The 144,179-nt window shown below is 35.1% G+C and overlaps 1 pseudogene; it reads right to left on the bottom strand.

Annotated features, from left to right (window-relative positions):
- Positions 1 to 87,780: 87,780 nt before the first annotated feature.
- Positions 87,781 to 89,964, bottom strand: LOC117694347 (heat shock protein HSP 90-beta pseudogene; annotated as a pseudogene).
- Between the last annotated feature and the right edge of the window lie 54,215 nt (positions 89,965 to 144,179).

The following is a 144,179-nucleotide window of genomic DNA, read 5'->3' as shown; positions in this document are numbered from 1 at the left end:
TTAAAGAGTCTGTATACATTTAACTGCATGATTTTATATGAATGTATACTCTGTTTATACAAACTAACCTGTTCATAATTTTTTTTTTTTTTTGTTTTTCGAGACAGGGTTTTTCTGTATAGCCTTAGCTGTCTTGTAACTCACTCCGTAGATCAGGCTGGCCTCGAAATCAGAAATCCACCTGCCTCTCCCTCCCAAGTGCTGAGATTAAAGGTGTGCACCACCACTGCCTGTCCTGTTCATAATTTTTAATTGTTTTATTTATTTACATTCCAAATATTGTCCCCTACTTGGTACCTCCCAAAATAGTTCTTCAACCCATCTCCCTCCCCTTTGCCTCTGAGAGGGTGCTCCTCTACCCATCCACCCACCCCCTTACCCACTCAACCAACCTCACCTCGCCATTTCCCTGGGGCACCAAGTCTCTACAGGATTAGGTGCATCCTCTCCAGCTGAGGCCATACAAGGCATTCCTCTGCTACATATGTGCCAGGGGCCACAGACCAACCCATGTCTGCCCTTCGGTTGGTGGCCTAGGCTCTGGGAGCTCCCATGGGTCTGGCTTAGTTGATTGACATTGTTGTTCTTTTTATGGGATTGCCAACTCCTTCAAGCTCCTTCAGTCCTTCCCTTAACTCATCCATAGGAGCTCTAAATAGCATACATCACTATCCATGCTAAAACAGCATCTTCAGGTAAATGTAGTCCAAGGAATAGGCAAATGTATTCCAAGAAAATGGGAATAAAAAATCGGTCATGGCTATTCTCATATCTGACAAAGTAGATGCCAAAGCAAAAAAAAAAAAAAAAAAAGTGTGAAGTAATAAGGATAGTTACTCATTAAATCCACCCCTTCCGCCCATTGCCCAGATCCCGGAGGCTGGAGCAGTCACACAGCTGATCTGCTCCATTGAGGAAACTGTGTCCAGAGACATCCTAGAGAGGTCATGGACTGCAGAGCTGCAGGTAGGATGACCCTCACACCACCCTAGCCCCCAGAAGCACAACTGGCAGTAGGGAGCCCCCAGAGTGCACCTAGCATCAAGAACCAATCCCTGCGGAAAACCACTCCCCATCTGCCCATTGCCCAGATCCCGGAGGCTGGAGCAGTCACACAGCTGATCTGCTCCCCTGAGGAAACTGTGTCCAGAGGCATCCTAGAGAAGTCACAGACCTCAGAGCTGTAGGAATCCTAGAGAGGTCATGGACCACAGAGCTGCAGAGCAGGGGGCACCATATCCTGAAGTGTCTTAGAGGAGCAACTACACTCAGAGCAGCAAACACCTAGCTGGCCTACTACTGTGAAGACACGATATCCTGAGATATCCTAGAAAAGCCACTGTACCCAGAACAGCTGGAGCTCAGGATCATAGAGACATCCGGACCCCGAGGAGCTCTGACACAACCAAGATACCTGGAAAGGCAGACTCCAGTCAGAACCAGTGAGTGCAAGTAGCACTACAGCTAACCAAATGACAAAAGGCAAGCATAAGAATGTAAACAACAGAAACCAAAGCTACTTGGCATCACCAGAACCCAGTTCCCCCAACATAGCAAGTCCTGAATACCACATCACACCAGAAAAGGAGGATTCAGAATTAAAATCACTTCTCATGATGATGATAGAGGACTTTAAAAAGGATATAAACAACACTCTCAAAGAATTTGAGGAGAACACAGGTAAACAGGTAGAAGCCCTTAAAGAAATGCAAGAAAACACAACCAAACAGGTGAAGGAATTACACAAAACCATCCAGGATCTAAAAATGGAAGTAGAAACAATAAAGAAATCTCAACGGGAGACTACCCTGGAGATAGAAAACCTAAGAAAAAGATCAGGAGTCAAAGATACAAGCATCACCAACAGAATACAAGAGATAGAAGAGAGACTCTCATGTTCAGAAGATACTATGGAAAACATAGACACAACTGTCAAAGAAAATGTAAAATGCAAAAAGCTCCTAACACAAAACATCCAGGATATCCAGGACACAATGAGAAGACCAAACCTAAGAATAATAGGTATAGATGAGGGTGAAGACTCCCAACTTAAAGGGCCAGTAAATATCTTTAACAAAATTATAGAGGAAAACTTCCCTAACCTAAAGAAAGAGATGTCCTTAAGTATACAAGAAGCCTACAGAACCCCAAATAGACTAGACCAAAAAAGAAATACCTCCCGTCACATAATAATCAAAACATCAAATATACAAAACAAAGAGACAATACTAAAAGCAGTAATGGAAAAAGGCAAAGTAACATATAAAGGCAGACCTATAAGAATTACATCAGATTTCTCACCGGAGACTATAAAAGCCAGAAGATGCTGAACGGATATCATACAGACCCTAAGAGAACACAAATGACAGTGCAGACTACTATACCCAGCAAAATTCTCAATCAATATTGATGGAGAAACCAGAATATTCCATGACAAATCTAAATTTACACAATATCTTACCACAAATCCAGCACTTCAAAGGATAATTGGTGGAAAACTCCAACACAAGGAAGAAAACTACAACCTAGAAAAAGCAAGAAAGTAATCTTCCAACAACCCTAAAAGAAGGTAGCTATACAAACATAACTCTACTGCCAAAAACAAAAATAACAGGAAGCAACATTCATTTTTCCTTAATATCTCTTAATATCAATAGACTCAATTCACTAATAAAAAGACATAGACTATCAGACTGGATACATAAACAGGATCCAACATTTTGCTGCATATAGGAAATGCACCTTTGTGAAAAAGACAGACACTACCTCAGAGTAAAAGGTTGGAAAACAATCTTCCAAGCAAATGGTCCCAAGAAACAAGAGGGAGTAGCGATTCTAATATCAAATAAAATTGTTTTTCAACCAAATGTAATCAAAAAAGATAAAGAAGGACACTTCATATTCATCAAAGGAAAAATGTACCAAGAGGAACTCGCAATTCTGAACATTTATGCCCCAAATGCAAGGGCACCCACATACATAAAAGAAACTTTACTAAAGCTTAAAGCATATATTGCACCTCACACAATAATTGTGGGAGATCTCAACACCCCACTCTCAGCTATGGACAGATCATGGAAACAGAAATTAAACCGAGATACAATGAAAGTAACAGAAGTTATGAACCAATTGGACTTAACTGACATCTATAGAACATTTCATCCTAAAACAAAAGAATATACCTTTTTCTCAGATCCTCATGGTACCTTCTCCAAAATAGACCATATAATTGGTTACAAAACAGGCCTCAACAGATACAAAAATATTGCAATAATCCCATGTATCCTATCAGACCACCAGGGACTAAGACTCGTCTTTGACATGGACAAAAAGAAAGGAAAGCCCACATACATGTGGAAACTGAACAATGCTCTACTCAATGATAACTTGGTCAAGGAAGAAATAAAGAAAGAAATTAAAGACTTTTTAGAATTTAAATGAAAATGAGAACACATCATATCAAAATTTGTGGGACTCCATGAAAGCAGTACTAAGAGGAAAAATCATAGCTCTAAGTGCCCTCAAAAAGAAAATGGAAAGAGCATACGCTAAAAACTTGACAGCACAACTGAAAGTGTTAGAACAAAAAGAAGCTAATATACCCAAGAGGAGTAGATGGCAGGAAATAATCCAACTCAGGGCTAAAATCAACAAAGTTGAAACAGAAAGAACTATACAAAATATCAACAAAACAAGGAGCTGGTTCTTTGAGAAAATCAACAAGATAGACAAACCCTTAGCCAGACTAACCAAAGGGTGCAGAGACAGTACTCAAATTAGTAAAATCAGAACTGAAAAGGGAGACATAACAACAGAAACAGAGGAAATAAAAAAAAATGTCAGATCCTACTACAAAAAACTATACTCAACAAAATTGGAAAATCTGGATGAAATGGACAATTTTCTAGATAGATACCAGGTACCAAAGTTAAAGGAGGCACAGATAAGACATCTAAACAGCTGCAAAACCCCTAAAGAAATAGAAGCAGTCATTAAAAATTTCCCCACCAAAAAAAGTCTGGGGCTAGATGGTTTTAGTGCAGAATTCTATCAGACCTTCCAGGAAGACCTAATATCAATTCTCTTCAAACTGTTCCACAGAATTGAAACAGAAGGAACAATACCCAATTCATTCTATGAAGCTACAAATACGCTCATACCTAGGCCTCACAAAGAACCAACAAAGAAAGAGAACTACAGACCAATCTCTCTTATGAATATTGATGCAAAAATACTCAATAAAATTCTTCCAAACAGAATCCAAGAACACATCAAAGCAATCATCCATTATGATCAAGTAGGCTTTATCCCAGGAATGCAGGGATGGTTCAATATTCGGGAATCTATCAATGTTATGACTGCATAAATAAACTCAAAGAAAAAAAAAACACATGATAATCTCATTAGATGCTGAGAAAGCACTTGACAAAATTCAACATCCCTTCATGTTAAAAGTCTTGGAAAGATCAGGAATTCAAGGTCCATACCTAAATATAGTAAAAGCAATGTACAGCAAGACAGTAGCAAACATCAAACTAAATGGAGAGAAACTTGAAGCAAACCCACTAAAATCAGGGACTAGACAAGGCTGCCAACTCTCAACCTACCTATTCAATATACTACTGGAAGTCCTAGCTAGAGTGATTAGACAACAAAAAGGAAGTCAAAGGGATACAAATAGGAAAGGAAGAAGTCAAAATTTCACTATTTGCAGATAGTATACTTAAGTGACCCTAAAATTTCCACCAAAGAACTCCTAAACCTGATAAACAACTTCAGTAAAGGGGCTGGATATAAAATCAACTCAAATAAATCAGTAGCCTTCCTCTACTCAAAAGATAAACAGGCTGAAAAAGAAATTAGGGAAATGACACCCTTCACAATAGCCACAGATAATATAAAATATCTTGGAGTAAATCTAACCAAGCAAGTAAAAGATCTGTATGACAAGAACTTCAAGTCTCTGAAAAAAGAAATCAAAGAAGATTTCAGAAGATGGAAAGATCTCCCATGCTCCTGGATTGGCAGGATTAACTTAGTAAAAAAGGCGATGTTGCCAAAAGCAATCTACAGATTCAATGCAATCCCCATCAAAATTCCAAATCAAGTCTTCATAGAGATAGAAAGAGCAATTTGCAAATTCATTTGGAATAACAAAAAACCCAGGATAGAGAGAACCATTCTCAACAATAAAAGAACTTGTAGGGGAATCACCATCCCTGACCTCAAACTGTACTACAGAGCTGTAGTGATAAAAACTGCATGGTATTGGTACAGGGACAGACAGGAAGATCAATGGAATAGAATTGAAGATCCAGAAATGAACCCACACACCTATGGTCACTTGATCTTTGACAAAGGAGCTAAAACCATCCAGTGGAAAAAGGACAGCATTTTCAATAAATGGTGCTGGATCAACTGGAGGTCAGCATGTAGAAGAATGCAAATCAATCCATTCCTATGCCCTTGTACAAAGGTCAAGTCCAAGTGGATAAAGGACCCTCACATAAAACCAGATACACTGAAACTAATAGAAGAGAAGGTGGGGAAGACCCTCGAATGCTTAGGCACAGGGGAAAAGTTCCTGAACAGAACACCAATGGCTTATGCTCTAAGATCAAAAATTGACAAATGGGACCTCATAAAATTCCAACGCTTCTGTAAGGCAAAAGATACTGTCAATAAGACAAAACAGCAACCAACAGATTGGAAAAAGATCTTTACCAATCCAACATCCAATAGAGGGCTAATATACATTATATACAAAAACTCAAGAAATTAGACTCCAGACAAACAAATAACCCTATTAAAAATGGGGTACAGAGCTAAACAATGAATTCTCAACTGAGGAAATTCGAATAACCAAGAAGCACCTTAAGGAGGAATACTCCTCCACTGTTGGTGGGAATGCAAGCTGGTACAACCACTCTGGAAATCAGTCTGGAGGTTCCTCAGAAAATTGGACATAGCACTACCTGAGGACCCAGCTATACCACTCCTGGGAATATATACACCCAGAAGATGCTCCAACATATACTAAGGACATATGCTCCACTATGTTCATAGCACCCTTATTTATAATAGCCAGAAGCTGGAACCAGCCCAGATGTCCTTCAACAGAGGAATGGATTTTAAAAAATGTGGTACATTTACACAATGGAGTACTACTCAGCTATTAAAAATAATATATTCAAGAAATTCTTAGGTAAGTGTATGGAACTAGAAAATGTCATCCTGAGTGAGTTAACCCAATCACAAAATATCACACATGGTATTTACTCACAGATAAGTGGATGTTAGCCCAAAAGCTTGGAATAGCGAAGACTCAACCCACAGACCACATGAGGCTTATGAAGAAGGAAGACCAAGAGGGGATGCCTCAGTTCTACTTAGAACGAGTAACAAAAATACTCAAGGGACCAAATATGTAAACAAAACATGGGACAGAAACTGAAGGAGGGGCCATCTGGAGACCATTCCACCTGGGTATCCATCCCATGTACAGTCACCTAAGCTAGACACTGATGTGGATGGCTGGAAGTGCATGCTGTCAAGAACATGATATAGCTGTCTCCTTAGAGGTCTGCCAGAGACTGACACATTCAGAGGACGATGCTCACAGCTAACCACTGATATGATCAAGGGTTTCCCAATGGAGAAGTTAGAGAGAAGAATGAAGGAGCAGAAAGGATTTGTAATCCCAGGAGGAAAGCAACAATACCAACCAACCAGAGACCCCAGGGTATAAACCACCAGCATGGGAGCACATAGGGAGGGACCCATGACTCCAGCAATATATGTAGGAGAGGATGGCCTTGTCAGGCATAGGTGGGAGAAGAAATTCTTGGTCCAATGAAAAACAATCACAGAGTGTGGGGGGGGGGATGTGAGGGTGGGGAGGGGGTAGTGGGGGTGGGAGGAGGTGGGGGCACATCCTCATAGAAGCATGAGGACGGGTGATGGGATAGGAGGTTCCTGGGTGGTGGGAGGAAGTGGGGTAAGGGGATAAAATCTGAAATGTAAATATAATACCCAATTTTAAAAAAAAGATGAAAAAAAAAAAAAAAGAAAAAAGAAAGAAAAATATCCACTACAGGGGTGTTACAATGCTAAATACATAAACACCAGTTACAGGTGCACTAAATTTCATAAAATAAACACAATTAAACCTAAATCCACAGACTAACCCTAACACAATAATACTGAGTTACATCACTATCCCACTCTAACCAATAAGAATATTAATTGGACAGGGAAATGGATGGATCTAGAAAATATCATTTTGAGTGAGGTAACTCAGACCCAAAAGGACATACATAGTGTGTACTCACTAATAAGTGGATATTAACCAATAAAAAAAAAGTACAGAATACCCAAGCTCCAGTCCACAGAACTCAAAAAGTCAATAAGCTGAAGGTCCCAAGAGAGAACGCCTCAGTCCCATTTGGAAGGGAGAAGAGAGTAATCACAAGTCAGAACGGAGGGAGGGGCCTGGGAGGGAAAGTGAGCAGGGAGGGTGGGAAGAGGAGAACCTGATCTGGTATTGGTTCAGGGAAAAGGACTGAAGACCTGAGGGCCAGCAGAAAGAATGGAAACAGGTAGCCTTGGGAGGTAGGAGTTTGGGGGGACCCTCCAAAATGCATCAGAGACCTGGGAAATAAGAGACTCTCAAGACTCAAAGGGAGGGACCCTAGATAAAATGCCTGACAGTAGGAAGAATGAAGTTATAGAGCCCACCTCCAATAGGAAGACTGGGCATTAAGTGAGGGATGGGGTTGCCATCCCACAGTCAAAATTCTGACCCATTATTGTTCCTGTCAGAAAGAACTGCATGGATGAAAATGGAGAAGAGCCTGCGAAAAAGGAGGTCAAGCGACAGGCCCAAAGTAGGATCCAGCTCAAGGGGAGGCCCCAAGGCCTGACACTATCACTGAAGCTATGGAACACTCACAGAAAGGGGCCTATCATGACTGCCTTCTGAAAGACCAAACATGTAGCTGAAAAAGTCAGATATAGATATTTGCACCCAACCAATGAACAGAAACTGCTGACACCTGTGGTTGAATTAGCAAAAAACTGAAAGAAGCTGAGGAGAGGAGCAACCTTGTAGGAGAACCAACAGTCTCAATTAACCTGCCCCTCTGAGATCTCTCCGACACTGGATCACCAACCAGGCAGCATACACTAGCTGATATAAGGCCTCTAACACATATACAGCACGGGACTGCAGGGTCTGGGTTTAGTCAGAGAAGATGCACCTAACCCCTAAGAGACTGGAGGCCCCAGGGAGTGGGGAGGTCTGGCCAGGTGGGTGGTGGGTGGGTGGAGACATCGTCATGGAGATGGGGGTGTGGGGGAGGAGTTATGGGATGTGGAACAGTCAGAGAGTGGACAAGGAAGGAATAAAATTTGGAGTTTAAAATAATTAATTAAAAAAAAAACAAATAAACCTAATAGACATCTGTAGAACATTCCATCCAAACATTCTTCCCAGTAGCCCATGAATTTTTCTTAAATCAACCACATTACCATGCTGTTCAAGCAAGCCTCAGCAAACATAAGAAAATAGAAATATCACACTGAATTCCGTCTGACAATAATGAGATAAAACTAAACATAAACTGCAATAGAAACTTTAGAAAATGCTTAAATTAATGGAAACTGAACCATACTACTGAAATATCAATGGGCCATGGAAGAAATCAAGAAAGAAAATTACAGATTGCAATGCTTGAATAAAAATAAAAACAGCCTATATCTAAATCTTTTGGGACACAATGAACACAGTACTAAGATGAAAGTTCATAGAAATGTGTCTTCATAGAAAAGTGAGGATACTCAAGAGATAATAAAAGTGAGGGATGAAATTAAGTAGAAATGAAAAAATCAAAACCAAGAATCAATGAAATGAAAAGTTTCTTCTTTTGAAGGGATTAAGAAGATTGAGAACTATTTGGCCCAATTACTCCCAAAAAGAAATAAGAATTTATCTTTTATTCTTTTCTCATATATTATACCTCCACTGCAGTTTCGCCATCTGCCCTTTCCCCCAGTCTCTGATTCCTACCTCCCCTCTCTCTCAGATCCACTCCACTTCTGCCCTCCCTCAGGAATAAGCAGGCTCAACCAAACAGCACATAACAAGCTACAATAAGACCAGGCACAGACCATCACATCAAGGATGGACAAATCAACCCATTAGAGGAAAAAAAGGTCTCACAAGCAGGAAAAAGTGTCATAGAAAGGTTCTGCTCCCACTTGTAGGATTCCCAGTAGAACTCAACCATAAACAGAAATAAGTATTTGAGGGGGGGGGTGTTTTATATTGTTTTGAGGCAAGGATTCTCTGTGTAGCCCTGACTCTCTGGAAACATGCTTTGTGAGTTGAGTTAGGCTAGACTGGAATAAAACTCAGAGATCTGTTTACCTGTTCCTCCTGAATTCTTGATACTGGGTTTAAAGGCATATGCCACCACTGCTGGACTGAACAAGAAATAATGAGAGATGAACATGTAGATATTACAATCAGCCTTTAGGAAATTCATATATATATATATATATATATATATATATATATGTATGTATGTATATGTATATAAATTTATACTCTGAATATATATATTACTACATTGTAAAATCTAAGAGAAATTTTATGTATATATATATATATTCTACCAATGTTAAATCATAATAAAGTAAATAACTGAAATAAGCCTATAAAAACTAATAAAGTAGTATTATTTCAAATTTTCTAAATAAAAGAATGTACTTGGTGTAGAATTCTGCATGATATCCAGAAAATAAAAATTTCTACATGACCTTCAAAGAAAGACTAATGCAAATGCTCAAATGTACCTTCACGAACAGCCTCTACTGACTTCTCATTGTGGCAAGTTTGATATATTATGAATCCTAAACATTCATGAATCCTAAACAGGTACCAAGTGGGAGATTCTTACACATTGCAAAGTTCTCCTACCAGCTTGGAGTGTTCTGAGCTTAGTGCCCTTCTGGACCACAGTTCCTGTGTGCTGATCCTCAAGAAATAGCAAGGACTTTCTAACTGGCTTTACAGTATACTGCTCAAGATAAACTTCATGCCTGCACTGTTAACAGAATTAAGAATCTCTTGAAAAATAGATCATAAGCCACAGTGAAAAACATCCTATTATTATTATTATTATTGTTATTATTATTATTATTATTAATTGATATGGCAATTAATGTTCCCTATTCATATATTACTATAATCACATCCATGTACCTAATTACTATATTAACTTTATCTATTCATATATTCATATATTACTGCCTCCCTCACTCATCAGAAAATCTTGTTTTAGTAAATTAACACAACTTAATTTTAGTGATTAACGCAAAGACCCAGAGATTGAGAAATTTTATTGTGCTTATTCCTAAAGGTGACTTCTATAACACTCTTCCCTCTTACATAGGCTTAGGCATCATAGACAGAAGAGCCAAAGGCAGGGCATGACTACACTGAAACTGCTTTCTGGACATCACTTGGTAGTTGCACATATAAACAGACACTAACTGTGATGGCATGCAAAATGCCTACACAAGATCAAGACAAATCCAATCCAGGGATGAGTGGGAAGGAGGAAGGAAATTCTCCTTAGCTGTCAGCTATTGGCAGTCTGTGACTGCTGGAAAGAAGTCACTTTTCTTCAGGAAGTAGGCCCCTGAGAGGTTATTCAGGCTCCAGTAAAGGGCCCTACACACATGCACATAGTGTCAACACTATACAGATTGTAGGGGTTAATAAAAGGAAGAAAAGAAGGTCTAGAATTAGGATATGACATAGTGGTTATGGAGATAGGGGAAGAATTAGATTTAAGATATATGGGTTAGACTTGATCAAAACATATTACATGTATGTATATATGAAGTCTGCAATCAATAAAAAAGCAAAAATTGTAAAATTGTGTAGAGTCACAATCACCAAATACAGAATATAGTAAAATGATATATATAATCTGAAAATATCACAATATAATTTATTTTTATTTACATATGAAATATAATTATATGCATTATTTGCATTTATATTTATATTAAAATAGTTATATATTATAATATCAATGGCCAAATAATTGGTGTGAGCATGAGAAAGGTAGGAGCAATATTTCATATTGTAGGGGGCAAAATCAATGAAATACTTTTAAGTCCCAAATACCAAATTACAAGACAGAGTTTACTCTGGGTCTAACATCTAGCCAATTTATATTCATAAAAGAAACATTACTAAAACTTAAATCACACATCAAACCTCATACGTTAATACTGGGAGACTTCAACACTCCACCACTCTCTTCAATGGACAGGTCATCTGGATAGCAACTAAACAGAGAAATAATGAATCTTACAGACATTATGATTCAAATGAACCTAACATGTACCTATATAACATTTCACTTGAGCACAAAAGAATATACCTTCTTCTCAGTACCTCACAGAATCTTCTCCAAAATTGACCATATGGTCAATTACAAAGCAAGCCTCAACAGATACCAGAAGATTAAAATAATCTCATGTATCCTATCAGATCAACATGAACTAAGGCTGGTCTTCAATAACAACAAAAACAACAGAAAGCCCAATAGTCTTGGAAACTGAACAACTCTCTCATAAATGATCATTGGGTCAGGGAAGAAATAAAGAAATATATTAAAGACTTTCTAGAATTCAATGAAAATAAGGACACAACAACCCCAAATTTATGGGATACCATAAAAGAATTGCTAAGAGGAAAGTTCATAGAACTAAATAAATATGAGGGTTCTTATACTTATGAATTAAAAGTACACCCGAAGGCTCTAGAAACAAAAAAGAAGCAAGCACACCCAGGAGAAGTAGATAGCAGAAAATAACCAAACTCATGGCTGAATTCAATCAACTAGAAAAATAGTACAATAAAAGAATCAACAAAATCAAGAGTTGGTTCATTGAGAAAATCAACAAGATACAAAACCCTTAGCCAATCTAACTAAAAAGCAGAAAAACAGTACCCAAGTTAACAAAATCGTAAATGAAAAGGGAGACATAATGGTGGACAGTGAGGAAATTCAAATAATCACTAGGTCTTACTTCAAAGCCTCTATTCCAAAAAATTGGAAAATCTAAATGAAATGAATGATTTTCTAGACAATTACCAAAGCTAAATCAAGACCACATAAACTATCTGAGTAGTCCTAAAAATCCCTAAGGACATAGAAGTAGTCATTAAAACTCTCCCAAACAAAAACAGCACTAGGGTGGGTGGGGATGGCACACTCTGTTAGTCTCAGCATTGAGGAGGCAAAAACATTTGGATCTCTGTGTTTGAGTCTAGCCTGGTGTGCAGATTCCAGCACAGCCAGGACTATACAGAGAAACCCTGTCTTGAAAAAAAAAAGAAGAAGAAGAAGCTTCAAACAAACAAACACATGCTCCAGGGCAGATGAATTTGGTGTGAAATTCTAGCAAACTTTTAAATTCCAATACTCCTCAAGCTATTCCACAAAACAGAAACAGAAGGAACACTGTCAAACTCAAACTATGAGGCCACAGTCACCCTGATACCTAGACCACACAAAACTCAAAGAGAGTTTCAAACAAACTACCCTTATGAACATTGATTCAAACATACACAAAAAAGAAGAAAAAGAAAAAATAGAAAGAAAAAAGAAATACTAGTAAACCAAATCCAAGAATACATCAAAGACATCATCCACTATGATCAAGTTATATCCAAAATACATGAAGAACTCAAAAAGTTAGATATCAACAACCCAATTAACCTAATTAAACCTGGGGTACAGAGCTAAACAGAGAATTCTCAATGAAGGAATTTTGAATGTTCAAGAAGCACCTAAAGAAATTTTCAACATCCTTCTTTATCAGGGAAATTCAAACCAAAAACACTGAGATTCCATCTTACACCTGTCAAAATGGCTAAGATCAAAAACTCAAGTGTAGCACATACTGGCAAGGTTGTGGAGCAAGGGCAACACTCCTCCATTGTTGATGGGAATACAAACTTGTACAATCACTTTGGAAACCAATTTGGCTGTTTCTCAGAAAATTTGGGATAGTTCTACCTCAAGACCCAGCTATATCACTTGTGGGTATACAGCCAAAAGATGCTGAACCATATCAGAAGGACACTTGCTCAACTACGATCATACCAGCTTTATCTCATAATAGCTAGAAACTGAAAAAAACCCAGATGTGCCTCAGCTAAAGAATGGATAAAGAAATGTAGTTCGTTCACACAATGGAAAACTACTTAGTCATTAAAAACAGGACATCATGAAATTTGCAGGCAAATGGATATAACTAGAAAATATTATCCTGAGTGAGGTATCCTAGACACAAAAGAATGTGCATGGCATGTACAATTTACTGAGAAGTGGATATTAGCCAAAAAATGTACAGGATAACCATCCACAGACCCAAAGATTCCAAATAACAATGAGTACCCAAGAGAGGACCATTGAATATTTCTCAGAAGGGGAAACCAAATACATATAGAAAGTTGATGGAAGGGGAAACTAATTGGGAGAGGGAATTGGAAAGGGAGCAGTGTGGGGGCTCATCAGATGTAGGGATGTAGAAGGAGCAGGGGAGAGAGGAAGGAAATCAATGGTGGCAGGGAAACAATCTCTAGGATGTGCCAGTGACCCATCATGGGTGAAGGCCCACAGGATATATATTAGCTAAGATTCTTAGCAGTTAGGGATATGAATCCTGATGTGGCCACTTCCTCTAGCCAAACAAAACTCTCCCAGTGAAGGGATAATGGCAGTTACCCACTCACAAAACTTTAGACTCAAAATGTGTCCTGCCTACCAGAAGGACAGGGGCAAAGATAGAGCAGAGACTGATAGTATGGCCAAGCAAAGACTGTTACATACTGAGACCCACCCCATGGGCAAGAACTGATCCCTGACACTATTAATGACACTCTGTTATGCTTGCAAACAGAAACTGTCCTCTGAGAGGCTCCATCCAGCAGCCAATGGAAAGAGATACAAAGATCCATGACCAAACATTAGATGGAGCTCTCTGTGTCTTATGGGAGAGTTTGGAAAGAATTGAAAGACCTGAGGAGGACAAGGACTCCACAGGAAAATCAACAGAGTAAACTACTCTGGACCCTTTGTTTTTCCCAGAGCCTAAATAGCCAACCAGAGAGCAAACATGGGCTGGACCTAGGACCCCTGCCCTTATGTAGAATACGAGCATCTTGCTCTTCAGGCAAATCCTCCAACAACTGGAGCAGAAGCTGTCCCAGAGTCTGTTACCTGCCTGCCTGTGGATCCTGTTCCCCTAAGTAGTCTGCTTTGTCGGTCCACAGTGAAAGAGAATACACCTAGTACTGCAGCATCTTGAGATGCAGTGTGTGTGTGTGTGTGTGTGTGTGTGTGTGTGTGTGTGTGTGTGTGTGTGTATGTGTGTGGTCTAGTCGGGGAGGTAGTGGGGGTGTAAATATCTTGAGGGGGACTTCCTTTTTTCAAACAAGGAGAGGATACAGTGGGGGAGGATCTGCATACGGTGGTACCAGGAGGAAAGGGAGACTGATATTGGAATGTAAAGTGAATAAATACATATATCTTTAAAAAGAAAAATAATAAAGTTTTGAATTGGACTTCCTAAGTTTAGGAAATTAACATTAATAGAATCAGCTTTTTATAGAATTGTTGGTACTGAACATATATTTCTCTTTTGATTGCAAGTCTGGTGTTCTTTACAATATGGGACTTCTATCTTGAAAATTAACATGTAAGCATAATTTGGAGAACAGAAATTCTTCAGTAGGACTTTAATGGATTGACATAAGAGTTTCTCTTCTAAATTTTAACAAAATCTATGTAGCTGTTGCATGTAAATCCTTCCAATAATCACAGTATGTTTACTTTATATATGCAGTAAAACAAATTCATCTTGTGTCCTTTAATGTCTCACAGATATGTAAGGTACTTCCTACACAGACATTTTATAATAGCCAATTAACTTGCTCAGTTTAGATGTCTTTTTCTCAAAATTTAACAGGAGAAAATAGATTTACTAAAAATTTTGTAATAATGAACTTGAAATAATTCTATTCAGAAGAATACAAATTATGCTATAATTAATATAAAGACTAGATATCAAATCACATAAATATTAATACTATAGACTAGAATATCTTAAAAGAATAACATGAGCCAAGATTTCCAATGGAGAATTGACACTTGTACAATACAAGACCATTTCTGTAATCCTACCTGAGGACTGGATTTTATATTCTCTAAAACCTCTTATATTTAACATTTGTTAAATAAGGTAAATATTGTTAATTTTTACATATTTTTACTCTTAACCTATGGACTCAGAAATTGTTTTATGTCTTTTTATAAACAAATAGATGGTAAAATAATCAAATTTAAAAGGTAAAATACATATTATTGAATGTAAATATTAGAAAATCAATCCACGATATGTCCAGCTACTTGCTGACAATATCTGTCTGGCCAGCACCCATGGTTCCTGTGGCTATCAGGCTACTGCACTGCCCCCTGTGGCTACCCAGCAGAAAGCCTGCAGCTGGCTTTCACAAGTCACAATAACCCCTATTCCCAATGGAGGAGTTAGGGAGAAGACTGAAGGAGCAGAAAGGGTTTGTGACCCCATGAGGAGAGCAACAATACCAACCAACCAGAGCTCCCCAGGGTCTAAACCAACAGCCTGGGAGCATATAGGGAGGGACCCATGACTTCATCTGTATATCTAAGGAAGGATGGCCTTTTGGGCATAGGTGGGAGAGGGGATCCTTGGTCCCAAGAAGGCTAAACACTGAGTGGAGGGTGGGATACGAGGGTGGGGAGGTGGGAATGGGGGGATAGGTGGGGGCACATCCTCGTAGAAGCAGGACAAGGGGGATGGGATAGGGGGTTCCTGGGTGGTGGTGGGAATGGGGTAAGGGGATAAAATCTGAAATGTAAATATAATATCCAATAAAAAGAAAAAAGAAAAAAAGAAAACTCCAGAGACTTGTAACTTATCAGCTAGATTTTTAACAATAAATCCTCAAACCCCAAAATGCCCACACAAAGAACTCAAAACACAATTGATATAAATACAAGCTGCACACCTAGATGGAGCAAATGTACCCTACAGTACTCTATTGCCCTTCTATGATATCCATAGCTACCTGTGGCTCTTTGGGGCCATTAGGTTCTGGTTCATCTTCTTCCTCCATCTTGTTTTCATCCCCAATCTTATCTCTCTCCCACTGTCTCTGTCTCTCCCCTCCCTAAAACTTTCAGTTCCACCCCCTTCTTCTACTGCCCAATCACAGGCTCTAGCGTTTATCTGACTAAGATTTCACCTAACTGGACCTGAATCACTCTTGAGGTAGCAGAACATACAAACAGCAATCTACAACACATATCACAACTAAGAGAATACATTTAACATTTGTATTGATGAGTCTTATAAAAAAAATATTAGACCTCATAAATAGTAGTCTATGCAGGGCAGTGCCTAAATGGCACATTTTTCAGTCAACCATAACTAGTTTTTATTTTTACTATTCATTTGCATGTATAGGATGACCATATATGAAATTGAATTAAGTACATCTGTAAATGAGTAAACTAGAAATTTATGTTATCTGCTTAAAAGAATTTAAAGAAAAGACAATAAAGAATGGTAAAATAATTTTTCTAATGTATAGAAAATGAGTATTTCATTCATGAAAATGATATATAAATTTTTCTTCTGTTTGAAAATTAAAGGTATTTTTGTTAGGTTAAATTTATTTCTATAACTTAAAGGCATACCTACCTTACTATCATTAATGTACAGTTAAATTTTAACCCTTTTCAGCCAAAGTTAATATTCCTTTTAACTTAAATAGCTCACCAGAATGATTGGTCATTTCTACTTTCAAAATTAGAAAAAAATTTAAATTATTTATTTCTTCAAATGTTGATTCTTTTCTATATATCTTGTTATAAATATATTCTTACATTATACCTCTGTTAATACATTAGTAATATTCATATGTTAGCTCCTACAACATCTAGATGTAACCATTACAGTGTATGATTCATGCCTATATTGTGGAAACATTTATTCTCTTTTGTTAATGAGGTGAGAACAGGCTTTAAGAAACAATTTTGCTAATCAGCCTGCTATACCCTCTGGGCCTCCATTCTCCAGCCACCTACCACCTTTCCTCCCACCTTCATCAGACCTGTGGATTCTGAACCATACAGACAGGAGCCTAGCATGGCTATCCTCTGAGAGGCTCCACCCAGCAGCAGGCTCAGACAGATATTGACACTCACATCCAAACAGTGGATGGAGCTTGGGGACTTTTATGGAAGAACAGAAGAAAAGATTGCAGTGGTGAAGCAGATAGGAACTCCACAGGAAGTCGAACAGAGTCAACTAACCTGGACCCTTGGGGCTCTCAGAGACTGAACCACCAACCAAAGAATATGTATGGACTGAATCTAGGCCTCCACACACATATGTAGCAGATGTGCAGCTAAGTCTTCATGTAGGTCCTGAACAACTAGAGCAGGACCTATCCCAAAAGCTGTTGCTTATCCATGGGATATGTTCTTCTAGCTAGGCTGCCTTTCTGGCCTTAGTGGCAAAGGATGTACCTAGACTTAAAGTGCTAGTGTAGGGGGGTACCCAGGGGACCCCACCCACACAGTGAAGAAGAGAAGGGGTAAAAATTGTGAAAGGGGTGTCTGGGAGGGGAGCAGTGAGCAAGATGCAAAGTGAATAATAAGCAAAAAGCAATCTTAACTTGTGACTGCATCTTCACATATATTATTAGGAATAACTCCTATATTTAGGCACTAAGAAATGTGTTTGGAAAGAAAGACTGAAAAGCAAAAAGAAAGAAAAGAAAAAAGAAATAATTCTTGTTATAAACTTAATATTCATATTTAGTTAGGCTCATAAACAAAATAAGACCTTTTTTTTTCTATCAACATTACTCATAAATTTTCTCCACTGTGGCTTTTCCTTTTAATGAATTTTGTTTATGGATATGGTATTGGTAAATTTTGTGCTTGCATACAGATTATGAATAGTCTCACCTTGACCAATTACAAAATTATGCTCTATACTCTAGTAGAAAACTGCAGTTGTTTTTCAAAATTAAATAGTGGGATATTGGTAGTGTCCATCAGTTGCCATGACTACCCACAAAATAGCATATCTAAAGTTCCCCATTTAGAAGAAACACATCAAAAAGAGCATCACGCTTACAGAAATATGTGATTATTATAATTTACTGCTTTTAATTTTACTTTGAATGGCATACTATGACCTTAAATATAGAGGAATAGAAAATAAGTACATTAGCAATAAACAGTTGAAGCTTTCAAAAACAAGCCATTAAGTAACATTATGCAGTATAATCTCACTTAGAGGAAACACCTAAAAGCATTTTTTTAAACTAAAAAACAACTGAAAAATATATAAAAAGAGTCAGACAATACATTGATCCATAATTTCCTCAGAGTATCTCCCAAGGATAGAGGCTAGGATTCTAAATGTTATGATTAAAAGTTTATGGTTTTAAAATAATGAATACCAGTACACAAAACAAAGAAAATATGTGTATTTAAATGTTCTATTTGTAGCCATACTGTCCTAGGTTAACTATTTAAAGGGAAAAATAATGTGAATTGTGTGTAAGTTTTCTTTTATAGCCTTGGCTTCAAGTCAAGTTGACATATCTAAAGACATTTTAGAAAAGAAAAACTCAGATGAGGTAATGATCCCACCAGATTTATCTGTCAATAAGCCTATGGTGCATTTTCTTGATTGATATTTGATGTGGAAAGCTCCAGTTCACTGTGGGCCATACAGCCATTAGCTAGTGGTCCTGAGCACTAAGCAGATGAGCAAGTCAGTAAGAAGCTCTCCTCCACAGTCTTTGTTGCAGTTTCTACCTTGAGAAATCTACTTTGAGTATCTACCTGACTTTCGTAGATGATGCACTGCAAGCAGATGAAATAAACCCTTTCCTTCTGAAGTTGATTTTGATCTTAGTATTTTGTCACCCAAAGAGAAACCTTAACCAAGATATCCTTTAATTTTTTAATTTTATTTTATTGGTTATTTTATTTATTTATATTTCAAATGGCATTCCCCTTTCCAGTTAAGCCCCCTATCCCCCCCTAGTCCCTCCTGCTTCTATGAGGGTACTCCCTCACCCACCCTCCCAACCCCCCCAATTTTTTTAAGCTTAAAGTAATTTTGTTGTTTTTGTTTGTTTGTTTTTCTTTTTTTAATTTGCTTTTGGCCTTGTACATTCTTCCACTAAGCTATCATGCCAGACTATTTTCAATTTTAATTGGAGATAAAGGATAAAATATCATTTATTGTTCTGGCTAGCCTTGAACTCAATCTGTGACCAAGAAGACTTTGATAATCATCTCCTAATTCTACCTATTGAATAAGTTAAATTTTTTGTTTTTGTTTTATAATTGTTTTAGAGAGAGAGAGGAAGATGTAGGGAGGGAGAGGGAGAGAAAGAACGAAGAGCTGGATGGGTAGATGGAGTTAGGGGAAGCATAAAAACATGATTAAACATATTGTATAAACAAATGTTTAAAAATTCTTTAAATATTTTTCTTTAATATTTATAGAAAGTTTTATTTTCAACATACTACTGCCAATCACTAGTCCTTGCAGTTAGGAAAGAAAATCAATAGAACCAAATCACAAAGATATATTTCAACTTGTAGATGATTAATCTTATATGTTGAAAACGCGAATAATCAAACACATATATGTATGAAAGCAAATACATCTCTTAGAGCGACATGAGAAATGTATTCATGTTCAGTAATACAAACCAAACACACAAAAAGCATGGCTCTTCTAAATACTAACAATGAACAATTGAAAAGTAAACTCAAAAATAATTTATATCACAAAACTGAGAACAGAATATTTGGGAATAAACAAAATGAAATAGGCAGAAAATCTTAGAGTGTAACAACTCCAAAATATTGAAAGATAATCAAATAAATAAGTGGAAAGATATTTGTTTTGAGTTAGAAGAATTAATACTGTTAGATATCTACTCAGAGCTAGATGATGCTCTGCAGCCCATTATGCAAAGCCTCATTAGTGGAGACAAGTGGATTGTGAATTCAAACTTGATGTCAGCTTTGGATACATAGAGAGACCAAAATAGGATAACCATGCTATGCCAAACTATGTATCAACTAAAAGCAATCTTTGTAACAATTTCAGTAACAGTTCTTATAAAAACAAACAAAAAATATCTTAAAATTTCCATATAATCTCAGGAGATTCTGGGCAACAATATTGACTTGAAAAAGATGAAAATTAGGAGCCTTGTATAGCTCAATTTCTATGTTCAATTTTTTCTCTGTGGAAAAGATATTTCTCTATCCAATAATGGTTAATATTTTACATAGTAAACAATTATAGAAAGAATACATTTTGTGTTGTATGGATGCATCACTTGTTAATATAAAACCTATGGCCTATAGGAAAGGTTAGAATAGATGGTGAGACATCCAGTACAGAGGTTGAATTCTGGGATTTAGCCCTGGGACATGAAGAAGGACAGATGCATTAGAGCTGAGCAATGGTAACCAGGCATGTGGCAGAACTTAGAACAGAACAATGTGATGAGCAATGTATGAACTAGTCGGGGAACAGCTAAAGCTTATGGACAAGGTGTTTGTAAATATAATTGAATATCAGAGTTGTTATTTCTGGGAACAAGGCCGTGGGAGGAAAAACACCACTCAATACTTGGCACATTGAAGGTGGGTCTTAAATCTGAACTTGCAGCCTGAGAAGTCTTGGGTAAAAGGGTTTCCTAGCCAAAGAGTAGGAAACTGAAGCCAAGTCCATTTCAGAGACATGGCTCCTGTAAGATAAGTCCCAGACTTGCAGCAAAGCTGGCAGGGGGTAGTGAACAGAGGCTGTGCAACAGTCTATCTCAGAAAAAAAAGCCTGAGGACAAAGTTGCAGCACTGTCTTCTGAGTACAGTACACTAGAGAGAGCTAGCCAGCCCATGGGAAAACAGTAGCCCAAGTTAGACACATGTGAGTGAAGGATTGAATTTGTGCAAAAGCACAGCAGGTTGGAGAGGCCTGATCATGGCCTGCAGAAAGCAGTGTCAAGAGCCCTGAGCTAGTTGAATGGCTGGGGCAAAGCTAATGGCAGCAGGAAATACAAAATGAAAAGCTCCAGTGTCTGAACTTGTAAGGTATTGAGTTTGGAAAACAATAAAAGAGAAAGAAAATGAAATATTAAAATTTATATACTTATGCAAATAAATTAACATTGATAAATTTAAAGATATAAGGAATATAAGATGACAGACACAATAACACAGAGGTGTTGGCAGCTTTCTAATGCCCTTTTAAATGGTTCTAAGATAGAAATAGAAGAACGAGAAGCATATTACAGATTGTGACTATTATCACATTAATAACACTCAATTTTACCTTAATAATCATTTTGGCTTTCTAAGTCTATTCAAAGAAGAAAGCTTTGGAGAAAAAAATACAAAAATTTATACATCAGACTGAAGAAAATACTAATGTATCAGATTAAACAAAATGAAAAAAAAATTAAAATTTGGAAATAAGCTTTAGAGGAATATTACCAGGCTGAGGAGTATGCTAAAATATTAGAAATAAAAAAGAGAAAAATGAAATTTTGAAACAAACTTTAGAAGAAAAATTATAAAGGTTTATAATTAAGAATGAGAAAGATACAAAGATGATAATGATTCAGGAATAAGAAAGAGTAAAATGAAGAAAAGTCTTAGAAGAAAATTTACAAAAAATTCTAAATAAAATTGAAATATATATTAAGATAGAAATAGAAGAGGAAAAGTGAGAACATAAAACACAAGACTGCAAGTCACTCTATATCTGTTAAGAAACCTAACATGAACTTTCCAGCCTTGATAAAAGAATTAGGAGGAGATTTACAGGGAAACCTACAGGATTATAAAAAAAATTGAATGGCAACCTACAGGGGCATATGATTTCAAAAGTTTTACTCACCATATGTCAAACAGACACTTAATAATAACTGGGACACACATAATCATATAACTCCAAAATATTGGGAAGATTTGATGACAGCCATCCTAGATCCTGGCCCTCAGTTACAATGGCTGCATGGTGGCTATATGAGGCCTTGATCATGGAACAATGAAATAGGACTAGAGGCTTTGATATTGTCAAGGATCAGTTACTGGGTGAAGGTCCATATTCTGAATTAACGATACAGACTACCTTTGATGATCATATCCTAGAAAAATATCATATGAAAATTTTAAATACTTGGGACAAGATTAAACAAGAGTGAGTTGAATACTTTACAAAGATAATTCAGGTTTCAAATGAATCTTTCACTGACTTTTTATAAAGATTAACTACAGCTCTGAATATAGCAATGTCAGATCTAACTGCTAGAGAAAATTTTATTGAATTTTTAACTTTTGAAAATTCTAATGCTGAATGCAAAAGGGCTATTAGACCAAATCTCTACCTCTTTATGCATGGATAAAACTACTGTGGATATAGAATTTTAGTTGGTTTTTAGAAATATCATTCCTTAGTGGACAGGAAAAAATGGCTCATGCTGGTTTTTGTTTGGCCTTGAGTGAAGCCCCTTAGCTAGTTTTCTGACATTAAGGAATTTCCTCTTATACCTTTGGATGACCTACATTCATGAGGTCACTAACGCTCACACTAATTCTGTTATGGTTAAACTAACAATTAAAGGAGATATAAAAGCACAAAATGTTCATTATTGTGGCTGTGAAAAATCAAGTCATTCCCTAAATGACTGTGAGCAAACAGTTCCTAAGGGTAAATTCTTCTATAATAATAATAATAATAATAATAATTCAGGGAAAATACCCCTTGTAAAATGTAGAAGGTATGGAAGAAACAAACACATGGCTCATAAATGTTTTGTTCAGAAGACACTGTCTCTCGCTATCCTTCTGCCTCCTCTTGTACTTACATCTCTGAGCCTTGAGGAAAGGAGTTTGATGAAAATATTTTTCTTAGGACTGGGTGCTCCAAAAGGCTGTCTCTGTACATTACCTAGTGGTGTATCACTATGTTATTTCTTATTTATTGCAAGAAGCTACTCTGATGAAGTTTGAAAGATGCATTAATCTATGGGCATAGCAAGATATCATTAGGGGTCATTTTGTTACTAAGCTCTTTAAGCAGAATAATAATTTTAAGTTTTTCCCTAGCATGAAGACCTATCTGGTTACAGGTTTTTGGTCAATTTAAGAATGTCATGTATGTGTTCTACCTCATGGGGTGGGCCATAAAACCACTTTTTAAAAATTGGTTGGTTATTAACTGTCTTAATTAGAGTTTCCAGTACTGTGAAGAGATACCATGATCAAAGTAACTCTTATGAAGGACAACAATAAATTGGGACTAGCTTATAGGTTCAGAAGTTCAGTTCATTATCATCAAGGCAGGAGCATGGCAGATGTGGGGCTGGAGGAGATAGAAGTTCTCCACTGTGATCCAAAGGCAGACAGGAAAAAATTGGCACCCATGTGGCTAGGAGGGGGATCTCAAAGCCCACTGGCACAGTGACACACTTCCTATAACAAGGTCACAGCTACTCCACCAGGGCCACCCCTCCTAATAATGCCACTCCCAGGAACAAGCATATCCAAGCCATCACAGTAACATATGTTATGTGCACTATTGTGCCACTGCATCTTGCAGAAATGTCATTTCTATGGGTCACAGGATTTGTAGCTAGGTGATTCTGATGATTATCTTTCTTTTCCAGGTGTAAGCAGAGTAACTTCTAGCACCATAAACAATAGTCAATAGGAGTGAAGCTTCTAGTTGAGCACCAGATCACATTCACCATATTTCATGATGTAAGTAACTTTCAGCCACAAGGCTTAACCATCAGGTTTTAAAGGTTAACCAATACCGTTGGCAATATCCTGTGATATTTTGAGAAGTCTGGAGACCCCTTTGGACAATGACTCAACAAAATGCAACCCATCCTTGGCATTAGTTGTTTGACTTTGTGTCAGACTATATCTAGTTGGAGCATTGTCTCCACCATTATATGGAGACTCATTTTAAATTCCTTTCATATGTGTATAAAGTTTAGGAGTGGGTTTCCAAATGATTTTTCAAAGGGCCATTACTGTTAATTATCTCCCTTCATATTTTGTTCTATATCCTGCCCTCACATTCTCCTCTCATCTTATTTAATCCTCTTATTGTAGCTTCCTTTTATGTGTCCAAAATGCTATATTTTATTTCTCTTTTTTTGGAGACCACCTCTTGGGACTAATCCTTTATTAGGTATATAACCTCTGTGGTTATTCATATTTTGGCACTTATATTGAAAGTTTAAATCGTAACTTAGAAGAGACAATATGAAATATTTGGTTTGATCTGGGTTATTTTATTCAGGCTGGTAATATCTAGATCAATCCTGTTGCCTGAAAATTTCATAGTTTAATTTAGTTTAATTTTCTTTCTTTCTTTCTTTCTTTCTTTCTTTCTTTCTTTCTTTCTTTCTTTCCTTCTTTCCTTCTTTCCTTCTTTCCTTTCTTTTGGTTTTGTGAGACAGAGTTTCTCTGTGTCCTGGAACTCACTCTGTAGACCAGGCTGGCCTCGAACTCAGAAATCTGTCTGTCTCTGCCTCCCAAGGGCTGGGATTAAAGGCATGTGTCACCACTTCCCGACATAGTTTAATTTCCTTAACAGCAGAATAATATCTGCTTGTGTAAATGTACAACATTTTTTTATTATTTATTCATCAAGTAATGTAAAACTTGGCTGTTTCTAGTTTCTGGCTATCATAAATTGAACAGGAAAAACAGGAATAACCAAGCATGTCTGTAGTAAGATAGAGTCTTTTGCATATATGTTCTAGAACAGAATAGCTTGATTGAGGTAGAGCATAGTTTTAACTTCTAAGATACCTCCATAATAATTTCCACAGTGGCTGTACTAATTTGAATTTCCACCAGCAATGAAGACATGTTTTCACAGTAGTTTTAATTTTCATTTCTCTGATGAATACAGATGTTGAACATTAAGTGTTTCATCTTCAGTGAACTTTATGCTTAAGTCTTAATCCCATTTTAATTCACTTATGTTTTCTCAATAATCACATTCATTCTTTTAGTTTTTCATATATTTTAGGCAGCAACCTTTGATCAGATATGTACTTGATAAACTTTTTCCTATTCTGTAGGCAGCTGCTTTGTCCAAATGATCATGTTCTTTGCCTTACAAAAGTTTTTCAGTTTTATGATGTCTCATTTATTAATTCGTGGTCTAAGTGGCTGTTGGAAAGTATCACAAAAGAAGGGCTATGTGCTAAACAGAAAAGTTCATTTCTAAAAAAAAAAAAAAAAAAAAAAAAAAAACTCTAAGTGTGTGCCTCTTTCTCATATTGTTAGCAAAGTTCCTACTAAAACTTTATTCTCTTATGTTTGCGATGCAGAAAATAAGGGCTTAGAAAAGTTAAATACTATGAACATAGTGGAGCATGTGTCCTTATTACATGTTGGAACATCTTCTGGGTATCTGTCCCGGAGTGGTATAGCTGGATCTGCATGTAATACTATGTCCAATTTTCTGAGGCACTGCCACACTGATTTCCAGAGTTGTTGTACGAGCTTGCAATCCCACCAGCAATGGAAGAGTGTTCCTTTTTCTCCACATCCTTGCCAGCATCTGCTGACATCTGAGTTTTTGAACTTAGCCATTCTGTTTGGTGTGAGGTGAAATCTCAGGTTTGTTTTGAATTGCATATCCCTGATGACTAAGGATGTTGAACATTTCTTTAGGTGCTTCTTAGCCATTCAAGTTTGCTCAGTTGAGAATTATATGCTTAGTTCTTTTCCCCATTTTTAAATAGGATTATTTGGTTCTCTGGAGTGTAACTTCTTGAGTTCTTTGTATATATTGGGCACATGTTCCACTATGTTTATAGCAGCCATATTTACAACAGCCAGAAGCTGGAAACAATCCATATGTTCCTCAACAAAGAATGGAAACAGAAAAGGTTTACATTTACACAATGGAACTCTACTCAGCTATTAAAAACAATGACTTCATGAAGTTTAAAGGAAAATGGATGGAACTAGAAAATATCATCCTGAATGAGGCAACCAGGACACAAAGGAACACACATGATATGTACTCACTGATAAGTGGATATTAGCCCAAAAGCTCACAATGCCCATGATACAACTCACAGACCATATGAAGCTCAAGAAGAAGAAAGACCAAAGTGTGAATACTTCAGTCCTTCTTAGAAGGAGTAACAAAATACTCACATGAGGAAATATGGAGACAAAGTGTGGAACAGAGACTAAAGGAAAGGCCATCCAGAGACTGCCCCACCTGAGGATCCATCCCATATACAGTCACCAAACCTGGACTCTATTCTTGATGTTGGGAAGTGCTTGGTGACAGGAGCCAGATATGGCTGTCTCCTGAGAGGCTCTGCCAGAGTCTGACAAATACAGAGGCAGTTGGAGAAGGGGGAGTTGGAGAAGGGACTGAAGAAGCTGAGGTGTTTTGCAACCCTGTGGGGGTAGCAACAGTGTCAATAGGCCAGATCCCCTGGAACTCCCAGAGACTGGACCACCAACCAAAGAGTACACATGGAGGTACCTATGGCTCCTGCAGCCTATGTAGCAGAGAATGGCCTTCTTGAACATCAGGAGGAGTAGCCCCCATGGTCCTGTGGTGGTTTGATGCCACAGTGTAGGGGGATGCCAGGGAAGGAAGGCAGATGTGAGTGGGTGGGTGGGAGAGCACCCTCATAGAGGTAGAGGGAGCAGGGATGGGATAGGGGGTTTCCAGAGGGGAGACCAGGAAAGGGGATAACATTTGAAATGTAAATAAAGAAAATATCCAATAAAAGAAAGAAAAAAGAAAAGTTAAATACTTTTATTTACTTAAATACTCACACCAGATGGTAAGGAACAGAGTGGCATCATCTAGTTCAACTTTATCTTCTCCCTCTTTCATTGGTAAATTTTCTCCCAAATAGATTCATTTTCTGACTTGTTTCTGACATTCAATTTGATCTCTTAAAATTAATTTCCTCAGCTATAAATATTATGACTATTTTACTTCTACACTATGAAAATAATACTTTTAGAGCTGATGAATTCTTTTAAACATTTATGAACAGTGGAAATGATTAATGCTATTTATAGTTCTAACTTCCATATTAGCACACCTAGCATGTTCCAATATGTTTTAATTTCCTGCTTGCCAATATTTCCACTTGCACTTCTTAAATTTATTCTCTCACATATTACATCCCAACCATAGTTCCCCCTCCCTGCTCTCCTACCAGTCTTTCCCATCCACCTCCCATTTCCCCAAGTTCCATTCCTCCTCCATTTTCCTTCAGAAGAGGGAAGGCCTGCCAGTTGATTGTTACAGTAAGATTTTTTTTTTTTGAAATTTTACACCATTTAGTCCCAGTCCTCAATTCTACATCCCTTTTGCTAAATGTTACTAGGCACATACTATCATATCAAGGCTGAACATGGCAACCCAGTAGGAGAAAGCGAGTCCCTGAAACAGACAAGAGAGTCAGAGACAATGTCCTGGCCTGCTCCTACTGTTAGGAGTCCCACACGGATACTAATCTACACAACCATAACATATACACAGAGGACATAGCACAGACCCATACAGGTGCCCTGATTGTCAGTTCCGTCTCTGTGAGGCCCTATGAATCCTCTGTAATTGATTCTGTAGGCCCTGCTCTTGTGATATCCTTGTCCCCTCTGGCTCCTACAATTATTCCTCCCTGTCTTTTGCAGAATTCCCCCAGATCTTCCTAATGTCTGGTTGTGGGTCTCTCTGCAACTGCTCCTATAAGTTGTTTGATGAAGCCTCTCTGATGATGATTATCTTAGGTTCTGGTCCAAGAATATAGCATAATGTCATTGGGAATCATTTATTGAAGTTATTACTTGCTCATTGACCATGTAAAACATGGGGGTTTTGTCATATTTTTGAAATTTCACACCATTTTGTCCCAGTCCTCAATTCTACATCTCTTTTGCTAAATGTACAGTTTCTCATGGTATTTGACAGTAATTTATATGAAATTCTCACTATTGCATCTACAGAACTTGGACTAGTGCCTGGCATATTCATGACAAATATTACATAATTGCTACACCAATGGATCAATTAATTAACAAATAGGAAGACCTAGTTTCCAATACTGTGGATTTTATTTATGTAAATTTACCTAGTTCTTTCTTTCTTACTTAACTTTTACACTTATTACCTTTTTCAGATTTTGCTTTATCTCTCCAATTGTTACACATGTATTTCAATCTTAAAATTTGGTTGAATATAGGAGAGAAGCACATGTCAAAATATATTGCAAAATTAATTGTTTAATTTATCATATAGAAGAAATTCTTCCAAAATTCTAAAGAAAACAGTTGATAGTACTATGCAAAAATGCCTCGATATTTTAACATATACACAAAGATGAATAATATCTTAGAAAAAATCTAAGTAGCTAGACTTTGTTTCCTAAATGTACTACTGCTTAAAAACAACTTCTAATCATTTTACATCAATGGTATGTGAGGATAAAAATAATGGCATAACTAAACAGCCAGGAACAAGAACAATTTTCTCTTATATGTTTTTATGACACATACTGAAAAGAGTACAATGGTAAATTTGATTATCATACAAACATGCTACAAATCAAATTATTCTGTACATGCTACTCTATTGAGGTTATTCTCTATTCATATTTAGGAGTAATTATGTTCATCAGAAGATTTTATAAATATTAGATTACTAATCCTGACCCAAAATAGTAAAGTACCAAATAATGTCTAATTTCACCACTACATCTTCTATTTCTGGTCTCAAAACAAATAAGAAGAGAGTTTTGTTTGATATGAATGTATGTAATAACCTTATAAACTTGGCAGTATTTAAACATTAAATTATGATTAAAATAATAGATAATTCAGAGTATTAATCAGTATTACATAACAAAGCCTAGCTAATTTTACTACATTTCTGATATATTTTTACAATACATAATTCCTTATAATTATGTATTTTCTGTTAATTATACTTTTTTACAATATTGTTGCCTTTATGATACAAAATACAAAATTAATGATATAAATAGGACTTTAAAATATAATATTTATATAAAATTATATAATATTTATATAAAATAAGTATATTTTATATAATATTTATATAAAATAAGTATATTTTATATAAATAAAAATAATTCTTTTATTAGAAATATATATTTTTCTTAAGGTTTTAATCTTATTACTATACTTAAAACCATCAATATTTTCGTGTTGTTACTTTATCTGTAGTAAATTTTTTGGAAAACACAATAAACAATGTTGAAGTTAAATAATGATAGCTATAGTATCTCACAGAATGTATTGCATATTTCTGTAAGCCTTTTGACACTCATTTCTTCTCTTAGAATACCTAAACTTTTGTTTAAATGCAAGTGTAATTCTCTGGAAAAAAAGCATTTAAATGTAGTTAAAAATATTAATTGAATTATTTCATTTTCATCTATTACCTGCATAATTTTAGGGCTCTATGAAAGGAAAAATCAGAACCTAATTATTAGATCAGAGTGAGCTATTCACCTTGTGAATAGCATTGTGAGCTGCAATTAATCACAAATTGATGTTTGTGTGGTTTCATGGAGTGAATTTATTGAGCCCTGACACATTTTTCTTTATAAATGGAAAAATAGAAGTACATACTCCTGGGGAATCAAGGTTAGACCCCAGATATTTAATAGGATTTTGTATGTAAGTTGCCATGGAGATTTGTTAAGCACCATGTGTCTGTGCTTCTGTGTACTGGTGGCCTCTGGTAAAAGGTTCACCTTTTTTTTCTTCAAAGGTGTTAGCAAGACATTACTTGAAAGAGTCAGGATTTACTTCATTTATTCTGTCCTGAAAAATATTAAATCACACTTTTCTCATGCCCCCCTTGCTTCTTTGTTCCTTCCTTTTCTCCATCTCTTTCATATGTGCCCTTTAATCCTACATAAAATTTATTGGTATTAGGAAACATCTTACTGATTAAGCTGGGCTCAAAACTAAGACTCATCTAAGACGATAAGAAGCCAATAACAATAGGAAAATTAAATTCATTAAATGATCCTCAGGTGTCCTGTTTTTATTTATTTCCTTAAAATATGTTTATATTCTCAATTCAATCACATTTTAAGACATCTTATGATCTGTTAAAGAATGTGCTTTATATTTTTATTCTTCATATACATAATATCAATCACTTTTTCTTTTTCTATAACTGCATTCAGGAATTTTAATATTCCATTAAGACTATTTTTGTCTACTGGCAAATAAAAGACAACATCAAGAACATACATAATACAAACAACATGAAAAAAGTGCCTGAGGATTCATGAGTCCAGATTCTTGGTAGTTTGGGATATACAAATATTCTCTCTTTAAAAATATATAAGAATTTGTGAATAGTTTCTAAAGAATGGGGGCTTTAGCAATCCACAGTAAAATCACAGAGGCAAGGATTTGCAATGTACATTTAATGGATAGTTCAACTAAACTTGAAAGGGAGATGCAGAAGAAAAGAAAGAGACAAAAATATAAAAGTACAAAGAATAAATGTTAACCTGGGAATTTCTGGAAAGTCATAAAATGATAGATAGCAATTATGAAATTTAATGAGAATTATATAAAGGCAGGAGGTCAACAATTTCTTAAGCTGAACTCACTTAAGTATCACCTGAAAAACTGAAGATAAGTTACTTTTGATAGGATCATTTGGTCATTTGTTTATATATAGTAATCTGACAGAAGCTGAACACTGGTTAATACAAATGCAGCTTTTAAAAGCACATTTTGCAGTATTTTAAACTCAGATTTAGTTCCATTTAATTTTTTGTGCAGGTGAATCATCTGCTTCATATAAAGTTTTACTGTTAATTTTTAATTATAATTACTGACCTAAGAAGTTTAAAATACTAAGGTTTGGTTGAGGTTTTAAAATTTATATTAAAAGGCTGAATAAGGCCACCAAACAACACATTTGTCTTTTAACAGAATTTCTTCACGTGATAGTTCATGTTTCTGATGTTGTTCTTCTTTAAAAAATGGAAATAGTAGGAATAGTTGTACTTAGCTCATATAATTATTTTAATATTGAGAATAATTAGAAGTTTAAAATGCCAGAAAAGTCTTCATAATTAGGAAATCGAGTTTTATTGTTATTTTCACATTAGAGGCAATAATTTATGTATTAGGTTATATTAATTGTTCAATAAGTAATACCCTTAACAATGCCTACTATATACCTTGTATTCAACAGATTTTGTCTTTTTAAGAAAATAGTAACTAAACTAACAGTGTTTAATCTTTGACATTCATATTCTGTGTAGGTATTTACACTAATGAATGAAGAATATATCTATTACTTAACTAAGTCACTCATATATTGAAATACTCAGCTCCCAATTTGTAGAAAGGTTTGAGAAAGAATATGGGGTGTGCCTTATTAGAGGAGGTGTGTCACTAGTGACTGAGTTTGTACTATTTGCATTACGTATCTCTGCCTTATATTTGTGATTCAGGATGTGAGCTTTCATCAGCCCCTTTGCACTACCACCATGGATTTAACCTTCTGAAACCATGTGTCAAATTAAACTCTTTCTTTTATAAGTTATGAGTTGCCTTGGTTATGATATTTTGTCAAAACAATATTAAACTAATTAATTCAGACACTAAATGAGAAAGCAACCATGCTAGCTCACAGAAAATAGTCATGTGCACCCTAAGAACAGATGGCGTCTGCACTCCAAAATTCGTTGTAGCATTATTGATAACAATACAGGTGGAGAATCAACTTAAATTCCTATTGCAGAAGAAAATATTAAAAGTATAAAATACATCTCATGTATACTTCAAACATGTTTGTATAGACAACTGTATGTAATCAGATTATAAAATAGTATTTATTCAACAAAAAAGGAATTATGAAATTGGCTACACCATGAACAGAATTGAAAAATGAATATTATAAGTGTATTAAATACTGGGCACAGAAAAACATTTCATGATCTCTCATATATTTTGAATATAAATAATGGATATTCTGAACAAGCTGCTCTGAGCAACCTGCTATCCCAGAAGAACCTCTATTCTCTCACCACCTCTCCCCCACCTCCATCAGACTCTTGAACCATACAAACGGGAGTAAGTTGTCCTCTGAGAAGCTCCACCCAGCAGCTGACTCAGACAGACACAGAAAGACACAGCCAAACAATGAATGGAGCTTGGGGACTCTCACAGAAGAATAGGAGGAAGGATTGTGCCCCCCTGAAAGGCACAGGAACTCCACAGGAAGATCAACAACAGAGTCAATTAACCTTGAGTTTGAACCACCAACCAAAGAATATACAGGGCTGGACCTAGGGCTCCCTACACATATTAGCAGATGTGCAGCTTGGTCTTTATATGGGTCCAAAACAACTGGAATGGGGATTATCCCAAAAGCCTGTACTTGGGATATGTTCTTCTACCTGGCCTGCCTTGTCTGGCTTCAATGGGAGAGAAATAGCCTAACTTTGCAGAGACTTGAAGTGCTAGGTTTGGGGGACACAGAGAAGGGGCACCTGATGAGAAGAGAAGGGGGTGGGGTAAGGATTGTAGGAGGAGGTGTCCAGTAGGAGGCAGTGAGCAGGATGTAAAATGAATAAGTAAAAATAAAAGTAATTTTAAAAATTAATATTCTAAAACACTTGAGATGAATGTAGAGAATCGTGGCTGCACAAGATACTAAAAATAAGAGATGGATGAGTGCCCAGCCTTAAGCAAATAATAAACATTTATTTTAAGGTTCAGGGAACATCGTGAAAGTGGGGTTACAAAGAATTAAGGAACCAAAAGTAGAGAAGTGTGAAAAATTAGCTTCAGAGCAAGACATAGGCATTCCAATCAAGAACTTAATAACAGCAGCAGATGTCTGCACTATCTTCACAGCAATCAAGATGAATGAAGAGAATATGAATAAGACTTATGGACCCCACCCTTCACTGTTGAACTATGTACTACTGTTTTACTCAAAAAGAAGAAAACTGCATTCTATTGTGTAGTCAATGGTGATGTCATCAGGTTCCATTGGATAGTTCCAATGAAACAGTCATAGAGATATTTGGTCCTGGATAAAATAAATGGCCGAAGCAGCAAAACCAAAGTTCATAAATCTTAGAAAGAAATCAACAGGATATGGAGGTTGATAAGAATGGCAGGAAGGTAAGAAAAGTTAGAAGGAAGAGAATTATTAGAATATATTGTATACATATGTGATTTGTCAGAGAAGAAACTTCAACTAAGAAAAATGAGACAAAATAAATACAGATAAAGACTCAATGTTTACCATGGATGGATAGAGGAAGAAGTGCCAACCAAAAAGAACAAAATAATATATGTATAATGGAAAAGTTTAGAGACATAATGTATAATTATGGCTAAAGGTAATTAGTGTCTTTTAGGAAAATTAAATCAATAAGGGTACAACAAATAACTGTGTGATGATAAATATGTTAATCTGCATAATAATATAAATTATTTTCCTGTTTCTATGTATCAAATACTGTCAATTTTGTAAATTTGAAATATGTAAAATAAAATTTATTTTCTAATTAATATAATTGTGTTCTAGAAAAGCAAATGTGTGTGAGGGATAAGCTACATATAAAACTTAAAACCATTGTTTTCTATTGACCTTTATTAATAATCACAAATTGTTACAAAATTAATAAAAATGCAATACATAATTCCTTCAAGTTTTCAAATAAGCGAGTCATCATCAGTGCTGAATACTATGTTAGTGGATTATCAGGTTTACTCTTGCTTCTTCGCCTTAGTTCTGTATGGTTTTTAAGATCATACTCATCTTATATGCATTCAAAAAATTTAACATATAAAGTCTGATAAATATTGGCACTTTCTTTCATGAAATATAACAGATGCCTGTTTGTTTTTAAAAAGATAAATATCACTGTAAATTTCAGTACATTCTCTATATATCATATACCAAAAATTATATGTCACTGATAACTAATAATTTAAACTAGTTATTAAATGCCAATTTTAGGGGTACATGTATCAAATATTATCAGTTTAACTCCAAATTAATAAAAATTAAAACCTTTTTAGTAATATTTATCTTAACATGTCATATATATATATATGTGTGTGTGTGTGTACATATATATAATAAAATAAAAGGCAAACAATCATATCCACCTACTCAATGAGTTATTTTTCATTTTGTGATGAAAAGAAAGTAATGTAATTTTAGTAAAATTAGTCATGTGTAATAGCTCTCAAAATCTTTTCTTTTATAGAAACAATAAATGTCTATTGCTTTAAAAATTGATGCATAGATGAGTAGTACCCCATTTCTGTATAAATGTAGCACATTTTCTGTATCTATTCTGTTGAGGAACATCTGGGTTGTTTCCAGCTTCTGGCTATTATAAAAAAGATTGCTATAACCATAGTGGAGCATGTGTCCTTGCTATGTGTTGGAGCATCGTTTGGGTATATGACCAGTAGTGGTATAGCTGGCTCTTCAGGCAGAACTATTCCAATTTTCAGAGAAACCACCAGATTGATTTCCAAAGTGCTTTCACCAGCTTCCAATGCCACCAGCAATGGAGGAGTGTTCCTCTTTTCCCATGTCCTCACCAGCATCTGCTGTCACCTGTGTTTTTGATCTTAGCCATTCTGATTGGTGTGAGGGAGAATCTCAGGGTCTTTGTTTTGTTTTGTTTTGTTTTGTTTTTCGAGACAAGATTTGTCTTTATAGCCTTGGCCATCCTGGAACTCACTCTGTAGACCAGGCTGTCCTCGAACTCAGATATCTTCCTGCTTCTGCCTACCAAGTGCTGGGATTAAAGGCTTGCGCAACCACTGCTCGGTGAATCTCAGGGACGTTTTGATTTGCATTTCCCTGATGACGAAGGATGCTAAACATTTCTTTAAGTGCTTCTCAGCCATTTGAGATTCTACTCAGCTATTAAAAATGACTTCATAAAGTTTGCAGGCAAATGGATGGAACTAGAAAATATCATCCTCAGTGAAGTAACCCAGACACAAAGGAAGACACATGGTATGTACTCACTGATAAGTGGATATTAACCCCAAAGCTCACAAAGTCTACTATACAACACACAGACCATAGGGAGTTTAGAAGGAAGTAAGACCAGGGTGTGGATGCTTCAGTACTGCATTGAGGAGGAAACTGGATGATCAAGGGAGGTGGATAATGGGAAAACTACAGTGTAGTCAGGAGGAAAAAAGTAATTTTGTTTCCCAGTCCAATGGAGATAGAAGACATCAAGCACAGCGTTGTATGGATTATATAGTAGCTAATTATTTACTTGATTTAGAAAACAGGAAATTTTACATTCAAAGATTCTATACAATCTCAATCACCAGAAAAGCAAAAACCCTAGTGAGAAGATAAGCTTGACTGATAGCTTTTAGTATTTTCCAGATATTTTGTCCCATCGCCAATAAAGGAAGCCTTGCTATGGCTATGTAAATATTGTTTGCAGTGATAGTGTCCATATCTCAGATCAAGCAAGGTACCTGAAATGTTAAGGAAATTGAGATGCCATTATAATCAGGGAGTATAGAGGGAGTATTTCTAAAGTAGCTTCTTCAATGCCATTTTATTTTTTTAACTATATTAATATTTACAACTGTTCATTTATAAACAAACATGATATCTGAAAGTTATTTTGTAATTAGAGTAAACCTTAAAAGGATAATTTACTATCAAGCCTACAATGACACTGTTAACTTTTTTTATTTATGCTTTTTCTTTTTTACAGTACAACCATTGCCCTCTTCTTGTCAATCTAAAACTATCATAGGAAAAAAAAACTACATATAAAACGATATATTATCTTGGTTCACTTTCTATAGTTATAGTATAGTATAGTTTCTCATTTCACAAGAACGGACAAATATAAATTATGGTTTGTATTAAATTAAAGCCAATTTTGAGCATGTGAGTACTCACATGTTTGTGTTCCTATGTATGTGTGTGTGCATGCACACACACACACACGCACACATACACACACACACACACACATGTATTTTAGTGTAGGCCATAAATCAATGCTACATGTCTTTCTCAATGGTCCATGGGAATTTTTAAAGAAAAGATTTATCACCGGGCTCTGGTGGCACACGCCATTAATCCCAGCACTGGGGAAGCAGAGGCAGGCGGATTTCTGAGTTTGAGGCCAGTCTGGTCTACAGAGTGAGTTCCAGGACAGCCTGGGCTATACAGAGAAACCCTGTCTTGAAAAACCAAAAAGAAAAAAAAAGAAAAAAGAAAAGAAAAGCTACTTTAGAAATACTCCCTCTATACTCCCTGATTATAATGGCATCTCAATTTCCTTAACATTTTAGGTACCTTGCTTGATCTGAGATATGGACACTTTCACTGCAAACAATATTTACATAGCCATAGCAAGGCTTCCTTTATTGGCGATGGGACAAAATATCTGAACCTGGAGCTCACTCATTATGTTATATTGGCCAGTGACGAAGCTCAAGAGATCCCAGGTGTTTGCACTGCAACACAAGTGTTACAGAAACACAACATTAAATACATCTTCGTGAGAGCAGGGATGAAAACTGAAATCCCCATGCATGCACTTCACCAACTAAGTCATTTCTCCAGCCCAATTATAGAACATTTAAAATGCAAACAGCTTCCTATATAAAAATTAAAGTTAAGAAAATCCATTTCAAAAGGTTCATTTTAGGTAAGAGAAGAGAGTAGTGTAGCATGTTAGTGCCATCCGTATTCTGTGTGGTGAGTTTGTGAGCAAATGTTACATTTGGAATCTGTCAGAGCTTCCAATTGGTAACATTAAGACTTCTTGATATATAAAATATCATGTAAAGAAACTGGAATAGCACATTTAATCTTTGCTTCATGGGATAAAGCAGATCTGGATTGTTGCTAAGCAGTCAGCTGCTTTTCTCAGTGTAGTATTAATAACTGTACTACTAAAGTTAACACTTGAAAATGTGAAAATTCTGTCAGTAAAGTTGTTTTCCAAATGATCTTGAGCAACCATTTTAGCTGCATTTCTTCTTTATCAATCACATGATAATATTATTCCTTATTCTTGATAAATTAAGTTCATTCCAAGGCTCAAATTTTTTGCTTCATTAGCTATGAAAGAAAATAATTGAAGAGTACTTGGAAATTCTGAAATGAAACCATGAGTTAGCTTAAGTTAGTAAGATAATACATATAGAGTATGGAACTTTCCTTTGGCCAGATTACTTAAATATAAGTTAAATGAGATGCAATAATTTGGCTGTGCCCCACAAAATTCCAGTATTAACATTCTTTTTTTTCCATTTTGCAGTTTTGAGCTATAAGAAGCATAATCAAACTATGTCCACAAAAATGTAGGTGTTAGAGGTATTGCCCTTTTCAAAGAAAAGGTTATATTGCTAGAAATATAACCAACTCATATATTCATACTGGGTACCTTCTGCCCATAGCCATTTTCCCCCCTTACTCTACCAAGTTGTGATACAGACTAAGGTGACTCTAAGCAGAAGCCAAGGGTATGAAACCACTGATCTTCAACTTGCATGTTTGAAACTAGATAAACTAGATAATCATCTTTTCTACAAAATAGTTCAATCATTGGTAATTTTTTAGAGAAACATGTATTGTACTACATTATAAAATATAAAAAATAAATATATTTTTAATCTTGCAATTCACTAATTCATCAATCATAGAATACCTACATTATTTTAATGTCTTAGTTACTGTGGATAATATTCACTGAATACATGGTTCAAGTCAGTTATCTCTTTATACAAGTAGGAATCACATCAAAAGCACAAAACAGAAAACATACATATGTATATGTACGTGTATATATGTATATTTGTGTGTGTGTTTTTTAAGTAATGTCTGGACACATTATCATTAGACAAAAACCACCAAAGATGCTATTGAGATTGTTTGTTTTCTATTGACCATCTACTGCTGAGCATGGGACCTACACTTAAGAATACTTTGTTTGCCCAATGAGACTCCCTTGAAGAAAACTAATTTTTCATTTGCAAGTGGTTATCAAATGGAGTTAGGCTTCTAGGATAGGAATGGGGGCCAGTGTCTACTGGCCTCAGCCCTTCAGCCCTAGGACCGTGTCTGGTGCAGATCCGTGCAGGGCCTGTACATGCTGATACAGTCTTCATGATATATATATATATATATATATATATATATATATATATATATATATATATATATATGTGTGTGTGCTCTGTTTTGCCTGAGAAGCATTGTTTCCTTGGTATTCTCCATCCCCCGCTGACTCTTACACTCATTTTCTCTTCCTCTTCTGAGAGTTCCCTGAGTCTTGAGGGGAAAGATTTGATGGAGACATCTTGGATAGGGATGAATGTTCCAAGATCTCTTACTCTCTGCATAATGCCTCATTGTGGGTCTCTGTATTCAAGTTTCCACCTATTGCAAGAGGAAGCTTCTCTCATGATGGCTGACAATTCCCTTATAATTCAGTGAAAATGAAATCCATCTGGAGCCTCTTTTTCTATACCTTTATCAATAAATTTAGCTTTTATATTTTTCTATTATCTCTATTTTGAAATGAGATAATATTGAGAAGATTTTTATTTCTTTGACAACTGAAAGCACAAAGTTTAGCTTAAATAATATCTGAAAGAAGTGGTTTGCTGCTGAATCAGGTATCTTTTTAGAATAGTGATTTTATTTTTTTAGAAGTGTAACTAGAATACTGATGAATTATAGCATAGTTTTATTTTTAGCCCTTTGGGAAATTTACATACTATTTGCATAATGGTTGATGAATTTATACTACTACCAGCAGGTGGTATCTTTCAACATTTCTGAAGAAGTCTTGGTGTTCAATTTTACAGCATAGATGGTAATCAGAATTTTAATTAATTTAGTTCTGATACTCATTTTGCAGTTGATACCTATAGCAAATAATCACAATGTGTAATGCATTTAATAATATTATCACATAAGGTTTTTTATTTCTATGATAGCCATTCTCAGAAATATAACATTGAATTTCATGATTTCAATATTCATGTCTGGTGATATTGATCATAGGAGGCCATTTTAATGTCTTCTTCACAGTGTTTATTTCAGTACATTTGCCTTGAACTTATTCAAGTTTTAAATTTTCTATTGATTTGTGTGGGTTACTCATGAATTTTGAATATTAACTTATTTTCTTATATATGTTGGAAAATATTTTTCTCATTAGTAGGCTCTATTTAATTTTTCTTATCATTTCTTAAGCTCTAGAGAAAGGCTTAATTTACTATGACACCAACTGTGATTTTGCTTTTGTCATTTGAGCTTATTCAAATGATTATCATATTAAAAATTTTAAGATTAATATCAGTGAACCTTTACTCTCTGTGTTAGTTAAGGGTTTACTGCTGTGAACAGACACTATTACCAAGGTAACTCTTATAAGGATATTTAATTGGGGCTGGCTTACAGGTTCAGAGGTTCAGTCTATTATCATCAAGGCAGGGACATGGCATTGTCCAAGCAGGCATGGTGCAGGAGGAGCTGATAGTTTTACATCTCCATCTGAAGGGGTCTAGCAGAATACTGACTTCCAGGCAGATAGGGTGAGTATAGTAAGCCCACACCCACAGTGCCAAGCCTACTCCAACAAGGCCACACCTGCTTCAACAGGGCCACACCTTTTAACAGTGCCACTTCCTGGGCTGAGCATATACAAGCTATCACATTCTTCTACATTTTCTCTAAGAGATTTACTATTTGGAAATGAAATGCTTTACATAGTAATGCATTTTGACATGATATTAGTTTATTGCATAAGACAAGGATTAGATCTCATTATTTTGCATATTCGGATCCAGGTGCCCAATAATGTTTATTAATAAAAGGTTTCTTTGTCTTTATGTGCATTTTATTATTATCAAAAAAGTTTAGTTTATTCCATATGAAATGAATTTATCTGGAGATTTTTTACCTTGGTATATGTACTCATTTCTTCTACCAATATTATATGATTTTGATTTCCATGAAATTAAAATATATCATATATGTGCTTGAATATGTGTATAGACTAAGTAGAATATTATTTAGTCATAGAAATAAGAAAATCCTGTCATTTGAGACAATACGGATGAACTGAAGGACACTGTACCAAATGCAAAAAGCTGGAAACTGAAAAGCAAATACTGTGAAATCTCATTTATAGATAGAATATGAGAAAACGCAAGGAAATAGAGTAAGCACATATGGTGGTTTAAATGAGAAATGTCCCCTATATGTTCATCTATTTGAACACTTACTTGGTCCCCAGTTTGTGACACTATTTGAGAAGGTAATGGAATTTTTAGGAAGTGGAGCCTTGCTACAAGAAATATATCATCATTGTGGCAGTTTGTGAGACTTTATAGCCTCTCTCTCTCTCTGTCTCTCTCTGTCTCTCTCTCTGTCTCTCTCTCTCTCTGTCTCTGTCTCTCTGTGTGTGTGTTTGTGTGAGAGTGTGTGTTTGTGTGTGTGTATATATGTCTACCTGTCTCTGTCTCTGTGCCTGTCTTTGTCTCTGTCTCTGTCTCTGACTCTTGTCTGTCTCTGCTTCTGCCTATCTCTACCTCTGTCTCTCTGTCTCTGTCTGTGTCTCTGTTTCTGTCTCTCCCTCTGTCTGTCTCTCTCTCTGTCTTTCTTTCTCTCCCTCCCTCTCTCTCTCTCTCCTTCATGTATGACAGATAAAATGCGATCAGATAAAGATAAATACTGGATCCTATCACTATGCCATGACTTCCTCACCCTGAGACTTTATCACTCTGGAATTATAAATCTTTCTAAAGTTGCTTTTGGCCATAGCAATTTATCACACGAACAAAGAACTAACTAATACATCAGTTGTTGGAATTTGATGATTTGAGAATATCTGGAAATTAATGGATTAAAAACTGAATTTATATGATAAACAAGTTCTCTATTATGCAAATGGTTAAATTTAGTGGCAAAAAAGCTAAAATTCCTTTTCTGGGTTTGTTTTAAAATAAATTTAATGACACATTTTACCCTAGGCTTTAAAATTAGAAGAGAAAACAAAACATTGTATGATTGCAGAACACATTATATTATAAATTATTGATCTGCCTTGAAGGAAAAACAAGCTGTAGAAAATCCTGATGGCAGTTTTGGAAAATGATATCATAAATGTGAAAAAATATGTCTTGTTTCAGTTTCTTTTTGAGCTGCAAGTATGTAACTACATATACTAGGTCTACATTTAATTATTATATATTAAACAATCACAACTCAGAAAATTTATAGTATATGCTGGAATTGAATTTTCAATGGGTAAAATTGAAGAAAATGAAGCTAATATGGGTAGATTTTCTTCCTAAGAATATATTTTTTCATTTTGAAATTAGTGTACAAATAATAGTTTTCATTATGACATTTCATACATGTATTCTTGAATGTGACAATATAAGTTAATAGCTTAAGAAGTATTTAACATGCAATAATTTCTCCTAGATATCCTGATGAAAATACTAAGTCAAAGTAGGTTTGAAAAATCATTATACAGATACTGCTTTTAGCTTTCATGTGTCTACAAAACTTTTATAAAGAAATACTAGAACCACAAAATATAGTACAAATAATTTCATGAATAGCACTTAAATAACATTTCTCTTTTAAATTCACTCATTTTAATGGCATTTTGGCGTGTGTGTGTGTGTGTGTGTGTGTGTGTGTGTGTGTGTGTGTAGGAGTCTGCAGAGGCCAGATGCATTGGATACAATTGAAGTTGAAGTTATAGGCAATTGTAGGCTGATTTATATGGTAGTGGAACACAAATTAAGGTTCTCCACAAAAATAATGTGGTTTCTTAATCACTGAAATAGCTCTCCAGCTCCCAATACATTATCTTTAAAAGTAGCTGTGTATTAATAATCTTTCTTGATAATTTAAGCACAATTAGCATACATTTTATTACAAGTTTATTTTAGAAAAAAATATATTTAATGCAGTCAATGGTGATCAAAAGTAGCATTTCTAAGAGTGAATATTGGTTCTTGATTGCTAGTATAATGGGTAGCACTATATGAAGTAACTGGGATTTGGTGGAATGAATTGATCATACTCTCCTAATTCATTAAGAACTGCCCTATTGTGGTCTATGATGACAAGCATAGGTCTTACTACTGTCTCAAATAAAGCATTTTTGTCTGCTATGGTGAAATGTTTTGAATGCTGGTATAAACCCAAACACTATACAGGAAATTCTAATCACCAAAATGATAGTGATAGAATTTAGAGCCTTTCTGGGGTGATTAGGTAGATGGATGCTTCATTGATAGAGTTAATGCCTTACTACCTTTTGCCAGAAAAAGACTCATTCATTCTGCCATGTGAAGACACAAGCACATGCTTTCTTTTTTTTTTTTTTAATTTTTTATTGGATATTTTATTTATTTACAATACAGATGTCATCATCTTTCCCCATTTCCCCTCCCTAGAACCCCCTACACTATACCATCTCTTCCTTTATGCTTTTATAACATTTTAGTTACATGCATGTAATTTGATTACATGCAGTCTTAGGTTGAGGGTCTAGCAATACAATAGATGCAAATAGTTGAAGAACAAGCAATAAAATAAATACAAATAGTCAAAGAAAAAGCAAGGCATTAAGCCCAGTTACATGAACACTCCCATGATCACTGTTTCTAAAGGCATATCAGGATGACCAAAGTATCTGAGCCTACTTCTCTATGCTAGCCCAAAGTCAGTTTTATGTCTGAAGCTTACTTCCATGTTATTGCCTAAAATTTAGATTCCTGCCTGAGATTACTTTTTTTGTTTTAGCCTTCAATTTAGATTCCTACCTGAAATTACTTCTTTGTTCTAGCCTAATTTCAGATTCCTGCTTGAAGCCTCCTTCTTTGTCCTTGGCCAATGTCATATTCCTGCCATACATTCTCTTTTCTTATCCTTGGCTCATATCAGCTTCTTGCCAAGCAGCCGCAAAGGCTCTCTACCTTTCCCCCCTTTTTATATCATTAACAAGAATAAGCCTGTCTTAGGTCTTTTTGACAAGAAAGCCTTCCTTACCCATCATGGAATATGCATTATCAAAGGCAATGCACTTCTGTCTTAGATTGGTAAGGCTCTGTGCAGAATCTTACCTGTTCTTGGCTTGCCAGCCTGTTAATTTACTCAAAGGTAGTGTCTGCCTTTGTCACTGAGGTGGATTTCTTGTATGCAGCAAAATGCTGGGTCCTGTTTAGTATCCAGTCAATTAGCCTATGTCTTTTTTATAGGGGAATTGAGTCCATTGATGTTAAGAGATATTAAGACGAGGAGATTGTTGCTTCCTGTTATTTTTGTTATTAGCAGTAGCATTGTTTGTATGGCTATCTTCTTTTGGATTTGTTGGAAGAGGTTTCTTTCTTGCTCTTTCTAGGGTATAATTTCCATCCTTGTATTAGAGTTTTCCTGCAATTATCCTTTGTTGTGCTGGGTTTATGGAAAGACACTATTTAAATTTGTTTTTGTTGTGGAATATCTTGGTTTCTCCATCTATGGTAATTGAGACGTTTACTGAGTATAGTAGCCTGGGCTGGCATTGGTGTTCTCTTAGGGTCTGTATGACACCTGTCCAGCATCTTCTAGCTGTATCTGTATCTAGTATCTGGTGAGAAGTCTGGTGTAATTCTGATAGGTCTGCCTTTATACGTTACTTGGCATTTTTCCCTTACTGCATTTAATATTCTTTCTTTGCTTTATGCATTTGGTGTTTTGATTATTATGTGACAGGAGGTATTTCTTTTCTGGTCTAATCTATTTGGAGTTCTGTAGGCTTCTTGTGTGTTTATGGGCATTTCATTCTTTAGATTAGGGAAGATTTCTTCTTATAATTTTGTTGAAGGTATTTATTGGCCCTTTAAGTTGGGAATCTTCACTCTCTTCTATAGCTGTTATCCTTAGGTTTGGTCTTTTCAATGTATCCTGGATTTCCTCGATGTTTTGTGTTAAGAACTTTTTGCATTTTGTGTTTTCCTTGACAGTTGTGTCAATATTTTCTATGGTATCTTCTGCACCTTAGATTCTGTCTTCTGTCACTTGTATTCTCTTGGTGATGCTTGCATCAATAGTTCCTTATCTCTTTCCTAGGTTTTCTATCTCGAGGGGAGTTTCCCTTTGTGATTTCTTTATTGTTTCTACTTCGATTTTTATGTACTGGATGGTTTTGTTCAATTCCTTCACCTGTTTGGTTGTGTTCTCCTGTAATTCATTAAGGGATTCTTGTGTTTCCTCTTTTCGGGCTTCTGCTTGTTTACCTGTGTTCTCAATTTCTTTGAGAGTGTTATTTATGTCCTTCCTAAAGTCCTCTATCACTATCATTAGAAGTAATTTTAAATCTGAATCTTGCTTTCCTGGTGATATGGAGAATTCAGGAATTTCTAGTGTGGGAGAACTAGGTTCTGATGATGCCAAGTACCCTGGGTTGTTGATGTTTATGTTCTTGCACTTGCCTTTTGCCATCTGGATCTACTAAGTGCTACCTGCCTTGTCTCAGCATGGAGCCTGTGTTTCTTATTATCTTGGATGTGTCAGAACTGTGTAGAGTGTGTGTTGCTACAGGGGTTAGAGCTGAGGCCCAAGATCTGCTTAGTGCTCTGGCCTGGACTGGAAGGAACTAGTGCTCCAGGCCAGGAGTGAATTTCTGGGTCCCAATGGGTCTCAGTTAATCCCTGTTTGGACAGGTGTTGCTGATTCCTTACCTAAGATATTGTCTGGGTTAGAACTCCTGGGAGCCCTGCTTCCTCTGGGTTCTGTGAGATTGGGTGGGTGCAGAGCTGCCACCTGGGATTTGCTCAGTGTTTGGGCCCAGACTGGAAGAACATGCTTTCAATAAACTTGAAAGCACTATTTGAGCTTGCACCTAACCTGAGGCTAATGTAATCATGATGTGTCTGCTCTTGAGACTGCGAGAAATAACTTTGTATTGTTTTTAAAACACTGAGTTTATGGTAATTTGTTATAGTAACCTAATAGGCTAAGATAGAATCTCAAAAATACCTGCTGAGACACACTAAAAGTATTAGTTTCCCATAGTTTTCAAATGAACTTATTTCTCTTAAATGATATAAAAATTCCAATGAAAAATTTTATAGCATGAGAGAGGCTTAAAATACACATACAAAGACATACACACACAGAAACACATTTTTAAATTCAAAATAGATGAGAAGTGTTTATTCTCTTTAGAATGACAATTCTCATTGTTAAGGCTAGCCACTATCTTTTGAATCCATTTAACTTGCTAAAGTTATATGCAATAATTGGTGCTTAATAGATAATTAACTGATGCATGCTTGAAAAACAATCAAATAAAAGTCTTGAGATACTGAATAAAATATTAACATACCTACTTACCATCACTTGCTACATTCTATAATTAAAATATGCAACTATGACCTTGTACTGTTCTTGAATGCTAACATCTGATTACAAAGAATGTAAATGTTGTTTTCATTATAGGATCTTTTACATCTTTTTAGACTATGTTTTTCTATTTTTAAAGTTTTCAAAAGCTTGATCTTCTATAAAGCAGTTGTTACCAATGCAGCTAAGTATAGTGTGTCAGGCTACTACTTCTGTTAATAGTAGATTTTTTTCTCAATAAAAATAGAAGAATAAATTTAAAATATATTGATAATAAGATGTAAATATAAATTGGTCCATGCAGATGACATGCATTAGCACCTGAAGCCCATTGATCTATATTAGACATTTGAAGCAACTTAAGTATATAGCTTGATTGATGTTTGTCTTAGATTTCAATGGCACTCTAAAATTCAAGTGGAATCATGATGTAAATATTCATGCAGTATTAAGGTCGAATGAATAAATTGAATATTTATAATATTTTATTCTCATTCTTTGTGCCCATTTACCCAGAAAATGCCTCAATTCAATATATTTCTTAAGGGTAATGAAACATGATAATATCATCATTTATTTTTTTCTCTGCCAGGAAAGAAAATGTAAAATATCTTATCATCCTAATTGTCAACACAAATTATCTAGAAGCTATTATTTAATTCTGAGAAACTGAATTTTAGAGGTTGACATTTTGTTCATAGCTAATATGTAAGATGGAAATTACCTGTGTGTAATGCATAGCACTATAAATAACAGCATTTTATGAATAGGAATGAAGACAAAGCTTGTTATTCTTTATCTAGAACACAAATAGTATTTAAGGCAATTATTCAAACATATTTGTTGTGGTGCCCTGGATATGCTTGGTCCATGGGAAAGGACACAATTAGAAGGTGTGGCCATATTGGAGGAAGTGTAGCCTTGTTTAATGAAGTGTGTCACTGTAGGAGTGGCTTTCAGATCCCTACACCCAGGCTCTGCCCAGTGTGGAAGTGCGTCTTCTTCTGGCTACCTTTTGATCAAGGTGTATAACTTTTGGTTCCTCCAACCCCATATTTGCCTCCATGTTGCCATGCTTCTTTCATGATGAAAATAATGGACTGAACCTCTAAAACTGTGAGCCATCCCAAATTAAATGCTTGCCCTTCTAATAACTGCCTTGACCATGGTGTGTCTTCACAGCAATGGAAACCCTAACTAAGATATTTGTATTCTCAGAATAAAATTATATAAGTGAACTGTAAAGAATATTGTTATTGATCAAGTCTATGCATATGATTTGTAACTTTGATATTTTTCATATTTTCATTCTTTTTTAACAGTAGAAGTTATCCTTTGTATACACGAGAAAATAATAAAGTTGCAACTCTCTAAATTCAATTACACTTCCAGGGGATCCAATATATTTGTTCATTTACCAGAAACACCTGCACCCCCATGAAGATACACACATACCTACATAAAAAGTAAATCTAAAAGAGGATAGATATCTGGAATAATGCTAGAATAATAAAGTGGTAATGTTATGTTATCCACTAAAATACAAGACCTTACTATCCCTAAGTAGAATCATCACAGAGAACTGACTCTCCATGTTTTACTATCAACATCATACCAGGCTGTAGTGGTAGGATATTTCCACTCTATAATATTCATGCGGGGGGGGGGGGGGATTCTATGACTCTGATTTGGTGTGTACTATACCAAACTCATTATTTTCAAAAGAAGCCATAGGGAGAACATATATATATATATATTGATACTTTAAGACTGTTCTTAAGGAGAAAAAGCCTAAAACTGTTCTTAAGGAGAAAACTGCTTACTAAAACAATTTTCTTGGTTTCATAAAAATATTCTTCACACTAATATACAGCTTTCTGTACTAGAACATAAAATATTTTAAATGTAATATAATAGTTTTAAACATACATTTTAATAATAGATTACAAATGGAAATATTTGATATAGAAGTCAAAGAATGACTTTTAAAAATAAAAACAGCAAAATAAAATTTAAGAGAATACTCAGAGTTATATTAAATTAAAAAAATAAAATGTTTGGAAAGAAAATTAGTTACGATATATTGTGGAAATGAATCAATCAACAACTTTAGAAATGAAGTAGTCAAATAACAGATAAAAAATCTGATAGCAAAATCTATTCAGATACATTATCATAAGTTAGCTATGGAGGACCAGGAGACTCTAGATGAGGTTGTTACTCTATCCAGGGTGCTCCCAAGTCCTATCTCCACCCAACCTAAAAGAGGGGACTTCTGCCCCTAGACCAAGCAGAGAGGGGCCACCCAGAACCCCCTCTGTCTGGCGATCTGAATTCTTGCTTAGGCTGCGAGGCTAAGCACTGCAAGGGAATATAAATAAAAGTTAAAAATATGTTTCTGGGTTCCCTGAGGAACAAGCCTGATTGCATAAGGGTTGATGTCAAATGTATCTCCTCTCCAGGAAAAAGACATCTGGACGGGTATGGCTCTCATGCCTCACTGGACAATGACAAGAGGACTGGAGCCATTACAAGGTCCCTTTTAATTACTGCAGGTCAGGCTTCTATCCCCACCTTGGCAAGATTAGAATTGCCATAGCCTTTCTATACTTGGAGAAGGGAGTAGATGTCAGGGACAGCCCTGCTTATACACTGAAGGCCTAAAATCAGACATAAGCCTAAAATCAGCAATAGGCCTGACATACATGCCTGCTAACACAAAGTCTTTGGCCTCTATGGAAAAACACAGAAACAGATAGCTATAAACTATTGTAAACAGGCAGCTTTTTTTTGAAATCTACCAGCCTGAGTAGTCATAGACCTTGTAAATAGGCAGCCTTGGCAGATAGTACCAACTTAGATAAGGACAAGTGAATCATAGGGAGAGTCATAGTGACCTGACCCTTGAACCTTCACCCAGCTGATACCCTGTTCTGACAGATATTTGTATTCCCCCTGAACACCTATGTTCCTGTGTCATCCCCGTCCCCACATACTGCATTTTCGTGTTTATAACTCCTGTGTTAAAAAGTAAAAATTATGATCTGATAATAATAATAAAAAAAGAAATAACACACAGTGACCCCTGGCTCTGCTGACTTAGCTTCTGACAATCCATGTTCTTGTTCTCAGAAATACTTTGAATTGTAAAATGTTATTGTGGTTTTTGTTAGTATGCTGGGTAAAATAATTTTTATTGATTTCATTTTAAACTTCAAAGTTTGTAGTGAGTTAAAATGTCCTTCAACATAATTATAGGTCATATTTATTTTCATATTGTAAAATGCTAGTTAATCTGTTGAACATTGTAAAAAACTGGATTCCTTTTTGAGAATTTCATATATGAGCACATTTACATAATTTTTCCCTTTCTCTCCTTCCTCCCACTCTTCCCAACCCCCCATACTTTTCAAATACATCTTATTTAATTATTGTTTATATATATATGTATATATGTATACATGTATAAGTATATATGCATATACAAATACTGATAAATAAAGTATTTTGAGAAAAAAAAAGAAATGAAGCAGCCAATAAATAAGACAAAAGTTTAGAAAAAAGCCTCAAAAAACAAATAGATAATGTGGAAGAAAGAGTATGAGATCATGAAAACAAGTCTTTCAAAACATCATATTTGGATAAAAATAAAGGGAAAAATAAGCCAAATTGATTTTGCCTAAGAGACTGTGGAGCTCATGGGAACTGTTGGCTAGTGGACTCTGTCATTTTTTAAAATAATATATAACTGGTAGATTATTCTTTACTCTTTCTCAGACTTCTGACTACATTGACAGCTAGGCTTTCAGAGATATTATCTGTTACTTCATTACCTAAACTCAGTTGCCATCAATTAAATGCTTCATATTTCATCTTCTTGCTATGCCACTGTCCTAATATTATCTGAGTTTTTATAAACTTGCCTCCCTCTAATAAAACATTCTACTATACGATTCAGCAAAAGCTTCTCTTAAAGACTGCTCCTGTTGGTAACTCATGCTGTCATCTCTTTTGTAAACTTATAAACTACAGGAAACCCACTGAGATCTACCTCTCATGGACCAAATAGACTCCATCCAGATAAGTACATCTGCCTAAAGTTCCCACTTACTACCTATTCCAAAGGGTAGGTTCCCTCTGAGTTTCAAATATACATCTTAGAATAATTTTCTTTCTCTCAAATGTACTTAATCTTATTCCCTATGTCTTGTCAAGTCCAGGCACATGCAGAACAGCTCCAGAGAAGCAACCTCCAGATGCTCCATCTCCTGTCACACACACAGCTGCTTCTACTGGACCTGTTCCTTCTGACCTATCCTCAGATGGCTCCACAGACCCTGGACAGCAGGAAACAGCCAACTCTCTTAAGTCTGGACAAACATCCCCCATACCCATTCTTCTAGGTTCCTCTAGAGACACGTCACCCCCCAATGATAGCAAGAAGTAGCTAGATATCACAACGGCAATCCTATTCCTGCTTCGCTGTCATCTCTTTCTAATTTTTCTTTTTTATTTAAATCAAAACGGGAGAATGTTAGTATTCTGTCTAAACTCCACCTCCACAGGTACCTGGCAACAGCCAGGTATGCTCCTCCCCACTGTTACCTGGCAACAGCCAGGTAGGCCTGGCCCACTATAAAAGGAGCTGCTTGCCCCCTCCTCTCTCTCTTAATCACTTACTATCTTGATCTGTTCCCTCAGCTTCTCTCTGTCCCCTTGCCCCTCCCCCATTTCTCCTCCTCTTTCCATGTGGTCATGGCTAGCCTCTACTTCTCTACTCTCTCTCTCTCTCTCTCTCTCTCTCTCTCTCTCTCTGCCTCTACTACCCTCCTGGCACTCCTCCCCATGCCCTCAATAAACTATTCTATACTATACCGGTGTGTGACTGGTCCTTCAGGGGGAGTGGGGGAAGAGATGCCTCTGCATGGGCCTGCTGCGACATCCCCTTCCCCCATACCTCTCCACACACCCACAGAACATATTCTCTTTATCTCTTTATCTTTTTATAAATACTTCAATTGGAGTATACATAAATTTAGGGACACCATTAAGAGATCAAAATTAAGAGCACAGAAAACTATTTTAAGTAATAATAACAGATTTTTACATTATCTGCGGAAAAGTCTATATCCAGATCAAGGAAGCCCTATAAAAGCACAAGTAGATATAACTAGGTTTTTATCCTGATCACAAGACACTATACTCAATGACTTTAAAGTATAGAACACACAATAAATTTTTAAATCGGCATTTAAAGGTAACTCAGTTACCTAAATAAACATTTCTGAGTACTCACTCCATACCTACAAAGACACAAAATGGTGAATATCAAATTTTGACAGGAAATAAGTCATTCATTGTAATCCAGGGCACAGTAAAAGAGCCATGGGAATTGTCATCTATGATTTGAGAGAGTTTTTATTGTGGATAAGAGAAAGAGCACAGCTAGAGGAATCAGGATGAGTCCAGAGCACAGAGAAGTAGAACTAGCCATGCCATGGCTAGAGAAGGAGTGTGGAAAAATCATGCTGGTTTTAAGAAGGATGAGTAACTGATTGGAGATAAGCTCGGGAAGTAAAACAGCCTGGGACTTTAGGGTAGAGAAAGAGAGAGGTAACAAGGGCCAGGAAGGTGATGGGAAAACTTTGATTTGCATAACAGGATAATGTGATTAGGGACTCATAAGGTCTGGTGGTTAGCTTTGGGTTTTGATATGTAACTCACCAGAGGCAAGGGAGGATAATTGAAATGACTTCTTTTGGCAGTCAGGAAACCTGTTTCACAGGTTCCTGAGGAATATTGTCTTTGAGAATTTATCTCTTTCCCCCAGCAGTCTTTCTACAGCCCAACTTGAGCTGAGACAAAGCTATCATCTTGGAGCAAGTTAGTGGGCCTGCCCCTTAAGAGTGTTTGGGGTGTTCTTTGGATGACAACTAAAATTACTATAGACAGCAAGGCTGTTTTATATAATTTAATTTGAAATTAAAGATCTTTCCAGACACACAGAAATTATGAGAATTTTTGTTCATCAAACTAGACTTACAAAAGAAGTTTAAGAAAGTCATATGATTAAAAGTAGATCAGCCGGGCAGGGGTGGTGCACGCCTTTAATCCCAGCATTTGGGAGAGAGAGGCAGGCAGATTTTTGAGTTCGAGGCCAGCCTGGTCTACAGAGTGAGTTACAGGACAACTGGGACTATATGGAGAAACCCTGTCTCAAAAAAACAAAAACAACAACAACAAAAAAAAAAAAAAGAAAAGAAAAAGGAAAAAGTAGATCAATAATGACCCTCATGGTAGCTTGTAGAAACAATAATAAGAAAAAAATATTTGTAATATAGCAACCCACCAACAAAAAGTTGAATGAGAGACAAAGAATCAAATACACATTTGAAGCACCAATTAAATAAAAAACAGTGATATATGCTGAGAAAGAGCATCATAAAGGAAAGCAGTTTACAGCATGGCATGCAAGAAGCATAGAGAGATAAGTATATGTCCAGGAACAATATAGAACTTTTGAAATCAAACCAGTTTCTATTTCAAGGCAGTTTATGCACCTGTAGAAATCACCATTATGTTAATACACTTGTTTAATAGGACTTAAGACAACCCAATGAGAGGTAAACCATGTCCACCTAGTGTTGAAAATGTATCCAGCTACTCAGATCAAAGCTGTTATAGGACCCTGAAAAGAACCTATTATTGACATTATTCTAAATTAATGCAATTTCTAATGTATTCTACTCATCTTTATACTGACAGATACATGGACTTTTCACTTTTCATCAAGGTCCTCTTTCTTGCAACAGATGAAAACATTGAAGAGATCCACAATTGGTCAACATGTATAAAATAAGTGATTGTGAAATGCCCAACTTTAACTGACACATTTGTAATGCAACTTTTATAACTAAGACTCAGGGAAAAATCAAGGACCAGGGATGAAATGATTATAAGAGCCAGAGAACCAGAAAGCCTACTGAATAGTCCCTTAGAGATGACAGAGTGATGAACATGTGATGAACCCATCACATCACAACAATGTGGATAGTTGAATAATACTGGCATAATGACACCAGCAGATATGCCAACATGGATGAGAGAAATTTAACTAAGTTTACCACTTAGATAAAGAGCCAAAATTGGGCTAGGCACTGATCTATGAGTATAGGAAAATATTGTTAATTTGTTTGATCCACAGACAAGCTGCCACAGAGAGTATCCATTCCAAGTGTTTAGCCCTTGTTATGTGTATATATGAGCAACACTAAAAGGACTCAGTAGGTAGAATATACATTGTGTTTGTGTAAAACATTAATAATTAGGGAATAAGAGGTCATGAATTTGGGAGGGGGGAGATTGGCCATAAAAGAAATGGGAGAGAGGAGTGATGTAGATGCAGTACCCAATGTATAGATTCTCAAAAAATAAAAAATAAAAAATTTTCATGACAAGCTATGCCTGGTGTGTTATGCACAAAATCCAAGCATATGCACAGCCAAGACAGAAGGATTGATGGGATTTTTTAAACCAATGTGGGCTGCAAAATGAGTTCTAATCTACCTTGGGCAAATTATAAGGCTATCTCTCAAACAAACAAATAAAAACTACACATGACAAACGTCCATGGGAAATGCTGATGGGAGAAAGACACTCAATAGGAGAAAACATTTGTGAACATTGTACCAGAAAGAGTAATAGGATACTGAACATAGAGAATTGTTCTGTATTCAATATCAAACACGGCTAGCAAAAACAAAAAAAATCAATCAAATGATTCCTAACGATATTTTCCTATACTCATAGATCAGTGCTTAGCCCAATTTTCATCAGAGAGGCTTCCTCTACCAGCTGATAGGAGCAGATACAGAGAGCCACAGCTAAACATTAGGTGTAGCTCGGGAACTCTGCAGAAGATGAGGAGAAAAGACTTTAGGAGCCAGAGGGGACAAAGACACCAAGAGTACACAGTCCACAGAATGAACTAAGCAGTGCTCACAAAGACTGATGCTGCAACCATAGAACCTGCATAGGTCTGCATCAGGCATACAAACTGCAGTTCTTTAGGTTTTTGTTACATTCCTAACAATGGGAGTGGGGTATCTATACTCTTTTACCTGCTCTTGGGAGCTTTTTTTCTCCTTGATACGAGATTTTGTGCCTAGTTTTATTGCATTTTGTTATGATGATTTCTGTGGATATCACTGAAAGGCCTGCTCTTTTCTGAGCAGAAAGAAAGGAGAAGTGGATCTGGAGGAGAGGGGAGGGAGGTATAGGGAGAAGAGGTTTTGGTTGAGCTGGATATTGCATGAAAGAAGAATACATAAAATTAAATATAAAAAATCAACAACAGCCAGGCTGTGGTGGCACATGCCTTTAATCCCGGCACTTGGGAGACAGAGGCAGGCGGATTTCTGAGTTCGAGGGCAGCCTGGTCTACAGAGTGAGTTGCAGGAGAACCAGGGCTACACAGAGAAACCCTGTCTCGAAAAACAAACAAACAAAAAAAAAAAAAAAAAAAAAAAAAAAAAAACCACAACAAAACAAAAATTTGATATATCAGAGGAAACTAACAAATAACTGACAATGATGATGAGAAAACAAAACAAAGCAGTAGGAACAAAAACAGCAACAGCAGCAACAATAACAAAACTTTTCATCTTCCAGGACTTTTCAGATTGAAAGAGGAAGATGAGATTTCTCTTAAACTTTTTAAATGATAGTTTAATAAACTTACATGTATATAGTATCAAAGGAAACCTAGCTGACTGAAGCTCAGTACAGAATCGAGTTAAGTTTTTAATCATCATCACAATTCACATGACACAGAACAATGACCAAATAAACATATTAAACATAAATATATGTGTACCATCAAGAAATAAAGCTGTCTTCTTTTAAAGTTAAAAAAACTTCATCAACAAATTATTTAGGATATTGGAAGAGTTCATGATATAATATTTGACAATAAGAGATTCTCAGTGGATGTGAAGAAAAAAAATATATATGTATAAGAATACACACACACACCACACACACACACACACACACACACACACACACACACACACACATATATATATATATATATATATATATATATATATATATATTACATACACTAACTTTTGTCTGGAAGATGAAGTTCACCTTATGCAATTAGAAAATAAACCAGTATTTATAGGATCCTTCAAATCATACAAACATGAAATATGCAAAATAATTGATAACATGTACAAAGAAACAGTTGAATGAGAGAGAAAGCCTCTGATATTCTAAGATAGAGGTTAACTACTACTGACACCCATTGATTTGAGTAAAGTGAATATGGAAATTTTAAAATATTTATAACACAAACAACATATAAGATGATATATGAGCCAAATGCATTTATCTAATCATTACACATTGTATACTTCTATTGAAATTGTAAATGTCGCATTCATTTCCTTGATGAGGGGGTGAGATGAGAGCAGTACCCAAGCTGTGTGAGTACATGGCTTGGGCTGAGCCCAGAGTGTTTCTATCTAACTACCCCTAGGCCTAGGCCTGGAATCTTCTAACCTCCATACAATCTAATCTTGTACAAGCCTGGACGTCTGTAGGCTTTAGCTTCTAGCCTCTATCTGCTAATGTAGACTGAGAATGTTTCTGCCTTCAACATTTACTACTGAATAAATTTACCCTTTCTAGTTCCTTCTGAACTCTGGCTTGCTGGTTCAACTCATCTTCTCGCTGAAACTCCTCTCCAAGATGATTGATCCAAATTGGATTCTCTTAGCTTCTGACTGAATCTGCTTGGAAAAAAAAAACTGCCTCTGTACTCCACAAACAAAATGAAACTGAACAGAACTGCACAAACTCAACTGAATTCAACTTTATTCAACTGAACTGCACTGAACTCTCTTCCCAGATCTATTCTTTTTTTTCTTTTATTGAATATCTTATTTATTTACATTTCAAATGTTATCCTCTTTCCCTCTAAAAACCCCCTATCCCATCCACCCTACCCCAACTTTTATGAAAGTGCTCCCCCGCGCACTCACTCCAGCCTTCTTGCCCTGGCATTTCCCTATACTGGGGTATCAAGCCCTGCACTTCTCTTAAGCATCTCTCTTTGCTGTCTTTATGAGAGTTATGAATATCTTACCTCTGACCAATTCTGTCAAATCTTTCTCTGATTGGTGCACTCCTCAACTAGACCTCACTATTTGAGGTTAAAGGTGTTACTAAAGGTGTGTCTGTATTCTAGCTAGAAGGATTAAAGGTGTGTACTAAGGGCATGACTGTATTCCAGCCAGATCAAAAACCCTAGGTCTTTGAATGTGATCCCTTGCCAGAGTAATCATGTTGATAAACTAAAATCCATCTACAAACATGGTATATCATATTCTATAAATTTGTGGAAGTACTATCAATTAATTTGAAAGTATAACAAAAATTATATCTGATACTAAGTAAGCATACAAAAAGCTGTTCAATGCCATAAGATTATTTTGGAAATACAAATTAGATTCTCAAGAACATGTTACTACACACATATTAAAATAGTTAAAATTAAGGGAAAGTTGACTATACTGTATACTAGCCTTGAAGTTAAGAAACTAGATCACACACAGATTGCTGGCGAGAATGTAAAATTGATTGTTCAATTACTCTGATGTGTTTGGTTGTTTCTTATCTATCTTAAAATATATTTCAATGTGACTATCAACTACATTTTTGAGTATTTACCACACATAAATGAAAACGTATGCCTAAACAAAATTCTGTACATGAATGTTTATAGCTATTTTATGTGAAATAAATTCAAATAGAGAGAAAGCTCTCTGACTCACAGTAGATGATCAGTTTCAATATGAGTCATTACACAATATGAAATATAAAGTTACAAACCTGTATGAAATCACCAGGAATTTATATGAAGTAAAAAATATCTAACCCTAAAAAATATGTATACTATTGTTTGGTGTATATAAATGACAAACTTATAGAAATGAAAAATGACACACTGGTCTCTAGATGTCAGTATCAATGTTCAGGATAATTATTGCATTACAGAGACAGCAGACTGGGCTTTGTGGTGTCACAGTTATCCAGTATTATGCCTCTACAAATGTTAACATCCAAATTTGACACTGAAATGCAGTCCTGAAAAAAGGATACTATGAGTAAATGTGAGGAAAGATATATACTTTATGTTTTTATTTTATTATATATTATATTACTAAAAACTTTATGTTTTTATCTATTATTTGAGAATTTCATACAATATACTTTGATAATATTCTTTTACCTCCCCAAACTTCTCCCAGATCATCCCCTGGAACCTGGGGGGAGTCTTTTGTAAAAAAAAATTAAATATCCAGTTTCAGTTTATTATAAATAATATAACATGTTATGAACATAGTTAAGTAAGTATTCTTGGTAGAGTATGGCATCCTTTTGTAATCCAGAAGTGGTATAGTAGGGTCTTGAGGTAGATTGATTTATAATTTTCTGAAAAAATACCATATTGCCTTCCAAGTGGTTGTACACTTTTGCATTCCTACCAGCAATGGAAGAGTGATTCCCTTGTTTCACATCCTTGCATCCCAGCCTGAGCTGTTGTAAACATTCTGTCTTAACTCCACCCCACAGTTACCTGGCAACAACCAGGTATGCTCCTCTCCACAATTACCTAGCAACACCCAGGTAAGCCTGGCCCGCTATAAAAGGGGCTGCTTGCCCCCTCCTCCCTCTCTTGTCCTTTTGATCATAGCCACTCTGACAAGTATAAGATGGAATCCCAAAGTCACTTTGATTTGCATTTCCCTCATGGCTAAGGATGTTGAACACTTCTTTAAGTGTTTCCCAGCCATCTGAGATTCCTCTGCTGAGACTTCTCTCTTTAGATCTATACTCCATTTTTAAACTGGATCATTTGAATGTTTGAGTTCCTTATATATATTCAATATTAGCCCTCTGTCAAATGTGGAGTTGGTAAAGATCTTTTTCATTCTGTAGTTTGCTGTTTTTCCCATTTTTGGTGTCTTTTGCTGTATAGAAGCTTTTCGTTTTCATGAGGTCCTATTTATTAATTGCTGATATTAGCGCCTGTGCAATTGATGTTCTCTACATATAAGTTATGACTGAGTAGCTTGGTGTTCTTTTGAAAATCATAACATTGGGAGTGTTGGCATTTAGTCTAGGCTCTCCACACAGTTACCTGGCAACAACCAGGTATGTCTGACTTACTATAAAAAGGGCTGCTTGCCCTCTCCTCACTTGTCCTTTTGCTCTTGCTTTGACTCCTTAATATCTCTCTCCCCTTTCCCCTCCCTCCTCTCTCTCCACACTCTCCACATACTCACGGCCACCCTCTACTTCTCTACTCCTCTCCTCCCCCTTTCTTCCAACACCCCTCCCCATGCCCTGAATAAATTTTATTCTATACTATACCATCATGTGGTTGGTACCGCAGAGGGGAAAGGTATGCCTCAGCATGGGCTTGCAGAGGCACCCCCTTCCCCTATACCATACCTGGCCTCCACCAAAGTACCCCTTCCTCTCATCTTTTGTAAAACACAATAAGGAGCTGGGTTGTCCTTGACTCTTTTGGCTACTTGTAGGCCATTTCCCCCGTAATGGGTGGCCATATTCAGTCTTGATATGATGATATGTGCCTGATTTTATAGTAGTGTAGGGTTTTTTGTTAGTTTTTTTTTGGGGGGGGGTGTTTGTTTGTTTTTTACTGCGTTTGGATAATGTCTCTGGGAGGCCATTCTTTTCTGAAGGAAAGTGGAAGGAAGGAAGTGAATCTGGGAGAGAGGAGGTGAGGAGAGGGACAGGAAATTGCTGTCGGGATGTTATATATGAGAGAAGAATAAAAAAGTATTTTGTTAGTAATATAAAAGATGTTTTGAAGTCTGAAAAAAAGGAAGAAAGAGGTAATACAAACAAAAACTTAAGTAGTTTCATTTAAAAGTGTATGAAAGACTGGCTAAAGGCACTTGCTGACACATTTAATGACCTGTGTTGGTCCCCAGGACTAACATGGTAGAAAGAAAGAACCAATTCTGGACAGTCGTTCTCTATTTTTCATACTTGTATCATTTTATGTTCAGGGAAGCAACATAAACACAAATTAATACACACATGAACAGAGCATAAGAAAGCTGATTCTGAACATAGCAATCTCTCACATACTACATATGAAAGCATATTTCATGAATTGACTGTAGAAACAATATATCTTTTAAAAAAGAGTACTAAATGTATGGGTGCATGCCTGTAATTCCAGTATAGAGTTGCTGATGTGAAAGGATAACCACAAGATTGAAGGTAGTTGTATCAGTATAATGTGTTTTCTGAATAGCCGGAGCTCCACATTGATACACTCTCTGTCTCTTTCTGTCTGTCTGTCTGTCTGTCTGTCTGTCTGTCTCTCTCCCTCTCTCTCTCTCTCTCACACACACACACACATTTTGAAATGTTGGTATACTTATTAACCAAAGCAGTCATTCCATTTTGATAGATTGAAGAAAACAACCAATCTGCAGTCAAGTATGCTCAACTGGATCTACATAAAAATATATATTAGTTTAAAATATAAACTCTTTTCATTCATTTTTTGTGTACATATTTACACTGCAAAGTCTGGTATACATAGGAAATAAGCAATAAACTACTGAATATATGGATTAATAAACATAACTACTAAATATTGTGTACGTTTGCATTAGGTCTAAAATTATACAATTAATCTAAGAAACTTTTAAAAGTTATCTCATCTAAAAGTGATAATGCCCAAATAAAACTTACCCTTACAATTCTAGCATATGCATTTACTACTCTAAGCTTTCTCACAGATGTGTTTGTTCAAGGAAAGAATGGTGTGAAAGTCTATCATTAGATAACATTCCACCGTACTGTGGAAAATCTCATGATACTGTTTTGTTTCCACTGTCAACAATATTCTGTGCTCCCATTGTTCTTTGGTAACCGGCTTTGTTATTTCAGGGAACAGGCAATCAAAGGCTAGTTCCCAAACATATATCCTATGTAGTAAATCTTTGTCTAAACTGTCATTCAGGAATTTCAAACTATCCACTCAAAAACACTTTAAGTACATTAGCCAATTATTAATAATTTCAATGAATTTTTATCAGGGAATTTTATTCATGATTATATCAGAAAGTGCTGATTTTTTGTGTGGTTTTAAAAGGTTGTCTTATTTCCTTTACCAACTTTAAATTCACTCAATATTGTAAATGAAGAGCCAGAAAAAAATAGAAAGTTTATCTGAACTATAAGCTTCCAGAACCTGGTTTGTAAAAAACTAGTTTGAAAAATCAGTTATACAGAAAATTTATAAGTTAATCACATGGAAAATATAATCACACTTGGAACACCAATACTGCCACCTGTCAAATTCATGACTGACAACTGTATCATGTAAGTTTTCTGACATCTCATATAAAATTTCAAGTCATTAAATGATAGCATAAATCAATAACATAAGGGAAACAAAGTTCAATAAGGTAAAAACAAGATTTTCTTTTAATTTTCCATAGTTGTGTTACTTTGTTAAACTCAGTGTAAACAAACTCTGTTCAAAATGATGCTTATTTACTACATGGTATTTTCTCTTGCCTATATTTTTTAATACTTCATCATCACACATGTATTTTGTGGACCAATAAATTTAAAATGTTTTATATCTCAGCTAGTAACAGTATCTTCATACTAAATTTACTAATTTTTTTTTGGAGAAAGTAGAAATTTAGACAGTGGGGAAATGAGAATGAAGTAAATTTATATATCCTACCTTCTCTCATACAGTACTTTCTTTATGATTTATTGATTGCTTCTGGATTTCATGTACATTAAAGAATGGAAAATAGAAGCAGTCATAGTAATATAGAACATTAATAAAAAGTTTTTCTGTTGTCAGACTGAATAGCCAAAAGATTCTTATAGAAAAATTCAGTGTGTATATTTTTAGCTGCATTGTTACTGTTATCAAGTATGTGAATTAGTTTTAATTCATTCTTCAGAGTATAATTCTCTTTATAGAATTAAAACATTTTAGAACTTGAGGCATATAAACATTGATATCTCAAATGCTCAATATATATAAATTTAATAGTAACAATACATTATTCTTAATATTTAAAAAATTAAAAATAAATTGTCAAATGGTAGTAGTAGTTAAAAATAAAACACATAACAACAACTACTGGGAAAGAGGCCATGAATTTGAAAGAAATCAAGGAGGTATGTATGAGACAGTTTTAAAAGAATAATGGGAAGGAAGGAATATTTATAATTATGTAATAATTTTGAAAATAAGTAAGTAAATTAAAAAAGCAACATCATGGGAGTGCAGGTAAAAAGCACAGTGATTCAATTGGGGCCCTAAAGATGGTAGAGACAGGAGTTACTATCAGTAAATATTAATGGAAAATTGAGATACATGCACATAGTAACTACTCTCTTTTCAATAATGTTTCTATAAGGAAAACTCTTCTTATGTGTTCATCTTTCAAAGACCCAAGTAAAAAAAAAACTGTTAATGTTTCCCAAAGTACTGAAAAATTTATAGGTGCATTATCATATCCTAGCTTGCATTAGAAAATCCATGAAGCCCATGAGTATAAGAAAAGCAGTTCTTATGGAACAGTGATGAAAGGCACATAGAGGTTACAAGAAGCAGCAGTCCATGGGCTCTTGTGTTCATTCCTACAAGGACTGACCAGGTCCCAAAACAAGAGGCACCATTGTGTTTTACCCAGGCCATTTTATGAACTGATATTATGACCTTGAGTTATAAGTCGATAATTTCTCTTCAGTTTGTCTGTGTACTATGACATTAATCAATAGATTACTGAGCTCTGTGTTCTCAAATATCATGTAAACTCCCTTCTGTGCATCCATTATGGCTGAGGTTTAAATATCCTTGTAGTACCTGGAAAAAGTGGAATCCAATGGGGGAAAAATATTTGTGATTACACTGCTTTATTGTGCCACAACTAATAAAGTTTATTTTATCAATATGGGAAAGATTAAAGTGTTCTTCATATATTCATGAGTAAGTTACAGAGTACTTTAAGGAATTATCAAAGGATAAAAAGAAATTCTAGTCCTGAGAAGCAAATATCTGCTTCACTTTTAGGAACTTTCTCTTATGCTACTGATACACTTGTACAAACATGTAATTATTTTTCTGTTCAGAATAACTAGAAAACAAAATCAATCTAGATACTCATCTAGAGATGAGCTGATAAGAACACTGGGGTACATATAGAGAATGCACTATTATTTTGCTGTAAAAAAATCTTGAAAGTTGTAGATAAATAGTAATTAAAAAAAAAAAAAAAACAAACCTGCATTGTGAAAGGCAACTCAGGCCAGAAAGCAAATGTTATGTTTTCCTCATATGTAGATTCTACAGTCCAATATTTTGTTTTGTCTGTTTTACTTGGAACACAAGTGGAAGGCAGGAAAGTAGAAAGGGGTCTCTGTGTAGATGCATTATAGGAGGATGGATAGCAGAGCTAGGTGATATGATGAACAGAAATGTAAACATAGCATGGTGTATGAGTTTAGGGAGAGTCAGAATGTGAAAGGAAGGGCTAACACAGAAAAAGGGATATATAATGTAATAATAGAGCTTACTCTCCAATAATTCAATTAAAACAATAATTCAATTAAAAATGATTGGGTGCAAAGTGTAAAATATGTGAAAAGAAAGAAGAATGAAGAATACTGATGGTTAAAGAATTAAGTGGGGGGATGGGAGGCTGGATGATGGAAGGAGTAGATGAGTTAGCCAAAAATAATGATGTATGACAAATTCTAATGAATACCCACTAATTACTAAGCTCCTTTCAAAATAAAACCTAAAACAACAATCCAAATAAAATTATGCTACATGGGATGACAAGGTCACTCTCAGCATAGTTGAAATTTTAAATGGAAATCTAGTACAATGGAATTCACTTGGGATGTCAAATTCCAATTTATTGGTCAGGGAATTCCACAGGTCTCCAAAACAGCACACGCTATTTGCTATTGCTCTTGATTATTTTCCATCATTACATGGTAAGTCACTATTGATGAGAACATAGCATACTTTGGTGGCAGGACATAACAGAAAAATCTCAAACAAAGCAGGAAACTTCCAGCCTCTGGCTAACTTTGATAGTGCCAAAATGTGAGAGTCAAGCTGATGGTGGAGAAAACCTATTATTAATTTCAGCACAGGCCCCTGAATGCTGAAATACCGAAATGCCTGGCAAAATGGGCTCGCTGGTATAATAGTGGCAAAAGAATTATGGGGTAACCAATGACCTTCTGATTAGATTTAAACCTGTTTCACAGGAGAGGATTTTTATGACTGGTACTGTAATCCTGCTCCAAAGCTCATGGCAGGGGAGACCATAGGATCTATGGTAGAACCTGGTAGTTTTACTTTTCTAAATTGTCATGCTGTTATAATGGTTTCTAAATGTTTATGTTTATCTCATAGACTTGGCATGCTTCAACCTCTGACAGAAATACTTTTAACAGTAGGCAGCAATCAATGGAGAGATGATCCAAAATCAGAGAAATAGGGACTGTTTATCTCTAAATGAAATAGATACCTGTATCAACCACCTCCCTACCACCACTATCTCCAAAGCATAGGGAATGGCATGGAACAGGAGATGAAAAGAATGTGACAGTTGTAGGATCCGGATGAATGCTGTGAAATGCTGTTCTCAGGACATAACATTGCTACTACAGTTGTGAACTCGGCGCAACCAAAGTTACCTGTGCAACGCCTGCCAAGATCAATACAGCCAAAGTTAGGCATACATGGCATAGATGCTCTCCAGGCCCAACACTTTTCTAAGGAGCTAATAGCTGTTGATAGTTGTCTAAAGGATAACCAGGATTCCCAGCATTCAGTAAATGGCCATACATTCATTTACATATAGGCACACTACCTGGATTAAGGGAATTATAAAATATTGTCTTAACAAAGTTATGACATCCGGAATAGAACATGTTGAGGAGTATGTGGAGTGAGTCAGGGGAAACTAAAAGGGTAGGTATGTATAAATAAATGACATTAAATAAAATGTTATCTAAATATTTTAAATTAAATGTGATAAATGCATAAACATTATCAAAACAGAAATGTTACAAAATGTCTCTGAATTATATATATTTAAAACAGAAAAATATGAAGTACTTGAATTTTACCTTAATTAAGCTGTTTAATAAAAAAAAATAAGCTAAATAAAATAATTAAGCTGTTTATTAAAATAATGTTTTAATTACTGCAGGAAGTTTGCAAGTCAATTATGAAAAATTAAGGATACAATAATAATGAGATTGTACTAGATGTCCTAGAATTAACATCTAAATTTTAAGATATATGATTTTTGTCTAAATAAAGTAATAATGGTTGTAGAATCCACTTTCAAAAGAAGTCATGAAAGTAGGAAATATTCTAGCCCAAAGTTAAGAGATTATAGTTCATTGTAAATCTTAAATAATAGTGTGCCTTGCATACAGAGGTAGTGAATATTATGGTGATAATTTTATGGTGATATGTAAGATACCAGTCAAATTCTCTTGTTTATTGCAGTCCTTATTTGTATTTTCTAGAGTTTCCAGTATTGTCCAGACTTTTCAAACTTTGAATACTTATAAAAAAGGCTATAAAATTTAACAGTGTTTATGCAGTCATTATGCTGGTAGTTCAGTATGATGTTAATTTCTATTCTAAATATAAAACAGTTCTTAAGTAAACAAAGGAGTTTTTTTATATACACTTTTATATCCTAACTGCATCTGTATGATATAAAAAAGCCATGCTTATGCATTTGTTTACATAATTTGCTACTCACTACAATTATGCAAATAATTAATTTATCACAATTGAAGGAGTAAGCCTGTCTATTGATAATAAACTAATAGGCTATTCTGGATGGATAAAAAACTCTATAATGAAGTTTTCTTGTTTTCTGAAAGATGTGCTTTAAATGCCTATTTCTAAGTATGATGGGAAAATTAATATCATTAAGTTTTTTCTAATTGATTTTATTGTTATCTCAATGTACGGTGACTTCTCAAATCATGGAGAATCACACAAAGAGGACTTTGAATGTAGATTTATACTAAAGAAAATTTTCACTATTTTAAATTTTATCATTATTATTAACAATAAAAACAATAAAAGTAAATCCTCTTGATATTACGGGCATATATTTTCCTAGGGACTATCTGAAATATATATTATATAAATTATAATAACAACAAAACAGATTTCAGTAAATTTTTGGGATATGTGCCAATCATTATAAATGTTTTTTTTTAAGTCTGTGAAAAGTGCTTTGGAGAAAAAAAGAGGGAGAAAAATGAGTATCTTTGTTAAACCATAGGCCAAGGGTACTTATATAATTTTTTCTACCTGACAGATCTGTGTTGTAGTGATTCATATTTACAAAAATTATTTTAAAGGTACATTATATTTAAAATATTTTATAACTTCTATGAGTATGTTAGATAGATAATACAAATAAAATATAATTTTATTTAAATTATAAAGCACTTTATTTAATAGCTATCTATTTGATGTTTCATGTGCTAAGTTAGTTTTAACTTAAAAAATTATAATCTTCATTGATAACCGATAATGATTTCTAGTTTTCTCATTTTCATGAGGTTGAGTTTCTTCTGGTTTTATTTTATTTGGTGTTTATATTCTCATTGCAAATGAAAAGACCATTTATTTTTAATTTAACCTTTTTATACCAAGGCACAAGTCATAATGCTACTCACACTGCATTGCTGTGTATTTTAAATATCATCATAAATAATATCTTATTATGTATTCAAATAAAATTGCATTAAGTTGTTTAAACGTTAGTACCCGAGTCTTCTACAATATATCCACTTAAATAGCATTAATTTGTATTATAATATGTCTCAGGACATTAAAGAATAAAAAAATATACATAATAGTGATGAACTATCAATGAGTTAAATTTTAGCTTCTTACTTTACAACTAATCACTATAAGATATTTTACAATTATGTTCTATTGTTGCAGACAAATATTTTAAGTACAATAAATTTATTTTGATTTTTGTTACTAATAAACATTTCTTTCCAGTGACAGACTTTTACACACTTCTCTAATTCACTTCCTGTCTTCTGTAAAGCAACTTGCTTACAAATGTTTGCATTTTACCTCTAAAAAGTATGTTCTTGTTTGCACGGAAACTTCTGGAAAACATTTTCCACTATACTTCCCACAGAAGTGACATTGAATAATTTTGAGACCAGGCATTGTTTCCTGAACTCAATGCATTTTACTCTCTCTCTCTCTCTCTCTCTCGTTAAATAAGTTATAGTTTCATCATTGGTCTCTCATTGATATTAAGCAATCCAGTCAAAGATGTAAACTATTTTAATGAGGAAAAATCCCTGGTATGCTGCATAATTATTTGAGAAGTATGGATTTATTTTAATATTACTTTATAAGGCACTTTATTTTTCATATATAATTTTTTTTTAAATTTTAGAACCTTATATGAGAGAAACTGAATAATATGTTCTAAATCTGAGTATCTTTGAATCTTCATCTGTTTAATATACTAAAACTGCTCTTCAAAATTTTATCATATCTCAATTTGAGATTGGCATGACTGGATGCACGATACACTCCCTAAGGACCCCAACAGGAAACTCCTATGCTAATAAATTGCTGATAAATAATTTCAAATGTGGAAAGTTACAAAATACACATCCCCAAACCAGTAACCCTTATATACACCAAAGAAAAACAGAATGAGAACAAAACTGGGGCAAGAATTCCACTCAAAAATATGAAACACCTCAGAGTAAATCTGACCAGGGAAGCGATAGACTTTTATATTGAAAATGGAAAAGCATAAGGGAAGGAAATTGAAGAATGTACCAGAATATAGAGTGATGTCCTACACACAAGATTGACATGAAAATGGCCATTTTATCAAAAGCAATCTCCAGATTCAGTTCAGTCCTCATCAAAATGTCAATGTGATTTTTCAAAGATATGGTAAGATAATCTTAAAATGTGGAAGCCAAAAATACCACAGCTAACAAGAACAATCCTGAACAGAAACACTGCCTGGGGTAGCTTTATTCCTGAATTCAAAGTTATACTCCAGAGGCATAGTAGTAAAATCAGTGTGGTACTGGCACAGAAATAGGCATATGGACGAATGGGATGGAAAGAATACAGGTGTAACAAATGGTGCTTGGAAAACTGGATAGTTAATGTAGAAGAACCTTCTCACCCAGCACACAAATCAATAGTAAATGAATCAAAGATCTCAATTTTGGACCTGAAACTGAAATGTCCAGAACAAAGAATAGAGTGTATACTCATGAGATAGGCTCAGTCAGATAAGGCCTTTCTCACATAGAAAATAAGAACAACAACCAACAAGTGAGACTTAAGAAAAAGACTGTCAATCTACAGAAAAAAAAACACTTATAGAATAAAGAAAACTTACTTTACTTGTGCTTTCTATGTATATCTGACAAGATGAGTGTCTAGAACATAAAAAGAATGTACACACAAAGCACCAAAAATATAAAATCTCTAAAAAGTGGATATTGAACTGAACAGAAATTTCTCAAAAGTAGTAATGAAGTGGGTGGCATACACTTTGAAAACTAGTCAGCATTCTTAGTCATCAAAAAACCGAAGATTAAAAAACTAGAAATAGATCCATCTTATGACAACTACTGTGCATATATAGAAAAGGCTATATTTCTCACTATGAAGGTTATTTCAGTTTGGGACTTATTGCTATGAAGACAAGACATGAGCAAGGAAACTTTTATTAAAAAAAAAAAAAAAAACATTTAATTGGGGTGGGCTTAGAGTTTCACAGGTTCACTCCACTATCGTCATGGCAAGAAACTTGGCAGCATCCAGACAGCATGGTGCAGACAGAGCTGAGAATTCTACAAGATGCTGGAGAAGGAGCTGAGAATTCTGCCTCTTGATCCAAAGGCAGCCAGGAGAAGACTGGAATATACAGGCAACTAGGAGGAAACTCCCTTTTGCACTGGGGGGAGCCTGAGTATAGGAGGAGACCTCTAAAGCCTACTTCCACAGTGATATACTTCCTCTATCCTAATAGTGCCAAGCATATCCTCTATGGGCCAAGTATATTCAAATTACCACTGGTGTACATGTTCCTTCATGTTTATGGCTACTCTGTTTACAATAGCTAGGGCATGTAAAAAATCCAGATACCCAACAACTGATGAATGTATAATGAAAACATGATAACTATATACAATTAGATTTTAGTTGTCTATAAAGAAAAATGAAATTGTAACATTTTCAGGTACATGAATAAATCTGGAAAACATACTGAGTGAAGTTATATATAGTCAAAGGACAAATGTTATATTTTCCCCCTTATGTGTGGATTCTAACACCAAATCTTTATATTTATGTGTATAATTTAGAGTATTTGAAAGATCAAGGTAAATAGAATGAAAAACAAAGACATCAACATATGGGACATAATAGAATAATAGGTGATATGAGTGGGAAAAGAGGAAAATGAACAGGAAGTAAGAAAGAGCAATGGTAGAGTATAGAGGAGGGGGCATGGGTGAACTAACAAATGCTGAGGATGTTTGAGGGAATCATATGGAAGACTACTATTATATAAGCTTCATGTAGACATATGTTTATATGTGCACATCTCTTTATATATGAATATAAATCAGTTTAATTGGAGGTACCCTAACAGTGTCTTCTCAGAATTCATAGATTACAAACAAAACCACAGTGCCAGCTGTGGGACATCTTCCATTGATCTGTTGGGGAAGCATGTCATGGAGACCTACTAAACAGTACAGGCCATTCCCTTGGTTCTTGGTTTCCCAAGAGCACTTGATGGTAAGATCGTTTTGCAGATGACAGCAAAGACACCATATTAAAAAAATAAAGTGGCTATACATCAGGATGCTTCTTTCTTACTACTTAGCATTCATAGTTCCAAAATGTGCTGTACAGGTTGCTGGAGAAAAATTACATCATCACAAGTCTAACTCAACTGTGAGCCCTGAGAACTACAGTAATAACCAGCATGGCAAGATATAGCCATGGTTGCAAACATGTCACTGCATGTTGTCAGTGTGACCATTTATTTTTAAATTAAGGAACATGCCACACAATACAATCTATTCCTATTTAGCCAAGAATCCATGGCTGAGTAGGTCATAGGCCCCAGTTGTAAGCCTACTAGTATTAATTTGCTAAGTGGGAATTTTGGAATTTTGCCCTCTACACTTCAATTTCTACACCCATAAATTAGAGCAGCTCTCAGACTTCATCAGACAAGTTTTTGTTCAATTGACAGAACAAAACAACAGTTTTAGTTAACAACAGAACTCACAACTAGCTGTCTTTGGAGTGCTTGGCTACAGATGGAATATCTGTATCATACTGCTTATCCACAAATCTCATGGATTTTTGCAGAAAAGAATGCAGAAATCCTATAAAAGTCAGAAATTGAAGAGGACTGGTGTGAAGCATTGTCTTCTAGACACAGCGAGCTCATCCTGATACATTCACAAAGTAGGGGTAGTAGTAATATCTACACAAAGTCACCTTGTATGGATTATACTAAGTAAAACATGTAAATCTATTTAAAGTGTCGTTGAAAATCGCAAATAATTTCTCAATAATTGTCATCCTGTAGACGAAATTGCTCTTCTCCCAAAATGCATGACTTTCTCTCTCCATGCTCTGTCTACTCTCATTTCAGAGAACACGGGCCATCCTTCTACTTCTTGCATAAATCCTAGTAACTGTCTTTTAAACATATTTGTTTTTCTATAGATAGATTTTGCATATCCTTGAAATGGCTTTCTGATACAGGCCTTTACTAACTCCCCTCTGACTGCCCTTGAGGCCCACTGCACAGTAGAAATCTCATGCCTGCTACTATGAACGGACTTGGAGTTTTCTCATCTTTTCTAGGTTCTACTTCACTATGGCTTACTCCAATCTGAGGGTAATTTACTCAGCTTTATTATAGGATGGCATGAAAACGTCTGCAGGGTCAGTTGACTAAGGTGCCCACTACTATCAGGTCCTTTTCTCTTTTATTTTAATATAATTCTTTTTTCCTCCAACCTCTGTTTAGAAGACAGAATTGTGAAAGTGAGTATATCTTTCAAATAATTTTACTGTTTGCAATATGCTACATCTAACTTCAACTTTTTCTTGTGTATTATCTTCACCTAATATCAGCTTATTTACCTTCCCCAAAGATAAACCTGGAGTCTGCTATTTGAATGAACAAAAATAGACTTCTGTGCAGAGTTGCAGAGGAATCTGCTTTAATTTTTGAAGTGCACACCTTTCTTAACCTTCTGATATTTATACATATACTTCAAAGTACACGGAACTAACGGCTCTGAAGAATTACGAGAAGCACAGTCTAATTTTCTCAAGGAAAAAAGGTCTTCTTTGTAATATTTCAACCTATGTCAGTCAAACCTATGTTATACATATCAAAGGGTCATTTATCCACTGAATAGATATTTGCTCAATTAAAAACTAATGCTAGCACTGGGTGTGGTTGCACACATATATAATCCCAGATTCCAAAACTCTGGAAGCTGAGACAAGTTGATTATAAGATTACAAGATAAATGCCAGTCTGGACTACATAGTAATATCTTTAAAATAACAAAAGAAGGATGGAACGATGGCTCAACAATTATGAGCATCATATGCTCTTCCTGTGGAGCCCAGAACAATTCCAAGCCACCAACAGTCATCTATAATTCCAGCTCTAAGAAATTTTGCACTCTCTTCTGCCTTCCATAGGTAACAGTCACGAACATAGTGCACAAACATACATGCAGGCAAAACACTGAAACACATAAAATAAACAAGCAAAAATTTTTTAATCACAAAAGAAAGGATGGGAGGAGAAAAAAGGGAGAAAAGAAGAAAAATATGAAGGAGCATGTCTATATGATTGAAAGTGAAAATGTTTATTTTTACATGTTTCTGTTACTGCAAGAAATCATTTGATTTTACATTATTTCTCCTAAGTTGAGTATCTTGTAAAACATTTTGCTGTAGGGCACACAATTATGTTACATGTCACACACTCACACACATGCAAATGATATAACAAATACAAAACTGCTGTTCCAAATTGTAAAATTATTTACTCTTAATCTGCTATTTTTATGTAGTAGGTTCTTATTCAATTCAAGCAAATGCTATTTATATTTAAATCTATGGCTTACTGTTAAATATTGATGTTTGTTTGAGATTGCTTATCTAAAGAAGGGGGAACTTGTAAATCAGAGGAAATAATGAGAGACAAAACAACAAGGACAGCAAATGCATTTTATGTGTGGAGAGAATAGTTTTTAAAACCTCAAGATTTATATCCCAGTGACAATTATCTTACTAAATTTGTAATTTCAAGAGTTATTTTCATTTTATTTTAAAAAGTTAATCATTAAAGACAAATGTCCACAGTAAATAGAGCAAATTATTTAATAAAATACATTGTTTTCATTGTGTGATAATACTGACTGCTGCCTGAGGGGGGAAAAATGATTTCTCCTTCTCCTCTTTCTTCCAGCAGTTAATTTCTAACTCAAGATGTCCCTCTGCTGGAGCTTTGGATGTTTAAAATATACACTATATCTTGTACAGGGAATGCCTCAGATTTCTGAAAGAAATTATTCAAAATACTCCACTACAACCATGCTATGATACTGATGAAAAAATACATAAACACACATATTGATATCTATATTTTGAGTAATCTGATTAAGAACTATGCCCAACATCAATCAGCTTTCTTAGTGAAAACCCAAAGTCCATCTATTCCATTCTTACTTTCAAGAAATAACTTTTCTTTAAGATACAGTTTCATGGGCTGAGGCTATTTCTCAGTTGTTAGGAGCACTGGCTGCCCAAACAGAAGACCCATGTTCATATCCCAGTACTCACATGGAGACTGGAAACCATTGAGGGGATCTGAAACCTCTTCTACTCTACATGAGCACCAGCCATGCACTTGGTACATAGACATATATATATGCAACTTGCCAATACACAGAAGATAATAATAATAATAATAATAATAATAATAATAATAATATAGAAGAAAGAAAGAAAGAAAGAAAGAAAGAAAGAAAGAAAGAAAGGAAAAAAGATGGTTGAAGAAACTCCCCAACCTAATTCTATTGTCATAAATATTAATACTTTTTTATTTTTGCCAAACTTATTTTCTCTTCTATACACTCCAGTCAAAAGCCATTTCACTTGAACTACACATGGTGCCACATGCCTTTAATCCCAGCTCTTGGGAGACAGAGGAAGATGGATCAAGGTATCAGTAGAGCTTACACAGTGAGTTCCAGGACAGCCAGAGTTACATAGAGAGATCCTATCTCAAAATAAAACAATCAATCAAACAAACAAATAAACAAACAAATATTGCAGTTTATCAATTTGTGTTTTGCCATTTCCTTCTAACCTTTCCACATTATCATTATTTTATCAGTTTATTGTGGTAAAATACACACATAACATTTAATTTGTCATTTTAACAGTTTTACACACAAAATTAAAGGAAATAATTCTTCTGAAACTTAATCTTCAGTTTTCAGATTTTTTCCAAAGCAAACTTATATGCATTAAACAATGATTATAAATAGCCCATTCTCTAGCCCATTAAACACACTATTTTTGTTCATATCTCTATAAAGCTCACCAAGTTTGAAAGTTAAACTTCATATGCTTTTCTATAAATTGTTCTGCTCATTTTAATATTGCCTTCTCCTCCTTCTCCTCTTTACCCTCCTCTTCCCTGCTTCCTCCTCCTCCTTGTTTGTTAGATTTCCCCAAAATTGCTGGAAGTTTTGGCCATTTTACCTCAGTCTCTTGAATAATGGGATTACAAGCATTTGCTACAAAATTCAGCTAAGATTATATTCTTTTCCAGTTTTATATTTTAGAATTTCATATGTACATATATGTTCTGATCTAATCCAGTCCATTTTCTCCCCTACCAATCCCATCACTTTTCCATCCCAACCTCATGTACTCTGTTTTAATTATATTTTAGATTATTTATTTTATTTCCATGAGTATAAATGTTGTCTGTACGTAGGTATGTACAGACATGCATGCATTGTTCCTGCAGAGGTCAAAAGAAAGTTAATGTCATCTGTGTACTGTGTTTAAACCCACTGAGTCCACTTAGTGCTGCTTATATAAGGTACATTAATGTTGGACCATCTACTGGAGCTACATCTTTAAAGAAACTGACTTTTCCTCCCCTCGAAACATAGAGCAACACTATTACTATCTTCTATCTTCTTGAAACTTTTTCTTTTTAATTTTTTTTCTACATTTTCAATATTATCTATTTTTTTATTTGCACTTAGGTTGTCATTCCATGAAGACATATTTATACTTTGGTAGGAGTTTTCTCTTCTGGTATTCTATATTAACCACTATTACTCCAAAACTATAAATATAATATGGGACTGTGAAAAGGATAGCTTGTTTTTTGTTGGAGCACTGGCTAGAGATGGCAAGAGATGGCAAGAGACCCTGCAAGGGACAGAATACATTTTGGCACTCTCCCAGACATCAAGCTTCTGACATGAAGCCAAAGACCTTCATTGATCAGTGCCTTTCAGTCACATAGGGCAACGCCCCTACCAGCCCCTCCACTGGTAGAGGGCATGAATATAGGCCTCAGCCTCAAGAGTTTTCTATACTAATGAGGTACCTGAAGGCCAGAGGGCATAGCAAATTAAGCATTTTTTTCCAGACCCTTCTTCTTCCTCCCTCCCTATTTATCTCAGGTCTGTCCTGAGTTTCAGGGTGCAGCCAGATTCATCTACTTTCTGCCATGACAATAAACCCTTTAAAACCATGGACTCTCTCGTGTCTTTGGGGCATGCCATGGAGAATCATGGAGGGGGCCTTAGAACTACGGAGCCACTGCCTAATTTACCCCCTGAGGACTTCTCTACATTCCCACCGCAGAGCCACCAATTCAACCAAGCTAGCCAAGCCTTGATCCAACCAAGCGAGTGCCATACCAAGAGCCTCAACCCACTGTGCACTGTCAGGGATTCCCTCCTCTTCTATCCTCTCAGCTGTGGGCCAGCCCCATATGTCCCGAGTCTCTGTTTTTCCAAGGCTCTCAGCAACATCTGCGAGCCCGAGGACATAGACCATCAGGTAAGCCGTTGCCCAGGGACCACCACTCAAAAGTCCTGCCCCCACAAGGCCTCAGACTGAGTAAGATCTCCCTGAGCCTGAGCAGAGCCCTGTAGTGGTCTACCCCACACTGGCACCGAGTGGAGTGAACTCAGTCAAATTTCTTCACTTCTGCTCCCCAGAGCTGCAAGATCTACAACTACACCCAACAGGACCCACACCCGCTCCCACATTCGAGCTAACCACCCCACAGGTAGTGGAGGAAGAAATGAAGAGACTAAGAAAGAGTAATAGAACTGAACATGAGCCAAGTACATGTTACATGCATGAAAATATCATTTTAAATCCCTTATTTTGCTGAGCAGTACCTCTGAATTCCCAGAATTCAGGTAGCAAAGGCAATCAGATTCCAACATTCAAGGTTAGCCTGCTCTACACAGAGAAACTCTGTCTCAAAACAAACAAAATCCAGTATTGTATATAGTAACTAAACAAATTAATAACAACAACAAAGCAAAGAAGTCTCCTGAATAATAAAACAATTGATTAAAGAAAAACAATAAAACCATTCTTGTAAAGAAAATCAAGGAACTTTGTCATAAAAATAAACTTCATTTTTGTATGCACTTAATTTTTGTTCATTTGCAAGGTGGTTATCTTTTCTGTTGTTAAATTTTCTTTTTCAAATACCAGAATTCAGTTGCATGGATTATAATTGTGCAACAAAATAGTCACATCACATAAATACAGCTGTTGAATTTTCTATAAGAGTAGCATTAGGAAGGGAGAGGATATCAATTAATTTCCTGGCTAAGGCCCAATTACCATGTTAATAAATCCCCCAAGTAAGAGATATTAAATCAAAGCAGTAAGTTTAAATTGTAGTAGTTGTATTTATAAATTACTAGCATTTTCAGACCAGTGAAACACCTTCAAAATTTTCTTTCATGTAAATTAAGATGAAGTACTAGTGTGATGGTTAGTTTTTTGTTAACTGGATATAAACTAGTGTCATCTGGGAAGAGGGAACCTCATTTCAGAAAATGCCTCCATCTGATTGTCCAAGGCAGCCTGTGGGGCATTTTCTTGATTAATAATCCATGTGAAATGGCTGCTCACATTGTAGGTGGTACAATGCCTGGGTTGGTGGTTCTAGCTTCTATAAAAAAGTAGGTTGGGTAAGACATTTTTTTCCAAGTGTGCTTCAGTTCCTGACTCCAGGTTTCTGCTTGGGTTCATGCCCTGATTTGTCTCATTGAAGGCCTATGACAGGAAAATAATAAGACAAATTCTTTCCTCCCCAAGCTGGTTTTGGTCAGTGTAACAGAAAGCAAACTGAAGCAATTGGTAAGTCATATCTGTAAGCATAAACATATTTGAAGCTACCTAGTTTTAAATTATTTGTACATTGTAAAACTACTGTTTATTTACCAAATGTAATTATGACATCACAAGCTTACTGCTGAATAAGCTCGCCCTTTTTAGTTCTTTCTGAACTCATAATTGGCTGCTTGAAATCAGCTGTTCTGGCACAATCTCCTCTCCAAACTGCTGTCTGGTTTCTGACTGAATTGCTCTAATCTCTCTCTCTCTCTCTCTCTCTCTCTCTCTCTCTCTCTCTCTCTCTCTCTCTGTGTGTGTGTGTGTGTGTATGTGTGTGTGCTGATCTCTTAAGTCCTTTCTTTCCTGTGCTGTTCTTGTGTGAGTAGGGTGTATCCTATTTCTGACTCATTCTGTCAAATCTTTCTCTGATTCATCACTTCATCTGCCCCTCAAGTAGATGCTGTTGTTTAGAATTAAAAGTGTATACTATAGGAGTGTCTGTATTTCACCCAGCAGGATTAAAGGTGTGTGGCATATCTGAATGCCAGCTGGATCCCACAGACCTCAAAGGTCTTTGGATGTGATCCCTTGCCAGAACAGCCAGATTTCTAGAGTAAAATTCCTCTACAGTACACAATATGTGTACTGTGATATTTGGGGTTTAAAAAGATATACCTTTGTAACATAATCTCAGAAATTTGTAAAGGTCAACAAAAGAATATTAAATAGTATTTCGGCAAACAAATATTAAAATTAGTTGTCTGGGAACATCCATTTGGTTTAGGTTATGCTTACAAACAATACCCTTTTATAATGAGCATTTGACAGTCTAATCTTTCACCTGTGTGTATTTTGAAACCTCCTCTCCAAACAAGCCCTCTAGGAATCTTAGAACCCCTCTGCTCCCTACTTGCATTTGGCTAAACGTACACTCTTCTCTAAACAATGCTGTAAGTTTCCCAACCTATACTAACATCAAATTTGCACAGTTTCTATTCACATATTTGAAGAGTTTCTATGTATGGAAATTATAAAAAAAAAAATCAGACACTCAATTCCCTAGGCCACAACTCTGCCTGGAGGCTATCTGCCATCCAGAACAATCAGGTGAGATCCACAAGCCCCAATCGCCTGACTACTGGGTTCCCTGCAAACCAAGCAGCCATGAGTTTTGCCCTGTCCCCTCTGCACTCCATCTTCTGGTCAACACTACTTTCTGCAATTCCAGACCACTTTGGAGGCCCTACTTGGGACAACCAGAGTCCTGACACCATCAGGGACAACCAACTGTGCCTTTATTCCTAGAAACCTGCCTATACCCAGGACAACTACCTCTATCTGGAATCCCAGAGGCCTGCTATATCAGCAAATATCAGCTCTACCTGAAATAGCATTGGCCTGCTGCCATTAGGAACTAATAGGCGTGAAATGACCAGAGACAACCAAATTGCTAAAAGACAGCATAAGAACATAATCAACAACCCCAGGGCGATATGGCACCACCAGAACACAGCTGTCTTCTAGAGCAAGCCCTGTATATCTTAACATACCTGAAGCACAGAAAATTAACATAAAGCTGAACTTATGAAAATGATAGAGGCCTTTTAAAAGGAAACTAATAAATCCCTTAAAGAAATACAGAAAATGAAAAACAAGTTAAGGAAATGAATAAAACTGTTCAAGACATGAAAGGGGAAATGGAAGCAATAAAGAAATCACAATCAGAGGCAATTCTGGAAATGGAAAACCTAGTAAAGAGAACAGGAACTACAGAAACAAGCATCATCAATGGAATACAAAAGGTGGAAGAGAGAATGAGAATCTCAGTTATCAAGGATATGATAGAGAAAACTGATATATCAGTCAAAGAAAATGCTAAATCTAAAAATGTTTTTAACAAAAAGACATGCAAAAAATTTGGGACACTATAAGACCAAACCTAGTAATAATAGGATTAGAAGAAAGAAAAGATTCCTAGCTCAAAGTTCCAGAAAATATCTTCATCAACATCATAGAAGAAATCTATTTCTAACCTAAAGAAAGAGGTGCTTATAAACAAAAAGGAAGCTTAGAAAACACCAAATAGATTGCACCAGAAAAGAAAATCCTCTTGCCACATAATAAAACACTAAATGTACACAACTAAGAAAAAAGTATTAAAAGCTGCAAGGGAAAAGGGCTAAATAACACATAAATGTAGATGCATGAGAATTCCACCGGATTTCTCAACAGAGACTCTAAAAGCCAAAGAGCCCTGAGAAAATGTCTTGCAGCCCCTATGACACCACAAATATAAGCTTAAACTACTATACCCTGCAAAATTTCAATGACTATAGATGGAGTATATATTCTCCAACAAAACCAAACTTAAATAATATCATTCTACTAATCCAGCCCTAGAAAAAAAGTTCCAACACATGCAGGGTAACTACACCGAAGAAAACACAAGAAGTTAATAATTTCACACAAGCAAACAAAAAGAAGAGAAACACACACACACACACACAAACACCTTCAACATCAAAATAACAAATTAACAATCATCGGTTATTAATATCATTCAACATCAATGGACTCAATTCCACAATTTTTTAAAAAATGGCTAACAGAGTGGATTAAAAAACAGGATCCATTGTTCTCTACAAAGAAGAGATACTACTTTAGAGTAAAAGGATGGAAAAGAGTTTTCCAAGCAATGAGACCCAAGGAGCAAGCTGGAGTAGCCATTCTAATATCCAATAAAATTGACTTTCAACCAAAAGTAATCAAAGAGATGGAAAAGGATACTTCATATTCATGAAAGAGAAATTCACTGAGACAACGTCTTAATTCTGAACATCTATGCCCCAAATACAAGGGCAACCCATTTGTGAAAGCAACATTACTAAACTTTAAATAACATATCAAACCCACCATATTATTATTGGGAGATTTCAACACCCTACTCTCATCAAAGCACAGGTCATCAAAACAGAAACTAAACAGAGACATACTGAAACACACAGACATTGCAATTCAATTAGGCCTAACAGATATCTACAGAACATTTCATTTGAACACAAAAGAATATACTTTCTTCTCAGTACCTCACAGAACCTTCTCCAAAACTGACCATATATATTCGATCACAAAGAAAGCCTGTACTAATACCAGAAGACTGAAATAACCCCTTGCATCTTAGCAGATCACTGTGAATTAAAGCTGGACTTCAACAACAGAAACAACAGACAGCCTACAAACCCATGGAAATTCAATGACTACTGCATCAAAGAAGAAGTAAAGAAATGAAAGTCTTTCTAGAATTCAAATAAAACGAAGGCACAACATACCAAATATAGGAAACAATGAAAGCAGTGCTAAGAGAGAAGTTCGTAGTACTAAGTGCCTTCAAAAAGAAACTGGAGGGACTTAACTAGCAGCTTAACAGCACACCTGCAAACTCTAGAATAAAAAGAAGCAAACATCATACCCAAGAGTAGTAGAAGGCAGGAAATAAACCCAGGACTTGAATCAATTAGCTAGAAACAAAGAGAACAACAATATAAAGCATCAGTGAAACTAAGAGTTGGTTCTTTGAGAAAACCAGTGATATACACAAACCTTTAGCCAAACAAACTAAAAGGAATACAGACAATTTCTAAATTAGCAAAATCAGAAATGAAAAGGGAGACGTAACAAGAGACAATGAGGAAATCCAAAGAATCTTTAAGACTTACTTCAAAAGCCAAAAATTGTAAAATATAAATGAAATGGATAATTTTCTGGATAAACTACTGTTACCAGTGTTAGATCAAGATCACGTAAAAGGTCTAAACAGTTATATAACCCCTAAGAAAATAGAAGCAGTCGTTAAATTCTTCCACCAAAAAAAAAAAAAAAAAAAAAAAAAAAAAAAATCCCAGGGCTCAGCAATTAAGAGCACCAACTTCTTCCAGAGGTCCTGAGTTCAATTCCCAGCAACCACATGGTGGCTCACAACCATCTGTAATTGGGATCCAATGCCCTCTTTCTGGTGTGTCTGAAGATAGCTACAGTGTACTCATAAATAAAATAAATTAATAAATCTTTTAAAAAATCTCAGATACTGGTGTTTCAGCACAAAATTCTAACAGACATTCAAAGAAGAGATAATACCAATACTCCTGAAACTGTTCAACAAAAACAGAAAAAAACATTGCCAAACTCTTTCAATGAGGCCACAGTCACCCTGATACCTAAATCACACAAAGACTCAACAAAGAAAAAATTTCAGACTAATTTCCCTTATGAACATTAATGAAAAAGTACTCAAGAAAATACTTGAAAACCAAATCCAAGAATACATAAAAAAAAATCATCCACCATAATCAAGTAGGCTTCATCCCAGGGATGCAGTGTTGGTTCAATGTACAAAAATTCATCAATGTAATCTACTCCTTAAACTGAATGAAAAAAAATCTCATGCTCATGCCAAAAGATGCCAAAAAATCTTTTGACAAAATCCAGCAGCTCTCTATGTTAAAGTCTTGGAGAAATCAGAGATATAAGGCATATATATAAACAGAATAAATGCAATATAAGCTAATAGTCAACATTAAGTAAAATAGATACAAATTTCAAGCAGTTTCACTAAAATCAGTGACAAGACAAGGCTGTCTACTCTCCATATACCTATTAAATATAGTACTTGAAGTTCTAGTTAGAGCAATAAAACAACTAAAGGAGATCAAGGGGATACAGACTGAAAAAGAAGTCAAAGTATCACTATTTTCAATGATATGATAATAGGTGTGTGTGTTTGTGCATATGCGCACATGTGCATGCTCAAGTGTCTGTCCCCAAATATTCTTCTAGAGAACTCCTACAGCTGATAAACACCTTTAGCAAATTAGCTAAATTAAAAATTATCTAAAAGAATTCAGTAGCCTCCCTTTATATGGGGATGAATGATAAATAGAATGAGAAAGAAATTAGGGAAACAACACCTTGTACAATAGCCACAAATAGTATAAAATATTTTGGTGTAACTATAACTAAGCAAGGAAAGACCTGTATGACAAGAATTTCAAATCTTTGAAGAATGAAATTGATAAATATATCAGAAGATGGAAAGATTTCCCACACTCATGGATTGGTAGAAATAACAGTGAAAATAGCCATCTTACCAAAAGCAACTCAGATTTGATGCAAGTCCCATCAAAATTCCAACACAATTCTTTATAGGCATTAAAAGAATAATACTCAACTCCATATGGAAAACAAAGAACACAAGATATATAAAATTATCCTTTACAATAAAAGAATTTCTAGAGGTATCATCATCCTTGATTTCAAGCTGTACTATAGAGCAATAGTAATAAAACTGCATATTATTGGCAGTCTAATCAATAGGACTGTATAGAAGACATAGAAATAAACCACACACCTATGGGCACTTTACATTGACAAAGAATCCAAAATGATACAATGAAAAAATGAAAGCCTCTTCAACAAATGGTGCTGGTCTAACTGGCGGTCTGCATGTAGAAGAATGCTAATAGATCTGTATTTATCACTCTGCACAAAACTCAAGTCCAAGTGGATCAACGATGTCAACATAAAACTGAATAGTGTTCTTTATTAGGTGAGAATTAAAATCACATGCATTATTAGAAGGGACACATTAAATAGAAAAAATGAACTGTTTACAGTTTATACTTTTAAAAAATAAATTTATGATTATATAGGATTTTTCTACTTCCTTCCCATTAGGTACACATGAACCATTCACAGTGGTACACGCCTTTAATCCCAGCACTTAGGAGGCCAAGTCTGGTAGATCTCTGAGAATTCAAGACAAGTTTAATCTATCTACATAGCAGCCTCTAGGCCAGCCAGGATTTCATAGAAAGATCTGTCTCATGGAAAAAAAATCACATTTATATTATTGTTCAAAAAACCTTGTAACATATGTAACCTCTATTAAGACAAATATTAATAGTACATTTAAGTTCTATGAAGTTGCCGATATTAGCATTTAACAAAAAGGTGAAAATTTTATCTGGATCTTAAGTCAATAGATGAACATAAAGATAGCCATGAGTAAATAATACTCCTTCCTCCTTTTCATATTATGTATTCACAACATGTAAAATGGGCTGCCCAGGAACTCACTATGTTGTCCATGCTTTCTTCAAATTCATTGGAATGCCTCCTGTTTCAGTTTTCTGAATCTTGGTATTACAGTCATAAATTTCAATCCAAACTTTCTTATTAAATCATTAAATCTAAATTGAGAATAGGGATATAAGAATGGGAGGGAGGGAGGATTCTCTGGTAACTGATTTCTTAGACTAAGGAAGGACTGATAAAAATTGACAGCATGGGGCTGGGTTGATGGTTCAAATGGCAGTTCACAATGCCTAAACTCCAGTTTTAAAGGATATAGCACTCTATTTTTTTAAAGATAGTAATCAACAAGTGAATCATTTTGAGGAGAGCAAATGAACTTTCCTTTTTAGACATTTTGAGCTGAAGTCACAAAAATCTTTTAGATAAATGTGACTATTTCATTGGAAACTTATTAGATTATCATTTATGTAAAAGGAAAACTGAAGTAAAGAGTGAATTTATTTTCCAACTGTGTTAAATTTGTTGGCTTCATTGTTTTCTTCTTTCTAGGAGCCCAACAAACCTAAAGCAAGCCTTTTTAAAATTCATGTATGATCTTACTTTTCTACTCCGTCAGTACATTCAATTCTCAACAAGGACTTCTGACTCGTCGAATTCAATGTTATAGAGAAGGGAGTATAGTAGCAGGTGAGGGGTTTTAATTTTTTTAAAATTGATCTTTACACCATGTTTTTGGGAAGCAACAACTAGAAGACCATTTAGGGGGTAGTTTTTAAAAATAAAACTACAGGTTTATTTATTTTCAATCACCATACCCCAAGAATCTGATCTTCCATACTTAGCAGTATAAGAAAGGTAAAATAATAAAGTAGGAAAAAATCCTTTTGGAATCTGTCATCACACTTTGCTTGAAACTTTTTAATGTGATTGAATCCACATTAATTTCAGCTGTGCTGACCTTATGTAGCTACTAAAGATTATGTGAAGAAGTGCCTGAGGACATACATTCTTGTTGGAGGAAATTCAATAAACTAAATGTTTATTTGGTTTTTGGTCATCAATCTGAAGCACACTAAGGATAACTACAGTATATTTTTTCTACTTATTTCTTTCACCTTTCAGCCTCATAGTAAGGTCTTAGGCTGTCAAAGCTGTTTTCTAAATGATATTCAATTTTCTATTATTTAATCTTGTTAGGTTTTCCTGTATTCAATAGGTACTCCCTAATCACCACAGATTATTATCTTGCCCTCCATTTAAAAGATCCTAGGAACACAGCTCCAGGAAATAAATTAATGAGATTTTAGTTCTAAGTCACTGGAGCTCACTATTGACGTTTAGATTTAGCAAGTAATTTATTGTAAACAAAGAACAGAGCTTGAAATAATCTATAATCAGTGAAAAGTTTATCTTGAGGAGAAGATAAGCGCTTTAAGCTTGGAGAAGCACTTTTATCTTTGCTGAAGGGAACAGAAAGGAGCTGTCATTTTCACTAGGACAAATGGATCAAATAGAGAAATCATAGGAGAAAGATTGTTGCCATAAAACCAGAATCTAGGTACCTTAAATTCTTTGAAGATTAAAATCATATATCTTTTTTGAGAAAACAAATCATTCCACCTTGAAGCTATATGATATTTCAAACCACAGTCATTTCAAAGGAGGGCTGGACTTAGTTGCAGTGATCAGTAAACAAGAACAACAAACAAACAAACAAAAGCTCTATATTTTCAATTTAAAGAAAATTCTAAAAGAATAAAATTCAAACAAAAATCTTTTTCAAATCACACCTTTCTAGGTAAAATACTAACTCTACAAGAATACAAGCATTTGTATATATTCTATTCACCTGAAATAAGTACCGAATTTCATACTGTAAATGGTGTTTTTTATCTGTTCAGAAACTGGTTATTTTAAGATAGTATTTGAAATGATATATCCTGAAATGTACAAGTAAATGTCATGTACACCATTCCCTGTGTAGATGTTTTGGGCTATGTAAGAAAGCTAGCTAAGCATAAGCCTATGAGTAATCTGGTCAGCGCTATTCCTAAAAGGTTTCTTTCTGCCTTTGAGCTTCTGCTTCAGTTCTAGCCCTTACTTTTGTCCAAAATAGACTGTAAGATAGAAGTATAAGCCAAATATTTGTTTCCTCTTCTAAATTGCTGTTAGTCAAAATGGCTTGTTAGAGTAACAGAAATCAAACTATGACAAAAAAAGATATATTTTATTTATGCAGGTGGCTGTGATAACTCAGATTAATTAGCATATCTATTACCTAAATGTTTACTGTTTTGTATGGCGAATGCATCATTTTTAGAAAGACCTATGTTAATATATCTTAGACCTGAAAAACTCATAGCTATTTTTTAGAAGCATTGCCATGTAGCAGACTCTATATTAAATTTCGCTATTTGGTCAACTTTGTGAACTTAGGTAACTAAACTGCAATATAATAACATTTGACTTATGAAAAAAGATAACAGTATATTCAGAGATTCCATTCAAATCACAAATAGCAGCATTCAGTATTTATTTCCATATTGTAATTATAAAACCAATAGATTCCATTCATGTCATATTATTTTAGACATAAAAATGTTAAATATGTTTCAGGAGATTATCACATGCTAGCAAAAGCCCATAGAAATACATAAAAAACAGTAGAATGTTATAAATTAGAAATATTTGTAGCACATTCTAATTTCTTTTACAGTACTGATATTTGGTTATTCTAAGATAAATTATATGTGTAACACGTTTAGTGTTTCTAAGCAGAAAGATTATATTTTAGGCTAAATTACAAACTGTGCCACTAGAGTGTGCTAAAACATTTTGTTAGGTTATAAAATTATTTCTGGAATTCACATTGTTTCTCTTATCAAAATTTCCTTCTATTGATGAATGAATATTATAAACTACATTTGAGAATATTATTGTAATTGTGTATTACCTTTCTTTTTCAGCATCTTAAATTTTTAGAGAAATCTCCTATATCTATATGCTCTAAGGTTATAAAATAATTAAAAATGCCAGTTGTCATAACTCTCACAAGGTACAGCCAGAAATAAAGTAGGTGATTTTACATTGCCTATTGCATTGAAAAAAGACATGTGGGTGATTGGTGGCAGCACTGAAATATCAAGGAAAATAAATACTTTGGAAAACAATACTTGTAATTTTATTTCAGTGTAAAGAAAAATATCAAAGTGAAATTCGGGGGAAATTAGGCAATTTTAGAATAGTATTTAAATTTCTATAATTTTGGCTTTATTCAGAACATCAGGACATAGAAACATATATATTGATTACATAGATGCACATAAAGAGTAAAGGAATTTTCTGGGAATGGTAAAAAAATACAAGAAAAATATACCTTTTGTGGACAAGGTTCTTTACAAATATCACATAACCTAAGAAATAAAATCCTACTAGAAATTGCTAAAGGCAAATATAATTCTAAAGTGGAACTCAGGCAACATATTCTATTTTCTTATCAATTCTTTTGATTACTGAATGTTACACAAGATTCAGAAAAAAGGTGAAATTCTACTTCTTAGTTATGAAACTTTCTTGTAGCTAACAAAGTTCAAATAAACTCAAGGGAAAGTGTGAGCCTGTGCTTTTGTAGAAGTGAAGAAAGAGAGAACCATATGTTTCCTAGAAAACTCTGACATCAGACAATAATACATTTCCCCAAAATTTTAACTGGCTGTCTATCTAAGTAACAAGCTGAACTTCAGATTATGATATGGTCTAAGAATTCACAGTCCTGTAGGGATTATTGAGCTACAATACTAAAACTGATAGTGATACAGTAACTAAAGATATAAAGTTTTATAAAAGAGAATCAAATAACACCATTGTAAGTTTTAATTTTTTGATATATGGATTTTAGAGAAAGCTTAGATTCCTTTCAGGCAATCAAAACTGCCTTAAAATAGGTAAAAGGAACAGAAGAAGAAATTATAGCTTTAAAATTATTCTTCTATAAAATATACCAAATTCTGAAGACCTTATAACAAAACTAACTAAAAAAGTATGCATTTCATTATATCACTGAATTTATTTCAGAGCATAGAGAATAAAAAATTGATTTCTTTCTATAACTATCCTTGATAACAAGCTTGACAAAGCTGCATGATGAAATCTGAAAGCCAATTTGACTAACTTAAGTGCATACAACAGTATTAAATATTAATTAATGAAATTTATTAGTTATTAAAAAATATGTACAAGACAAAACACAATTTGTCCCAAAAGTATGTGTATGATACACAATCAGTGGTTCTATTATGATAGTATATTTTTCTAATAAATCAAATAAAATTACACACATATGCAGAAAAACAAATTTTCTCTAAGTGCTGCAATATTATTTGTCAAAGTAAATGACCAATTTCTGGTGAAAGAACCAGAGAGAATTGAGAGTAGAGTATATCTATTCTATACAACAAAATATATCTATTTCAGCAATGCTCATGCTTCATTAGAACCCTACTTCAAGCAAAAGATAACTTTTTTATGTACATGAACATAGATGGTTATAACAGGTTTAAACGTATAGAAACTTACAACACTTGTGTAAATTATGTATAAGAAATAAAATGAATAACTATGGAAAAGAAAGAAAGTATTTATTTGTGGCAAGCAATGAAATTGGTGCAGAAAATTTAAAGTGAAACACTGAAAATAAATATAATAATTAAAAAATTATATAATTGTCTTTATAAAAATTGTGTGGGAAAGAATCTGATAAGTCTGCCTTTTATATGTGAAGGCATAAAGCATAAGTGATTGAGCAATTTGCTTCAGTGTAAACATCTAGAAAGGAAAAAAACAGAATTTAAGTTTTAGTTTAAATAGTTAGAAAATATATTTTAAATAGACAATATCCTACATGTCAGTTTAATAAGGAAAACAGTGTTAGAATATAATGTTTAAATATAAAGGCATTTCCTAAAGAAAACTTATATTTCACTGAACAATCCTTTATACTTTAAATCTGAATGAATGTGGAATAAATACTCCATGCCAATGGACAAGGAAGCCAATTTTTTAAATGATCAAATTTTAAGTTAATAATGAAGAATAAATGTGAAACATGCTAAGCTGCATGTAAAGAGTAATGAAAGAGTAGCACCCTACTTATTAAGATTTTTTTTGTTGTTGTTTTTGTTGGTTTTTTTGGTTTTTTTTTTTTTTTTTTTTTTTTTTTTTTTTTTTTTTTTTTTTTTGGTTTTTCGAGACAGGGTTTCTCTGTGTAGCCCTGGCTGTCCTGGAACTCACTCTGTAGACCAGGCTGGCCTTGAACTCAGAAATCCACCTGCCTCTGCCTCCCAAGTGCTGAGATTAAAGGCATGCGCCACCACCGCCCGGCTCTTGTTAAAAGTTTCATTAGTTCTATGTGAAGCTATACATTTTGAGATAACTATTGACAAGTATAGGGATTGTTAGCATTTTAAGTACCCTATATTTCTTTAATCCTTGATACTTTCTTTTGTTTTATTTTCATTTTTAACTTATTTAACCCTTCTATAAATCTTTGAATTATATATCATGAATATCCTAGTTTTCCAAGAGGCTGATTGTGATACAAAACACCATGATTATCAACTAAGTCTGAGGGAATACTCAGCTTCTATACAATTGTCTGTGTAGCAATAGAAGCTGCCTTTGAAACACTATATTGTGTATCCAGAGATGGAAGCTCGAGAACAAGCTAAAGATTAAATACTTAATATCCAATGACAATCACATTTAAAATTGATATGAAAGAGTTGGCTAAATTTGCAAATTACCAGAATAAGGGTCTTAGTGAGGCTTTGGGGGTAAACTAGTTATATGTAACATTTTGCTAATTAAAACAAATTCTGAATAGATTCAAGAGTTATATTTTCTAAAAGAAAAGTATAGTGAAAGAAAATATATACACATATTATATGATTGAAGTTAAATTTTTTTCCTTAATACACAAGGAAGAAAACACAAGATAAAAGATAAAATAAGGGTGGTATGCAGCTTTATCCACAATTATTCAACTTTAACAATAAAGCCCAGTTTTACAAAATCTTATAAAGTAATTAATGATTGCTTTCTATAAAGGTGTTTTACAACAGACATTAAGAATTTTATGAATATCCATTAAAACTCTAAGTGAAGTATAGTTTACTTATGAAACAGATTATAACAGAACTAAGTATATATACATAAATTTATATTGCAATTACAATTATTTCTTTTTAATTTTGCATACTTTTAATTTCAGAAAAAAATCAAACAAACAAAAAGACCACAATACACAACACCCAACCCTGCTATTCTGTGGGAGGGGATCTTTCTGCTTTAAGGCACAAGGACAGGATAGAGGAGATTCTTGTAGACATGAGCCAGGTGGGTCAGGGCCACTCAAGGCTGCTGGGGGAGCCACAGGGATACTATACAGAGGGCAGGGGGGTTCCTGGGAGCCTTTAATCCACTTCTTCCATGCAAGAGGGATCCTCATCACCTTACAGTGGGGGATCTCATCAGGAACAGCAACATTGGGCTCTTCCGCAGTGACCTCATCTTCATCAATGCCCAGGCCTAGTTTAATCATGCGGTAGATGCAGTTGGAGTAGGTTTGGGGATCCTCAAGTGAGAAACCAGAGGAGAGCAGAGCAGTTTCAAACAGCAACACCACCAGGTCTTTGACAGCTTTGTAGTTTTTGTCTGCCTCAGCCTTCTGCCGCAGGGTCTCCACAATGGGTTGATCTGTAGGTGTTTTTTGGCCAACATGTAGCCCATTGTAGAGTTGGCTCGCAGTGCCTGGGCCTTCATGATCCGTTCCATGTTGGCTGTCCAGCCATAGGTGCTTGTCACAATGCAGCAGGGGGAAGACACAAGCTGATTGGAGATTGTCACTTTTTCAACCTTTTTGTCCAAGATCTCCTTCATGAGCTTGCACAGATTCTCAAATTTTGCCTTGCTCTCCTCCATTTTCTTCTTTTCTTCCTCATCCTCTGGCAGCTCCAGGCCCTCCTCAGTCACTGAGACCAGGCTCTTTCCATCAAACTCCTTGAGCTGCTGCACGCAGTACTCATCAATGGGCTTGGTCATGTACACCACCTCGAAGCCCTGCTTCTGCACATGCTCCACAAAGGTGGAATTAGCCACCTGCTCTTTGCTTTCACCAGTGATATAGTAGATGTACTTCTGTGTCTCCTTCATGGGAGACAAATACTCTGACAGGGACATCATCTCATCTCCAGACTGAGAGGTGTGATAGCGAAGGAGCTCAGAGAGACCACAATGGGTAGTGGAATCCTCATGGATTCGAAGCTTTAAATTCTTGGCGAATGCCTCATAAAACTTCTTGTAGTTCTCTTTGTCTTCAGCCAACTCAGAGAAGAGCTCAAGGCACTTCTTCACAATGTTTTTGCGGATGACTTTCAGGATCTTGCTCTGCTGGAGCATTTCTCGGGAGATGTTCAGAGGCAGGTCCTCAGAGTCAACGACACCACAGATAAAGTTGAGGTACTCAGGGATCAGCTCATCACAGCTGTCCATTATGAACACACGACGGACATACAATTTGATGTTGTTCTTCTTGTTGTTCTCAAAAAGGTCAAAGGGAGCTTGCCGGGGAATGAAGAGCAATGCCCTGAATTCCAACTGACCTTCTAAAGAGAAATGCTTGACTGCCAAGTGGTCTTCCCAATCATTGGTGAGGCTCTTATAGAATTCACCATATTCCTCTTGAGTGGCGTCATCCGGATTTCTGGTCCAGATAGGCTTCGTCTTATTCAGGTCTTCCTGGTCAATGTACTTCTCCTTGATCTTCTTTGTTTTCTTTTTCTTATCTTTGCCACTGCCATCCTCCTCATCAGATCCCAAATCTTCAATCTTGGGCTTTTCCTCATCATCCTTGTCCTCCTCCTCCTTCTCACCTTTCTCTTCCTCGGCCTCATCATCACTGATCTCCTTCTCTCGTTCCTTCTCCAAGTAGAGGGTGATGGGATAGCCTATGAACTGGGAGTGTTTCTTCACCACTTCCTTGACCCTCCTCTCCTCTAAATACTCTGTCTGGTCTTCTTTGAGGTGAAGAATCACTTTGGTACCCTGGCCAATGGGCTCACCATGGTCTGCACGAACAGTGAAGGAGCCACTAGCAGAAGACTCCCAGGCATACTGCTTGTCATTGTTGTGTTTGATGATCACAACCACTTTCTCTGCCACAAGATAGGCCAAGTAGAAGCCGACACCAAACTTTCCAATCATGGAGATGTCTGCACCAGCCTGGAGAGCCTCCATGAACGCCTTTGTGCCAGATATAGCAATGGTTTCCAAGTTATTAATGAGGTCAGTCTTGGTCATGCCAATGACTGTGTTCACCAAGATCAGCGTGCGCTCCTGAGGGTTGGGGATGATGTCAATTTTCAGCTCTTTCCCACTGTCCAACTTGGACAGGCTCCCATACCGAATCTTGTCCAGGGCATCAGAAGCATTAGAGATCAACTCCCAGAGGAAAATCTCCTTGTTTGAATAGAAGGTATTGATGATGAGAGACATGAGCTGGGCAATTTCTGCCTGAAAGGCAAAGGTCTCCACCTCTTCTTCTCCATGGTGCACTTCCTCGGGCATCTTGATGGGAAAGCCAAGTAGTAGTACATAGCAGGGTGGTGGGCCTGGACCAGGTCTGACTTGCACAGCAAGCTTGGGCTGTGCGGGGGTGACTCAAGAATGCAATTATTTCTTTGAATCACCAAGCCACAGCATAAAGGAGATGCTGACTTTATTTTGTGGATTATTAAAATGCACCAAACATTTTTGTATTTGTATGTGTATGAGGTGTTCATCTGTGTTCATGTATGTGTTAATGTGTGTATGGGTGTGTATGAATATATATATATATATATATATATATATATATATATATATATATATTCCAGAGGTTGATATCCAGTATCTTTCTTCCTTAGTTTGCTAGTTTTCTGTTGTCATCTTAAAATTATAATATAATTGCATCATTTTCTCTTAACCTTCCATCCCACCAAAACATCCCCTATACTCCTGCTTGCTCTCTTTCAATTTCAGTCTCTTTTTTCTTTAATTGTTGTTACCTATACATAAGAACATCTTCATTTGAAAGACGGTGCTTTAAAATAAAGAAGACATAAAACATGCTCCCTAGAGCACTCAAGCAAACTAGGAGAGCTCACAAAGCCTGCTGATACCACACAGTGGCCTCCAGACCTATTGCAGGGGTGCAAATCTCTTGATGAGCACACAGGTCAGCATACCTTGTTTGGAGATAAAAGTGTCACTAGACTTTAGTTTGTGAACTGCTTCTCATTTAAGAGCTCATCAGCATAATGTAGAACTTTTCAAACTCATTTTGAATTTCAAGCTCTGAATATTTAAAATAGTTAAAGACTTCATATGAACCTGTCTTGAAGGCCATGTAAATAACCATCCTGCCTTTTTCCCTTATTTCAATAAATTTTATTTTGCCACCACCCCATCCTGGAAATCAGCTGAACAAGATATACTGTGCTTGGCATATGTATATGTGTATGAGTATGTGTAAGTGTACATGTATGTATATGTACCTATAATGTAGATGAATTAAGATTTCATACTGAAAGACTAGTGTACAAAAGAAAAGATAAGGATAGAAATTTATGCTGTCTGGGTGTGATGTGTTGCACTTTGAATAGACCATTCAGGAGGCAGTGCTGTGAGTCCACCCAATCTACATAGTAAGTTTATGGATAGCCAGGGCTACATAGTGAGATCCAGTCAAAATAATAACTTAAAAATAAAAAAATAGAAAATTTAATATATAGTTTCATTTTAACTTTTGTATTAACATTAAAACCTAGTGCATATATGCTTCTATAATGTACCATAATAAAATATATTTGTGTTGTTGATGATATTATGATATTATATACTTTTTCATAGAAATGTCCTCTTTTTGCAATTTCTGAACAAGAAAATAATTACAAAGTAAAATCAATTAAATTATTTTGCAACATCACAAGGATTTTAAAAATGAAAAGATAATTGACGAAAAGCAAATTAATTGGCAATCAAATAATAGAAGAAGGAAAGGGAAGAAAGAAAAAGGAAAAAAAGAAAGAAAGGAAAAAACTAGCTAGAAAAGAAAAGAAACTAGTTAGAAAAGAAAGAAAGCTAGCTGAAATACTGTCTTTTTTACAAAACTTTCCACTATATGGCTTAGAGACATGTCTCAGTGGATGAGAACACTTGATGCTCCTCCAGAGGACTCATGATCAATTCCCACTAAACCACATGAATGTTCAAAATTGAAACTCCAGTTCCAGAAAATCTGATGCTCTCTTGATCTTTGAAGGCACCAGGTATGTGTGATGTGTGTAGTGTGTGTGTGCACTCACACACACACACACACACACACACACACACATATGAAGACAAAATGTCAGAATGTCAGACACATAAAATAATGAGATAATCTAATTTTTTTAAATTTAAGCTATTGATGACTATAAAATACAGCCAAGTCTGAAAAAATTATATATATATATATATATATATATATATATATATAGACTTTAGCAATTTGAGGACTTCAAAAAATCAGTAGAGCAATATTTGAAACATATTTTACTTTATAAGTAGGTGTGCATTATTCAAAACAAACTTATTTTAAGACAATTATATTCTTGGTGTTAATGGAGACATAATTGCATTACTTAATCACTTTCACATTCCTCTTATTAGCTCTGACAACTGTTCAATTAAATTTTGATGTGATTTCACAGCTACATTTTCAACTGCTATAAAAATCAAACAATTCACTTTGTCCATGAAGTTTTCACTGAAAAATATATATGACTAAATACAACCTCTTCATTTAAATTTTTGGGTGAAGCTAGAATACTTGGATTTCAACAAGAGAACATTTCTTGACATATTATAAACAAATTCAAACATCTTATAGATGCAAAATACCTTAATTCTATGCAAAACTGTTTAATACTCATTACTTAATAATTTTCATTTGCTACTTGGGCTTTGTTCAGTGATAAATTATAGTCATGGAATTATTATTTGATACTCCTGAATGATTTTATAAGGTTTTTAAAAGTGCTTTATCTTCTATTTTATTTCCTTTAATATCTATACAAACTGGGAGCTACACCAAAATGACATTGTTGCATTGACAGATTAGTATATAATAGACATCAATAATTCCTAAAGCTCATCCTCACTGTAGTGATTGAAATTGCCAAAATGATATCAATGGCACTTAAAAGACCTGAAAAAGTGATAGATTGTGAAGGTTGTACTTTAGCAATCTAATTCAGTGCCATGAGGATGTGAAATAACTCATCGGCCTATCCTTATAAGTAATCTAACAATCTAAGTGACTTTTTAAAAACTCACACTCTTGTTGGATTGACTCTCTGAGGACATGGATGTTATTTGTGCTACTCAAACATAGTGAAGACCTAAGATAAAAAATAATTTAGTGAACTGTACAGAAATAAACAACATAATATAAAAGTATCTATAAACTGTATGGTACTGAAAAGAGTATCATACTAAGCATATTTTTAAAGGCTTATAAAAAGAGGAGATGTATATTTGATCAATATTAGGTACATTTTTTCTTATGGAATATAATTCTTATGTAGAAATATCTGAAGTAGCATGTAAATGAATAAATATATTATAGCATTTTTATTTTATTCTCACAAATTACATACAAATGACTTCAGAAAAGAATATTGCCAGTGTTTCTTAATTTACTTTATGAATCAGAACAAAGAAAATGGGCATTTATGTGAAATATTTATTATTTACAAGAAATCCATAAATTTAAAATTATCAGAATTTCCATCTCTGTATCTCTTTTTTAACCACTCTACTACATTTTCACTGTCTATAATTGTATCACATTAAAACTCCTTATTACAAAATACTTTATTAACATCAGAAGACAGTCTTATGACATGATCTATGGTTGACAGGTTTTCCTGAAAGCTACTTTAATACTGAAGAAGATTATTCTTCTATAGAAAGAATGACAGAATGTAATAAATCATTGTTTCAATCATTTTATATTGCAATGAAGTTAAAGCTATCAGTTGATACGAGCTTAAATCAAAAGTTGATCCTTAGTATTAAAAAAAAGAGAGAAAAGACAAAGATGGTTTTATATTTTTAGAGCCTTTCAATACTACAAATATATAATTGCTAAAATATAATGAATTATATAAAAATAATTTGAACGTAACTAACATAGTTCAGAACCTTTTACCTTTCTGTTTGTACCCAATTCATATTTCCCATTAGATAACTGTCTTAATTCATTACAATGATTATTAAATAACCTTACACTAGGTAACTACAATTATACACAGTTGAAATTTATTTCATATAGTTCTATAATGAATGGTAAGTACAAGTCTAGATTCAGTGTCTTGTTAAAATTTACTTTCTTCTTCAGAAGAGCACCTTCTTCTTTCAAACCCATATGGTGATAGAGCCACAGATATCCCCCGTGATGATCCTTGAGCCTTTTTTTCATAATTTATTTTTTAATTCACTTTACAACCCAATTGCAGCCCCTCTCTGTCTTCTCTTTCAAGTCCCACTCTTTTAAATCCCTCCTCCATTACTCCCTCCTCTTTTCCTCAGAGAAGGAGAAACCTCCCTTGGGTATCACCACGAAACACCTCCTTTCCCACTGTCTTAGGCTTTTACAGCTGTGAATAAACACCATGACCAAGGCAACTCTCATAAGAAAAACATTTAATTGGGGCTGGCTTACAGGTTCAGTGGTTCAGTCCATTATCATCAAGATGGGACCATGGCAGCATCCAGGCAGGCAGACATGATGCAGGAGAAGCTGAGAGTTCTACATGTTCACCTGAAGGCTGGTAGCAGAATACTAGCTTCCAGGCAGATAAAAGAAGGACTTAAAGCCCACACCCACACTGACATACCTGTGCCAACAAGGTATAACAACATCTATTCCAACCTTCCTTCTAATAGTGCCATTCCCTGGGCTGAGCATATACAAACCATAATAGTCACTAGGGTCTAATAAGGCAGTCCAAGTAAGGGGAAAGGAGATTCAATAGCATATAACAGAGTCAGACACAGCCCCTTTCCCCAGTCCTACTCCAGTTGTTAGGGAACACACATGAAGACCAAGCTGCATATCTGATACAAATGTCAGGAGTGCCTAGGTCTAGCCCCTGCTTTCTCCTTGATGCTCCTTTATAAGGGCAGAACCTCATGACCTAGTCACTTCTTAATTTTTTTAATATTTTAATGGTGTTGCATTGGGAATTAGTTTCCAATGTAAAATTTTAGGCTGTAAAAAATAGAATATTTTGCTTTATAAAGTTTTCTACCTGAAAGTTAGGCTTTCATAAGTATGTTGATGTAATAGCTTCAATTGTTTCAGTACTTTGATAAAATAACTGACACCAGAATGAAATAATCAGGAAATATTTTAAATTATTATGATCATTGCATAAATAATTTACAAAGTTGTGTTTTCTTAAATTCAAATTAAATTGGCTCTTCTAAATTCAATTAACACAGCATATTATCCCTATATGTTGAGAATGATTTATCTAATTACAAGTATTCTCCATTTTATTCTTTGACAACTTCTTATACACACACACATATATATTATATACGTATATATACATACACACACATATATACATACATACACTTTGAGTATTGAGTTTTGGGGATTTACAATGCCATTACCCTCTCTCATATTCCTCCCATGCTTAATCACTTCTTCTAGCAATGTTCTTTCTACTTTAATTTGTTTGTGTGTGTACTTTCAATGTACCTTGCATAATTTTTTTCATGAGTATGAGTGGAGGGCTATTCACTGGAACACAAGTAATTTTTCAATGTTAAACTACTGAACAAAATGTCACACCCTCTTCCTGTACACATTAATTATCCATAGTTCTTCAATGTGTTGTGGAGACTCATGTGCCTAGCCTGGTTGACCTTGGTGGGGACAGAGTGATGTGGTTCCTCTGGGACAAGGACCATCCAGTATGAGCCTTTATGAGTGTGGTTGGCTGTTTTGGTCATAGGGCTTATTTGTGTAATAATGTGCATTTTTTCTATTACTAGCTGATGAGGACTCTTTCCTTCTGAGAAATGTCCTCCACATTAATGTTAATGACTCCATGATAATTAGAAGCAGCATGAGCCCAGGAGTTGAGGGTGTGGCTATGCCTCAGCAAACTGGTAAACACTGGGGCATTCAGAACAGCCCTTAAGGCTATGGGAAAGAGTTCTAAATACATGGGTTCTAAAATATATATTTTCTCAACTATGCAAAAATATAAGGATCCAATATGAATTTTATAAGAGGCTCCACAAACCTAAAGGAACAGAGGCAGCTTCACTAATAAGCCAGGTTGTCAAAAAGATAGAAAGGCAGGGAGATTTCCTGAGTTCAAAGTCAGCGTTGGACACCAGGTGGCCAGGACCAGGTGTGGTAGAAATGGTCATTTCAGGGCATGTTCCACTCAACTAGCTTATTTTCTGTGCTTAACAAAGCCAGGCAGATCTTTGATCTTTTGCAATGTTAAGAAATGTCTGCTTCCCTTCTCCTGAAAATCAAAGGGGTTGGGTCACAGGCTGCTGATTCATAGGATAATCCAAAGGAAATCTAAAGTAAATGACTGAATTGATATGTAAAATAAAAACTAGGTCTTGGTCTGCTTGAGATGACCTACCAGAAAGCCATAGCAGTTTTTCAGAATTTTTTCTACAGAGAGCTGAGCTGTCTGGAGATGCCTGGAGAGCAAAAACACCTCTTCAATACGATTTTCTAACAAGATTTCTGACTTGGTAGAAATCCAATAAATTTTATTTTACTTTTTTTCCAGATAGCTTTTGCAGTTTTTACTAGCAGAGAGCGCTGTCTCAATTAGAGAGTTTTTTGAATAGCAAGAAAAAGCATGCACGCACGGACACAGGCATACGCGTGCATACACACATACACACACACACACACACAGAGAGAGAGAGACAGAGACAGAGAGAGATAGAGAGAGAGAAAGAGAGAGAAACAGAGAGACAGAGACAGACAGACAGACAGACAGACAGACAGACAGACAAAGAGAACGAAAGCCATCTCAGCAGAACCCAGGCAGCAGCTTGGACTGAGGATTTGACTTCAAGTTGTTCTTTTTTGTGCTCCCACACACCCTTTTCTCAGAACCCCTTTCCAAGATGAGGCTGGCCCTTGGCACTCATGAGTCCCTACCCAATAAGTGATTAAATGGTGACAATTGCAATCACCCACTCTTGTTTAAGTCTCACTCAGGAAAGCATAGCTGTAATGTCTTCATGAGTGCAAGCCCATGAGACACTGTTTTGTTGCACTTCTCCTTTCTGGCTCTCACATTCTTCTCTCCCATTGCTCTGTGATGATCCCTGTTGGGGAGGGGGATATTAAAGTTCTACTTAGGGATGAGCATACTACAGGACCTTGTTCTTTGCATTTTGACCAGATCTGAGTCTGCACTTGCTGTCCATTCCTAAAAAAAAAAAAAAAAAGCTTAGTTGATGAAGTTTGAAAACAGCACCAATCTATGCTTATATTTTGATTTTCTTCAAATACATGATATAGTTTGAATGATCTCACCAACACTTTGTCTAAAATGTAATCCTTATTGTGAGTTTTTAAGGTATAGAAATAAAGGGACTCTTTAAGAAATGACTAGCACTCTAGGGTTCCATCTTTATTAATTAAAGTCAAGGAGCTACCTAGAGAATGAATATGTTTATAAAAACTACTTAGGCTTTGTGTCTTCTACACACCTTTCTTGTCTGTCAAAACCTCTCCCAGCTTGGAATACTGTGAAAAAAACTCATCTGATACACCTCTCAGTGGTGAACTTCTGGCATCAATGATGATACAGAAATAAATTTATATTATTCATGAATTATTACATTTCATATATTCTTTTATATTTTAGAGATTAGGGTACAGAAAGCATTTGATGCAAACTTAATAAAATTAATAAAAATGGTAGAGAAAATATTTAAATTTTACAAACCTTTCCCAATAGGACATGAGATTTAAATTGAAAAAAAATTGTATGTGTGTGTATGTATGTATGTGTGTGACTGAAGAAAGCTACTTAAATACTGATACTCATCTCTTTATAGGAAAAAACAAACTGATTATATGTTGTATACTCTCACAAGTACTTTACTCTGACAGGTAAAGTAGATAAATCAGCTGGTATAGAAAATTAATATTTGCCTTAACACACCAAATACAGGCAAATGATATATACAGAAAATTGCATTCTTTGACTTAAATAATCTTGATTTTTCATAATCACCCTGCTGCATGTTTGATGGTACTAAATAATTTGTACTTTTGATCTTCTATCTAACTAGAGTTCAGTGTGACTGGCAACCATACCAAACTGTTCATAATTTTCATAGTACTGATGGCAGTTGCTATGATTTATTTTTAAGATTTCTTACTATTCTAATTAATAGCCTTTAATTCTGTCAAATAGTTCTAATTTCTCTTCTAGAATAATAAGTGAATATGCTTAGAAGCCACAGTATTCTCTTAGATCTCTGTACAGTGAAAAAGTCTTCTGAATCCTAGCCAGAATAACTCCATTTGGCAGCAAGTCACCATTCAGTTGGTATGCACATCAGAGTATAGGAAAATATGCTATCTTTCCTATAGTTTGGCAGTCTTTACTAGCAGAATTCCTGATTTTGGCAAAAACAGAATAACTATAAAATCTTTTCTGAGACTGTTGATTTTTGTGGTTTCTGTGGTATTAGCCTATAGGAATGTATACTACTTTATCACAAGGCAATATTCTCAAATGAGGCTCACATTAGTTGTACCTTAGAGTTCAAACCATGTCAAATAGCAGTTTTATATGATGGGAGGGTAGAGGTAGGGTATGAGTTGGTGACTTTGGGAAAATATAGCTGTGTATAGTTGTTTACCATTCTTTAAATAGCTTCTTATAAACTAATTTTACTCAATTTGATCTATTTGAATGATGAGTAATATTTTGACCTATAGGAGCTATCCCTGCTAAGAGGGCAGATTTACATTTCCTAAAAACAACCCCCTCAAAAAAAAACAAAAACAAAAACAAAAAAAAAACAAGCAACGAACCAAACATCACTAGGCATCCAAACAGGAGCCCAATATACCAATTTGCCAATATACCAATTTGGAGGAATTAAAAGTGAACATCTTTCTCATTGTAGTAAGGGCTTGAGCACCATCTTGAAAAATAATGGTCTGCCACATGACTATGGGGACACCCTTAAAACTGGTGAGAAACTACAAAGCATGTTGATATCCACTAAAAAGGAAAAAAAATACCTCATGAGATGACATTAGGCAAGGACATCAGATGTGAGGAATCTGCCATTGAACATTAACTACATGCTGAGGCTGAGCTGTCAGCCCATAAGTGGAATTATATCCAGAAAGGGCTATGTTGATTACTAGCTTCTGACTTAGTACATCAGTTAGACAAACAGGAAAAATAAATACTTTGGGTCCAACCTGATGATCATCATTGTGTCCAGTCTCTCTCTCTCTCTCTCTCTCTCTCTCTCTCTCTCTCTCTCTCTCTCTCTCTCTGTTTTTCTCTCTTCTACTGAGCCCTGTAGAAGCCTGCTTTCAGGGACCTTTCCTCCCTCTCTCCTTCAGGGACTCTGCCAAACCTTGAGCTTTACCAGCATTTCCTCCCCTCCCCATCACACCATCTATTTGTGTTACCTACTTATACCTAGATTACACTCTCTATGGGGATCCTCTGGCCACACCTCGCAAGGAATTGGGTAGGTGAACCACACTATTCTTGTCCCTCTGTTCTCACCCTCACCCTGAAGACTACCTTCTTAGAGATGCCCCTCCTTCCATCTCAATTGCATTCACTAGAGATTCCAACTCTTGCTTGAGACTTAGAATCACCATAGCCCTTTGGTCTCTGTCTCTCTGGACAATTCTGATTTTTCACCATGTCCAATTTCAAGTTGTAGAAATAAAAATGGCATGACATTAACATTACAACAGACATGGTGATCAATTAAAGACCCAGACATAATTTCTCACAGTACAGACCCCTGCTTTTTAACAAAGAAGCCAAAAATTCACACAGGCAAAAACCTAGCATCTTTGAAATATTGTATTTGACAAATTGGATGGATGGATGTAGAAAAGTATAAGTAGATCCATCTTCATCACCCTGCACTAAACTCAATTTCAAATAGCTGATGGACCTCATCATAAGGCTAGACACACAGAATCTGACATAAGAGAAAGTGGGGAATTCTTTTGAACTCATTGGCACAAGAAAAAAAAACTTTCTGGAAAGAAAACCATTAGTAGAGACACTAATGGCAACAATTAATAAATGGAACTTTATAAATCTGAAATTCTTCTGTATGGCAAAAGACACAATCATAATAATAAAACAGCAGCCCAAAGAGTGGGAAAAGACCTTTACTAATTAATCACACATCCAATAGAAGGATGATATTTAAAGTATATAATGAACTAATAAAACTGTATATTAAGAAAACAAATAACCAAACTAAATATAGTCTACAGAACTAAATAGAGAGTTCTTGAACAATGAAACACAAATAGCAAGTTGCTGAGAAATTAACCTTAGTCTTCAAAAAAATACAAATCAAAAATCCATTGAAGTTTTATCTTTACTAGTCAGAATTACCAAGATGAATAAAACAAAAAACATTTCATGGTGTGGAGTAAGAGGGGTGCTCATCCATTGCTGGTAGCAGTAAAAATTTCAACAGCTACTATGGAAATCAGTGTATCATTTCCTAAGAAAGCTGGCATTATATCTAGCTCAAGATCCAGCTTTACAACTCCTAGGCATAAACCTAAAGGATTCTACACCTGGTTATAGAGATACTTGCTCAATCATGTTCATTGCTGCTCCATTCACAGTAGCCAGAGTGATTTAGATAACCCAAACTAAAAAAATTAATACCTTGGAGTAAGGTAACTCCTACCCAAAAAGACAAATATGTTATGCATTCTCTTATATTTATGTTATCATTTAAGCATATGATAGACATGCTACAATCTGAATAACAAGTCTCAGGTATAGAAGAAGAAACTAGAGGAGGAGAGTTTTTCTATAAGAATAGAATATATAGAAATAGAATATATAGTTAGAGGGAAACTAGAACTGGAGGGTAAAAGAAGAAGGGGAGAGAAGAGCAGGATAGAGATGAAACTGGGGGAGGGGCGCAGATAACACTAAGAGCCATTTGATGAGCTAAGCAGAATCCTACTACAGTAGAAATTTCTTAAAATATATACATATATGAAAGAATTCTAAATGGAATCACCAAATATCAGGAGAGACAAAACCCCAACTAGACATCTCTTGCCACCGAGTGAAACCTCCAGTAACAGGTATAGGTTACATCTGATTTAGTTCATGGCAAAATGATCCCATGAAAACCCTTCAAACAATTCAGACTGTTTGCCAAGGCTGCTGGTTGCTCTCCACAAACTGATTGTGAGGTCCTATTGCTGAAGACATCAGCTACACAATTCATTGAACATGGAGAAATCAAGCTGGTGCCTAATTAGAGCCATCACCTCCAATAACTAGTATTCATGTTGATACTTTGCCCACTGACAAAGGAGATAGATAAACAACTCTGCTACAAACTCTTCTATATGCAGTGTTGGGTTGCCTGCATGATACTCTGTGGCCCAACTGTGACATAAATGTTGTAAAAGTAATACCCACTTATCTGATTACATTTAAGGACCACTCCATAGTATTAAACCCCATGCATGACCTTGTTCAGGTGGCCAAGAATATGAGACTAGATTGGCCATGGACTTACAGAAAAACAAAATTTTATTATTTCTGCTACAAGTACATAGCAATAAAATGACTCTTGGAACATTCTGTTATATTTAGAGATCAGTGTCTCACTCAGCCAGCATCAGAATAGCTGTCTTCTATAGGAGATGGGAACAGACATAAAGACCCACAACTGCAAAATGTTCAGAGAGTGAAAGCTCTTGGAACACATAGTCCTAAATGGCATGTCTTCATCAAACCCCTCTCCTTATGCTTCAGGGAGCAATGCAGAAAAGGGGAAAAGATTGTAAGAGTCAGAGAGGATGTATATTGCCAGTTCACAGTAGCTTCCATATACAACAGTACTGATGCACATTTGAGGACGACACAGACCGTGACACCCTTCATAGAGCCTTCACAGATCCACACTAGATAGGATCCCAGCACTGAGATGCAGAAGTGCACATGAGCTCCCATTCCTAATTATGGAGCTATCCCTAACTAACAATCATTCACAATGGAAAAATGAGTTTCTTCAAGGGAACCTTCTTGGGTATATAATGCACACTTAGAGACACACCTCATGCCTATCAGCACATGGTCAACACAAAACATATTCATGGATATTTTTGGAGTTATTTTGTTTCATATAGTTTTGTTTGGTTCTTTGCTTGTCTATTGTAGTTTTCAATTTTGAGATTTCATGGGTTTTGTTTGTGTATGTGTCTGTATGTGTGTTTCTCTACTCTTTCTTAGTTTCTTTATTTTTCTAATTTTGTTAGGTTTTTTTTGGTTTGTCTTTTTAATTAGCCTATTTGATTTGTTGAGAAAGAAGGAAGGAGTGGAATTGTAAGGGTAAGGAGGATCTAGGAAGAGATGAGGGAGGTCAAACTATGATCAGAATTTATTGTGTGAAAATACCCTTATTAATTAAAAAAACATGTGATTTGAACAATTTTAAAAATATATGTATGGAGGGATTTAAACATTATAACAAAAATACTTGAATATTTTTTAAAAATTGAGCTGCATATGTGCCCTTTTCAATAGAAATATACAAAGACAAATCCCAAACCCCACTTTGTTCTATTCTTTAAAGTAATATTAACAACTTAGTATATGTTCATATTTTTGTTTTTGTTCATAAAAGGATTAAGTCTACATATGTAGGAATGGTTTCCTGAGAAAGTTTGTTTAAAGTATGCCTTAACAAATGAAACTTTTGCCCAACCTGTAACAAAGTTAATATTGTGTTTTGAGATCATTTATAACTATGTACTCATTCTGATTACATACTATATCCTCAACCTGTTCATGATTAACTGAATTCTAAGGGAAAAGAAAAGCATTGGAATTAGTCTTACTATACTTTGGACTTCCAATTTAGTTAACTTCTACAAGTTCATCTAAATGCAAAGCCTTGATTATATCATGTTCATAGTTTTCTTTTGTAAACCTTTCATGGACTTGACTGAGAGCAATGTATGTGTATCTATGAGATGTGCTAACTAAGACCAATCACTGGAAACAGTGAAGCACTTAAAAAAATCCTACCCATAACCTGTGCCATACCTGTTCACACATATAAAACCTGTTGGAAGAAACATGGGGATATAAGGTGATAAGATCTTATTGTGACTTGGGATGCTATTCCTTGTTAGTCAGGCCAGAGAAATAAATTTCTCCCCTATACAATTCCTGTAAAAGATCCTCACTCCTAGCTTTTGCCATATTGCTTGTGCTCTTCACTTATTATAAGGATCATAACGTTTGTTCAGTACCACTTTACTTTTTATTAGATTCTTTTATATTAAATTTCTTTTATGTTAGAAGAGACTAAAACTCTTTTCTTACTATGAATTCTTACTAGGAAAACTTTTGAGAAGAGACTTATAGAAGATACTTAAAAGTACATATATTATTCAGAATCTTTATATTTAGTAAATTCTAACCTACAAGATAAACTGAGGCTTCTATTACAAGAGTTTGATCTGACAGCTACAGGTCTACACCCAAGTTTTGAAAATTGTTAGACTTTTATATTCATAAAGAGTATCCACCTGTATAAGAATATAAAATGGAGGCAATTAAAATTACCAGTTTTGGGAAGGGATAGTGCCACGTACCTTTAATCCCTGTCCTCTCATGAGGAAAAGGCAGATAGATCATTGTGAGTTCAAGGCTAACCTTTTCAACAAAGTATGTTCCAGACCAGGCCACTCAGTGCCAAACCAGTGGGAAAAAAATCTGTCTTTCAAAAGCATAATAATAACAACAGCAATAATAATATAAAAATTAATTGCCTGTTCAAATATTTATCCAGAAAAAAGGTCATAAATTTTTTTTTCACAGTTAAGTATCAAAACATGAAAATGTGTATTTTTCAAACTCTATAATTTCCTATCATTTCTTTTGTTCTTATAGATACCCTGTATTTCCAAGAGAAAATGCCTGCATATTCCTTCCAAAATAGGAGCTGCCTCATTTTCTCATGTCCAGTAAGCTTGGGAGACATTTACAAGATCCTATTCTACAGCTAAATCCCTATTTGTATCATTTTTGTGATTTCTTTTTTAGTGCTGGTGACCTGAGTGCAGCAGGCTTTTGTCTTTGATGGTCACTTTGTCACTAAGACAAACTTCCAATTTTTTCAGTTAAGTAAAGACACATATTTAAGCTTAATTACTGTTATATTTTTTATGAACTCTGTTGATGAAAGGGAATGAAAAATAATTCATAGGTCACTATATTAAACTAGAAAGATTAACACTTACATTCCATTCCAAACCTAGTATTTTACATTGAAACTTAGAAAATAAAGGACATATAAGAAAGGAAAAGTTGGGAAATGGGTTAATTAGATAACACTCATCTTAAGAGTATATTTTGTAGTATCACTGAAGCTCCAAGAGACAAGTTCAAATATTAAACTAAAACACTTGACGCTTGGAATGTTTTGAGTGTACAAAAGTATGTAGTTTAAGTACAAAGATTAAATTGTAATTTTGTAAGATTGTCCCTTATTCCTTGACACTACCAAAAATCAAAAATGACATGTATCAAGAAAAAAATGCAAGTCATGATCCTTTACCTCATAGACTGTGTATTTTAGCAAGGTAAAAAGCATTAAATAATAAATGTAAGAAATGATATGCACAGCATAAGAAAATACTGTCAGAAAAGCATTTTAGGTAAAGCAGCACGCTAATATGCATGCCTGGAGGTCAGAGAAATATTTGCATGTTACATGGGATAAGATGGTAAAGATGGAGTGAAGAAGAAACTTGTAAAAGGGGATGATATCTGTATTGTAAATAAATAAAATATCCAATAAAAAGATAGCAGTAAAAAGAAATGGCGTATGTTAGCATGAGAAGATCTTGATGCAATTTGTATGCATTGCAAAGAGTTTGAATTTATTATTTACTAAATGGATTTTATAGGATTACTGAAATTACTCTGTAAATAGACTATATAGGAATATATATCAAAGCAGTCTACGAATAGACCAAATATAGGTCTATATATAATATAACAATTCAGACCAGGGTGAGATAAAATTGATGTCATAGTTTGAAGATATTATTTTAAAAATACAACTAATTGATTTTTTAATAGATTGTATGTGGATGTTAAATACACAAAGAGATATGCATTCACACAGAAAATGTATTCAAACTATCTTAAATATTTAGTATGAGCAGTGGGAAGTGGAGAGTCATAAAATGAGACATGAAAGATTCTGAAGGAGCAGGGTATGAAGTCTAAAAGATAAGGTGTTAGTTTGGGAAATTTTCTACTTGACATATGTATTCTGCACAGAGTCAAATCAAGTCATTATATATTTATGTATTTAATGAAATTACTTCATTTCTGGGAATACATGACAAAAATGATTCAGTTTTGATACTAATATGATTTGATATATAAATTATTTTAGCCAAAACTTGTAGGAACTTATCTAAGTCACAAAGAAAATCAAACATACAAATTTAAATGTTAGAATATTACATCATTCTTTAGTTAGTTTATTAAAGATAAATTCAATGCATAAACAATTGTATTTTGTTAAATATTTTGGCATCATTTTGTATTTGAAATGCAAATCTATACACCTTGCTATAGTGAATAAACATTCTAAAAATATTTTGATTGCTGTGGACATTGTATATTAAATAAAGTGTCCTGTTGGGTTTTTCATTGTTATCATTATGAATTTGGAATAAGTCATGTTGAATTTTGTAACAACTGAAAAATGCAATTTGACATTTTTAATATGAATACCATGATGGTATTTAAAGATGAACTTGAGCTGTGCTAATTTTATTAAACTAAAGCCTGCCAATGAGCTATAAAGGCTAATTAATCATTTTGTCAGATCTGTTTTCTGAAGCTAGTCAATATAAATTTGAATAAATAGGAAGCTGCTGACCCAAGAACCCTTGAATATTCTAAATAGTGATGCAGGAACTATTAAAAAAATGCACTTAGACTCTCTTTTGTTAGCAACACATCCATACTTCTCTTAGGCTACCATTCTGAATCACAGAAACTGTTTTCTGCAACTTTAAATACTTCAGTAAGAGACTATGGAATTATACACACACACACACACACACACACACACACACGGACACACTATATACATATATATATATATATGTATATATATGACATATAAGATTATGTTTAAAATAAACATCTTTTACTCAGAATTTTTACACATGACATTCCTAGGTGACTTGTCACATTCAAATACATCAAAATGTCCATGTAATATCACAGTAATGAAAAGTGAAGGTTGATATTCAAGACAGAGTAATACCCTATAATGAGATGTGTCAGCATTTTTATTGGTCACTTTCAAGAACTATTTATTTCATAAGGATGCTAAGAGAAAAATATCATGTATATTATAGCAAATTTGCATAAGGAAAGGCAATACCTTATTTACTTAGGCACTAACACTTTTTGAATTAACTATCTCAGCTCATTCATATGCATTACTTAGCAAAACTCTGTAGCATTGAAATTCTTCCTCTACTTTGCTGTCTTTGCCTATACTGTATGGTACACATTAAGATCTAAGGGTCTAAAAATCTACACTATTTACCAGTTAATGTTAAAAAACTGCAAAATGTTTTAGTAATAGTTATAGAAAAACTATAATAAAGTAATAATTATTCAAATAAATCCTTTGAAATAAGTATTTGAATTTCATTAATAGAATAGTAAAATACATTCTTCTAGGGAAGTTTTCTCATGTGGTACTGCTTACTATTCCAACAGATTACAGATACCAACCTCATTCACATGTTACTGGCTTTTAGAGAATGCTTAAAGGTAAAATAATGAAATTGAGGGTGTTGAAAGAACCCAAAATATTAGAAATGTGAGTAATATAGAGGAGACTCAGCTGAAAATAAGTCACAGACAACCAGACAACATCAGCAGACAACCATCAGAAGACAGATCTTGTGAGCTATATCTGGTAAGGCTATAAAAACAGAATAATTCAAGGGTCCAGTGGCCATTCAAAGGCACACATCATATGACCTAATGAATGGCTCCAACCAGGTTCCCTTTCTTACTAAAACACTCAGAGCTAATTTAAAGTAAAATAACCCATTTAGGAAGCTTATTTTCTAGTGTCATAAATCAGAGCTCACACCATACCTATATATGTCCCGAAAGATAGGCAAGGAGCGCTAGGAATCCATGTTTTCTCTACTGCTTTGATACTTGCTTTAGGAATGTTTTCTATGTCTGCTCCACTATTATATATTTGAAGCATGTAATTTTTTTTTCAATTTTGCAGGATCTCACAGCTGAAAGCCACCACGACTCTCAAAAGAGACTTTAGACTTGTGTTTCTAAACAATGTTGGACTTTGTAAAACTATTGAGACTTTTGAACATCAACTAAATTTAACATTGTGATTCTTGAATTAGTCACTTTTCTTGCCACTGTGACAAAACACCCAACAGCAACAATTTATGAAGAGAAGGATTTATTTGGCTCATGATTTCAAAGGGAGCAGTCTATCCAGACAAGGAAATCAGGGTGGCTGAGTTAGCTTAGTCTGTATTAACAGGTATTAACAGTGTAGCTTGTCCCCATTTTAGCAGATCTAGAAACAAAGAGAGACAAATCTGCACCACGAGGAAATGAAGCCTGATAATGATGCTCTACTTTTGCTAACTAGACACTAGTTCTAAAATTTCTACAGCCTTTTCAACCAGTATCATCAGATACAACAAATGTTCAAACATATGAGCCTGTGGAGACCATTTGACATTTCAGTTAGAGACTTGCGTTGGTTTGAATAAGAATTCCCAAACATAGGCTCACATATTCAAATATTTAGAGAGTGGTGTTAGTTTAAAGGTTGAGGATGTATGACATTATTGGAGAAAGTATGTCACTCTGGGTAAGTTTTGAGGTTTTTTAAGGAACCAAGCCAGGTGCAGTGGCTCAGGCCTGTCTCTCTCAGCTTCTGTCTCTCAGCTTCTCCAGCACCATATCTGCCTACATATATCCATGTTCACTACCATGCTGATAATAGACTAAGCCTTTGAAACTGCAAGCAATCCCCAATTAAATGCTTCTTTTTTATAAGAGCTATTATGGTCATGGTATCTTGTTACAGCAATAGAACTGTGACTGAGACAATAATCATGAGTCTTTTAGGCATCAGAGGTAAAATTTTATGATTTGGCTGTAATATGGCCAAAAGGCTGACACGTTGAAGAGCTTTGGGATTTTTTTTACTCTGAATATTAAATTATAACACATATTCTGTTTAAAAAAATAACACATGAATTAAGGAACTCTTTTTTAATAAGTAATTCTAAATATTAACTGTAATCATACAAATTTGGGACCCTCACAAAATACATTATTATTATTATTATTATTATTATTACTATTATTATTATTACTCCATTGCTCATCCATTCTATAATTCAGTTATTACCCATACATTAAATATATGTAAATTTAAGGGGGCACAGCGAAAGTTTGATCCCTAGCTAGTGTAAAGAGTAAAAAATGATTAAGACATCAGGGGACGCTGGGCGGTGGTGGCGCACGCCTTTAATCTCAGCACTTGGGAGGCAGAGGCAGGCGGATTTCTGAGTTCGAGGCCAGCCTGGTCTACCGAGTGAGTTCCAGGACAGCCAAGGCTATACAGAGAAACCCTGTCTCAAAAAACCAAAAAAAAAAAAAAAAAAAAAAAAGACATCAGGGGACTAACTTGACCAATGAGTTATTTAATCAGTTCAAATGAATGATGATCTAGTAAGAAATAGAGTCTAGGGATGAAGACATGGCTCTAGTGTTAATGACAATTATTGCTCTTTTAGAGGACCTGGGTTCAATTCCCAAGAACCACTTGAGAGTTTATAACCATCTGTATCTTCAGTTCCAAGGTGTCTAACACTCTTTTTGACGCTGGGGGCATGAGGCATACATATGATTCACAGATATACATGAAAGTATACATAATATACCCATATACATAATACCCATATACCCATATACATAAAATAATAATACCCATATACATAAAATTTTAAAATGAAAGTAAGGTAAAAAATGAGAAGAGGAAGAGGAAGAAGAGCTGCCTATTTGCAGGAAATAGGCACACTTCAAGTGTGCTTCCAAAAGAAAAATCTTGTCACTGGATCATTTTTGGCTTTCTGTCTTTACTTACTGTCTGTCACAAGATGAGGAGATCTGCTCTAACATACTCAACCTTGCCATGATTCATTGCTATATGACAGGCACAGAAACAATAAAACCAAGTGAAAATGAACTAAATCATCTGAAATCCAAATCCTATCTCTTTCAAATTGTTCTCCTTGAGGTATTTTGTTGTAGCTTACTAACACAGTGACCCTTGTATAACAGACATGTTAACTAACTAGGTAGGGTTTATTACCATGTTAACATTCCTTCTATGGTTCAGCAAACAGTTACTTAGCAACAGGCAGGTTAGCCTGGCTTGCTATAAAAAGAACTGTTTTGGCCTCTTCCCCACCTCTCTGACTGTTTTCTATCTCCTCTGACCCCTTTCTCTCTCTGTTTCCACCTCCTCCCCTCTCTCTACTTGTTCCAGGCTGGCCTTTTCTCTTCCTTTTGTCTGTTCTCTCTGTCCTTCTCTGTCCTCCTTCTCTCTCTCTGCCTCTACTTCCTTGTCAACCACCCTTCCCATGCCCCCAAATAAACTCTATTCTATGCTAGACCTGTCTTATCACTGGTATCTCAGTGGGGGAAAAGATACCTCAACATGGGCCCACTGAGGCATCCCTTCCCACTGCAATATACTGTGTTTTACAAACATATTAGGGTTGGTTATTGACAATTTTTTCCTAAAATCTACACATCCATAGTTCATTTTCAAATGTAATACTGGAGTTTTGTACAGAAGCTGCAGTCTGTTGGCACCAAGGATATATGTACCAATTAATGAGAAAAAAGTATATGTTTATTTCCATGAATCCATAGAAAAATTTTTCAAATTCTATATTCCATAAATTTCTGGAGTTACTTAGTAATGTCATGTCAATGATAAATACTTTTCAATATATAATGAAAATCCTGCAAAGTTGTAATTGCTTTAAAATGATGGTGAGCTTATTTCAAATGAATAAAAATCATTAATATTGGTCTCTCTCCCCTATGTGTGTGCATGTATGTGTGCAATGTTGATATAGAAAATGGAATTTGAACTAATGGAATGTTGTAATCATACAAGAGTTTCTTTCTATTGGTTTGTTGATATTTTCTTTGCTTTTCTGATAATGTTATTCTGATTTTATGTACACTATTTATTATTTAAGTCACAAATTATCTTTAATGTCAAATTCGATATATTAGATTAATAGATAGTAATCAGGGGCAGGCATAATATTTTTTAAACATCTTTCTCCTGGACATCAGTAAATAGAAAATGCAACATTTAAAGTATCATCACCACTGACATTCTATTGCTGAAGATTAAGGGTAGAAACTGTTTATCTTTATGAGATTAACAGGGAGATTGCATTGTGTTTCTGTGACTGGTCGAGGACAATTTACAGTTTACTTGCTCTGAAGAAAAGGCTTGTTGATTTGAACACACTCTTATAGCTTCAGGTAGAGGATGATAGATTTTGCTGTCATTGTGATAAACTGCAACCAATGTGCTTGCAATACAAAAGTAAATAAAGCACTAGTAGATGCTTTGCTTCACCTACTTAACTATGAGCAATGAAAGCTTCATTTGAGAAAGTTCTAAAGATATGGACCACAGATGCCCAAAGAGTGTCTTTCATTTTTTTTAAGTGGTCAGTTTTGGTTCAGGCTAACTGTTAAATTTTATAGTACTTATTTATTTAATATACACAATATCAGTTATTCTTCATAGACCATTCTTCATCACTATGTTTAAAGATATGTGCTTATTATAACACTTCTTACAAAGCTACAATCTGATGGTAATTGCTTTGTGGCACTAAATGAAAAGTAACATTCTTTTTGTTATTTTTGTTTTCATATTTAAAGAAGCAGAGATGGTATTTTTTCTCTCCACATTTTCTCACATTGTTAAAACAAATCATTTAGTAAAAGGGGAAAATATAAAAATGGAAAAATAATTGCATCTACATATTGAAAGAGAGTTGATTAATGGACTTTCCTCTCATAAACATAAAAAATGTTTACAGGTTTATAGAACTTGAAAGATATATTTTAAGGACAGATGAATAATTATCATGTTTTATTAATTTTTATTCAAATGAGTTTTATATTCCTCTGCAGTCACACTCATCTTTTCCTATGCTTTAGCATATTACTTGGTCCTTTGCTTTGTTCATAGAAGCAGCTATACAATTCCCAATGCAAGTTTGTAACTTCTCCAAACCTTTGTACTTGTTTTCTCTTGGTGGTGGCATTTGACTGTTGTAGACAGTAGAATAAGGATAGAAATTTGTTAGTATTCTAAATATCTATAAGAGTCTGATAAATCTCCCATGGTTTTCTTTTCCCTATTTCACCTTTACTTTTACCATGAGAATAATCTTTTTCATGAAGAAACATCAGTCCATCAGCAGGGTCCCTATAATGAAACCAGTATTACAGAAGGAGATCCGGGACATAATCCAAGTAAAAGCATGTATAAAGCATAAGATCTGAAACATGTCAAGCTCTTACTACTTAATGTAGAGAGTGCTCAATGATTACTCAAACATGTACTAAAGTTACTAAAAGTATTATAGATAAATAGTACACACTAGAGTAAAGGGTATTTTATATCTACCTTACAGACATGAATTAATTTGTAACACATTTCAGTTAACTATTCCTCATTAAAAATCAAACATCCATGAGATGAAAACAATCAAATATAAACATTAAAATTGCAAGCTGATACAAACACTCTGGAAATTAATCTCATGGTTCCTCAGAAAATTGGAAATAGTTTTACCTGAAGCCCCAGCTATACCACTCCTGGACATATACCCAAAACATACCCTACCATATCACAAGGACATATGCTCCACTATGTTCACAGCAGCCTTATTTAAAATAGTAAAAAGCTGGAAACAACCCAGATGTCCCTCAGGTTAATAATGGATACAGAAAATGTAGTTCATTTACACAGTGGAATACTATTTAGCAATTAAAAACGAGGACATCATGAATTTTGCAGGTAAATGGATGGAACTAGAAAATATCATCCTGAGTGAGGTAACTCAGACACAAAAGTACATGCATGGTATATACTCACTGATAAGTGGATCTTTTCCAAAAAGTACAGAATATTTAGGATACAACCTACAGACCATAAAAAGTTTAACAAACAGAAATGCCTAAGTAAGGAGCTTACAATCCCACTTAGAAAGGGAAACAAAATAACCACAGGAGGTAGAGGGAGGGAAAGACCTGGGTGGCTGAGGGGAGGAGGAGGGGAAAAGGGCAACAGGGCAACAGGGCAACAGGGCAACAGGGCAACAGGGCAACAGGGCAACAGGGCAACAGGGCAACAGGGCAACAGGGCAACAGGGCAACAGGGCAACAGGATCAGGTATGGGGGAGGGCAAATACAGGAGAGAAGCTCATAGGGCCAAGAGAATAAATGGAAATATGCAGCCTCACGGGTGTTAAGTGGGAGGAACCCTCTAGAATGTACCAGAAACATTTTCAGTGAGAGACTTTTAGGACTCCACGGGAATGACCTTAGCTAAAATATACAATGGTGGGAAGACAAATCTTGAAGAGTCCACCTCCAGTAGATAGACGGGGCCTCAAGTGGAGAGACAGTGATACCAACCCACAGTCAAAAATTCTGACCCAGAATTGTTCCTGTCTAAACGAACTGCAGGGACAAAAATGGAGAGGAGACTTAGGAAAAGGTGGTCCAGTGACCAGCCGAATGTGGGATCCATCTCATTGTGGGGCAGGGACCAAGGCCTGACACTATTACTGATGCTATGATGTGCTTACAGACAGATGTCTAGCATGGCTGTCCTCTGAGAGGCCTTACCAGCAGGTAACAGAGATAGATGCAGATATGTACTGAAGTTGGGGAAGTTGGACTGAAGTTGGACTGAAGTTTGGGACCCCTATGGAGGAATTAGGGGAAGGATTGAAGAAGCAGAAGGGGAGGGTGACCCCATAAGAAGACCAGCAGTTTCAACTAACCCAGACCCCTGGGAGCTCCCAGAGACTGAGTCACTAGCCAGGCAACACACAGGGGTTAGTCCGAGGTCTCTGGCACATATATAGCAGAGGAATGCCTGGTCTGACCTCAGTTGGAGAAGTTCAGTCTCATCCTCCTTTGAGGCCCTAGGGAAGGGGGATGACCAGTGGGGGGGCACTCTCTTGGAGGCAAAGGGGGAAACAGAATTGGATGAGGAACTGTGTAAGGCAGGAGTGGGAGGGAGCAGTATCTAGAATATAAATATATAAAATTATTTTTTTAAATGTGACAATCACCATTATCTTCTAGTATCCAATAGAAATTATCAGTAAAACAATACATATAAATTAATAATACCAACCAATGGAGAAAGATACTTTTTTGAGTTACCAATCAAGAACATAAGGGTCTTAAATTTCTAGTACCTGTGAGGCTGTTTTCCTCTCGTAGTTCCTTCCTCTGTTGGAGGATGAACGATTCTCCATTTTTTTTTTAAGACAGAAATAGCTGTTCAAGGCCACAAGGGTGCTTGTCCTTTGTAAAAACCCTGTTAATAGGAGAAGTGGGTCAGGTCACACACTAGTTTCTTACCAGTAACCATAAGACAAAATTCATGGAATGAAAACTCTAGCAAAACATGTTCACAAATATTTTCAAACCTAACTCGCCAGGAAGCAACTCTTGGTGCTAGATCCAGACTCTAGCTTCTATCCTTGCAACATTCTCCCTTTTATGTCTTGATTCTTATATTTCCCATACTTACTTTCTAGCTCTTCTCCTCTTGTGGTGGGTGTAAGACATCTGGTTATGGTTAGTTTCCTTAGGTCACAATATACTAATTGCCTCTCCTCTGTTTCTTGTGGTTGGAGAAAAAGTCTAGATCATGTCCAGAAATGCTTATTTAGATAATTTATTCCCATGGATAAGACTACTTTGCCACTAATGCATTTGTCATTGATTTGAAATTTGATGATATAGCAAAATTAAGTACGGCCAAGTCTTGCTATAAAACAGACTCTTAAGCAATTTTTGAAATTTCAGAATCTGCATCTTCAAGACAAAGTTGCCTCTTAGTAGTTTTTTTTTTTTTTTTCTTATTTCCATTTGGGAAAGAGAATCATTCAACAAGAGGAACAGGCTCATTGTAAGACCAACAACAGTTTATAAGTCTGGGGTATTGAACATAAGTATTTATACATAGATATTAAGTTTAAATACAGTCTACATGGGGATCTTTAGTATAAGTAAATACATTGATCATAGAAATCTAAGAAAGTTCACTTACATCAATCACAGTGTACGTACCAGTCAGTAAACAAGCAGAGTCTCCTAGAGTCTTCTGAGATTCGTTGGAGTCAACACTCACTAAGAAATGATGAGGTTTTAAGTCAGGAAAGCTGATGTAATGAACTCAAAAACCAGTTCACTCCAGTTTGTAACACTGGCTTTTTTTTTTCCTCTCTCTCTGAACCACTGTTTCTCAAGGGAAAGTTGCTAGCTATCTGCTATCTCCCCAGCCTGTTCTTTAGAAGAACATAATCCTTTTGTATTCTAAACTAAATTTACTGGGCTTCCGTAAAAAAGATGTTTGGCTCTTTGTAAATTTTGTCTGCTTTCTGTATTTTTTTTATCTGTGCTATGCAGTTCAAGGTCATTTGGAATTCTTTTTATCATGGCCAGAACTTTTGGGAACATAATATTCTCTAATTCTCACGTTGTTTTTTCCAAGAGAAAAAAATGCATACAAAGGCCTTTTCAATATAGTGATTCTATTAAGCTTTGAGAAATTCATATGTGCATACAATGTATTGGGTCATATTCACCAACTGTTTCTCCCCTTAACTTAACCTTGCAGATTCATCCCCACATTTAGACTCCCTAACTTCATGTCTTCTTTGTTCCTTTTATAAAATAAACCACTAAATCAAATTTGTGCTGTTCATGTATGCATAAGTGTGGGGTCATCTACTGTAGTATAGGTGCTATATCCTTAATGAAAACTAACTCACTCTTCTTTAGCAATCACTAACTTTCAATAGCACCTTAGTTTCATCCCATGGTGGAATGTTGACTACTTTGATCTTGTGTGTGCTTTAACAGGCAGTCATAGCTGCCATGATTTTATTTTTGCATTGGCCTTGCCATGTCCAGTAAACATTAGATCACCCTCACCCTCCCTGACCTCTGATTCTTGCAGTCTTTCTGCCATTTCTACTGAGATGTTCCCAGAGATAAACAATGGTTAAACACAATTCAAGTTACCATAAATCCTGACTAATATTTGCAGCAGAGAAGAGCCTTGTAGTTTAGTAATGTGTGGATAGGTAATACTAGTTTACCTTACCATGCTATACATATTATTTGATGCAACTCTGAATGTTTACTAAAATTTTTCTGTTTATTATAAAATACACAAATCTAGTCATTTAGGAAGTCAATCGACTCATGACCTTCAACCTTAGACAAGAACTGAAGCATCATTGGTCTCTGTTGTTTTATTTTATACATAATACATTACATGTGTTTTGATGCCATTTATTCTGTTCTTCAGGAATACCATGACTATGATACTCTTATAATGTTGAACATTAAATATTGAAGTAAGGAAGATTGATTTGGATTTGTTACCTATACACCCAATTGTTTCTGTTCTAAAGCTGGCAGTCTGAGCCAAACAGCAGCGAAAATATGCTGCTGCTCATGGCCATAGGCCTTGCCTAGTCAGGAACATGGCTGCCCTGATTTGCAAGACAGATTGGGTGCCAATGTTTTAAAGTATCTCCTGCAACAGAAATGTACACATAAGAAAATAAGAATTGAATAGAGAGCTGAACACAAAAATATTTACAAAAGAAGGACCAAGGAACAAAAGGGTATTCATGCTGTCAAAGACAAGCAAAAATACTGTTAAGCTAACAAAATTATGGTGGTACTTCCTTCAGAAAAATTATTTAAATGGAAATAAATTAAATTTACATATTAAAGAGAAATAATATCAATAATAGCCAAAATAGGTAATTGATCTGTTTGCTTTCTGTAAATGTTTAATTCTAGATACAAAGATAGAAACAAAGTATGACATGAGAAAATAGAAAGTAAATAGTAACCAAACAGAACAATATTGAAATGCTAATGTAATTTTTAAAACTTTGATTTAAAATATTTTATTAGAAAGAAAGTATGATAAGTCATTAATAAACATTAAATAAAAGAAGATATAGTAATTACAAATATTTATATGCATAATAGTAGATCTCTGAAAGCATATAGTAAGACTGGAATGATTGAAGTCTCGTGGAAAATTTCATTTCACACTTTCATTAAGAATTTATTAGCCAGAAAACAGATCTTTTATAGATTTTTTTGTCATCTTTCCAGATGTACAGGGTAGAATCTTAACATCTTAGATTATAACTGTATTTCAGTATATGTATGCTAAAAGATAATTAAGATAAAACATCATTAGGTTGGCTTCTAATTCATGACTATTTTAAATAAGAATTTTGAACAAATCTTTGTACAAAGGCTGATTGAAGATATACAGAGTAAATACCCATTTACAAATTAAATCAAGAAGCCTTAGAAGAAACACATTCTGAAAATACTTTCTTTTCTAAATTCTATGGTCCATGAATGGGACAAAATACATTTCTGTTATTTAGTGGGCTCTGTCCCTAGTACCTTGCATAGCATTCTTGTCAAATTAATGAGGATTTGAATCCAGGAAAAGGGTGCAACTTTTGAAGATGTCTACAAATGTAGAAATGTCTCTTAAACTTGTGGTGGTGAGAAGCTGGAAGAGTTTCTTGATGAATGCAAGAAATAAACCTGCAGTGAAGAAACTGCTACAGAATTAGACTTTAAAAAGCAATTTTGGAGTGGGCTCAGAAAGAACAGGCAAATGCATATATCACCAAGACAGAAAAAGTCAAGAGGATCTAATGATGAACAATACAATAAATCAACTAAGCCTAACAAATCTATACAGATCACTACTTTGAAAAAGCACAAAATATATTCCTTTCAACTACATATATGACACTCTCTAAAAGCTGTCCATATGTTATATGATGAAAGAAGTCTCAGTAAGAAAGAATAACAAGAAAAATACAACATTCACTTACTCATGGAAATAAGATATGAATGCTTGCATCCACTACTAGTATTCTAATACTGAATATTTGAGACTTAATTAATAGATTAAATACATATATACATTTATGTATACATACATAAGTGCAAATTACACAGAAAGTAATAAAAGATTCTCTATTTTCAGGTAATGTGGTCATATATTCAGAAACCCCCAAATAGTCTATAAAATACTAACAGAGTTAGTTAATGAGATAATCAAATTTAGAAGGTTTAATCACTACTTGAAACTCAGTAGTATTTCACAATATAGAAATTATAATTTTAAAATTTGTAATAAATTCCCTTTACAGAGCGTGCAGGAGAAATAAATATTTGGTTACAAATTTAAATAGTAACATACAAAAAGTATGCTGAAATAGAAAATGTATTGCTGAATTAAAATTTAAAAGACTGAAGGGTTTCATTGTTTATATTTTTATTATTATTATTATTTTGCAATGCTAGAAATTGAATCTAAGGCCTTATGTATGCTAGCCAAGGACTAAGACACCAAACTATATTCTGGCCACTAAGTGACCAAAATTAATAGAAAGACACCCAGTCTGTGGAGATGGGAAGATTTACCATTGTTGAATAACTAATCTTATTTTCAGAAATCTTGGGATTTAACACGTGTTTTTCTGAAGAAATTGGAGCAGCCGATCTTGAAGTACATATTGAATGGCAAGAAGCCCTGAACATAATCAGCAGTTTGAATTCAATTCTTTGAGGTTATCAACAATCTTTGCAAAGCAATAATACAGAGAAAATTTTGAATATATGCCCAGGACTGATATTCTTAGATCCTGTTAGTGGACTTAAGGGTCACTGAGAATAAACCATCCTTCACAATTATCTGTGAACCCCAAGTTCCCAAACCCTTGGTGACATGCTAATTTTAAGGAAGAAATTGTATTCTCTCAATTGTCACTGCAAGATTTAAAATGGCATGTAAATGAGAGGAAGTTTGAGGTAGCAGGGATTTCGTGAAACCCATTTATGGGATGTCATTTCTTCCTGGTAACATATGACTATTTTACAGATTTGTGTTTTGCTTTTCTTTGGTTCTTTTTAATTTATTCTGTTAAATGATTTATAGTCAAAAGATTGGTTTCTGAATTGTACTTCTGTGCTGGCATGGAAACAATTTTGTGAACATCTCAAAAGTTTATAAAACTGAATGTGGAAAGAGAAACTATAAGGACAGAAGAGAAAGGAACCCCTAACATAAGTCTGGTCGAAGTCACTCCCACCAGGTGAGGATAAAGAATTGCAATATAAACTTATTAAAAACATTTGCTTAAGGTCTTTCTAAGTTTACAGCTGTAACCAGTAGTTTTCTAGCATTTCCTCCATAAACTCCATGTACAGTAAAAGACCAATCATAAAGAAACCCTTTGTACGAAACTTGAGGTTCCATGTTTTGCCTTGTCAGATAGTATTATCACACCCAAGGCACCCCCAAAGTCATTCTATAATCTCTTTTTTCCAAATGAAATAAAAGAAAATTAAAAGATGTTTCTTAGAAATCTTTTGAGCCATAACTAGAGAGTCACCTAAAATGGTTTATATAGCTAATACTAAGATGCTTATTTGTGACTTTCCCTTGAGAAACCTGTACTTACTAGTTTGGTCTTATTATTTTCCTGGTGAATTTTTCTTTCCTTTAACATTTGTATTAATATCTACATTGGTTTTTTTTCATTTTATAGTTAGAAAGATGTAAAAAGCATATAACATCCTTATCCATCAAAATGCAACGAAAAACTACTTTAAGATTCTACATCATCCCAGTCATATGACCACCACCTAGGATACAAATGACAACAAACAATGTCATAACTATAGGGAACAGTGAGCACCTACACACTTCTAGAAAGTACATAAGACGGTTACAGCTACTTTGGAAATCAATCTGAAAGATTCTCAAAAAATTAAAAATTACATGAGAGCATCTCCTAGTTCTCCTTGGCAGATACTCAAGGGTGTTTTTCAGAGATACTGGCACAGACACATTCATTGCTAGTCTATTCACAATATCTAGAAAATGGAAACAATCTACATGTCAAACAACTGATGAATGGAGAATAAAAAAATGTGGTATATTTTAGTGGAGTATAATGCTGCTATAAAAATAAAATTATGCAGTTTACAGGTAAATAGATGGTATTGGAAAAATATACTGAATAATGTTAACTAAGTCAAAGAAAAATATGTGGCATACTCTTACATTTTGATTCTATCCTTAGTTATTTACTTTTGTATATTTAACTTATAGTACATCTAGAAACCAGGGAATAAAAGGAGATAATGTGTAAAAGTAGGTTATTTTAAGAGATTAAGAAACATATCACATTTATAAAAAAAAAGGAAAGAAAGAACAAATAATGACAATGGGACCATTTAATCATGGATGGAGATGAGATAATGTCAGAGACGAGGAGATTAAAGGGGAAGTTAACCCAAACAAACAGAGTATGGAAAAGCCACATGAAAATCTACTATCTGGAAATCACAGAAGCCCCCACCCCAAACAATGCAAGTTATTGCCATTCCTCTGGTTTTCATAACAGAGCTATTTGATAAGACCCTATTGCTAAAGGTATAACTCAATATTTAACAAAATATAGAGAAATCAAGCATATATATATATATATATATATATATATATATATATATATATAGCTATTAAAAACAAGGACAACATAAAATTTGCAGGCAAATGGATAGAACTAGAAAATACCATCCGGAATGAGGTAACCCAGATCCAAAAGGACATATATGGTATATACTTACTTATAAGTGGATATTAGCCATATAACATAGGATAACCATGCTATAACTCACAAACCCATAGAAGCCAAACAACAAGGAAGGTCCATGGAAGGATGGTTGAATTATTTTCAGTGGAGGAAAGAAAATAGATATTGGCTGAAGGGAGGAAACTGGATCGGAGAGGTGATGTGAAAGGAAAGGGAGGGGTGGGGAATCAGGTATAAAAAGAGAACAGGAGAAAGAGAACTGAAGTCCTCTGGGGTGGGGAGCAGTCACTAGGACATGCCAGACTCCTGGGTTGAGAGGAGGCCCCAGGATGCCTACAGGGGCAAGACTCCTAGATATGGGGGATATGGATCCTGAAGTGGTCATTTCCTGTAGCTGAGCATGACTCCTTGTAGAGTATATAAAGATATAACCCACCCACAAAATCTTCAACCCAGAATGTGTCATGCCTAGAATATGTGCAGGGCCAAAGATAATGTAGACATACAGGGAATGGCTAACCAATGACTGACCCAAATTGAGACCCATTCAATGACAACCACTGGCATGTTCAGAAACTCCATATGAAGATCAACAAAATCAACTAAACTGGACCCTTGGGGGCTTGCAGACACTGAACCACCAACCCAAAAGGTTGGTACATGGTGTGGTTCCCTGCACATATGTAGCAAATGTGCAGCTTGGTTTTCATGTGGGTTCCCCAACAACTGGAGTGGGAACTTTTCCGGATTCCGTTGCCTGCCCTTGGATTCCATTCACCTAGCTGGGATGCCTTGTCTGGCCTCAGTGGGAGAGAGGATGTGCCTAGTCCTGCAGTGTCATGATGTATAAAGGAGTGAGAAATGATACCCAGAGAGCAGCTTATACCTCTCAAAGAAGGGGAGGATCTGTGTGACAGGGTACTGGAAAAAGGGGGTCTGATATTCAGACATAAAATGAGTAAATACATAAATTTAATAATGAAATTAATGTATCAGTATTGTTACTCACCTATCAACTCTATCATCTATAATACCAACCTGTCCAGTGAGAAGTGCCCTCTTGTACCATAATGACACAGCTGTTCTAGGAGTAACTACTCACTCTTAGTTTGTACTTAAGCTTGCAAAATGGAATGAATGCCTAGAACTGCAAACTCATTTAAAAACAAATGAGGCTATTTTTCAGTGAGAACATACTACTGCTAAGTAAACTGACACTAAAACACCTTTCAAGTATCTATTTTTTTATACTTATAGATAAAAGTTACTCTCAACCTTAATCAGAGAATCTTTTCTTTGGAGAAAATGGGAGTGAATGCAGAGAGATCTATGGTTACACAAGATGCTGAGAATAATAATCTGAAACAAAACAATTTTTAGCACCTACATAAGGATCAAGGTTAATTGAACAAATAAGGTTAGAAAAATTTAGAGAGCTGAAAGATTAGGAGAAAGACAGATAAAATAGCCATTATCTACACTCAGTGTGGCCATAGCAATCAGAAACTCACAGTAACTCTAGATACTGGCACTGAGCCTACAAAAGACTGGCCCAACTATATCAGTGAATATAGCTCATGGGACCCTAACACTTATAGCTGAACTATTGGAAACTTATAAGTTCTGGTAGAAGGGAAAATTTAGTACCCATTTCTAAAACCTCTGTTGAAATATCAGCAAGTGGTGATAGATCGTTACATAGACCTGTGATCAAAATAATAGCAGTAATTAAATTGGATGTGACACAAAACAAAAACTTACAAATATGGAAAAGAGATTGAAGAAAGGAAGATGGAAGATTTACAGGAGCTAGAGATTAAAATGGTAGAGGAGTAATAAGAATGCATTATATAAGTTTCTCTAATTGTCAAGGAACAAATTTTATTACTGGAAAATATTTTTAAATCTTTTAAAATCAGCTTCAAAGTGCCTATCCCTCAAATTCTCTTCTGCACTGATGCCATGAATTTCAGATTTGCCTAAATGGAACTCTCTGAAGAGAATTCCATGGATGTGAATACGCAGAAGTATGGAACCCATGAAAATGGGAAGTGTGGAACTCTGCCTCCATCCCTGCCACTGCTAAAAAGAATACAAAAATCTAACATTGCTCCCTCTTTTAAGAATTAATCCAAATTAATCATTTCTGTCTTAATTATAGTTCTATTGCTCTGAAGAGAGACACTATGAATGAGGCAACTTAGAAAAAAATATTTTATTGATGGCTTTCTTAGATTTCTGAGAGTTAAGCCAGGAAGCATGGCAACTATTGCATCAGGCAGACAGCCATGGCAATGGAACACTAGAGCAGAGCTTATGTGTTGATACTACAAACACAAGGCAGACAGATGGACAGAGAGAGAGAGAGAGAGAGAGAGAGAGAGAGAGAGAGAGAGAGAGAGAGAGAGAGAGTCAGAGAGACAGAAAGAGATTCAGAGAGACAGAGAGCGAGTCAGAAAGACAGAGACAAAGGGACAAAGATATAGCCCTCCCCCAAACAGTCCTTGAGGTTAGGGGTTAAGAGGGTAGGGGCTAAGAAGGTGCAGAATCAATGACACAGATTCTGGGACCCAGATGAAAAGCAGAAGCAGACTTTTCTATTGTTATTGTGGAGAGTGTCTTTATATCCTCTGCCCACTCCTTGTCCTGTGCAACTGGCACCAGCCAACTGGCTGCCCTGGTAATACTCTGTCTTTGTTGCCTTTGTGAGTCAGGAGTACGTGGGCCATTAAAGGCTGCTAATCAGAACATGCTGACTCATTCCTCCTACACACACACACACACACATACACACACACACACACACACACACACAGATAGAGAGAGAGAGAGAGAGAGAGAGAGAGAGAGAGAGACTGAGAATGGTGACAGCTTTTGAAATCTCCAAGCCCACCACCAGTGACATAGACTCCTTCTAAGACCACACCTCTAATCTTTTCCAAATATTTCTAACTGGGGTTCACATATCAAATATATGAGCCTATGGGGGGGGCATTCTCATCTTGTATGCAAAGCATGACACTTTAAAACCTGTACCTTGAAGGAACTTGATACACCTAAAGACAGGAGAAAATGGAAAGAAGACCTATGGTCTTAATCAGATATATATTGTACAGATTTGAATGAGATTAGCCCTCATAGACTGATATTTGAATGCTTGGTCCTCAGTTGCTGGATTGTTTTAGGAAGAATTAGGAGGCATGGCACTGTAGTTGTGACAGTTGGGGTGGACTTTGAAGTTTCAAAAGCCTGTGCCAAGTCCAGTTTCTGCTACCAGCTTGTAAATTAGGATACATTCTCTCAGCTACTGTCTCAGTGCTGTGGCTTCCCATCTACTCCTTGCCATACACTCACCCTGTGAAACTATTTAAGCCCCCAATTACGTTTTCTTTCATAAGGTGCTTTGGTCATGCTATCTTTTCACTGCAATAGGAAAGTAACCACGATATACAAAAAACTAACTACCACCCCCCCACACACACACACACACATTCTTCTCAGCTCCCTCCTGGTGGCTATTAAAATCCTCAGTTGCCTGGTCTACATTCTTTTTTTCTCTCAAACTCCAATAAAACTGCCCTTGGTTTTTCTTCAGAGTCTATTTCTAATTGGGCTTATCTTTTAAACAAAGAGCCCACAAAAGGGATCCTGCGTTCTTCTACAATAATACAGTTGTTCCACTTTTTTACTTTTCAGCATCCTACATTCTGATATACATTGGTAAACTAATTAACATTTCCATCAGCCATGCATAATATCTCCTTTTCCACCACAACTTAATACTATTTACATTTTTCTTTATTTTCTTTGATAGATATTCTGATGGGGGAGAGATTGAATCTTAATGTGGCTTTTGTTATCAATCCCCCAGTAGTAAACATTTGAAAATTTTTTCACATATTTATTGGCCATTTGTATTTCCTGTGAGAGTTATCCATTTAATTCATTTGTCAGTTTATTGTGTTATTTGTCATTTTGGTCATTATTTTTATGTTATTTGACACTCAATTATTCCATATTGTAATAAATATAGAACACATTTTATATCTATCACTATCAATAGGGATAGACAGTCGTTTGACTAAGAATGATTGCTCCACAGGCTTAGGTATTAGAACATTTGATTCCCAGCTGGTGATAAATGTCTGGGTAGGTGATGTGCTGAAGAAAATACATTATTGGAGGCAGGCTTTGGGAGTTCATAGCCTTACTCTACCTTTAGTTCACTCTCTCTTCTTCATATTTACAGTTGGTGATGTGGTCTTTCAACCTCCTGCCTCTTCCATGCCTCTTCCTTGCTGCTGTGCCATCTACATCATTATGGATTCTTACTCTTCTGGAACCATAAGATATATCAAAGTCTTCTTTAATTGCTTTTATGTATGGTGTTTTATCACAGCAATATAGGACAGTGTGATCTTTTTCATGCTAAGAAATTGTTTTTTAAGACCTAGAAATACCAATGAGGTAAACATTTCTGACACCATTAAAAATTTAGGTGCTTCAAACATTCCTTACTGAACATAAAGGCTTACAGACCCTCACTGCTAATAATAACCAATTCCTGAGAGCTAATCCAAAATGCATGACTTTTTTTCTTTTCTTCTCTTTCCATTTTTCTTTCCAAACATATTCCATAATAAAAAAAAGTCCTGATTGGCACGTAAGACATTCAAATTCTCTCTCTGAAGATAACACAGAGTAAAGTTCAGTGTAGATTTTTATTGCTAAAGTTGGTCTGCTTCTTGACCTGTAATACAGTCTTCTGGCTTTCATAACATCTAGTATCCTCCTTGCCAGTCCTACTTTTTCTCATAATCGAATACAATTATCCGTGAATTTTCTTTAGAGTCAATTTTAAAATTCTTTTATCTTCAAGATTAAGAATCTGCAAAAGGTACTCTTTGTTCCCCGCAGCACGCTTAGATGTGTACCTAAGGAATATTTTTCTTAAGATCCTGAAACTTGTCTATTCCTTCAGGTAATTTTCTTATTAGACTCTCTCTCTCTCTCTCTCTCTCTCTCTCTCTCTCTCTCTCTCTCTCTCATCCTCATTTTGTTGTCTTGTTGACTTGTTTTTAAAAATTCTTTACATATTTAAATATTAACCACCCAGCAAATATATACTGTGTTATTTAGGTTTCTCTAAAGTAACACAACCTATAAAATGAATAACAGCAAAAACATGTTCTTAAATTTACGACAGAATCAAGAATAGAATATTCCCCCTTCTCATAAAAGTTTAAGTAAAGGCTGCATAATAAGGAATACAATCAGTTTTCATAAAATACACTAAGAAGAGAAATTGTCTTGGGACAGATTGGTGATCAAGAAAGAACATTCATTTTAGGACAGGTCCAAGAATGAAGTCACAGATGTGAACTATGATAAAGCAGGGACATGTGAAACTGCTGCTTTGAACTTATAATGAGCTTATGAAATGAAACACTGCTTTGAACTTACTTACTATTGAAATCCTTCTGTAACTCCCCTTTATTGTAAAATTTTATCTATGAAAATTTATAACGGACTTTTGTTTATGAAGATATAAATTACCAGAGAAAAGAAATAAAGTCTGGCTTTTGGGGCTTTACTCTATCCACTCCCCCACCAAAGGACAGAAAGAGTCATATCATTTACAAAGCACATTTCTGCAATTGGTCAAGTGGCCTTAGGTGATATTTATAACTATCTTCCTCTATGACCTATACTATATTTATTCCACCTTCAACAAGCAAGTCAGCAAGTTTTAATTATTTTCCTGAAGCCACATACTTTCATCTGTGAAGAGTTGGGGCTTTTGATATCTTGCCTGGATTCGGTTGTTGGAGTTTCTCACTCACCTAAATCACAGGAAATAGTAATATCAAGGGACACCCTAAGGAATTGTCTGTATTTCAGATATAATCTTTCTTACCCCATTGTGGAGAAGCAGCCCAATTTCCCCATGATTTTCTGGATAATTTGACCCTTGTAATATGGCTATTCTTTCTTGGTTTGTTGACTTAAGGTCATCAGAAACTCAAAGTGGCTAAGTAAAAGTCTTAGTCTTTAGTTGATTAGAATATATATATATATATATATATATATATATATTTTTTTTTTTTCTTCTGGAAACCTATATGTCAGGTTAGGAGAGCATAATGTTGTGGGAACATATAGCAATGTTTTTCCTGGTGAGTCACTAGAGGTGATTGTGAGTGGACTCATTCTCGTTTCCCTCCCTTAATTCCTGGAGCTGTGTATACTTGCCTGTAGGAAAAAAAGAATACCATATACTGGGTACATACTTAAAAACATTTCACTGTAAATGCTGAGAAGTGGTCATCTATGGAACTGCGAAGCTCATTATGTGGAGTGGATAAAGAATTTTATATCTAGGAAAAACAAAAGACAAAGAAACAGAGGACATGCAAGTACCAGCTTCATTGAAGCTAGCAAGGAGCTAGCTCCCTTAAGGATAGAACCCAGAGCAAGGAGTCTATTAATCAAACTTTGGGCTGAGTTTATTTTATAGTCTCTATGTCTTCTTCTTTTCCCTACTGACTCTGCATAGATAACTGCCCTGTGCTTTAATACTGTTTATCCTTGGAATGTATTCTGGGAACTAGAATCCACCATTGTAGGGCCCCTACTCTTGTTTTCTCAGTTTATCTCAGTTTCCTGTCTCAGAGGTTAGCATTTATTGCTATTGATGATGGAGCAGTGGTCACTCTAGTGCTCAAGAGCAATTGACCCAGGAGAGAGCACCACTCCACAGTAGAGTTCTCAGGCTAGTTCAGGGGCCTGTAATAAAATTTCACTGGACACTCTATCAGGGGCTCTCTTGTATAATACATTATTGATGTATTGGCTTAGTCTACCATCCATTTACAGCCATAATACTATTGTTTGGAGTGGTCTACCAACTGAGGAGTCCTTAGAGCAGGGTTTGGGCTATTAATTTTTTTCTCTTCAGGAGATTATGAGTTTAGAATCAGAGTTGCTGAAAGAATGGAGAGGATATTGACAGAGTCCAGGATAGTAAAATTATAGCATAAAGTAAGATGGTCATTTCTAGATTTAAAAAAAAAATGCTTCATAGTAGCAATTGTTTGAACAAAGTCTAGTCAAAAGAGGACAGTAAGAACAGTAACAACAAAATTCTACTTATCTAGGACTTAGATGGCTGTTTCATAAATACTGAGATGATCCATTGCCTCATGGGAGTAGAAATGTGCCTTTAGAGAAATAGTTACTGGGTTCTTCATTGGTGGGAACTGTATGTATCTCCCCTGAACCCCAAAGAAGCATAGAGATTGCTGCATCATATGGCCAGAGTTGTGGAACAGCTGCACAATAGCCTGCACGTGATGAAGAGCCCTTTCCTATTATAAGCCTTAAAGCTAGTAGCTTTCCAAACCCCTTTTTGTCTAAGGATCAGAGTACCACACTCAGGTGAGAAATGCCTTGCCTCCAGAATACAAATAAGCCCATTAATCACTGTGCTTATTCTGGTAATGGGAGGGGCTAGGTGTAATAAGTAAGCCTACACCTTAGAAAAAATAACTCTGCATGTCACATACCACTGGATTCCTAGTTGAGGTAAAATGCCCTTGAATTTTTGTTGAATTTATTTTATATTCTCTGACATGTATTTTTATCTTATCCACAAGCCCAAAATGGTTGTTACTTCCTCAGTAGTAGGTCCAGTCAGCATAATGTCATCAATACAGTGGATAAGATGAGTATTATGTAGAAGAGTCAGGTTGTCAAGGGCTCTTCAAACTACGTTATGACACAAGATAAAGAATTAATATACCCTTGATGTAGAACAGTAAAGGTATACTTCTGGTCATGCCAGCTGAAAATAAATTGTTTTTGTGTTTTGATAATCTGATAGACTGGGAAACAAGGCGTCTCTTTCAAATGATTTCCTTTCTATTTTGCCTATTACAAAAGGATAGAAGGGTACAACTGTTGTATTCCTAGGCCCTTTCCCACATCTTGGAGTGGGGGAAGTTGCCCCCAAGATTAGCAAGGTGAAAATCCCAGGTTAATAATTTCACATTAGTCTTTTCTCTAACAAGGAAATTCCCTTAGATACCTCTGATCACTCTAAGGCCTGTGTATTATAATGTAAAAGGATTTGTTTAGATGGTTCTCAGGTATTTCAATCAACAGGTTTCAGAAGTTAATTACTGACTGTTGGCATCACTTGGATTTTATAAAGTTTATTCTTGAGGAAATGTAACTTTCAATTTACCCTGGTAGTCAAGGTCTCCTCTAGTTAGCAATAGTGATTTTGTCATCCTCAGTGTTTCCTCTTGGCTCCTAACTGTGCTTCCTTGAATCAAAATGAAAGGTGCCATTAACAAGTACTAAGCATGCAAAAGCTCTTTTAAATAAGTTAAATTGTTGGGTGACCAAAGACATGTGAACAAACTAAAATTACCCATCTGACCAAAGGTAAGTATCCCACAGGAATTACCTTATTCTGGTCCAGTTGAAACCTGATCCAGATGCTAGAAGGAAGGAACTTACTCTCTGCCTCAAGAAAAACAAATCTTTAAATTCTTTTAAGATACCCTGCATCTCTCATCCTTCCACTATCCCTTCTGCAACTCTGAAAGAAAGAAAAAGCTACTCTTATTTTAACCTAAAAATTGAATAATGATTAAATATCTTCTCTGTTTTCACAGGAGTTATTTCTTCTGTTATATCCATGTTAGTCTAACTTCAACGCTTGTGTATAAGAAGTAAAGGAAGCGACTGCTCATATTCAATCTGTGAGATTCTTCCATCCCATGGGATTGTATTCTCCTAGGGGATAGGCTCCTTCCTTCACAGAGCTGGGCTCACTAAAGGCAGAAATTAATCAAGTGGTTTTGTTGCTACCTTTTTGTACTCTCATCAAAATAGTGATAACCATGAAATTTCCCAGCACCACTGAATCCTCAGGAGAGGTTGCAGTATTCCTAGAATTTCCTGTACCACTAGCAGTCAGTCAATCACACACAATCCTCTTAGGAGTTATTTCTGATTTTTACCTCTCTGGATGTCTAGTTGAATCATGAAATTAGGAGATCCAGAGACTACAACATGGGCTCTGTTGCTATGTGGTAAATTCAATATATTTCCTATATCATGGTAAAGAGTTTTGTTTGATTTTTGCTAACTATGGTTATGTTTTTCTTCAATATTTTAATCATCTTTATGAACTTCAAATAATACTTTTGAACATGTTCATTTCCTCTTTCAACTCACATGATTGTGTTTTCTTTTTTTTCTTTCTTTCTTTTTTTAAAACCTTCCATTGCATTCAGTTTGTGTTGCCCAACTACACTTGGGACTAGGACCAGCACTGGCATGTGGTCTATGTATCACACATGGGTCACATTATTGAAAAAAAAAACTGACTCTTCCTCATTTTGCAGCTATCAAATGACAATAGTTCTTCAGCTACTTGTAGTATTTCATGTCTATACTTACTCCTATATACTGGGGTTTTCTGTCTATATTAAACTTGAGCATCAAGTCTTCTGCATGTTTTGACAACTGTTATGAGTTCATATGTGAAACTGTCCTTTTGTCTCTTTGATCTTACTTATAATTTAGGCTTTCTTTTCTGCAAAGATCCATAAGCATTAACCTCAGTACATTTTGAAATATTTTAAACGGAGAGCTTATTACATTATATTGAAGAAGGAAGATTGACAAAATAAGCCATGCAAATAGATATATTTTTATGGGGTACATTTATTCGGAATTTCATAATTCTACAAGAATACAAGCAATAAAAACAACTAATAGTTCAGACACAGAATAAGCAATCTCAGATGAATGTAGCTTTTTGTAACAATAAATTTGAAAAGACAAAGCAAAATGAATTCTCAGATAGTCAATGGCTTTGAGTATATATCACTCACATGACCTTTATAAATATAATTACCCAAAGACATGTTCCAACTGAGAAATTGATTAAATATTAATGTCAAGTCAAGAAAGGTAGTATAACAGAGCAGCTGATGAGGCTTAAAAATCAATGAATCGTGTAAAATTAAACATATAATATTGCTAACATAAATGAATGTCAAAAGAAAAATCCTGAAAAAAACCTATTACTTGTCAAAAAACCAATAATTTTTCAAAAAATGGTTTATATTCCTTGATTAAATGAACCTTATTCAAAAGTAGATAGCAGAAGAGTAAAAATTAAGTGCTCTAAATCATATATCATAATGAATAAAATAATATTTGAGACTTTCTTTCCAAATGAATTGCAATATAGGAAATTTCTATAAAAATGTATCAGTAATTTTTAAATACTTATTTTTTTAAAATTAGAGTTAGAGCCTAGTGCTTCTAAATATAATATATGCATTGCAATTTATTGGAATAAAGACAAATTAATAATAAACAAGTTAGCTGGAGAGATGGCTCAGCAGTTAAGAGCACCGGCTGCTCTTTCAGAGGCCCTGAGTTCAATTCCCATCAACCATATGGTGGCTCACAACCATCTGTAATGGCTCCAATGCCCTCTTCTGATGTGTCTGAAGATAGCTACAGTGTATTACTCATAAATAGAAGATAACAAACAAGTCTTTCCAAACTCGCTATGGAATTATGTACTTAAATTAAGGTAGCATGGGGATAACTTATTTATGTCATTTGGAAGAGGTCTAATTTCCCTAATCCTTAGTATTTTACCTTAATTAAATATATATCTATAGTAAATAAAATCAACTTAGTGTACTAATTGCTTGACCTTTGTGTCAGTGAAATAATTGAAACATACTACCTACTAGAAGTTAGTTGTTTTTGTTTGTTTGCTTTTAATTAATTAATTAATTAATTAACATCCCAAATGCTTTTCCTCTCCTGGTCTCACCTTGCAAAGTTCCTTGCCCCAATCTCCCCCACTTCAGCTCTGAAATAGTGGCCACTCACTGGGTATCCTGCAACCCTAGTGCATCATGAAGTCTTTGCAGTGTTAGGCACATCCTATCCCACTGAGGCCAGACAAGGCAACCTTTTGCTACATATGTGCCAAGAGCCTTGGACCAGCCTATGCATGATCTTTGATTGGTGGCTCAGTCTCTGGAAGCTTCCAAGGGTCCAGGTTCAGAATGGGTAAAATCAAAAACTTACTCCACATAGTGTCAAGGATGTAGAAAAAGGAAAACACTCCTCTATTGCTGGTGGAATTGCAAACTTGTACAATCACTCTGAAAATCGATCTAGTGGTTTCTCAGGAAATTGGGAATAGTTCTACCTGAGGACCCAACTATACTGCTCCTGGGCATATACACAAAAGATCCTTGACCATAACCCAAGGATATGTGCTTTATTATGTTCATAGTAGCTTTATTTGTAATAGCTAGAAACTGGAAACAACCCAAATGTCCCTCAATTGAAGAATATAGAAAAGGTTGTTCATTTACACAATGGAATACTATTCAAAAACAAGGACATCATAAATTTTGCAGACAAATGAAGGAAAAGAAAAAATACCATCCTGAGTGAGGTAACCCAGACCTAAAAGAACATGCATGGCATATACTCACTGATAAGTGGATATTAGCCAAAAAGTACAGAATACCCATGATACAATTCACAGACTATATGAAACCTAACAAGAAGGAAAGCTCAAGTGAGGATGTTTCAGTCCCATGTAGAACAACATAATCAAGGAAGGCAGAGGGAGGGAGGAGCTTGGGTAGGAAAAAGGATGGGGAGGGGAAATGTGGAAATCATCAGGTATGGGGAGAGATAAGAGAGAGGCCAAGAGGGCCAGGGGAATGAATGGAAATCTGCAGCTGCCGGAGGTTGCAAGTGGGGAAAATTCTAGGAGCTAGTTTTTAATATGTCAGCTAAACAAATATAGGTGAGACTTTAAAAACTGCCCACAGTGAGGATATCAGCTTGAGATTAAAGTGGACTATTTGCTATATTCAAATACTTAAACACGCCTCAAAATTATTAGCATTTCCATGTCAATGAACATTCTCACTATTCACTTTACTGTGTTGAGCAGGGCATCTAAATATATCTCACAAGAGAGCATGCTATGAAATTAACTATAGGATAAGGATTTGCTTTGCAGATAATTGGGATAATCTATGCCATTCATTTTTTCTGCCCTGTTCCTTTATTCTCTCTTTATTCCACTATCTAAAGTTACAGATTTTTGTCATCTTGACACAAAGCTAGACTTACCTGGGAAAAGGCAATCACAACTGAAGAACTACCAACATCAGACCGGCCTACAGACATGTATATGTGTCATTGTCTTCCTTGATAATTGTTTTAGGCCACAATGGATGATGCCACACTTATCTGAGGGTTGTGTGGGGGAGTTGTTTAAGAAAGATATATGAACAAGCCAGTAAGCAACATTTCTCCATGGCCTCTACTTCAGTTTCTGCCTCTGCTTTTGCTTGAGTGTGTGCTTAGACTTCCCTCAATGTCTAACTTTGTTATACCTAATAAACCCTTTTAGATCTAAGTTGCTTCTGGTGATGGTACTTATAACAACAGAAAGCAAACTAGAACAAAAGTCTTCTATAAACGATTTTTACAAGTCATCAGAATTCCATTACTTGATTTCTATGATTGAACAATAGTTTGTTTACTCTTCCATCTGAAATTCAATGAATCCTACAAAGCAGGCTTCTTTTTACTTTTACTTAGAGTAATTTCCTTGCATCACATATTTGAGGTTGAATAAAACAAATTTTCTTATCTTGTAATGTTTATGGTCATATATTTTATTAGTATAAAAACAGTAAGTAGGATTTATTACTCAAAGGGATCTATTAATGTACCACTCTCTCAATTGTATTTATAAGCTTATGTTAGAAATGAAAAGCAAAAAAAAAAAAAAAAAAAAATCAATCAAATCAAGTAGTTGCATCAAGACTCATTTAGATCCATCTGTGTTTATATTGTTACTAGAAATTTTTTGAAACCATACCTGAAATGTTACATGCTCTCTCTAGGATGCCACAAGTTATTGAAGAAATTCAGAGTATTCTTTTAGGATTTTTAGTCTCTCTATTAAAAATAATTTCAAAAGAAATAATTAATTGATCAGTTAATCAATAATAGCTTGAGGATCATACTCCTAGAGTTTAAGAGAAAAACAGCATGGTAAGCAAGATGTAAATCTTAGACTTTTTGCAGAGGGAGAAAATGGACAATAAGAGAACGTTATGATTCTTGAGTTAGAGAAGAACAATTAACAATAAAATTCAAATAAACAGCAATGTAGCAGAAGGTGGAAATGTTCCAGAGAAAGAATGAGAAAACACAGAGTTCTGGGAAAGCATGTCAAGGTTGTGGCCAGGATCTGAAAGAGGGTAAAAGAGATAAAAGAAGACAAAGGAAAAGTTACACTTTTGAGTAAGTCTGAAAAGCAGGCAGTTTTAGCCTATGCCTATGGCTCTGGTTTCATAAGTGACTACACCAAGGACAGGTTTTCTGGGAAAGAAATGAAAAACATTTTTACCATAAAGAAATGATTATCCATGATTTTCTGTGGCTTAAGGTGATTCAACCTTAATGGTCTTTATGCAGGCTAGCTTGAAATACATGTTTTACCCAGGGCCCAGAGATAGAGATGTTTTGACCAGGAGAAAGTAAGTTGATCCTAAGATAATTCAACATAGTCCTGGTTGTAGCTACTATAATATTCTCCATGCTATAGAGGTATCCCCCAAACAATTTAGGTGATGGGTTAAAATTGTAGAATAGGAATAATTTGTTTTCTTTTTGAAAACCTAGAATCAAATTATAATGCTTTCACTAGCAAGGAGCAGTGTTTTCACTGAATTTTCAATAGTCTATGGCACTCATTCAGAGAGAAATAAGAAATCAGAGCTTTATTTTGGCTTTCCTGAGAACAGACCCAAGGACACTCTGAAATAATTGAATTCAGAGTCTCTGCCTCTACACCGAGGAGCCATTTTCTGCTTCCTCTTTACATCAATATTAGTTACTTCTCTGCTCAATGTGATCACATGTTTGGAAAAAAAACATGAAGTAGAGGAAGTTTTCTTTGGCTCATGTTTTGTGGATATAGTTCATTATGGCAAGGAATAGCATGCATGACAAAGTGGCTTGCAGCTGAAGAAACAGGAGCTTTCTCAAATATGTTCAGCTTCAATTAATTGAGTTCTTTGAAAGAAGTCCTATAGCCTTTTTCATAGAATCCATTATGTGGAAACACTTTCTTACAGTACTTCTGGTGTTATAACATGTTCCCAGATTGTCTTCTGTATTTTCTTCTCTTATAATAGAATCAACTCTTTCCAAAAATCCTGTGTCTTTTTTTTGGATAATATTAAAAATCTCCACCATCATGCTATGTATCCTGTGGCTAATGTTCTATGGTATTCTTTACTACCAGGAACTCTCAACTGATGGAATAGCATCTTAGGATCTATGTATATTCCCATCCATAAATACTCCTGTATGTAAATATTTCTCAAACTGACCTTTTACCACAATGATCATTATAACACTCTTCTGTTATTTATATAGTCCCTTCTACAGCAACAGTAAAAATTTTGAACCATTTTAAGAAATTATTAAATGGCCCAAGAAGCAGAATTTAGTCTACTTTCATTAAGGTAACTTAATGACATGTAACATTTCAGTATGATCCAGCTGTGAATGAGTTTTATGTTTTGGGGCATATAATGAACATCTGGTGGAAAGTCACTTGAAGTCTTCTATATTCAGAGAAAGAAAAGGCAATAAAATGTTTAGTGTACCTGTTATTCAATGACTTTAAATAATTTTTTATTAATCAGTAAATCTACAAAAACTTTTCAAATGTTAATTATTTTAAATAAGGAAAAATTGAACTCATAAATAAAAGTACTTTAATTGTAAGCTTTAATGGAACGTTTTATGTTTATGAGAAACTCATTTAAACAATTAAAATTTTCTTTGATCTGTAAATAAATTATTTAATCTTAGTGTTCATTAAGATAGATGGATCTTTAATTCAGTTGCATCACTTGTATAGAAAATTCTTAGAACTTAAGAAAATATGTTTAGGCAGCCATATGACCTTTTATTTTATGAGAATTGTTTATTCTAAAATTATTTAGAGCATATTTATTTCATTTAACATGGAATTTTGTAATAAAAGACCATTAGACTACTACTTAACCCAATTTATCTTCATTTACTACATTCCTATCAAAATAAGACCTTCATAAATTAATATTACTTGCATTGTTTGGGGAAATATGCTTTATGTTCTTAAATGTTGCATATTTGTAGGGGTCATTACTTTGAATTATAGTAATACAAGCTTAAAGTTACATGCTATTATATCAAAAGCTAAATTTTGTTAATTATTTCTACTTTTTCTTGCTATATAATAATATTTATAGAATTTTCAAAATACAGATAAATGTTTATTTCTTCATAGCTTTGTCATTTCCTAATTAGATTCGAAAGCTATAGTATCTTTGATCATTACCATAATCTTGGTACAGTGTTAGTTTTATAACATGTACTAAATAATCTGGAACTGATTAAATTAATAATAATCACAAACAAGTACTACTTGAAAGGCTTTTAAGTGTATAGTTAACAGGGGATTATGATCCAACTTCCTATGGAAATTGTTCATGTGTGTATGCATAAAAGGTCTTTTCTTAGCACTTTACAATTTTAATTAATTTCCACTCAAAAATTCCTTGAGAAAAATCACTAAACATATATTTTCAGAATTCAGTTAAAATTTAGAATATTTCAGAATAAACTTTATAGCAAAAATAAAATTATTTTATTATGTATGAAACCTAATGTGGCATACTCCTTTAATTCCAACACTTAGGGGGATGAAACAGGTAGATTTTTTGAAATGAGGCAAGTTCAGAAATTATTGAGGCAGGCAAGTTACTTTCAACATATTTGGATAAAGTTACAAAATCAAAAAATAAACTAAGCAATATAATTTACCAGCTTTTGATGCTGGTAAATGGTTAGATTTTGATAGGTTCACTCTGTCTGAGAAAGTCTTCACACATTTAGGACAAGAGGCCTCTCCACCCTCATACACTGCATTGTCCCCACTGCCCCTGACAGAGGAAATTCTTACTGTCTTATCTGTAGAGTAGGCAAAGACCCTCGTTAAAGAATGTATCAGTGGACCTAAAACTGATGTCTCTAAGGACATCATTGCCCCAGACTAATAAGTACTCTTCAAAATGAACAGGCTGGCAGAGGTAGATAGTGTGGTGGATGAGTAAATTTGTCACACTAGTAATGAACTTAGTGAGCTTCCTAATCCTCAAGCAAAAATCCAGAGAATACATGTGGGAATATATTTCAAGAGTAAGAGATGATAGTGAAAGGAAGTTAACACTGGATCCTGCTGAGTTTATTTATGTAGTCCCATTGAGCAGAGATTCTGGATTTAATATACCAAAAGCTTATATGATTGGTTGGTTGAATATATGAATAGGTGGCTATAGTGGCTTGAACACTTGACCCCCATAGACTCCTGTGTTTGAATAGTTGACCCATAGGAAGTGGCAGTATTAGGTGGTATGGACTTTGTTGGAGAAAGAGTGTCACTGCAGGCTTTAAAACAGCAGGCTTTAAGTTCTCCTATGATAAAGCTATACTCAGTGCAGCACACAGTCAGTCTCCTACTACCTGCAGATCACAACATAGAACTATCAGCTACCTTTGTAGCACCATGTCTGCCTACATGCTACCATGTTTCTACCATTACGATAATGGACTAAGCCTCTGAAATTGTAAACTAGCCTAAATTAAATGTTTTTCTTTATAGGAGTTGTCCTGGTCACAGTGTCTCTTCACAACCATAAACCCTAACCAAAGCATGGCTTACTGAGAAATAGGTAGAAATGTCTAATATTCCCCTTTGTATATAGTAGCTCCAACACATTCTCTATACTCTGTGTGTGTGAGCATATGCGTTGCGTGTGTGTGTGCATGTGCGTGCGTGCGTACGTGCATGTGCGTGCATGTGTGTGTGTGTGTGTGTGTTTGTGATTTAGATAACATCTATCATACTGGGTTTTTACATGGATTTTTCAAAGATCTTTATTGTGTTTTCTTTCTCTCCTTTCTCTTCTCTACTCTGCCTTTCTATCCCAAACTCCATTTAATCCTCTTTTCCTTATTATTTCCTTTTAATGGCCCTGCTTCTCAAAAACATTTAAAATTATTGATTAGATTTTTACTTGGGTTTCTAGGAGGATATTAAAGCCACCACACAGGTTAAACATCTTAAAGAAGGCATAATTTATAATGGTTAGGAAAAAGAATTGTCATAGTCACATTTCTGTTGTCTGTGACAAAACTTTATAACCAAATGTTTTATTGATGTTTTATAGATATGAAGAAAAACCATGACCAAGGCAACAGTTTTTTTTTCTTTAAAAAAAAAAAAAAAACATTTAATTTGGACTGGCTTATAGTTTCAGAGATTCAGTCCATTACCATCATGGTAGGATCAAAGCTATACCTACTTCAACAAGGTCATACGTCTTAATAGTGACATTTTCATGGGCCTAGCATTCAAACACACGAGTCTATGGTGGCCGTATCTATCCTAACCATCTCATTCCACTCCCTGGCCCACATAGACTTGTAGCCATAACATAATGCAAGACACATTTAGTCCAACCTCAAAAATCCCTGTAGTCTATTACAATCTCTACAACATTTAAAGGCTAAAGCTCAAAGTCTTTTTTGAGATTTACATAATTTTTAAAATTTAATCCATTATGAAGTTAAAAAGTCACATACTTTCTACATATAATGGCATTAAATATACATTACTGCTCCAAAATGTTGATAGTAGATCATAGTGAGGAAATAGTGGAACAAAGCAAGACAAAAACAAAAACAAAACCTAGGAGGATAAACTCCAAACTCTGAATCTCCATGTGTAATGTCAAAGCCCTCCTTGTATTTCCTACTCCTTTCAGCTTTGTTGATTGAAGTACACTTCTTTCTCTTGGACTGTTCCCATTCCTTGTTAGCAGATTTTCTGAGCAGGTATCCCCCAGCTCTGGCATTTCTAACCTCTTGGAGTTTCCAAAGCAATCCAGATTTGCCTCCATTGCTTGACACAATGACCTCTGTGGGCTTCCATGCAGCAACAGCCCTGCCACATGCCTAGCCTCAATGATTTTCCTTAGGTACCAGTGAGAGATTCCATATTCTCTTCCTTCAATCCTTGACTCTAAAGCTAAATTTTGCTACTTTCTAGACTGGAACATGTGACCCTCATTCAATTACACCTTCATCGGCTTTCTGTTTTCCATAATTTTCTTCACTGCTGTTGTTTGGCTGTCCCAGAATTTGATCTGTAGAGGAGGCTGACCTGGAATATAGAGAACTGCCTGCCTCTGTTTCTTGAGTGCTGGGATTAAAGGCATGTATCACTTCACCTGACCTTAACTGGACCTAAGAGACTCCCTTTGCTAATATATTCTAAATCTCTTTGCTTTAGCCTTGGGCAAACTGTTTGGAAAAAGGCCAAAAAAAGGCACATACATCACCAAAATATCACAAGAACAGTTTCTAGGCCGCATTTTTTTCTTCTGAAATTCCCCACAATTCAACTCACCTTTAGCATAACTGTCTTCCATGTTCTTCCTAGGATGACTTGTCAAACACCACTTAAAGCACTCTATTGCTTTTCTAATTCAAAGTCGCTAAAATCCATATGTCTCCAAACAAAAACATGGTCAGGCCTATCACAACCATACACCAGTCCCTGTTACCAACTTCTGCCTTAGCTAGAATTTCATTGCTATGAAGAGATACTGTGACCAAGGCAACTCTTATACAGGAAAATATTTAATCAGAACTGGCTTACAAGTTCAGAGATTTAGTTCATTATCATCATAATAACTCTTATACAGGAAAATATTTAATCAAAACTGGCTTACAAGTTCAGAGATTTAGTTCATTATCATCATAGTGCGAAACATGAAGCATAGTGTTATTCAGGTAGACATGGTGCTAGATAATGAGCTGAGAGTTCTACACCTTGATCTGCAGGCAGCAAAAAAGGACTGTATCACACTTGGCCTCAATGTGACACATCCTCCATTTCTACTCAAACTACCATCTACTTAATTCCAGCAAAGTAGTACCACTCCCTAATGATTAATCATTCAAATATATGAGCCTATAGGATCATTCCTATTCAAACCATTATGTAGCTCATCACCAGCCTGGGCTACATGGGATCATATCTCAAATGAAATACCAAACAAAGAAACAAGAAGTAGAAAAATAAAAAAAAAAATGACACTTTCAACACCGGTAAAGCAATCAAAGATACGGGTTCATGATATATCATTGCACAGAGAAGGCAATGATCAGCTTCATTTGCCTAAATTCTATACTTTATAGTAAGAAGTGTTAACAAATAAGGAAAAGTAGGCAAAAATTACATATAAGCATCCTATAACAAAATTAGGCACATTCAAAGTCTGTAAAACTCAGTGAATATCTACAGAATTACACTAAGCTAAATGCATGTTTTATAATAAATATTTTATATTTGTAAATGAAATATTAACAAGTTGTATTCTTCATAATTTTCTAGATTTCCCAATGATCTCTAGTCACTGTTAGTGCTTTCTAGTGTCACAAACTACTAAATATTGTTTAACTTCCCATTCCCTGGATCAAATATCTCTTCTTCCAAAAATTGCTTGAATTATGGTCATTCTGTCCAGCATTAATTTTGGACTATTCAAATTAGACTAACATGAAAACCGTGTTTAGGTTAATCACTCAAAATAAGTAGAGAAATCATGCAGTATAGGATACCCAGTTACAAAGCTACTTCATTGACTGAAGCAAGTTTTCTAAGATCCAAAAATCAAAAATGAAAAAAAAGGGAATGTGCTTGAGAAATGTATATAAAACAAAATTGAAAGAAATTAATGATTGAGTTAATGATTGAAGTTAAGGAGAAGGTAAAGTAAAGAAGAAGAAACAATTTTGTCAGTTAAAAAAATTACAGAATTATGTGGGTTATGAGATAAAATATAGTCTGAAATACATGAAGTAGGAAATATCTTTGGCAATATAAAGTCAATATGTCTGAAAGCTGTTCGGATACAAGCACCTGCATATAAAACAAAAAGAGAAAAAAGATAATACAAATTTACAGATTGCTACTAGAACTGAATGGGACAAGGCACAAATGATAGCATCTTTGTGTAAGGAAAACAATTGATTAAGATAAAATTCTAAGCAATATGAATGTCGAATGATTCAATTAGAGATGCAATGCATAAAGAAATAATGAGAGAAAGAGTAAAATCTTCTGTGGTACTGCCAGATACTAAATAGGACAAATTTACTTTTCTCTGCTCACAATGTTATCATGCAACTAATTGCCTCATGTGGTGCTTCAAATTATTGTGACTATGTAGCACACTATTGAAATATTTCATTTGAAATATGTTTGTAGATTGATTAGAAAAAATATGACATGCTTTATCTGTCACTGTTTGACTTTTACCTTAATTATTTATGATAAAAACTGTCAGCATTAATAGCCAGGTTCATAATCTCTACACTTCCATATCTATGTAGAATCCAAATAAAATGCTTTTGTAAATGTGTGCCCTAAACTATCCATCTCTTCAAAAAGAAGATGGAAGATGGTGCATATGATGATGGTGTTTCCTCTACAATAAAATATTATATCAGACAATTTTTAAGTACAGTGCATCATATATGCAGAGATTCATTCTGTTTTTAGAATCCTAGATTAACACTACTTGCCAACAGCAAAACAGTTAAGTCATAAGTATAGAATTTCACTTGAGCACCAGCTCTGCACCCAATCCCACAAAACCCAGAGGAAGCTGGGGTCCCAGGAGCTCCAAAACACCTAAGAACATAGGATTATAGGATCACAGGATCTCAGGAGCTTAGTCACACCAGGATTTCAGGATCCCAGTGGCAGTCTGACTCTCAGAAGCTCTTACATGCAGGATCTCAGGATCACAGGATGACAGAGATATCTGGACTCTGAGGAGTTCGGACAAAACCAACATAGCAAAAGATACAGGCTCCAATTAGAGACAGTGAGGGCCAGTAGCATTAGAGATAACCGGATGGTAAAAGGCAAGCACAAAAATATGAAAAACCAAAGTTACTTCAGAACACATTCTTCCCATCTTAACAAGTCCTGGATATCTCATCACACTGGAAAAGCAAGATTCTGATTTAAAATCACTTCTTGTAATGATGATAGAGGACTTTTAAAAGAACATTAAAAAACTCTTAAAGAAACTCAGGAGAACATAGGTAAACAGGTAGAAGCACTTAAAGAGAAAACACAAAAATTCCTTAAAGAATTACAAGAAAATACAACCAAACAGGTGAAGGAACTGAACAAAACCATCTAGAATCTAAAAATGGAAGTAGAAACAATAAAGAAATCACAAAGGGAGGCTACTCTGGAGATAGAAAATCGTGGAAAGAGATCAGGAGTTATAGATGCAGGCATCAGCAAGAGACTACAAGAGATAGAAAAGAGAATCTCAGGTGCAGTAGATACCATAGAAAACATTGACACAACTGTCAAAGAAAATGCAAACGGGTCCTAACCCAAATCATCCAGGAAATCCAGGACACAATGAAAAGACCAAACCTAAGGATAATATATATAGAAGAGAGTGAAGATTCCCAACCTAGCGGGCCAGTAAACATCTCAACAGAATTATAGAAGAAAACTTCCCTAACTTAAAGAAAGAGATGCCTATGAACATAAAAGAAGCCTATGGAATTATAAATAGACTAGACCAGAAAAGAAATTTATCCCATCACATAATAATCAAAACACCAAATACCAAACAAAGAAAGAATATGAAAAGCAGTAAGGGGAAAATGTCAAATAACTTTTGAAAGCAGACCTATCAGAATTACACCAGACTTCTCATCAAAGACTATAAAAGCCAGATGATCCTGGACATATGTTATACATAACCTAAGAGAACATAAATGCCAGCCCAGGCTACTATACCCAGCAAATTTTCAATTACCTTAGATGAAAAAACCAAGATATTCCATGACAAAACCAAATTTATACAATAACTTTCCACAAATCCAGCTCTACAAAAGATGATAGAGGGAAAACTCTCAACACAAGAAGGAAAATTACACCATAGAAAAAGCAAGAAAGTAATCTTCTTCCAGTAAACCCAAAAAAAGATAGCCACACAAACATAATTTCACATATAATAACAAAAAATAACAGGAAGGAACAATTACCTTTCCTTAATATCTCTTAACATCAATGGACTCAATTCCCTAATTAAAAAAAAAAAAAAAAAAAAACATAGACTAGTGGACTAGATACATAAACAGGACCCAGCATTTTGCTGCATATTGGAAATGCACCTCAGTGACAAAGACAGACACTACTTCAGAGTAAAAGGCTGAAAAACAATTTTCCAAGCATATGGTCCCATGAAATAAGCTGGAGTAGCCATTCTAATACCAAATAAAATCTACTTTCAACCAAAAGTTATCAAAAGATATGGAAGGGCACATACTCATCAAAGGAAAAACCTACCAAATGATCTCTCAATTCTGAACATCTATGCTCCAAATGCAAGTGCAATCACATCATAAAAGAAACTTTACTAAAGCACAAAGCACACATTGCACCTCACACTGTAATAGTGGGAGACTTCAATACCCCACTCTCAGCAATGGACAGATTATGGAAACAGAAACTAAACAGAGACACAGTGAGACTAACAGAACTTATGAACCACATGGATCTAACATATATATGTAGAGCATTTCATTTTAAAACAAAAATTTATCTTCTTCTCAGCACCTCATGGTATCTTCTCCAAAATAGACCATATAATTGGTCACAAAACAGGCTCCAACAGATACAAGAATATTGAAATAAACCCATGTATCCCATGAGATCACCACCGACTAAGGATGGCCTTCAATAACAAAAACAACAAAACCAAAAGCCTACATACATGTGGAAATTGTACAATACTCTACTCAATAACTTGACCAAGAAAGAAATAAAGAAAAAAAATCAAAGACTTTTTAGAATTTAATGAAAATGAAGGCACATTATATCAAAACTTCTGGGTCACAATGAAAGCAGTGCTAAGATGAAAACTTATAGCTCCAGGTGCCTACAAAAAGAAACTGGAGAGAGCACACACTAGCAGCTTGACAATACACCTGAAAGCTCCAGAATAAAAAGAAGCAAATACACCCAAGAGGAGTAGATGACAGGAAATAATCAAACTCAGCACTAAATCAACTAAGTAGAAACAAAAAGGATTATACAAAGAATCAACAAAACTAGGACCTAGTTCTTTGAGAAAATCAACAAAATAGATAAATCCTAAGCCAGACTAACAAAAGGGCACAGAGACAGTATCCAAATTAATAAAATCAGAAATGAATAAAGAAAAATAACAACAGAAACTGAGGAAATTTTTAAATTTTTTAAAAAATCATCAGATCCTATTACAACAGCCTATACTAAACAAAACTGGAAAATCTGATAAAATGGACAATTTTCTAGACAGATACTAGGTACCAAAGTTAAATCAGGAACAAATACACCATCTAAACAGTCCCATAACCCATAAAGAAAAAGCAGCAGTCATTAAAAGTCTCCCCAACAACAAAAACAAACAAACAAAAAAACAGGATCAGATGTTTTTAATGCAGAATTCTATCAGACCTTCAAGGAAGACCTAATACAAATTCTCTTCAAACTATTCCACAAAATAGAAACAGAAGGAACACTACCCAATATGTTCTATGAAGCCACAATCACGCTCATACCTAAACCTCACAAAGACTCAACAAAGAAAGAGAACTTCAGAACAATCATCCTTATGAATATTGATGCAAAAATACTCAATAAAATTCTAGCAAAGAGAATCCAAGAACCCATCAAAACAATCATCCAACACGGTCAAGTAGGCTTTATCCCCGGAATGTAGGGATCATTCAATATACAGAAATCCATCAATGTAATCCACTATAAAATCAAACTCAAAGAAATAAACCACATGATCATCTCACTAGATGCTGAGAAAGCATTTGACAAAATTCAACATCCCTTCATGGTAAAACTCCTGTAAGGATCAGGAATTCAATGTCTATACCTAAAAACAGTAAAAGCAGTATACAGCAAACCAGTAGCCAACATCAAACTAAATGGAAAGAGACTTGAAGCAATCCCACTAAAATCAGGGACTAGACAAGGTTGCCCCACTCTCCCCCTACCTATTCAGTATAGTACTGGAAGTCCTAGCCAAAGCAATTAGACAATAAAAGGAGGTCAAAGGCATATAAATTGGAAAGAAGGAAGTGAAAATATCACTACTTGCAGATGCTATGATAGTATACTT

Source organism: Arvicanthis niloticus, chromosome X, assembly GCF_011762505.2.
Source record: "Arvicanthis niloticus isolate mArvNil1 chromosome X, mArvNil1.pat.X, whole genome shotgun sequence".
Classification (NCBI taxonomy): Eukaryota; Metazoa; Chordata; class Mammalia; order Rodentia; family Muridae; genus Arvicanthis; species Arvicanthis niloticus.
The sequence above is the reverse complement of the archived record's forward strand: the minus strand, read 5'-3'. Positions and strand labels throughout refer to the sequence as shown.